This window comes from Brassica napus, chromosome A8, assembly GCF_020379485.1.
Source record: "Brassica napus cultivar Da-Ae chromosome A8, Da-Ae, whole genome shotgun sequence".
Classification (NCBI taxonomy): Eukaryota; Viridiplantae; Streptophyta; class Magnoliopsida; order Brassicales; family Brassicaceae; genus Brassica; species Brassica napus.
The window spans coordinates 18,846,581-18,963,980 of record NC_063441.1 but is presented as its reverse complement, the minus strand read 5'-3'; the positions used below and the strand labels follow the sequence as shown (position 1 = coordinate 18,963,980).

General features: G+C 30.3%; 16 protein-coding genes and 2 non-coding genes across 23 annotated transcripts in view; 6 read left to right on the top strand and 12 right to left on the bottom strand.

The window, feature by feature from the left end:
• Positions 1–7,589: 7,589 nt before the first annotated feature.
• On the bottom strand, positions 7,590–11,634 carry LOC106359274 (phosphate transporter PHO1 homolog 8). Its single transcript, XM_013798999.3, has 11 exons — positions 10,747–11,634; positions 10,199–10,475; positions 10,053–10,101; positions 9,742–9,813; positions 9,519–9,648; positions 9,317–9,437; positions 8,969–9,227; positions 8,738–8,842; positions 8,187–8,657; positions 7,971–8,107; positions 7,590–7,873 (listed from the first exon to the last, which is right to left on the bottom strand). The coding sequence occupies exons 1-11, from the start codon at positions 11,273–11,275 to the stop codon at positions 7,777–7,779; spliced, it is 2,247 nt and encodes a 748-aa protein (XP_013654453.2). The 5' UTR covers positions 11,276–11,634; the 3' UTR covers positions 7,590–7,776.
• Positions 11,635–13,315: 1,681 nt separating this feature from the next.
• On the bottom strand, positions 13,316–17,158 carry LOC125577134. The gene is made up of 10 exons (XM_048738001.1): positions 16,416–17,158; positions 15,671–15,915; positions 15,297–15,570; positions 15,005–15,119; positions 14,809–14,933; positions 14,455–14,536; positions 14,271–14,382; positions 14,045–14,202; positions 13,857–13,977; positions 13,316–13,765 (listed from the first exon to the last, which is right to left on the bottom strand). The coding sequence occupies exons 2-10, from the start codon at positions 15,689–15,691 to the stop codon at positions 13,505–13,507; spliced, it is 1,269 nt and encodes a 422-aa protein (XP_048593958.1). The 5' UTR covers positions 15,692–15,915; positions 16,416–17,158; the 3' UTR covers positions 13,316–13,504.
• Positions 17,159–19,492: 2,334 nt separating this feature from the next.
• Positions 19,493–20,975, top strand: LOC125577133 (transmembrane emp24 domain-containing protein p24delta9-like). The gene is made up of 4 exons (XM_048738000.1): positions 19,493–19,863; positions 19,933–20,142; positions 20,238–20,314; positions 20,683–20,975. The coding sequence occupies exons 1-4, from the start codon at positions 19,651–19,653 to the stop codon at positions 20,825–20,827; spliced, it is 645 nt and encodes a 214-aa protein (XP_048593957.1). The 5' UTR covers positions 19,493–19,650; the 3' UTR covers positions 20,828–20,975.
• A 591-nt stretch (positions 20,976–21,566) lies between these two features.
• LOC106389545 (eukaryotic translation initiation factor 5A-2) lies at positions 21,567–22,924 on the bottom strand. Its single transcript, XM_013829831.3, has 5 exons — positions 22,667–22,924; positions 22,246–22,368; positions 22,117–22,173; positions 21,952–22,026; positions 21,567–21,867 (listed from the first exon to the last, which is right to left on the bottom strand). The coding sequence occupies exons 1-5, from the start codon at positions 22,784–22,786 to the stop codon at positions 21,763–21,765; spliced, it is 480 nt and encodes a 159-aa protein (XP_013685285.1). The 5' UTR covers positions 22,787–22,924; the 3' UTR covers positions 21,567–21,762.
• Positions 22,925–25,381: 2,457 nt separating this feature from the next.
• LOC111199816 lies at positions 25,382–28,497 on the top strand. Its single transcript, XM_022690257.2, has 4 exons — positions 25,382–25,748; positions 26,403–26,465; positions 26,558–27,012; positions 27,195–28,497. The coding sequence occupies exons 2-4, from the start codon at positions 26,446–26,448 to the stop codon at positions 28,304–28,306; spliced, it is 1,587 nt and encodes a 528-aa protein (XP_022545978.1). The 5' UTR covers positions 25,382–25,748; positions 26,403–26,445; the 3' UTR covers positions 28,307–28,497.
• A 40-nt stretch (positions 28,498–28,537) lies between these two features.
• On the bottom strand, positions 28,538–30,384 carry LOC111199815 (zinc finger protein ZAT9-like). Of its 2 annotated transcripts, none has more exons than XM_048737995.1 (2): positions 30,070–30,384; positions 28,538–30,002 (listed from the first exon to the last, which is right to left on the bottom strand). In XM_048737995.1, the coding sequence occupies exon 2, from the start codon at positions 29,975–29,977 to the stop codon at positions 28,706–28,708; it is 1,272 nt and encodes a 423-aa protein (XP_048593952.1). In that variant the 5' UTR covers positions 29,978–30,002; positions 30,070–30,384; the 3' UTR covers positions 28,538–28,705. The 2 variants fall into 2 exon arrangements, with proteins under 2 accessions (XP_048593952.1, XP_048593951.1); XM_048737994.1 differs by having other exon boundaries at positions 28,538–29,986; positions 30,070–30,380.
• Positions 30,385–31,500: 1,116 nt separating this feature from the next.
• LOC106389540 (CLAVATA3/ESR (CLE)-related protein 9-like) lies at positions 31,501–32,743 on the bottom strand. Its single transcript, XM_013829824.3, has one exon. It carries the CDS (start codon positions 32,345–32,347, stop codon positions 31,880–31,882), a length of 468 nt encoding a protein of 155 aa, XP_013685278.3. The 5' UTR covers positions 32,348–32,743; the 3' UTR covers positions 31,501–31,879.
• Positions 32,744–33,775: 1,032 nt separating this feature from the next.
• Positions 33,776–35,170, bottom strand: LOC106398245 (zinc finger protein ZAT9-like). The gene is made up of 2 exons (XM_048737999.1): positions 35,059–35,170; positions 33,776–34,959 (listed from the first exon to the last, which is right to left on the bottom strand). Exon 2 carries the CDS (start codon positions 34,923–34,925, stop codon positions 33,978–33,980), a length of 948 nt encoding a protein of 315 aa, XP_048593956.1. The 5' UTR covers positions 34,926–34,959; positions 35,059–35,170; the 3' UTR covers positions 33,776–33,977.
• A 788-nt stretch (positions 35,171–35,958) lies between these two features.
• On the bottom strand, positions 35,959–38,487 carry LOC111199814. 3 transcript variants are annotated; one of them, XM_048737997.1, is made up of 3 exons: positions 37,990–38,487; positions 37,585–37,718; positions 35,959–37,487 (listed from the first exon to the last, which is right to left on the bottom strand). In XM_048737997.1, the coding sequence occupies exons 2-3, from the start codon at positions 37,709–37,711 to the stop codon at positions 36,391–36,393; spliced, it is 1,224 nt and encodes a 407-aa protein (XP_048593954.1). In that variant the 5' UTR covers positions 37,712–37,718; positions 37,990–38,487; the 3' UTR covers positions 35,959–36,390. The 3 variants fall into 3 exon arrangements, with proteins under 3 accessions (XP_048593954.1, XP_048593955.1, XP_048593953.1); XM_048737998.1 differs by having other exon boundaries at positions 35,959–37,484; XM_048737996.1 differs by having other exon boundaries at positions 37,585–38,487.
• Positions 38,488–39,204: 717 nt separating this feature from the next.
• Positions 39,205–43,056, bottom strand: LOC111199811 (beta-glucosidase 40-like). The gene is made up of 11 exons (XM_022690250.2): positions 42,532–43,056; positions 41,632–41,757; positions 41,451–41,526; positions 41,250–41,321; positions 40,959–41,046; positions 40,600–40,855; positions 40,408–40,523; positions 40,100–40,323; positions 39,872–39,903; positions 39,681–39,783; positions 39,205–39,597 (listed from the first exon to the last, which is right to left on the bottom strand). Exons 1-11 carry the CDS (start codon positions 42,688–42,690, stop codon positions 39,311–39,313), a joined length of 1,539 nt encoding a protein of 512 aa, XP_022545971.1. The 5' UTR covers positions 42,691–43,056; the 3' UTR covers positions 39,205–39,310.
• A 5,198-nt stretch (positions 43,057–48,254) lies between these two features.
• LOC106361941 (peptidyl-prolyl cis-trans isomerase NIMA-interacting 4-like) lies at positions 48,255–49,783 on the bottom strand. 2 transcript variants are annotated; one of them, XM_013801750.3, is made up of 5 exons: positions 49,659–49,783; positions 49,153–49,295; positions 48,942–49,051; positions 48,595–48,737; positions 48,255–48,475 (listed from the first exon to the last, which is right to left on the bottom strand). In XM_013801750.3, the coding sequence occupies exons 2-5, from the start codon at positions 49,283–49,285 to the stop codon at positions 48,433–48,435; spliced, it is 429 nt and encodes a 142-aa protein (XP_013657204.1). In that variant the 5' UTR covers positions 49,286–49,295; positions 49,659–49,783; the 3' UTR covers positions 48,255–48,432. The 2 variants fall into 2 exon arrangements, with proteins under 2 accessions (XP_013657204.1, XP_013657205.1); XM_013801751.3 differs by lacking the exon at positions 49,659–49,783 and adding an exon at positions 49,380–49,488.
• Positions 49,784–51,502: 1,719 nt separating this feature from the next.
• Positions 51,503–51,575, bottom strand: TRNAA-UGC. The gene has a single exon. It is a non-coding gene; the product is annotated as a tRNA-Ala (tRNA).
• A 186-nt stretch (positions 51,576–51,761) lies between these two features.
• LOC106360155 (14-3-3-like protein GF14 iota) lies at positions 51,762–53,575 on the top strand. Of its 2 annotated transcripts, XM_013799745.3 has the most exons (7): positions 51,762–51,922; positions 52,007–52,313; positions 52,505–52,592; positions 52,676–52,785; positions 52,857–53,005; positions 53,096–53,160; positions 53,249–53,575. In XM_013799745.3, the coding sequence occupies exons 1-7, from the start codon at positions 51,844–51,846 to the stop codon at positions 53,252–53,254; spliced, it is 804 nt and encodes a 267-aa protein (XP_013655199.1). In that variant the 5' UTR covers positions 51,762–51,843; the 3' UTR covers positions 53,255–53,575. The 2 variants fall into 2 exon arrangements, with proteins under 2 accessions (XP_013655199.1, XP_048593950.1); XM_048737993.1 differs by lacking the exon at positions 53,249–53,575 and having other exon boundaries at positions 53,096–53,175.
• A 428-nt stretch (positions 53,576–54,003) lies between these two features.
• On the bottom strand, positions 54,004–54,077 carry TRNAN-GUU. The gene has a single exon. It is a non-coding gene; the product is annotated as a tRNA-Asn (tRNA).
• A 2,310-nt stretch (positions 54,078–56,387) lies between these two features.
• LOC111200111 (berberine bridge enzyme-like 4) lies at positions 56,388–58,943 on the top strand. Its single transcript, XM_048737992.1, has 2 exons — positions 56,388–58,845; positions 58,911–58,943. The coding sequence occupies exon 1, from the start codon at positions 56,748–56,750 to the stop codon at positions 58,326–58,328; it is 1,581 nt and encodes a 526-aa protein (XP_048593949.1). The 5' UTR covers positions 56,388–56,747; the 3' UTR covers positions 58,329–58,845; positions 58,911–58,943.
• A 350-nt stretch (positions 58,944–59,293) lies between these two features.
• On the bottom strand, positions 59,294–64,420 carry LOC106359273 (valine--tRNA ligase, mitochondrial 1-like). The gene is made up of 20 exons (XM_048737991.1): positions 64,318–64,420; positions 64,193–64,234; positions 63,961–64,026; positions 63,674–63,849; positions 63,521–63,593; positions 63,376–63,441; positions 63,220–63,303; positions 63,045–63,119; positions 62,885–62,968; positions 62,729–62,808; positions 62,606–62,663; positions 62,216–62,521; positions 61,970–62,140; positions 61,703–61,893; positions 60,964–61,624; positions 60,368–60,865; positions 60,180–60,286; positions 59,982–60,081; positions 59,746–59,894; positions 59,294–59,637 (listed from the first exon to the last, which is right to left on the bottom strand). Exons 1-20 carry the CDS (start codon positions 64,318–64,320, stop codon positions 59,418–59,420), a joined length of 3,210 nt encoding a protein of 1,069 aa, XP_048593948.1. The 5' UTR covers positions 64,321–64,420; the 3' UTR covers positions 59,294–59,417.
• A 6,113-nt stretch (positions 64,421–70,533) lies between these two features.
• On the top strand, positions 70,534–75,674 carry LOC106360159 (berberine bridge enzyme-like 4). Its single transcript, XM_048737990.1, has one exon. The coding sequence runs from the start codon at positions 73,082–73,084 to the stop codon at positions 74,675–74,677; it is 1,596 nt and encodes a 531-aa protein (XP_048593947.1). The 5' UTR covers positions 70,534–73,081; the 3' UTR covers positions 74,678–75,674.
• A 28,166-nt stretch (positions 75,675–103,840) lies between these two features.
• Positions 103,841–117,400, top strand: part of LOC106360102 (pre-mRNA-splicing factor ATP-dependent RNA helicase DEAH10-like) — a 33,364-nt gene continuing 19,804 nt past the window's right edge. Inside the window, exons 1-2 of the mRNA XM_048737521.1 lie at positions 103,841–103,927; positions 104,564–104,698. Of these exons, the coding sequence (XP_048593478.1) occupies positions 103,841–103,927; positions 104,564–104,698 (222 nt within the window). The remainder of the gene's footprint in view (positions 103,928–104,563; positions 104,699–117,400) is intronic.

Sequence of the window (117,400 nt, the reverse complement as noted above, 5' to 3'; positions counted from 1 at the left end):
TGGATGTTTTTAAATATACATTAAATCTAAAAATAATTACTATATTTAGATATATAAATCTATTTTAGATACATTGGGGTACCCGAAATACTTCGGTTCAGGTCGGGTTCGGTTTCGTTTTTTTTTATACCAAAATTTTGAACCTGTTCGGATATTTAATCAATTTCGGTTCGGGTTCGATACTATGTTTCGGATCGGATTCGGTTTGGTTCTTCGAATTCAGGTTTTTTGCGGAGTCCTAGTTTCTTCCATAAATCACCAAAATGCATTAAATTCTAAGATAAACGAATATAAATAGTGGAACTTAAACAATATAACAACTTTGTTCTAGTATATTTTAGGCTACCGTATATAAAATGAGAACCCTAAGATTAAAAAAGAATACACACTCCCAACCCTAACAAAGAATACTAGCGGATCAGTGGATGTGTATAAGTATAAGTAACGAGCATGAATAATAACAAAATAAAATAAATAACAGAGCATGAATAATAACAAAATAAAATAAATAATCTGTTATTAAGACCTTTTCGTATTTGACCAGAAACCCCAATTGGCAGACGTAGCCATTAAATACTAATATCAGATTCAAAGGGTCGCAGACTAGCAGTGCACGCAGTACGATCTTCCCGCACAGAGATTAACCGAACGCACTGCATATATATTTTCCTCTTCTCCATTCTTTTAAGGTCTTTTAATCGGTTAATCACTTTGGAATACATATTTATAATGCATACATGAATACGTAATTTGTGGAACAGAAGTTATGCAGCGTTATTTGATTTTTTGTTTGGCAAAACCAGCATTTAATAATTACAGTACAATTATTTTCTTGCCATTTAATGTAAAATCAGAAAATTGGGAAACCATACTAATATGTTTTTTTCTGTAACAAAACTTAACAATCCAAAAAAAAAACTTAACAATTCAACTGACAAGAGCCAGCCAGTGTGGGGGCGCCCCCAAAGTCCCTTCTTCTTTTGTTTTGTGCGAATCCATCTTTGTTACTTTGTTAGTAATCTAGTACTACCGCTGGATTTCTATTCATAGTCGATTATTATTATTATTATTATTATTATTATTATTATTATTATTATTATTATTATTATTATTATTATTATTATTATTATTATTATTATTATTATTATTATTATTATTATTATTATTATTATTATTATTATTATTATTATTATTATTATTATTATTATTTATTGTTAAATCATAAGTTTTCTTTAATGCCTATGGATTTCTTAATGAAACCATGCCAGATGTTTACATAGCCCTTCTTCATAAAGGGAGAGTTTAGATAACTTGGAGGATAAAAGGAAATCATGTACTTACAAGTTTATCAAAACAAAAACTGAAGAAGCATGCAGTAACATATGAGACGATGCGTTTATGGGACAATGCGTTATGCAAAAAAAAAACATATGGGACAATGCATGGAGCTAATAACTCTGAATGAATTTTCTTTCTTAAAATTTTTAGATGCTTTCAATACATATAAAATCTTGTAACTACACATCATATCAAATGTTAACAACACAACTGAATTCAAAATATTTGTATCGAATGCAATTTCACAGGACTCTGCAAGTTATTAAAAACTAAAAATCCGTCTCGGTTCAATTGGCAGTAAAGTAGCTTTGGCCTAAAACAATATAGTAACGGCTAACGAATGGCTGAGATGATGAACACGTGCACAATAAGGGTAAACATAGGATCCATTTCAATTCAAAAGAAGTCCTTTCTCTTCAACTGTGATGCGTCCCCATGGCCCGATTTTGGCGTGTGATGTCGCACAAACATCACGTGTATTCTTCTTATTGTACAACACACACGCACGATCACAATAAATTTATCGAACAATCACAAACGTTTTAGGGAATATGGTGTAACGCCCCGACCGCCCACAGCTAATGGATCACCCACGTCCGCTCTCTCGGTCCGTTGACCCATTCCATTCCAGCGATCGGTCCGTTAATTTTTCTAAAGGCTCGAAATCATTGTTTACTGACCATGCAATCACCACCCGACTTTTTCCATGCTTTGGCCTCACTCGCACGCTATCGCGAATCACTTCCCGATAGGTCACTAATCCTTCCACTACTCCAGTTCAAGCACGCTTAACTCTTGAGTTTTTTTAGGATGTGTTCCGGAAAAGGTAAGTCAACTTTGGTGACATAGATAGTCAAATCAATCCTCTTAAGCCTTTCCATATATCACAACTCGGGATGTTACATATGGTTGCTTTGGTTCGGTTTAGAGTAAAATGAGAAAAGAGAATACTAACCAAACAAAGTTGAACTAATTTGGGTTTTTATTTGATACTTCAGTAGGTAAGTTGGAGAAGTCAGCCCCATAAGCATGGACTCATAAACAGAGATTCAATGCAAGTATTGATTAGTGTACTACAAATATCAGTAAATTTTGATTTGATTCAGTATATGTTTTAATTAAGCAAAAAATTAATATCCATAACTATAAAAAACAAAGCAAATATTTATATGTAATATCCATAACTATAAAAAACAAAGCAAATATTTGTAGATCTTAAAATCTACACTAAATATTTGATAGTGATCGAGAGTTTAATTTAGGGAAGATAAGATGATGTAGGCAACGATATCTGTATAACACAACGATGTAATCATATTCCGGTAGGCAAAGATGGATTTTATTGATGAATAAGGGTGAATACAATGAATGAAATAAGATCAAACGTTACAAGCAAGATCGATACGACAAAAGACTTAAAGCTAAGTGAAAACAAGATCGATGTATGGATATAGTTCTCTCTAGGGTTTTCAACGTGTCCTTCTTCGTATCTCTTGATCTCTTCTGGGTTGGTCTCGCGATCTCCGGACCTGCTCCGCGATCTCCGGCTTTTTGAACGGTCTCTTCTTGCTCGTTGGAGTCGGACTTCTTCACCGATCGTGCGGCTCAAGCTATTCGGGTCCAATTACCTAATTGACCGAAATTGGATCTAACACTAGTAACCACCGTTTCTCTGGTGTACCAGAACGGTTTGGTTGGTCTCCGATGTACCAATTTGGGTTATTTATTAATATCTATATTATTTTGAAGAAAAGTATATGCTCATCAGTTTAATTAGGTCCGGGTTAGTTGGCCGCAGAGATATTTTGGTAGTAATTAATGTAACATGGCGTGGATTTGGTAATTAAAAGACGAGAAGCAAGTGAGGTTATAGAAATGAACAAGAAAGTGAGAGTAATGAAAAGAAGTGGAGAGACAGAGAGGATAAATGGTGGGAACAGATCACGAAGACACACACAAACTCATACTGTTTTTGGAGTTTCCAAAAAGAGATGACGTGAAAGGTAACCAAACAGTAAAGTCTATCTCTCTCAATTTTCAAAGATGAATGTAGTTACAATGACCCATCTAATCTCATACCCTTTACCCCTATGATCTCTCTATACCAACCTATTTTCACATCCACCAATAAAGTTTGTCTTAAATTCGTCCATCTTTCTTAACCTCATTAGTATTTTTGGTTACAATCACACGACTTCTTTGTTTCTATAACCGGACTTAGTTCTCCAAAATTCTTAACCTAGCTGGTCTCTTCAACTAATCATTTTGAGGTTTTCATGTAGTCTATTCAGTTACTCTTATGATAAAAATAATATTCAATTTTAACGTTTGTTTTACATGATGTAAACTTTGAAAAATATAATCTGTGATCGGTATTTAATATTTTGGTCAATAGTCGGTTTGGCTACAGTTTTATATAGAGGTGGGGGCACGACCGACCTGAGATAATGCCTATAAAATAACGCTCTGTTTAACTTGGTACGAAAATTTTCTGTGTGTATATATATACAAAACTATATGGAAGGACAATAATGAAGAAAGAATTGAGGTTAAATGAAATAAAATGAAATAAATAGTATATGTACAATAAAACGAAATAATGTGTGTGACATGTAGTGGGGCGTAAGGGAGCAGCAGAAGACAAATGCTAATCCATGAGATTCTGTTAGGTGTGTTCCCTTGACAGGGCCATATTTTGAAGTTTTCCTTGCTCCAAAACTCACAACCCTACCAGTTTAATACGACATCCAACTCATGGGTTCATCTTAATATGTCTTTGAATTTGATTTACGATTAGAGTTTTTGTTGCATGACAAAGGTTGTTTTCTAACCCAGCTCCATTTTACTCCAAACACCATTTAGAAAAAAAGTCTACTATAATAACTCTCTGAACCACTACAAGTTGACAAAAAAGAGACAACCACAAGAAATATATACATACATATATGTGAGTTATTTGCTCATGTATTCATGAATAATGGTGACGCCTAATGTGAGATTCATGCTGCGTATCAACCGAAGTCCGTTAAGAGTGTCGCAATTAAAGGGATTACAAAAGGACAAAAAGTACTCTTTACATGATAATATTTGTTATCCTCGAAGATTAATTGGGTGTAAGTATGGGTAAGATGTCAGAAACCTAATGCAAAGAGACCCACTTCTTATTGTTTAAAGGACACTTACCTGCCCCACCCTCACATGTTTTAATGCTCCCCTCTTCCATATGTTCAACGGAAGGAAACATAATCTAACACGACTTGGCTAACGCTCACATTATCATATGTCTGTATTAAATAACTCAACGTCCATACCAAACTAGTCTAACCAACAAATCATAGTATAATAGTCCATTCCGCAAAGCAGGCTTTGATTGGAAGCAAAGAAAACGTGAATTATGTTAGGTCTCTATAATTGTTTCGTTTGGTTAGTGCATTTTTTCACAAGTGGTGTGTTCGAGTCATTTTGTGATCAAAACTTGATTACTATAGACACGCACAGGACGAGTCTGTGTTTTTTTTTGTAAGCATGTGTGTATTCTTTATGGTCTTTAGCAAAGATTTATCTTGTATAAAAGTAAGCGATAACATAAACTTTATTTCATTCCGAACAAAATTATATCGGCAAGACGGCAACCACATATTATAAATTTTCACATTCAAATAAGGTCGTTGTTTGCGTTTGAAGTCCATAACAAACGATGTATGGGACATTTACTCTAAAACCAAAATAAGAAACAAAGCAAATGGATATGCTCACTTTAAGTAAGAATCTTAAAAAAGTGGAAGAAATGGAGACAAAAGAATAGTTGTGGAGAGAGAGAAGTGGTGAATTAGTGATGTATGTCACAGCTCAGCAAGTAAACGCTCGCAATAAGCAAGCTGAAACTCAGCAGTGAAATTTGCAGATCCAAATCTAGAGGCAATATAGGCAAGAAGAAGTCTAGATGTAGCTAGCCTCACCTTCTGATGGATCCAGAGGGTATGGATGATTCAGTATATTTGAAGGACAGGTGATGCTACAGCATATATGATGACATTAGAGCTTCAAACAGTAAACACCATCAGATCTTAGTCATGGAACCAAGACTAATTCAATGCTCCTTTTCGCAAAAACCAAGTATTTAATGCACCAAGGCTCATGATGGACCTAAATAACCTATTTAAATAGATATAAATAAGCAAGACAAAAGTAATGTTCAAACTTCAAAGTCAAAGTCAGATTCAGATTTGTCCAACTGGTTAAAGCGACTGGATGTGATGGGTTTGGTAAACTGTTATTATTGATAGGATTTAATTAAACATCTCCATCGAATAACAATATACAAGAAAAAAATATTGTAAGAAAGAGCAATAATGCGAATCTTGAATATTAATAATCTAGACGTGGACTTAACAATGTGAATATTCGATTCACATATTTGAAAACAAAACCCTCACTGTTGTTTGTATTATACGTAAAAATGCAAGAACAATGATTTTGACGTACATGTCTGAGACATTCATCCCTTCAGGAAACTTTTCATTGTTTTCATAACACTATTAGATTGTTTATACACAGAAAAAAACAATCACAAAACTATTAGCTTATGGTGCAATGTGTACTACACTATTCGTGACTTCTATACTATATCAACTCAACTATTAATTTTTTTGAAAAATTATTAGCTGTATTGGGAAGCTGCACATTCAAACGAACTATTCGCAACTGTTCATGACATGCACTTCATAATAACTCCTCCCGTGAGAAGATCTAGATATCCCAATCCAAGCATTTAACCTCTTGATCTCGTCATCCATATCGATTCATCATTTCATTTCACATTTGTAATTAAATTACATTCAAATGAAGTTACACCGTCTCCTTTGTTCAACCTGTCAAATCATTACAGAAGTTAAAATTAATGTTTATGAGAAATTATAATGAGTTATCTAAATTTGAATTCTTAATGTTTATGAGAAATTAGAGTGAGTTATCTAAATTTGAATTCAAATACTGCTTTTCATTAGAGTTTGTTTACACATTATCATTAGTACATAAGCCCGGTCGAGTATAAACTATGACCTAATACTCTTTCCGTTCCATTAAGATATACTTGTTAGAAAAAAAAATGGTTTCACAAAAATGTATTTTTGTATTTTCTATGAAAAATTGTAAATTTCAAGAAAGTTAATTGACTTTATTAAATTATTATTGGTTAAAAGTTATTGAAAAATAAAAATTACTGAAAACGAAGTTTAATGTGTTTTTTTAATGTGTAAAAATATTAAAAAAATCTATCTTTTTAGAACGGAGAGAGATTCATCAGAGGTGAGACACAATCACTAACCACTCATTAGAGGTGAGACACAACCACTAACCACGGAGATACATGCATATTTTACATATTGTGATCGGGCCTGATTGTGATGCCCTTTAATATTTAGGTCAGGACAGACACTGAGTACATGTGTGTTTTTTCAAATTGACAGAGTTTTTGAATTAAAAGCCATTCTTTCTATTAACGAAAACAACCATATGTTCTATTATAGGTTTATAAATTAAACGAACAACCTTACTTTCTTGAAGAAACTGAACATAAGATTGGTACAAAACTATGAAAGTAGAAAGAAATTGATGTAAGATGAAAAGGTAGTGCACGTGCGAGAGAGCCCACAAGGTGGGAAGATATCATTATTATTGACTATTTTGGATCTTGAGGACCATGTCTTGTTATATATTCTTCTAAATGGGCCTTTGTACGACTATTCTTGGGCGTTTGGGCCGTTGATCGATTACAGTGAGGAATGAAATGCATTTCCAAAGCTTGTGAATCGTAATGGTGTGAATCTTTCAAACCGAACAAAACTGATGGTGGTTTGGATTTGGTGCACTCTTATAACTATTGTGGTAATGTTAACTCACATGAAAATAACCTACTGTACTCGTCAACGTGCTGATTTATGGAACACAGAGAGAGAGATCTTGTGTATGGGGTCAAGGTCTCTTTGAGATCTTGAGATTGTAACTCTTTCATATCAAAGGTGTTTCGATAGCTTGTGCCTTATCATTAAGCTGCCACATTTCTTCTGTGGCGCCATCAATGCAAGTTTTAGAAGCTCTTCTATCATAGTTTTGCCGTCTGGCTAACACTGGATGCTATAAGAGCTTGCAGGTCTGGTCACAGTTTCTGGAACTAACATCCATAATTCTTTTTTATTTATCCAGTAGGTCTATGGACTAATCTTAGTTTGGAATCTGATTTGTGCACATTGTGACTGGAACCATGCCATTATCATTTGCTTATATATTTCTTAAATGTCACACAGCAGGGAGCACAAACCGTAGGCAAGACTTTTATCCCATGTCTCTTATGCTAATTTCCTTACAAGCAGGCCCCTAACAAAGTAGAAACACCATTCTTTGGAACAACCTTGAGTAGGTCCAATCTTATATGCCTAACTATCTGGACTCTTCCTCTTCGCCGTAGTTGAACGGTAACGGAACTGATGTGAATGCTCTGAACTTCCCCACGTTGTTCAAATGCTCGTTCTCTAACCTGTGTTCGTAAGTCACAACCCAAACAAAAGCCAAAATCGTAAGTAGAAGAAATGATTTCTGAGGAACATTCATCGATTGTTTGGTGAAGACGTTACCTGAAGAAGTTCCAGATACCACGGCGTATGATCTCAAGAAAAGCAAGGAGAGCAATCATTGTTTCTCTATGCAAGAAAGAGGAGTTGAAATCAAGAACAGTCTGCAACCATGCCAACCTCAACACCACGTTTACCACCTAAAGAAGAGAGAGAGAAACAAAGTTAAAAAAAACCCTAAAACATGATTTATTTTGTTCTTCCTTTTTTAGTTCTCACCATTGCAACGTAGTAGACGGCTTTATTAGGAACAAGAAGCTTCTCTCTAAGCCAAGTCTTAGATGGATTATGAAGAAAGCCCCAGTCATGCACAATGTCCCAATATGTACCGTAGAAAGTTGCCAAGGCCGAGAAAACCCATGCAGCGAGTCTCCAGTTGTTTCCTCTGTTAAGGCTGTAAGCTGTTCTCAAGCACACAGCAACGATGGTCAACAAATACTTGAGAGCGTTGAAGCCTTGGCTTATATCTTTCTCTTCTATCAACCTTCGAACACACTGAAGGAAACGTGACCAGTAAGGAATCACAGCGACAATGAAGTTGAATGTGTTATATACATCGCTTGATCTGCATGTGTTTCTTCTTAGCCTGAAGTCTCCCCAACCGTAGTAACATACGTAGAACTGTAGACTCCTCAGAGCTTGAACCTGGCTTGTTAACTGGTCCGCCAAGAAAAAATCCGGAAGACTCACCTGCAAGTTTATATATATATGAGGACAGGTTGAGTTGAGATGTTTATCGATCTTTTTAACCATGTGACTGACTAAAGTACCTTGTAGAGCGGCGCAGCTATGCAGCGGAATATAACTGCTAGGAAGAAGAATCGGCTCGACCGATAGAAAATGTTGAAGGGACACACAGAAATGGCCATGACAATCTGTATAAAAACATTGTCAATATGAAATGATGTTATTATTGTAATAACATAACGATGTAACATAAAAAAAAAAAAAAAAAAAAAGATGTAACATTCTTGTGGTTGTAGTGATAATGAACAACTTACAGCTACAACGAAAAGGGGAAGAAGTTCAGTGATTGTCTTGTAGTCATTAGTATTAGGATCCATCTCCATGTCAAGGTTTATAAGCACAGCAGCTAGAGCAAGAGTGCCGAGACCAAAGCTTAGAAGCAGAACTGGTCTGTAACCAAGTTCTGTTCCTTCTTTGAACCCGAATATGAATGCGTAATTCACTCGATATTTCTTCCAAAAGTATATGTTTGAAGCATACATGATCATGTGCAGGACAATGAATCCGAACAAACTGAATAACATGGTTTAAGAAACATTCTTGTCAGCAAAAATCAACTGGTTCAGTTAGCGAGATGAGTCTATAGATATTTTGGTTTGAACCTGTAGAGAGGGAACATTGTCTCCATGTAGAGTTTTTGTCCAGCTGTGCCCATTATGTTGCGTGCATGGATGAACAAGACAAGAGCAATCACTAGAGAGACTGAGCAGCCCACAAAAAAGCCTGAGAAAGAAGATTTTGATTAGTTTGTCATGAACTAACTGTTATAAAATGTGATTTATATTTGGGATGTTTTCTAGTTACCAGTTGAAAACGTTATACGATGTCTTTCTTTCTTCACTATTGGTCTTAAGAGATTCATTCCTTTGCTTCGGTTCGAACTGGCGAAATGCTCGACGAAAATAGACTCAACCCTCACCATAAGTTTGTTGATCTGTTAAATGTAAATTAAGCTCTGGTTAAAGGTTGTAGTATTACTGGAACTGGAAGAAATAATAAGTTTTTGATGTAGAAATGTTGTAGTAACCTCATCAGAGCTAGTGAGGTAGGACTTATCTACCATCTCCATGTAAGGTTTTGCTGCATTTCTTGAAGAAATCTGGTAGAGAAGAAATACCAAAAACATATTAATAAATACATGGCCGTGGTGGTCCTGAGCATAGTCAAACCAAGTATTAGTTTTGAATCCCCCAAAATTTTAAGAAAAAATAAAAATAAAAAAGGGTCCCCATTTTTTTAATATATTAAAATTCTTACAAATTTGTTTCTAACTCACAAAATCTCAGAGCATAAATAAATATCAAGAAACTTATATTATCTAACTAAATCAGGTGTTACCTTATCATATTTCTTCATGATCTTTGAAATCGCCAGGGTGTTCAGGAAGCTGAGATAATTATGATTTATGAACATAACATGGATCAAATAAAACACCTTTATGAGTTGCCTTTTTGTTAAGAATGCCTAAGAAACAATATGCATACCTGTAGTTCTTGAGATGTCTAAGCTTGCGATAAAACTCGATAAAAGCTTTCTTGAGCCGTTCTTCTATTTTCTTGAGATTTTCTCTTGTGAATTTGAGCTCTTCTTGGTGTGATAGCTTGAGGATGTTTCTGATTGTGGACAGTGGAGTTTCCTGAGTTTTGTTTAATTTGATACGGTCAAGAACACTTAAAGCCTCTGGTGTGCTCTCTTTTATTGAATCTCCACCGTTGGATTCTTTTATTTCGATTCCCATCTCATCAGCTAATGACTTCCTCCCTTCAAAATCAAACACACAAAAAAAAAACACACAACAAGATTCAAACTTCTTGCCCTTTCGTACTAAACCCAGTAACAAAGAAACAATCTATTGACTATTACCAATGAGAAGTTTATCTAATAACTAAAACTCTTGGATAAATGCTAACGGTTCATAGGCGTTGAAATAAATCTATTATCCTAAAGAGTATTAATTAAAAAATGGTTTGGGCTTCGGACACAGAACCTCATAGTCATTTTAAGATATAGAAAACAATCTATGAGAACTTACTCTGTTCCTTGGAATCCAAGGCATTCACGTCAACTGATACTGTTTCAGAGGAGGTCCAAGGAGAAGTAGGTCGATCAACTTTGATTCTGAAAGCAAACAAAGCATCCATTTGTTTGTTTAAACCCACGGCATCCTTCACCATTTCATCCACTTTAGATCGGTAAAAATGGTTCACTTTATCGAACTCCAGATCTAGGGTTTTAAAGAAGACGAGCTCTGACTCTCTTCCTGCTTCTGCAACTCTCATGATACTCGTCTCGTATCTCTCAAATCCATCTTCGCCAATCCTTGTACTCACCATAATGTCCTGGTTTTCGAGATCCAAATACGAGGCGGCGCGGCTGTACCGCTTTGTCAGACCGCTGAAGTTGCGGTAAACAGATTTCTTGGGTCTCAAGGCACCTGCTGTTCTTGATCTTTCCCTTGAGTTTTGGATTTCCTGAAGAATGGATTTGAGACAAGGATAATTCATGTAAGCTTGTTGCCATTCTGGAACCATCTGCCCATCAAACTCTTCCCCAAACTTCATCTTTTGTTGTCTACACAGTTTCTCTGGATTAAACTCAAGAATCCAGATATTGAAAACCCTCTTTTAGTTGGGATTAATCTCTCTCCCTCTCTACTTCACTGAAAAGTTGGCTGCTGAGTAAAGGGTGATGAACACTTATAGAGAAGACAAACAATAAAAAAATGAATGAAAGAACAGATCTTGAAGAATGTCAAGGAAGACAACTATAAAGAAAAGGAAGGTTGGGGAAAAAGTTATAGGAGGAATCTTCGTAAAAATGGAAATAATCAATTAGCCAACCATGCAAATCTTGGAATATTTTCAACAAGTCTCTTATATATACGTCCACAGTCAATATTCGTTACAACAATATATTTGTTTCAATGTATATTTATAGAAACAAAGGGGATATTTAGTCACGTCTATACAGCTTGGCAAGTGGATTTAATTCCCAAGTGAGAAAATTCAAAAACATCGAACTGAAATTCAGAGAACACGTTTTGTCTGGGGGGGGGGGGGGGGGGGGGGGGGGGTGGCTCTTGGACACTGGACAGGTCGTTCCAGGTAAAGAAGATCTTTTGTTTTGTTCTTACGACAAAAAATCATTAATTGCGTCTTTAACAACGTGTTGGTCAAGTAATTACCATCAAATTACACAATCAGGTATAGAAGAGAAACTTGGGACAAAAATCGTAAAAAGTTTAAAACTTGTTGTTTTCTTGCTAGACAGTAAACTAGCTAGGGACAGTCAGTGACTACTCCTATCTCAAATATCAGAAAACACACCAACTTTATGACTCGTGACTCCTTTGTTTATCATACCAAATAATGGAGTCTGTTTTTTTTTTTTAACATAACACTAGAGCCTTTCTCCGCGCTACGCGCGGAAAAGTGGGTTGATGGTGTACTCCTCGATGATAAGTTTCAATATTTCTGTTTGTAATAGGAGTGTGTTGATGGTATACTCCCGATGATAAGTTTCAATGTTTTTGTTTGTAATAGGGGTACTGATTTATCCAAAATGAAGAGAAGCTTGAGTGCCAAGCTTTATTCGGAGAAACCATTGTTGAGAAATGGTTGGAAGGAATGTAATCAGAGAACTGGTTGCCTGATGAATAAATAGATTTCAGACCGGTTGACCGGTTAATCTCAGGTATGTCACTGGATAAGGAGTTTGTTCATTATGCTAATGGTGCGTAAAGCCAAAAAGTCCATTAGGGGTTCCTGAGTATGAGTTATATGAGGCACTAACGCAGTATCGTTTGTTATGTTTGACTGGATCGTGTATCTTTATTATTCCTGAACTATTATTACTTAACCAAAAACATATAAGATTTGAATGCTCGTAACCCGTTTGCGTAAAGCCAAAAACAGTAATGTTTTAGATCACAATATTTAAAAAAAAAAAAATTAATATATGTGAATGCATAGGTAATATATATAACCCAATCCTTCAAACATCCAAACATCAATGATGTGGAAACATTCAAACATCACATATTCATTATAGTTCATTTGACTATGTATTTGTATTAATAATTAATTTTTTATTAAGTATTATTCTCAGCTTTTTTTTTTGAATATATATTTTCTAGATCAGTTGACAAAAAAATCAATTAAACATTTTTTAACTTTATATAAAACATAGTTAAAAAAACTTTATATAAAACATAGTTTAAAGTTCAAAAATATAACAAAGCTTTTATATTCAAATATAACATAGCTTACATATAAGTCGTAAAAAAAAAAGCTTTCATATTAAAAAAAAAAAGCTTTTATATAAAAACGGCTGCTCTCATAGCTACTACAAAATACTTAAAAATAATGTGCATGTATCTACTGCAAAATAAACACATTGACTGCATCACTTTCTTTTTTTTCTTAATCATTTTAAAGTTTGATTGGTAAAACACAGCCATTTTCTGTGCCTACTAACAATCTTAGTTTCTTCATCTTCAGAGAAATGATTAAGTGCAGGCTCAGTTATAACATGTTCTGTTTAAGGGAGTATCGAAAGAAAAAAATCAAGCAAGCAAACTAAAAGTTAAAGGCTCAATCAAAGATGGAAAAAGCATCAGATATAACAAAAGTAAAATAACCAAACATCAAACTTGAAGAAAAAACATTAAAATGAGTGTAACCATCGTTATTTTAAGAAAGATAAGTTCAATGTTGCAAAACCAAGGTCTGAAAATGAAAAGAAATGAAGCATAGAATTTTAGTAACCATAAAACCACCACTAATCACACCTTAGCCACATTTGGCTCTCTTAGGCTCTTCTCCCTCAATCTTTTCAGCAGCCCTTTTCACCCTCTCACCATCGGATTCTTCTAAATTGACTCCAATATCTGGGTCTTCTGGAGTGAGCACCTTTGTCACAGTCAAAGTTTGGGTCTTGCCAGTCAAATTGTGGGTTGATACCTTCATAATGAACTTGCGAGTCTGGCCTATGGTATCAATCAGAGCTTGAGGGACCGGAACCAAGTGATCAGATCCTTCATCCTCGTTGGCCTAATATACATTTAAACAATTGTCACTATACATTTTTAAATATATTGGGAGTATACAGTTAAATAACAAAGCCAGACAGGTTTGTAACTACCTCAAAATAACTCTCAACCAACTCAGAAGCCTTCTTCCCAGACAGCTCATGACCAGAGTCACCAAGGAGCACAAAAACCGCCTGGTCATTATTGTCGTACACAGATATCTTGGCTAGGTACCTGTATTATGAGAAGATTAATAGTGAATGCATCGAACGCATGAGTATAGGTAAAATGAATCACTTACTGTGCAACACCAACAATATCACTCTTCCCACACTTTTTACACATAAGGGTGGTAGGCCCTTTGGTTGCCTTTGTGTGGCACCCACCACAGCCTATGTAATACCATCCCGAACCATGTACAACATCACCAATGGTGGCTATGCACTCAAACCAAGCAACCTGCACAATACTTTTAATCAGAAACTAAGACTATCCTACTGAATATTTATACATTGATAATGCACGACCTTAGCATCTGCCTGCTTCATATAAGAAAAGAGCTCGCCTATGGTCACTGTATCAGTCTTAGTGACAACGTCTACATCAACTCTCTTAGCAACATCCAAGTTCGAGTTCAACCTGAGGACAACCTCCAAACATCAATTGCGATACTGAAATAACAAAAACGATATTTAAAACAGGAATGCTTACCAATTGAGATAATCTTGGGTTGCTTGAACATCACTTTCCATAAATATCCTTGACGACGCCATAGAAGAGAGACATAGGGCACCTACAACGGTTGCAATGTTATAATACATAGGAAACTATAGTGTAAAACGAATCGTGGAGTTATGCATATATATATCTAACATTTGTTATTGCAGAACCTATTGGGGTTAATCAACTATCAATTATTCACATACTTTTCAAATGTCTCATAGCTAATAAGCTCTAAATTCAATTAACGCAGGTCTACTGCTCAAAACTAACCTAACCAGATAAGATTCCTTGACCATCCTATGCAACTTCTTAAAATGATAAGAAAAAGCTGATGATACAAACCTCCATATCGTTTCGGGTTTAAGGTGGTGACTAAGATAACACTCGCAGTTCCTCCAGACGCCTTGAATCTTTCACCAAAGTCTGAAGCAGCCTTGTCCCAGAGGTACATCTTCATCACCGGACCACTATAACATCCAATATACATGTGGTAAGAGAGTCGATATATGAACATGAAATGAGATATAGAGTAGCTTACTCATGTGTTTGAACATGAAGCAGAACTCGTCGGGTTGAAGCTATCTCGGCTTCATCTACCACGAGACTGTCATTGAGGACCTGCCCATTCACAAGTTTGATGTGGCCAACATAATCTGCAAAAGAAAAAAATCAAACTTTTATATTTTATAAACCCAGCCATGAAACCTAAATACCTAAGACTGGATCAAAACATTATCATAGCCTAACAATGCTGGATATATTTCATCAAGTAAGAACACATCATATATGATTAGATTAAACATGATACTATACAAACGGTGAGAACTTACCATAAAGATCCCCTTTCAAGTCGCAGGCAGCATTGAACTCCTCATATCCATAGAATCGGAAACGGTCCTCAGGGAAACAAACCGAACTGTCCTCTAGATCAGAGAGGACAGAGGTCGATGAGAAGGTGATGGTGACACTTGGCTCGGATACCCGATACAATGTCTTGTTATTAGACCCGAAAAAATTATGGAGCCTGTAAATGCCACCAGCTCTCATGTGTGGCAAATAAGTGTCCATCCTCCCAGCTGGGATGAAGCCCTGAATAATAGTTTCCTGTTAACAACATTAAAGAGATTGAGTTGAATTAGAAAAGTTAGTCAGTAAATCTTTTTTTAAAAAATATTATCATAAGCTTTGAATAAACGGCTTATACCTCTTGGTCGATGAGAAGCATTTCGAGACCGATAAGCAACTTCGTCCGAACATTGCGAGCTTCCCAAAAGTGGATCAACCGAAACCTCAACTCGCCTTAATGAGGTCCAAATTTCACATCTTTGAAAGACATCACTCTCCCAACGTTGGCGGAGACAATAGCTTTTCCCCTGACGCCAGAGGAGACAGCAGCTTTGCTTCTTACGCCTGAAGAGACACTGGTCTTCGTGGTCTGAATGATCGGACCTACAGAGAAATATGAGCGTTGCCATCATCATATAATTAGTTTCATCTCTGTAACACAATTGTATATGTTTTTGTATGTACCGTAGAAAAACTATTAGAAAAAAATTTACTTGTTTGATCTCACTGTCCTAAAACACAAACTCAAACTGAATAATTTTTTTTTGGGTTATCAAAAGGATTTGGTCGGCTATATGGTATCAGAAAAAAATCATTTTCTAATATAATAGCTAGAAGCACTTTTAGCAAAAATCAAACGAAACGATTCGGTTCTTACCATTAACACAATTGTATATGTTTTTGTATGTACCGTATAAAAACTATTAGAAAAAAATTTACTTGTTTGATCTCACTGTCCTAAAACACAAACTCAAACTGAATAATTTTTTTTTTGGGTTATCAAAAGGATTTGGTCGGCTATATGGCATCAGAAAAAATAATTTTCTAATATAATAGCTAGAAGCACTTTTAGCAAAAATCAAACGAAACGATTCGGTTCTTACCACTGGGATTCTTCGAATTAGGTGAGCCGATCGAGACGCCGGAAGAGACACCTCTATTGCCGCTGGGTTTGGTCAGACTTGGAGAGGATACCAAAGCATCGCCTTTGGCTTTCTTCGAGTGGGGATTGCCGATCGAGAGGCCGGAAGAGACATCGTGTGTGCCGATAGGCTTGATCGGACCGGAAAAGTCGCCAGCCTCACCGTCTTTTGGTTTCTCCGAGCGGGAATCACCAGAGAACGCAGATTTTCCGTTGGAACTCATTGCGATAGCGATGTACTAATGAGAATATAGAACGAAGTTTGATCGAAATAAAACTTCGATCGAGAGCTTTATAAATAAAATCTTGATGAGAAGAGCAAAGCGAATCCATAAATGAGAGTAAAGAGAGACGAAGTGGAGGATGTATTGTTGGTTCGAGGATCGAATCGTGAAACGGAACAGAGAAGAGGAAGATCAAAAGGTACCGAATTGATAAAGGGAAGTAGGGTTGAAGGACTGACGAAGGATCTCGAGTCGGCACTTCTCGTTCTCCGTCTTTAGAAATAGTGGGCTTTATGGCCCAGCTAATATCACGTCAAATTTTTATGAAACCGCGAGCTTCATAGCCCAAACCATATCACGTTGGTTTTTTTAAAAAAAAATGCAAAGCTCAGATGACGTGTCAAAACATTATAATGTGATTGGTTGATTAAACTGTCCGACGTGGACAGCGTTTCTGATCAGTATATCGCCCTTTTAATACTTGTTTGATTAACATTTGAAAGGATTAAATCGAATATATAGTTTATAAGCAGTTCATTCAGTGATCTCCAAAAATCAATAACAGAGCTTTACTACAAGTTAATTTATTTAAATATAAATGGCATATCAACCTTTAAATGATTGGGTATCTACTCTACATACATTTTAATACCGACACGTGAATAGTCTAATATATTAATTATAAAAGCTACTTAAAGGATGGGTTTCAAAGTGGTTATCTTTTGATGAATCAGACACGTTTTTAGCTTACTTTGTCCTTTTGTTTTTGGATGGAGTTGAAATACGACTTCCAGATGGGTTCCTATAGATGAAATAATAGCGCATAGCCGTCCCTCCCTAAAAGCATTTGAAGCATAGGATTTAGAAACGGTCACACTTTTAATGTTTTTATAGTGATATTGGTTTTGCTATGTTTGATCTCTTAACTATCTGAAGATTGATTCTATTAATTTCATCTTTTTGAAAAATACCCTGCTTTGGCATTCCCACAAAGACTTTGTATTTTGTTGCGAGTGAGTGAGTCCAATACATTTTTTCTATTCATATATATATATATATATATATGTCTTTTTGTTTAAACTATATTAGTTGAGATATTATATTTTACATGAAGAAAACAATTCCTTTTTGGCACTAAACGGTGAAAACTAATTGTTACACAACTAAGCGGACACATTCTCTTCAAAGCCATAAGCCGGCAATAATTAGTTTTAGATAATGTTTTTGTTTGGTGGATTCAAATAAGTAAATAAAGATAATAATTTTAATTTTAATTCTGTTAACAATTGCTTATTGTTATAACGTTTTTACTAATTTAAACATATAATGTACCTAGAAATCAACCATATTTGTCGTTGAAAGCGAAACCCCAAGATATGGCTGCTACATGTTTTAGAATAAACCATAGAATTGAATAGTTCAATGTTGTTCTCATGTATTTATTGAATTACAGCTAAAGAACAGCATCTGCGTGACTAAGATTTATTTTGATTTTTGATCCTAATATTTGACTCTCCTTTTATTTATTTTTTGGATGGGGTTTGTAAATGCAACGTACATGGGTGACTTCTCCACGTACCGTCAATATTATTTCGTTATTTCTCACGAAAAACGAAGCTTCTAGTTCTAAGCATCATCGTCAGCGTTAGTTTTTTTAAGGGCACGCGAACGTTAGTTACGTTAGCACGACTGAATAGGTTTGATCATCAAACTTTGATGTGTAGATTGTTTTGTGATAGATTTGCCCATGTGTGTGTATTTAAGTTTCTAATGGTTGAATTTACAAATAGATATATAAAGCTAAAAATATAAAGAGTTGTCTTTTTTTTTTGTCAATAAATAGCTGTCTTAATATGTATATATCTAAGCATATCAAAAATAAAATATATACCACTAAACCATGAAAATTTAAACCTTGCCCATATCAGTAAGGGGGTACCACCATTCCCATCACATTCACATTTCATATCAGCATAATTCCTTATCCAAAGAAAGGCCACCACAAACGAAGCCAATGAAGATAAGATCATAGGTATTGTAATTACTCCAACGACAACTCATGTGTTTGGTGTTCCCCACGAAAAGATGGTGTTAAGCTCGAATACATCAAGAAGAACTGAGTATTGATGGCATTGCAGTGGCGGATGTAAAATTATATTTTTGTGGATGCAAATCATACATAAACTTAAAAATATAGCTAGAAAATGATATTTATTAGGGCTTATTTGCCAAATAACAAAAAAAAAATGAAAAATTTAGATTTTGGCAGAAAGAGTAGAGAGAGATAGGAAAAGAAAGTAAGAGAGAGGGGGAATTTTGGTTAGTTAGTGTATTTATGTTTTTTTCATGTATATAAGGTGCAATTTCTCTATTTATTAATGTAAAATAACTAAAATTCAGATGTATTAAACAAAATTTAAAAACTTCATGGTAGCACTTGCCACCTCGTTGGGTAACGTAGATCTTTGCATCTTTTCTGAAGGTTACGCTGGAAATTGAGCTACTTGTGAAAACATATTGTGAAAAGTTAGTTATGGCTCTTTTTTTTTGCCGGCTAAAAATTTATTCAATTATATCAAAATTACAATTTTAAATTCATATAAAAGTATTAAACGCAAATTTTTACACAGCAACTCTGTGCATCGTATCATATGCTGAAATTATTATATAACAAATAAAATTAGTGAACGCCTTATTCCCTAAAAAATTGTTGTCTTAATGGGCCTATTATTATCCAGTTCAACAAAAAAATAGAAAGTTTCATTTGCCTAAAAATAATACAAAGTCAAAAGTCAACCTTTATAAAGACGACGAAAGAGAAGGTTTAAATCACCGTGGACGTATTCTCATCAATTAGAAACACGCACGTGTCAAACGCTCACCTTCCTCCTCCGTCGTCATCGTTCATCTCTGCAACAACGTACGACCGAGGAGCAAAAAAAAAAGAAAGACCTCTCCTTTAAGCATTTCATCATGGTTCTCCGACCAGAATATCTATGCACATTCCTCTTAACCATAGCCATCCTATCGCACGTTTCCCAACCCCTCCACTTCGAGTTAAAATCAGGCAAATCAAAATGCATCTCGGAGGACATCAAAAGCAATGCAATGACCGTCGGAAAGTACACCGTCGTCAACCCTAACGAACCTCACCCTGCTCCACAATCTCACAAGATCAACATAAGGGTACTCGTAAAATTCGTTTCCTCTTTTTTTCAGAAAATTTGTAAACTTTTGATGTAACACACATTACAGGTGACGTCGAGTCAGGGGAACACGTACCATCACGCGGAGGAGGTGGACTCGGGGCAGTTCTCGTTCACGGCGGTGGAAGGTGGAGAATACTCGGCGTGTTTCGCTGCTCACGATCATAAGCCTGACGTGACGTTGAGTATCGATTTGGAATGGGGAAGTGGTGTTCATTACAAGAGTTTGGGTAGTTTGGCGAAGAAGAGCAAAGTCGAAGTGAGTTTTTTTTTTAAATATTGTTTTGGTAATAATAATAACTCATCAGATTCTTGATGTCTTGTTTGTTGTGTTGTTGTGTTTGTAACCAAAAGGTCATGGAGTTTGAAGTAAAGGCTTTGATTGAAACCGTTAACTCGATTCATGATGAGATGTTTTATCTTAGAGACAGGTAAATAAAGTTTCAATTTATTTATGCTTTGTGGTTGTGCTTTTGTTAACTCTGGAAGGGTCTTAAATTGTAGTTGTAATATTCTGGTACATTGTGTTTTAGGATTATGAAAATTATCTTTTCTAAGATAACTATGTATCTCAAAAGGAAAAATAATGTCGGGTTTTGAAGCTATGGGTCTCTACCGATTGTAAATTTATTCATGCACATAATAATATACAAACTTTAAACGAATATTTGACTAAATAAATCTTTTGCTTTTAAGATTTTTTTTGCTTTTTTCAAGTTTGATTCCAGTTCATTCACAACAATTTTTGAATGTGGATTTTCGAATGTGGACTTGTGTGATGAGTATTGTTTCGCCTCAGGGAGGAAGAGATGCAGGATCTGAACAGGGCTACAAACTCGAAGATGGCGTGGTTGGGTTTGCTCTCTCTTTTTGTATGCTTAGGAGTTGCTGGGATGCAGTTTATGCACTTGAAGACGTTTTTTGAGAAGAAGAAAGTCATCTAAGATGATTTTAGATGGAATAATTCCACTCTTTCTTTAATCAGCTCAAGGGAATCTTTAACTCTCTAGTGGGTTTTGTATATTCAGATTTTTGTGGCTTGAGCATATGGCCTGCCTCTTGAACTAAAATGAATGTGAAAGTGTTATGCCATTTTTGCACTCTCTGTCAACAGAAAGAATAACTTGGAAAACGTTATATACTTAGGCACGGTACTTCTTTTTTTTGGAGAAGAGCAACTTATAAATCTTTTCTTTTTGAAGAAGAAGTTTACCAACAAGAGATTCAGTTGGAACCAGTGCGTGTAACCACATAGCTAACCAATTCTCTCTGAGTTTAACCACAATTATTAGATTGTGAAGGTAGAATAGAGACATTTTTTGTGCCTTTTAACTAAATTCTCTTAGAGAAAGACGGAGCTTTAAACCTCCATTATGTTTTGTCTCTCTCCTAAACATGCTGCAACTACTCTCATTCACATAGAGCGCTTAATGAACAATTGAGAGGAAGTGTACCTGAAGATTAACTCGGTACTATCATCACACTCATCAGATTCTCCAAGTACAATCACATATCTCACTCTGATTCAAGCTTTTCATGAGAGAAAATATTATTTACCTGAATGTGTTGCTTGGTCAAGAGACTGAAATGATTTACAAACATCGTTTGAATAGTAACTAAGTTGCTTAAACGTAATCTTCTTGAATAACATATAACCACCAGGTATTAATGATAAGCAAAGGGTAGTAGAACTTTCACTGTTTAAAACACCAAACGTTTCAACAATCCAAAACCAATAGATATGGTTGTCTTGCAACACGAAACACACATAAATGGTCTAAATTAGAAAAAAAGGAAAAGAACATTTTTTTTTTAGTTCTTATAACAACTGGATAGAGAGTAATATTATCCTCTGTGTAAAGAGAATGATACTATTGGTTTACTTGCCACCACCAACTTCCTTGACGGCACAGATCTGCTCCTCTCCCATGGAAGACATGACAGACACCACCACATCCTTTCCCTCCTCGAATCCACTCTTCATCTGCATTTTTTTTAACAAATTGTTTTCATTATCACAATCTCAATTCATGTACATGAAAAAAAAAAAAAAAGACAAAAAACTAACCAGAGCGCTGAGATTATCATCGGTGGGAAGCTTGAGGTCGTCCTTGGTGCCACCACTGTCGGTCAAAAGGCTAACCTGTAACATGACCAAACAAACAAAAATTATAACTTCAAACATGTCCAAAGAGGAAACCAAAACATTAAGTCAAGAGAAAAGTTAACGTACAAAGCCATCCTCAGAGATATCAATCAACTGGTAATCAATACGGTTCACATGTGGAACCTGACAAAAAAAAAATCTGAATCAGATCATGTCTTATAAATCAAATCTAGTAAAGTTATGTTTTAGACTTACATCACAATTGTGGGAAGAGGGAACAATATCCTCGAGCTTCTTAGCAGTGAAGATATCAATAGCAACAAAGTGACACTTCGCGTGACCGTGCTTACCAGTCTTCGAAGTCGAAACCTCAACAACCTATCAATCAATCATCCCAAAAGAGCCAAAAGCAAAAATAAATAAATATCAAATCAAAAGACTTTGTTATCCCTAACAATATTTAGATCAAAAACACAAAACTAGATTCCTTATATTCATTCATTCAAACAAAACACATCTCTTGTTGTCTGATCTCTACCTACCTATGTTTATTTTCATTACAGAACAGGATACAATAATTAAATAAAAACTAAACATATCTGAAAAACTCAATCCAAATCAAAGGAGCTATACAGAGAGATCTAGAATCATGATAACGACGAGATCGAGACAATACCTTGCAGGGACGGCCCTTGATGACGATGTGACCACCTTTACGGATGTTACCAGCCTGCTGAGGGTAGGTCTTGGAAGCTCCGGCGTCGCTGGACTCGAAGTGGTGCTCTTCGTCCGACATGTTTCGAGAGAGAGAGATGGATATTAGATTGGAGAATGAATCAGATTGAGAATGACCAAAACAAAAAGAGAGTGATATCAATTTTTATACGGAGGAAGAAGGCTAGGGTTACTGTATTAATATCTTTCTCAACCGTAGGATGGGAATATCTCAACGGTTGAGATTTAATTAGATTTATCTTCTCTGGTGCGTCACGGCGTGCAAACCACGCGGCCCTACACTTGTTTGCGGTGTCTGATCGCTAGCACAAATTCTCCTTTTTTATTTTCTTATTAAAAAATAATAAAATGAGACTATTCTAGATTTGAAAAGGCCAGATTTAAGTTGGACTTTTTTCATTTATACAAAAAAATCATTTAGCCTGTGAGTTAACCAAAAGTCAGGAGTTCCGTTATTACTCGGTTCATTGTTTAATCTTTCTTGAGTTGTAGTTCTTGCTTGAGATGAGTGTTAGTTTCATCAGAGTATTACAATGATCAATGAATGTTGCAAAATCATCCTTTCTTGCACTCGTATCAAACATTCAAATGGCAAGTAACGTAACAGAGAACTCCACTTATTCTTTAAGATGCATGTTTTGATTAAAACACTAGAGCTCCGTACTCCACAGTCAATGATGAGGATATCATTCTCACGAAATTCGAAGACATGAACCAACATGAAGGAGATTTTTATGATTACCATTAGAAAATGGGCTTAAATAGACCTGACAATCTACGGCCCATTGTCCTTTTATCAATGCTTTTTTTTTTAATTTCTACATGAACTCTTAATACTGTACTAGTATATAAATGGGCCATGTTGGTGCATTTTGTTTCCTTATTATGGTGGATCAAGTAAAGTTATATATGTAAGGTACAATTATGCACACTACAAATATAAGCTTAAATCAATGTTAACAGTCCGGAGAAAAGATAGTAGTAGTAGGCTGTCAAAGTAAAATTAGTGTCCGTGTTTAAAAGACAGAGAATATAGAGAAAATCGTATATTGAATTTCGAAATCTAACTGTTTTTAATATGCGTTTTTTTTGTAGGAGTCTAATTATAAGGATGTTAATAACAAATCTATTTTAACTATAAATTTAAATTTTAGTTTTAGGAATAACAAAATCTGTTGAGAAAAAATCTAACAAAATATTTTTTAAAATTTAAATATTCTTTTAATTAATGCACTGATTAATTTCACAACGAGTAGTATAATATTATTATAAATTAATTTAAATTAATTTAAATTATTTTTTATTATAAACAAATTAATGAAATTATATGCTAATTTTATAAATTTTATAAGTATGTTCTACATTATATTAAAATAGAAGTAATTAATGAATTACATATTAAAATTATGTTTTTTGTGCAAACATATTAAAATTATGTTGAATTGGTAAACTAATATATTTAAAAAAATGCTTTCATTAAGATAAATAAATAAAATATCATTTACCGTTTAAAGTGACTAGAATATCATTCACTTTTTAAAATGATTATTATCATAAATTTAGTAATAATTTTTACAAAAATAAAATTGCTAACATATGTTAAATTTTAATATTTAGAAGTATATATCATTTATTAAGTTATTTTTAAAATGACAGCAATATATTATTATAAATTATTTTATACAAAATAATATAAAATTTTATATCTATAAATGAAATGTTATTCGCACGGGTGTACGGGTTATAATCTAGTATAAGCTTAAATCAATGTTAACAGTCCGGAGAAAAGATAGTAGTAGTAGGCTGTCAAAGTAAAATTAGTGTCCGTGTTTAAAAGACAGAGAATATAGAGAAAATCGTATATTGGATTTCGAAATCTAACTGTTTTTAATATGCGTTTATTTTTGTTATGTATTACCTCGTAAGAAGACATCATGTTTTTGCTGAAAGAAGAAGACATATATTTCTTTTTTTCTTTTGCTGAAAGAATTTGATTTGCAAGACACAGTACAATAAGGATGATAATAATTGATTTTGAGTAAAATATATTATTTTTTCCTTTTCAAATTAGTTGTCGTTCTAGATTTTTCAAAATAATTAAAAATAGTTAAATATTCAATTTTGGTCTTATTTAACTATTAAAATTATATGTTTTATTTTTTTGGTTAATTACCGTAGGAATAAAAAGATAAATTAGCGATATAAATTGCACTGAAATTCAAAAAGAATACTTATTTTTGCAACAAAAATTGTATTTTTTAAAGGAATAGTATTTAGATGAAATGGTAAAGAACTAAAGTGTTCCATAAAAAAGAGTAAAGAAGAACTAAAATATATTATTCCCTTCTTTTTCTGTTAGACGATGTTTTAGAATTCTGTACATAATTGACTTATCCACGTTGAGTTTTATAATGTTATTTTTTTTAACATATTTTTTCTTTTCAAAAACTTCAAAACATAAAATTTTAATTATCAGCACCAAATTTACTAGAAAAATAAAAAAAAGCAAGGGAAGGACCGAGTATGACAAAATATGGCATGTCACGGTAAGTCTCTTCAGTCTTCATCTGCATTTAATATTTGTTTTTATGAAAACACAAAATCCAATCAAAAAAGGAATATAAAATCTCAGATTCTTCTTTTATTTGCTGCCTTCACCATAATAGAATCTGAGAGAGAGAGAAAAAAAGCCAGAGACAGAGAGAGAGAAAGAGAGTTGGCCCAGCGGATCGAAGAAGAAGACGGCTTGAGAGATTTCTTCTTTCTTGGAGTATTGATTATTTGGCAGTCTCTCTTCTCTTATTTTATAAATGAGTCTTTTGGATAAAAATAAAATTCGCTATTAATTTTTTTTTAGAGGTGATCTCGGGAGAACATTGTTTTTTATTTTTATTGTTCATTTCTCGATTATTATTAGTCTGACCGGCGATATAGGAATGAGTGTTTATTTTATCATCAACGATTAAAGATTTGTTTTTTTTTTCTCTGTTCAAAGTGCGATCGGATGATGTGGTGGGTCTGAGGTAACAATCTCTATCACCCTACTTTTTATATTTTATTTTAAATATTTTATTTTATAATTCTTCTAGTTGTTTTGCCATTTTTCTATCAAAGTAATTTGCATAATCAGTGTTATTTTGTTTGATGAATGTAGGTTAGTCATTTAAAGTCAAATCCATCCTAAAATCCACATTCTCTGTGATTATAATCTATTGCCCTTTTCACTTTATTTATTTTGTTTATCCTTGTTTGAAAAGATCTCCACTTGTAGAATATGGCTTTTTAGATGCGACAAATTGTTTTTTTTTTTTGATAATGATTATCTATTAAACTAAACTGTTTCATATTTTTTTTTTTTTTTTTGTAAACTAAACTGTTTCATAATTTGCTTCTTCTTCTTCTGTCGCGAGAATCATGTGATTGCGTTTTCGAGTTTTACATATATCAATTAAAGCTGCACGAGTTGTGTTTATAAGAGGAATATGAGCAAGACTCCTGTGTGTTTTTTTTTGGAACTCAACTTCATTAAAACTTAAAAAGCTGCACGAGTTGTGATTGCGTTTTCGAGTTTTACATATATCAATTAAAGCTGCACGAGTTGTGTTTATAAGAGGAATATGAGCAAGACTCCTGTGTGTAAAAGTTTTTTTTTGTCCTGAAGACTTTAATACCTGCAGATTCATCATATATGAGAGAGATTTCATAAAAACAAACAATGCGATGCCGTTTTTAAGAACCAGGTCTCCTCTTTAATTTCATTTTTACTCATATGGTTTCATTTACGCATGTATTGATATTTTTTTGGTTTTTTCATTGATCCGATTGTGTATAGAGTTGAGAGGAATTTGGTGGATGAAGAAGTAAAGGGAAATAACTCAACTGACGATATGAATTTGAGTGATCATAATACATCATCTGAGAATGCAACTAAAAGACAGCTTCCTGTGTTTCTCTTACCAAACTCAACTTCACAAGCTTGCAACGCTAGTCCTGTTAAGGCCAGGAGAAAAATGATTGACCTTCAACTCCCTGCACACGAGTATCTTGATACGGATGAGAACGATGAGATTACAATCTGCGCTCCGTATAAACGCTCCAAATCTGGAAGAGGGGATGATGCTTCTCACCACATCAACTCTTCAGGATCTTGCTTGGATGTGAAGAGCTCTAATGGCTTATTAGCTGACTTGAATGAGCCACTCACATTGCAAGGTTCAGAACCTGTGCCTCACAATGCAGATGTTGAAGGGCAGTCTAGTCAAAATGGATTGATGGTCCTTGACGCAGGTTACATGCTCTCCTTCAATTTCATTCCATTTCTAATTATTTGTTTTTAAATATGTCGTAATAGTGTCATTTATGATACATGTTGACGGCTCTTAAAATGTTTTTTTTTTAATTGCATGTTGCCGTTTTTGCTTAAGTTCTATATTTCTCAAATTTTTCATGTGTGGTTGTGTGTTAAATAGGGCGTGGCGGGAGCACTCAGAGTCAGAGAGACCTGCATATACCTTCCCGTTCTGACAATGCAGTTCAACCTCAGAGGCAGAGCTATCCTCCGACTGATTATAGCAATGCAACATTCTCCCGGGAAAGAGCACATCGTGAGATGGAAGCTCGTTCAGTGAACCCTCAAGCTTCTTATGATAGCTACGTGGAATCAACTGTGGCATCATCTAACGCTCCAAGATTACACAATGACTACCGCCCTGACTTTATCAGACCATGGAGCCATCTGTCTTCACCATGGAAGAATCCTAGGTGCATCACTGATCAACATAAGGAAGTGAACCACTTGTTAAAGCGAGACTTCGATATCAACTTGCCATGTGATGATGCCTCGGTTGCTAAAGCCTTTTGTCTTAAAAAGGAAGGAGAGAACAAAGCTGCCAACGTAAGACACTGCTTTGATCTAAATGCATGTGCTAGTGAGGATGATGACGTTTCAGGCTTACATTCTAGTCTAAGAGTGAAAACAAAAGGAACTTTTTCGGTAGATTTGGAAGCTCCCCCAACTCTCCAGAGTGCAGAAGAAGAAGATGGAGATAGCTCGCAGGATGAACTCATCAAGGGAGCAGCAGAAGCAATAGTCGCCATTTCATTGCCTGATCATCCTGATGACGCAGCTTCTTATTCTTCAACTGATGTCGCTTCCAAAAGTCAGCTCTCTTGGTTCGCAGACATTATCACTTCTTGTGGTGATGAGTTAGAAAGAAAGATTGATGGTTCTCCACAAGAGTATTCTTCTGGGGAGATTGACTACTTTGAAGCCATGACACTGAGTTTACAACCAACCAAGGAAGAAGACTACATGCCAGAGCCATTAGTCCCTGAGAATATGAGCTTCGAAGGTACGGGCTTGAACAAGCCAAGAAGAGGAAAAGCAAGAAGAGGAAGACCGAAGAGGGGGGATTTCCAGAGAGATACTCTCCCTGGACTCTCCTCTCTATCAAGGCACGAAGTCGCTGAAGATATACAGTTGTTTGGTGGGCTTATGAGACTAAGGGCTACAGGATGGGGAAAAGCAACAAGAAGACCGAGGAGACAAAGGTGCCCTCCTGCAACTGTCATCTTAACATGATAGTTTCATGAAACAATCAGAACTTCACAAACCTTGAAACATTACAAAGACTACAATTAGTATTACAATACATTGATGTTATTGAATGTCAACGACTTTTGCTGGTTATACAAAAGATACATCTGTTTATTATTGCAACTGCTTGACGCCAAGGTACAGTATACCTTTTTCTACCAATCATTGTTCTAATATGATCTTTAAAGTATAAAATCCTATTATACTCTTAACTAATAACCAAATTTAATCTGATTAATATTTAAAAAAATTCTAACAAGGGACAATAGCTTGATATAATTATGAACAAATAAAAGTAAAAAAGTATGCTTGAATCTGAAGCAAAGAACAAATAAAAACAAGAATGAGAACAAAATCTTGATTTTTCAGTTACTGCTGATGGCATTAATCTATAGGAGCAGGAAGATTGAGATCGATGAGTGTATGCATCTCATGAGCCACTTGGTGTTGTTGTTGAATCACCAAAGTCCTGTGCTCATGATTCCCAAGGAAATGTGATCTCTTGTGACCACCTAAAGCTTGTCCTGATTTAAACACCCTGAAGCAAATAGGACACTCATGACCTTTGCTCTTCTTCTTTGCACCACCACCACCACTTGCTTTCTTGACCATTATGGATTTATTACTATGAATCTTGATTGTGTCTGCACAAGATTCAGTCTCCAAGCTTAGCTGATCACCACTGTCATACACTGATTCAGCTAACTCATACTTGGTTCTCTTCCGACCGTAACAAGGAAACCCTCTTTTGCTTTTCCTCAGATCATACTTTGTAGCAGAACGACCTGATCCGGTTCCTGACCATTCTTTCTTGAATCTGTTCAAGCTCTTATCCTGTGAGCTGTTGAATCCCATTGCAGCCTTGTTACTGAATCCATCATCAACAAAAACGTCCGAGTCCAACTTCTTTGGTCCATTCCTGAAGTAGCCAGAATCAGAGTTATCTGATTCATACATAACATCACCATTTTCCACTCTTCCAAGGTTGTCTTTCTTACAGCACTCATCCACTTTCTTCAGCTGTTCTCCTGAAGATGACTTGGTCTCAAGAATCACAGAGTAGTTGTCTGAAGACTCAGCAAGAGAGTTCACAACCATGTTATGTCCTTTCTTGAAACTTGAATCTCTAGACATCATCATCAGAGACAATGCCATTTCCTCTTGTTCAGGCTCAATCCCAGTGTCATCAGAAGATGCTGAACCGTACTGATTCATGATGTTACCACCAACAACTCTCTTGGATCTTCTTCTGATAGGTGATGAGGAAGCTTCAGTCTCAGATTGACTATCCATCACTATCTTCTCTCTCTCGGAGTGACAAGCCATGTGACCACAAAGAGCTTTAGAAGAAGGGAAGCCTTTACCACATTCTCTGCAATAAAGAAGTTGCTGTTGATGTTGATGTTGCTGGTGTTTCAGAGCCATCATGCTTCTTTGAACCACAAACCTCTTGTTCTTTTTAGGATTCTCTCTCAGACCGTAGCTAGAGTTGCCTCCATTTTCGTCGACTCTGAGGTTATTGAGTTCATCTTCATCTGAATCAGCTGAGTTCTCGTGGTTCATGTGAGTTCTGATGTGACCTCCAAGTGATTTCCCACAAGGGAACCTCTTGCTGCAGAACCTACACACAAACTTCCTCTCTTGGCACTGCTCCATCTTCTAAGACTAATAATATCAAACACTGTATAATAAGCAAACATCATAAGAAGAAGAAGGAAAAGTAGTGAGAACCCATTTGTTTGATTTACCTCAAGTCTTGGAAGTAACACTTATATCCCCAGATGGTAAGAGAGAGAGAAGCATCAAGCACAAAGCTTGATACTTTTTTTCACAGAGATCAGATGTTGTGGAATGTAACAGTCCTCCCTTGTTAAATTACAGATCCTACCATCAAGCAAAAGAGAACACAAAAACAGGAAACAAATAAAACAGACTTTGAAAATATCTAAAGTTAGGAGATTTGCTTTTTTTTAGAGTTGGGAATGAAAAGATGAAAAATTATAATCAGATTGAGATTAAGGATAGGTTTAAATGAGTGGATACCAATCTATAAAACTTTATTTTTTAAAAATGGTACTAATGATTAATGATTTTTTTCTTAAACATAAAATCTGTGGTATTTTTAAAACTATATATGCATTCTGTATTTTAAGCTATTTTCTTATTTTTCTACAAACTATCCACCATTTTCAAAATGGGTAAGAGTGTCTGTCACAATTCCTTTCTTTTTTTTGGTTAGAGTCTTTCAAATCCAAAGTTTTTCTTATTTTTATTCTTGTCTTTAACAATATAAGTTTGTTTGTTTTCCATTTTGTTGCCAATAAAATTCATGTTATCACCAAAGTCCTCCTTACACTCCCCATCTCTCAGTTGTATCAATGTCATTCATTGTTGCCTCTTCGGTTTCTCCTTATTTTCAGTCTTTTAACTTTTTTAGCTGCAACAAGCGTATTAGTGTTGAGATATAGTGTTTTTCTTAATGGACTTGTTATTATACCACTAGACTAATTACTCTTTTAACTGTGTTCAATATATACTTTTATATTCCCACTTTTTCTTTGTTTGGTTGTAACTTTTAAACTTGATTCACAGGTTTTTGCACTATTTTCCTCATCTAAGAAAATAGTAAAAAGTTTTTTCCTATAAATGAAAGAGCATCTACATTTTTTTTGTTTGTTTTATATCTATGTACAACTCACACACATACACACATTCATTAAAACCAAGTCAATACACAGACTGCACGTTATGTAATGAAACAAAACAAATTGTTAGAATTGTATTGTCTACAACTTAAATATAATCAGGAATCGGATGATAATGGCATCATGACCTACTAGTAAACGGACTAGACGTTGAAAATTCCTTTTAGCAAAAACCAAAATTGATTTGGAAATAGAAAAACAGACGTTACAACAACAAAAAAACTCATCATATTTGCAGGGTTCTATAAATCAGTGTCTTGTTGGGTATTCACAGAGACAAGCGAATTTAATTACTTTACAGCGATATATCATGAGATGAGAGAAGAGGATACATATGGATATATATATGGGCCATCATTTTTTGAAGTATAAATTTATTCATAGACAAATAGAGACTTTCATGTTACATAATATACAGCTCCCAAATTAATGGAACTCATGCGTTTCTCCTCGTACTCTCCTCGCTCAACCATATCTAAATATTTTCTGCTATTTTCTTATGAAGTTTTTAACTATAAGCACAAAATAAGCAAAAATAACACTATTTTCATGATTGTTTACACAATCTACAAGTCAAAAAACAAGCGTTGAGAATAAAATATCAATAATATCTCCCCAAGTAACGTAGGACTCTATTACAAGATCAAAAGAGTAGAATCAAGATTCAATAAAGATCCACAAAGAAATGATGAATCTGCGTCTTCGGGCAAAAGAACTCTCTATATATGAATAACACAGATCTCTCGAACAAGATGTACTCCAAGAAACCCCAAGAAATGTGTCAACTATAAAATATCTAACTAGCAAAGGTCTCTGTCTATATGTATTATGTATACGTACTGGGGCAAGAGCTTTAGTTGTGAAGAGGATTTGGACCGGAGGGGACGAGTCTTTTATCGACGCCGTACCTTGGATCAATCTCCGGCGGAGGAGGGGAAACAAGTGGCTGCTTCTGGCTACTACGGTGGATTCTTTGAAGCTCAAAGCACATAGAACGCGCGTAAGGACGAGAGAATGAGTCACAAGGAGTCACGTAATAAGGGAGGTGAACCCTCGGGAGGAATCGGTGAGTTCGGTAACGGAAGTTTCTTGATGTCATCGTCCGGTTTACTTCTGCTGCTGGATAAGTGATGGAAGTTGTGAGAAGGAAGAGGAGGAGGAGGAGAGAGATCAAGATCGAACGGTTCAGGTGTGTCGTGGACATTGCTCGATTTGGTGAGAGAGATAGCAAGTTTTTGTTGAAGAAGGAAAAGTTCAAACTTTGTGAGAAAGAGGGAAGTAAAGCAAATTGGGATTTTAATGCAACGCAGAAGATGCACATGAATCAACGTTAATTAGTTCGTTTTGTGGGTCCTTGGTTCATTTTCATAGACATAAATATAGTACGTGATACATTCCGATCGATTTATTTCACTTTCTATTGCTGTCTACCTGATTATTTATAGTACGTAAGAAAATGATCGAAAGTATTTTACATGAAAATGTAGTACGTGTATACAACTACACAAACCAATACAAGAAAACAAGAACGTTTTTTACACAAATGTAGTACGTATATATAGCTGTTACGTGGATCTTAAGCTATATATCTGGTCTTTATTGGTTTCCATGGGCTAAAAATGATTCCACCAAAACTATTATAAGCCCAATAAGGGCGGTCCATCAAATAAAGAGGGCATCTGTATCTTCAAAATGTGAGTTTTCAAAAAGTAAAAATACCAGAATATTCGAGTTTCTTTTGAATATTTTTGGTTATTTTTTTTTGCATTTACCTCGAATTAACACAAATCTCTTCTTGATAAAAATGAAACATCAACATGTTTTATAGAAAGCAAAGAGTAATGGCTATAGTCTTGACTTTTTTTGTAATCCTATAGTCTTGACTTTGTTTGGGGTAAAATAAATATATATCCTGCTATACATTATATAAGTATATAAAATTACCATAGTTTAAAAAAATATTAAATCAAATTTATCTCATATACGTATAATCTATCCAACTATATTTGAACTATAATAAAAAGGTAATTTTTGATAAAAGAAAAAAAATGTAATATTAACTATTTCGCATTAACTTATTTATTTAAAATAAAAATTAAAACTATTTATTTTCTATAAAAACTTGATGAATAAAAATATATTAGTATTTATTATAATTGGTTATATATATAAACAAACACAAACAAATAGGGTGATTGGTTGGGTTGTAACTCTAGAAAATTTACTTTAGAATTTAGTCTGTAGAATTTTTTGATTTAGTTTTAAGGGATGTAGCTTTAAAATTTTCTACAGCTAAAAAGATGAAGCTTTAGAAAATAAGATTTTTACAACCATTTTTTGTATGTTTTTGCTGTAGCTTTAGTTTTTTGGTTGTAACTTTAAAAACTAAGATAAAACATGATTAGTAGTAATTAAGATTGTAGATGAAAATTAAAGTTAAAATCACTTCCTACAGTTCAACCAATCACCCCAAAGTCTATGATGAACAGACATCCGTCTCAACGATGTGGATATAATAAAAAAAAAGAACTAATGCAATCTGTCATTTTTAGTTTTTTTAATCAGCATAGAATACACTATTAACAAGATTACACTTATACAAACTAAAATAAATAGCTAAACAATAATAAATATAAAACACTGCAAATTGAAAATAAACATTTGCATGGGTTTGTGGGTCAAGGTGTAGTAAGTATATTATTACTAAGGTACGAGTTGCAGAGGAAGGTTTATAAAGTGAAAGCTAGAGAAAGAAAAAAATCTTTAAATGTTGAAGACAAGAAGAATCTTAGTAAGAGACATGAAGCTTTAGATCAACACTCGAAGTCCTAAAGCAAAGAAATGGCTAATTGATAAGGCTTTACATGAACAAACATTTGAATTACCTTTAAGAAAAACAAACACCAGAAGAAAACAAAACCAAGGGATGACCTGTGGTTTCAGGCTCTGGTTCATTCTTCAACATCATGAGCAGGAAGATTGAGATCGATTCGCATATCAGCAGCAGCTTTGTGTTTGACCCTGTGTTCTTGGTTCACAAAAGAATGTGATCTCTTGTGACCTCCTAAAGCTTGTCCTGACTTGAACACTCTGAAGCAGAATGGGCACTCGTGACATTTGCCATTCTTGTTTGCACTAATTGCTTTCTTGCTGTTTGTGTCTACTGCACAAGAATCACTCTCATAACAAGGCAAGACAACCCTTTTGCTTTTGCGCAGCTCATACTTTGATCTTCCCTCCTTGACCCCAAACTCACCACCATTGTTCCTAAGACACCCATCAACCGAGATATCTGAGTCTGACCTCTTTGGACCATTCATGAAGTAATCAGAGTCTGAGCTATATGAATCAGAGAGAATAGCACCATTATCATCATCATCATCATCAGAGTTATTCTCTGAAGACTCAGCTACTAGAGAGTTAACCACCAAGGTAAGTCCTCTAGAATCCATAGACATCATCATGAGAGACAAAGCAGTGTTCTTATCTTCTTGGTCAATCTCACAAGCAGAAGAAGACGAGCTCCCATTACTAAAAGACTCTGAACTGAACTGCTTCTTGGATCTTTTCCTGGTAGGACCTGAAGAAGTAGTCTCAGTATCCATCACCAACTTCTCTCCCTCACAGTGACAACAATCCATGTGATTCCAAAGAGCTTTCAAAGAATCAAAACCTTTACCACATTCTCTGCAACAAAGTTGCTGCTGCTGCTGTGTTAGAGCCGTGATCTCTCTCTGATCCGCCAACCTCTTATTGTTGTTGTTCTTGCCATTGTAGCTACTTGAAAGAAGTGAGTACTGGTTGGTGTGAATCCTGATGTGACGTCCAAGTGATTTACCAGAAGGTAACTTCTTGTTACAGAACTTGCACATGTACTCCCTCTCTATCATCTTCTCCATTGATCTTAAGACAAATGATCCAACACCAAACAAGCTGAATATATCAAGAAAAAGAGTTTTCTTTGGTAGGTAAACGAAAGCTTAAAGATTAGCGAGAAGAACCCATTCTTGTGAGCATGACTGATGAGTTTACCTCAGAAAAATGTTGCACAAAACGACAAAGCTTGATGCTTTCTTAGCGAAGAGAGAGAGAGAGAGAGAGAGAGAGAGAGAGAGAGAGAGAGAGAGAGAGAGAGAGAGAGAGAGAGAGAGAGAGAGAGAGAGAGAGAGAGAGAGAGAGAGAGAGAGAGAGGGAGAGAGAGAGAAGCAACAAAGGTTGATATGCTTTCTTAGGGATCAGAGTTTGGGATGTGACAGTTGTTCTCTAGCTAAGTACAAGATCTGACCTTCGAGCTAATAAGAGGAAGCAAAGAGATAAGTTTTTAAAAATACAATCTATCCTTTGAAGTTTAGAGATTTGTTTCCTTTTTTTTTTTTTTGAACACAAAGAGATTTGTTTCCTTTCTTTTGATTTTGGGGCAAATAAGAAAAAAAAAATACTTAAAAAAAAAGAGAGAGGAAGTGATGTTACTTAAAAAGGTCAGCTGCATTTTTGGATCTATTCCTCCTCTCTCTCTCTCAACCAACACAACACACACTCTCTGCTTTCTCTCTCTCTCTATCTCTTAATTAGGTGTGTGTGTTTTTCAATTCATGCATGGAAGCAAAAGGGTATGAGAAAAGATACAACAGATTGTTAAAATATATTTGGCCATTCTTCAAAATTTTCAAAAAAACAAACCAAATCTTGAAATTGCACAATCCGCTGAAAGTTTTCTATAGTACACTACTAAACTGGAATGAGTAGAAATTCAATTCTGGTAGCGGGTATAACAAACCATGGGGCCAAACAGAGACTTCTCCACGTCCAAACAAGACAACAACAATTGGCTCCTTGTCTCTACCACATATTCTCCGATTCTAAAGCAACAAACTTTGGCATTTGTCATGTATGTTTGTAAATAAAGACTTCTTAATCTTTGCAGTTTCCATCAAGACCCAAAATCATTTTATTTGTTTCTCTCTTGATATGTTTTACTTAAAATCATAGTACAAAAGAAAATAAAATCAGAGAGATTCTGACATTTTCTAGGTACAGAATTTTGAGGGAAGAGGGCCCCAAGAAAACTGAAACAACAGCACATTCACAAGGGTTCCACATGCCATATTCATTTTTCTTTTAAAAAAGTCACTCTCTCTCTCTCTCTGTCTCTCTCTCTCTCTCTAGTCTCTACTTTTTAATAGGAAATTAGAAACATTTGGAGGACCCCATAACCCCAAAAATCTCTTCCTAGCATTCTGCAAGTTGTTGCAAAATGATGTTGCCGCCACACTTGTTTCTTTCCTTGTTTTCCCATGATACATGAGTCATGACCAAATATCTTTCTCCATGACGCTGCTCAGTTTGGTTGAAACTTTCAGATCTTTACACTCCTTCAACTTTCTTCTGTTCATCTCCAAGACCAGTCTCTTCTTTCTTTGCACAGTTCTTCCAGATAGAGTTCACCGCATCATGTGCAAGCTCAAAGGTCAAGCATGAGTCATCTCCCACGTTCAATCTCTCCTCATTGCACCCAGAAAACATATCCATATACCCAGCATTCATCTTGTGCTCATCACACAGTCTACTACCACCTTCTCTGGTATCATCTTCATCATTGTCACTAATACTGGCATCTTCTTCCTGATGAAGTGGATGCACTTTCTCATTGAACTTTTCAGTCTCTTGATGAAGAGGAGATTCGACAGCAAAGTCTTCTTCGACATATTGAGCACCCAAAGGTCCTCCTCCAGAACCTCCATGCCATTCATCATCATCACTATCAATGTCCAATACCATAGACCTATTCTGTGTGGCCCTTCTTCTAAGAACAAAAACGTTAAAGTAGTAGCTAACAATCTCGTGCTTGGTTCGGGTCAAAAACGCAGCTTCTAAGTGCTTCCAAAAGTTCCGACCTATCGTCACGGGACTGGAATAAACAACCTCATGAAAAAGTAGTGCATCTTCATCGCTCCACCTCTGTGCAACTTCTTCTCCCATATCACACAATCCCATGTCTCTGAATTTCTCAGATCCAAGCACCTTAACCATGTCTTCTCTAGCTTCTTTAACATGGTGGCGCACACACCTTATAGAACCCATGTCCTCGCAGACACAGAACTCTCTACCTTTCCCTACTATGTTGTCATCCATATGTGCCGGCATGGGAAGAACACATGTACCAGTGCCTAGAGGTTCTAGGTTCCTATTTAGACTACCTTCCCATTCAGGAATCATGGCTTGATGATCTGGTCCAGTGGGCACTTGCTTTCTAGCAGGCTGATCCAAGAGGAAAGAATAGAAAGACTCAACAGGAGCAAACGTTCTTGGAGAGTGAGGAGGGTGAGTTGCATCTTCTCCGTGGCAATCTTCCATGACCCGGTCAAAACAACCATCCATGTCTAGACCCGGGTAAGCGAAACATGACTCTTCATCAAAGGTTTCACCTCCTTGGGGTTTCAAAAGATCTCCCTCATCCACTACTGTCGACAAAACCCATTCAAAAGAAAAGATTCAATCACAAAGAAGACTTTGGTCCGGTAACAAACAACATAAAGAAATTCACAAGGAATAGTTTACCTGTGGCAAGAGGACTCTGCGAAGACTCTTCAAACTGCATAGACTTGTCGTTAAAGCCAAGCTGTCTAGAATGTTTAAATGGGAGCTCATGAAACTTGTTGTCATCTAAAGGGCGTTTGAATCCCATTTCCAACCTACATAGTACACGAGAGAACAACTCGAATCTTTAGAAATAAACGGTAAGAATCTCCTCACAGTTGTGAAGCAAATGCATGCATGCAAGAGACCTTATAACAAACCGTATGTAAGATACCTAACTGTATAAGTTCCTCTAAGGACAGGCATGCTACTTAAATTGACATGTAACACAACAATGAACCAGTACAATAACAAAAACTTACAGAATTAGTAATGCTAAAAGCAAAACAGTTCAAATAAGAATAAATGGTGTGTATTATTATTTACCTATGTACAGAGAGATAAGCTCAGATAATGTTTTCAAGCCAACTTCACCAAACTATAACGTTCACCAGAAGGCTCAGATAATATAAAGTAAGACTCAGAGGCTTAAGCTAGAAAAAGAAAATCAAAATCCCCATTTCAGAAGAAAACCCTAACCCTAGATTCCGGCATCAAATTAACATCAAATTTAGAAAATTGATTAAACAGCAAAAGAAATTGATGGATAGAGAAATTATACGACGTGTGAGGAGATCGACAACCCTAACCCTAGATCTTTCTTAACAGACGAAATATGTAATAATTGGTATCAATCGAAAGAGGGAAATGTCAATTAGATGAATCTACAGATCAATTGGGAAAAAATAAATTGCAGTAAAACGAAATCAAAATATTGATTACGAAGAAAAAAATTGGGGGAAGAACACGAAAGAAGATAAAAAGTGGATACGGTTCGTGCTATTATTCGGGTTGACCCGTAAAAAAATCCCTGAATGTTAGCTGGACCTCGTAATTTAAGACCAGCACACTTTTCTAGCTAGTCCTTACTACTTTCTAAATATTACACTTCATTCCTTGTTTCCTCGTTTCTTACAATTAAACCCAAACTGCAGAACATAAAAGCACAAAATTTTGTTATCTTTTGGAGAGAATTCTACCATATTTATTATCATGCTAACCATATCAATTTAGAGAAATGTTACTATCCTTGCTCAGCTTCAAACGTTACAACAAGATATTACAACTCAGGACTATATACTCCCTCCGTTCCCGAAAGTAAGATGTTTTAGATTTTTTACTTGTTCCACAAAGATAGATTTCTATAGGTTTAATGTACCTTTTTATACTTTTAAGGAACATTAAATGAAAATATTTGAATTGATTAAATTTTATTGGTGAAAAGTTATTGGAAAGTGTATAATAAAGTAAAAGAAAAAAATAAATTATAAACATTTATTGAATTCTTAATAAGCGTGAACACTTTAGAAAATCTTACTTTCAGGAATAGATGTAATATTATATAAGAAATGCATAGTTTCTCAAAATTAATACTGCAAGTGGTGCATTCAATTTTCAATCTTTTTTTTAATACATGTGAGTTGAGCTGAGACCGTTTATTTTTGCGGTGAAACATTTTATATATACAAACAATACTCTTATTTTCAAGGGTTTTTGTCATAAGATTTATATATGCTCACACTTCAAATTGAAACTCTGTCATGACAACTAACTTTCATTGATTTTGTTATGCTTAGTATATCTTTTTTTCTAAATCCAAATACATAACACAAGTTTTGTATAGATTAAGCGAAACCAATTAGGAAAATCAAGAAGTGGAGTTCAAGAAAGAAGTGAACCAATGAACAGAATCCTTAGGATATCTCTTAAGCTTGTCTCTATAATCAACGAAGTAGAGACCAAATCTTGAGCTATAACCTGCAGCCCATTCCCAATTATCCAACAGCGACCACACGAAGTATCCTTTCACATTGCATCCATCCTCTTTAATCGCGGCTTGTAAGCTCGAAAGATAGTCATGGTGGTATCTGATTCTCTTTGCATCTTTGAGAGTTTCTTTCCTTGGAATCAGAATGCTGTTTGAATCGTCCATTCCTACACACACAGGCACACAATCATCATCGTGAAGTCTCTATTTCTTGTGGATTTAGAGGGTTATAACGGATGTGTCTGTTTACCATTTTCAGTGATATAGACTGGAGGGTTTCCATATCTATGCTTGACGTAATTCATCAAGCTTCTCATCCCTCTAGGCACTATATACAGCCATATCGAACTGGCCTGTCGACAACAACATAAATTAACACCAGTGGTTAAAAATTAATTTGTTAGATGTATAACTTATTAGAGATTATAGTAATTTTCTTACCCTGTCTCCAATCGCACTTAAACCCTTAAAAGCTGAAATTCAAAACAAAATTATCAACAAAGTGAACGGGCAATTTAGTTAGAGTTCAATAATATTTTAAAAATAAATTTACGGGTCTATGTTTATGTGAATTATTTTTTAAAAAATATATGAGTCATGCGAATGTTTCACTGATTATATTATGCAATAACTACATTTTAAATAAGATTAAAGTGTGGTTTTTCTTACGTAGAGTGACGGTTCCAGAATCAGAAATGGCATCGTGTAGGAGAGTGCCAATGAGATTAGTGGCATTGTTTCTTGCATAGTACGTTGTGTAATGATTAATCCCTACAAAATCTAGGGAACCCTTTATCAAATTTGATTGAGATCCTGTAAACACCGGCAATCTGCTTCCGACTCTGCTTCTCATCGAACTCGGGTAATCCCCAAACATCAACGGATCCAAAAACCTAATACCGTATCAAGATATATCACTTTCTCATAAAAAAAGGTGGTTGTGTAATAGAATGATATTATAACTCGTTGAAAATTACCACCCAAGTTGAAAGTCTTGAGCTCTTTGTGCAGCTTCCATGTCCTCTCTATTGTTTGATTCCGGTTCATACCACATTACATCAAACGCTATACCTAGTGAACCTCCTTGCGTTGCCTGTTATAAGTATACATCAGATCTGTATATCTTAAGTTTTATATAACATAATGTTTTCATTGTAGTATTAACTTACCTTGTACTTTTTCCTGTAGATATCTGATACGGTGGCGTGAGTTAGAATAACATTGTGACCAACGATGTAAGGCTCGGTAGATGAGTTGCCGGAGCGACAAGTGAGCTTAAAAAGAATAGAGCAACGGCCTGGAGCTTGTAGACCAACGTCGTAGCCTTGTATAGAGAATGTGTGTGGCTCGTTGAACGTGATCCAATGCTTCACTCTATCTCCAAATCTCTGGAAACAAACCTCTGCATAAGCTGCAAAATCATTTCTGCCCAAAAAAACATGATATAGCCTTTAATCTTTTGAAAATTCATTTATGTCTAGTTAATAGTTCTATTAAATGTTTATATCGCCTTTTGTGTGGATTGTACATGATTTGTGGGTTTAGCCAACCGAGGTATCGATCATGGAGTGCCTGAGGAAGGTCCCAATGGTACAACGTCACATACGGCTCGATCCCTACAATTGTTTCGTTATAGTATACATGTCAAACTCAACAAACAATAAAAAAAAATTCGAATGAATGTAAAATTTATTCAATCAAAAACCTTTTTACATCAAGTGTGCATCTATTGTTGATTTGTGTAATAAATAAAAAATGAATAAAAATCAACCAACAATAGTTTCAATAAAAAACATATTCAGTGATTGATGTTCACTACCTTTAGCAAGTAAAGCATTTATGAGTTTGTTGTAGTGATCGATTCCGGCCTCGTTTATTTGTCCTACACCATCTGTAAACAACACATAATATCATTCTCATAATCTTATCAATCCATCAAAAAGGCCATATCAAATTTAAAAATATTGTAGTTTATCCAATCTAAACTATATAAAATATTAATGAAATGTATGAAACATACTTGGAAAAATGCGAGCCCACGAAATGGAAAACCTGTAAGCGTCCATTCCCATATTCTTCATGAGTTGTACATCTTCCTGCCCTCACCATTTTGTAATTTCAGTTAAATCATTACTTCGTGTAATTTTTTAAGGAATTGTATAAACATTGAAATTTATTTGGTTTATATAAATGAGGTTTACCTCGTACCGGTGGTACTGATCAACAGCAACATCGGCGTTGCTAAAATCTGTGATTTTACCAAAAGTGTGGGAGAAGGTGTCCCATATGGTAGGACCTCTTCCATCTTCCTTTACTGCCCCCTCGTGCTGCGCCAATTATTGATTTCTTTAATTATTTTTATATAAGGCTCGGTCCACTACTATTTTCATTTTTATTATGTACTAACGTTTTTAAAAAGTAATTGAAACATTAGTTGTGTGTGTGCTTGGTTAGGTAAGAGACATTCCGAGAAAAAGAATCGAGAAGAAGAAAAAAGAGAAAAGTTAATGGGTAAATTGTGAAAATGTGTAAAAGAAAGGGTCGTTGTTTGAAAAGACCCACAAGAAAGGGACGAGGATGTATTGGATGCCCGTGATTCATGAATGGTATGTGGCCTTGGTTACGCGTCACGCATTTGTTTGTATATCGATTTATATGAACCATATTTCAAGAACAAATACATATATTGTTTAAATATAAAAAGAATGAATGTATAATCATATACAAAAATCACATAGTAGTAGTATGATGATGATGACAAAGAAAATATTACCATGAATTTACAGAGGTAGCTTAAGTGTTTCAAGATACATTAAAGTACTTTGTCTTCATTAGTGTTAGATAAAAAAATGGTTTAGTATTGTGTTACCAACTACAAAGTTCATATGTCGACGTATTTTTTTTATGTTTTTGTTGCTACTGAAAGAACAAAAACATATCACATGGGGAACGTATATGTTCTGATGTGACCTAATTTTTGGTCGTGAATAATATTGCTTTCAGATTCCATTAAAAGGAAAAGATTATAAAACAAATGAAAAAATGAATAATAAAAAATAGGAAAAAGAGAAGGAGAGTGGAGAGGAGAGAGGAGAGGGGACCTGAAAAGCAGAAGAAGCAGTTCCGAAGACAAAGCCTTTTGGGAAACTGCCTCTGGAAATTTCCTCAGCACATATGCATGTCTTATCCATCGTCACCATCATCATAATTATGGTCATCGTCAACATGGTTAATCTTCTTGGAGCTATCTCTTTGTTCATCTTTTCGTCTCCAGTTACGTGTACATATATCTTTTGTGGTGATCGCAGAAAGATAGAAGTGAGAGATACGAAACAAGGAGAATAAAGAAGAGTGCTAGTGGAAAACCAAAGCTATGAAAGGGGTGCTATAAATAGGAAAGTGGGAAATGTGAGATATATGAAATCTTCGGCTTTATAAAAAAAGAAATGAAATCTTCGGATAAGATGCTAATTATTAATTAAAAAAATATAAATATATTATAATAACTGTTGCTGAGAAAAGAAAATGAAAGACATATCAAAAATAGACGTACAAAAATTAATAGTGAATTATTTTTTATGTTATAGAACTAGTTATATGGATAAAGTTGATTTTAAAGTTGGATGAAATCATATTCTGTTATTTTACCAATCACTTATATAGAAGAAAAATATCTAGCCACATAAGTATACTTCACTAAATTTATATGTTTTATCCCTTATATATTAATTGAGGAACATTTGAAAAATTGTAACCTCAATTTTGTATTAATTAAAAGAGGCCCCAATGCATAGGTGGCACTCAATTAGGTAGTCAATTACATTCAATTGAAAAATAAGTAGGTCCACATTCGATTTTTATATGTTGTTAGATACATAAGTTGGTCAAACTATATGATATAATGATATGATATGATATTTTCTTTCCTTAAATAAAACCTACGGAATTACCATAAATGACTAATATATATATGACAATTAATGAGTTTAATAATAAAGATTTGATAACAATGTATATCTCCTCCATCATTTTTTGTTTAATTTTATATTATTAAAATAAATTAAACAATCAAATTAGCTATAAAAATAAAATTTAGATTTTTTCGTATATGTTATATTTTGAATTTTTAAAAACGACAATAAATGACTAAAACTATTAAAATTATTAAATTAATCATCAATGGTTTAACATTTTTATTATAAGAAGATACACATGATTTTAAAACCATATGAGTAAAAAATATCATTTAATAATAAAATAAAAAAATATATATATATATATATATATATATATATATTAAACACTATATACTATAAGATTACATAAATATTTTAATATTAAAACTTTCAATGAATTTTCAAGAACATTTATAAATTATAAACTTATTAATGATTTCAGATTGAAAATTTTGTTATCGATGATTTAAATATTTTGTTATAAAACGATATGAACGATCATAGAACCGTATGATTATAAATTCTTATTTAATAAATAACTATACAAAATATACTATTCCTAGAAAAATAGGTTGGTCCATCTTAACTTATATTACACTTTTTATTAAACTAACTATCGAATTGATAAATAACGTACCAAAAAATGTTTTGCACTTTCCTTAAATAAAAGCTACGAAATTACCTAATATGATTAACGTATATGTGAAAATTAATTATAATGAATAATAAATATTTGATAACAATTTTTGTATTTTAGTTCTTTTTTTAATTTTATATTATTAAAATATATTTAAAAATCACATTAAATATATAATAAAAATATTTATAATTTTTCTTATATGTTATATTTTGAATTTTTCAAAACGTCTATAAATTATTAGAAATTTGAAGATCCCCACTCTGAAAATTTTGTGATCAATAGATTATTTTTTTGTCATAATAAGTTACAAATGATCATAAAATTGTATTAATATGAACTTTTATTTAATATTATAAGAAGATACACATTATTTTAAAACCATATGAGTAAAAAATATCATTTAATAATAAAACATATATATTTATATATATATATATAGATTATACTATATACCATAAGATTACATAAATATTTTATTATTAAAACTTTCAATGAATTTTCAAAAATATTTATAAATTATAAACTTATTAAAGATTTCACATTGAAAATTTTGTTATCGATGATTTAAATATTCAGTTATAAAATGATATGAATGATCATAGAACTGTATGATTATAAATTGTCATTTAATAAATGACTATATAAAATATACTATTCTTAGAAAAATAGGTTGGTCCATCTTGACTTACATTATATTTTTTATTAAACTAACTATCGAATTGATAAATAATCTACCAAATTTTTTTTTGCACTTTCCTTAATTAGAAGCTACGAAATTACTTAATATGATTAACGTATATATAAAAATTAATTATTATGAATAATAAATATTTGATAACAATTTTGGTATCTTAGTTCTTTTTTTTAATTTTATATTATTGAAAGATATTAAAAATCACATTAAATATATAATAAAAACATTTATATTTTTTCTTATATGGTATATTTGAATTTTTCAAAACGTCTATATATTATTAGAAATTTGAATATTCCCACTCTAAAAATTTTGTGATCAATAGATTATTTTTTTGTTATAATAAGTTACAAATGATCATAAAATATAACGCATATGAATTTTTATTTAATAAATATTCAAACTAAATAATATATATAAACACTAATGATTTAAAGCAACAAGATTGGCTGATCAATTTAGTCGTCCAGTTGAAATCTTTTAAAAGTATGTGAAAGATTAAAGTCAAAGTAAATATGGATTTAGAATAGTAGTTATATTTTTCTAATCAAATATCGAAAAAAGCCGAACCGAACCGAAACCAACCCGATATTTGGGTTGAACATCCGTAATCCAAATGAAGCCAAACTATTGTTTCATTCTCTAAAATATAATAAAAATAATAACTTAATTCCGCGCAAGGCGCGGGTCTTATCCTAGTTTATTATTATTTATGTAACCTTTTATACATTTTGCATCTCTTTTTGCTATTTTACTTTGATAAGAACTTACATGGTATATTCGTTAAAGAAAAGGAACTTACATGGTATTGACAAAAAAAAAAGATCTTACATGGTAAGATATCTAATATAATTTTAAATTAGGATAAGACTTGCGCCTTGCGCAAGGTAAATTTATATGAAAATTATTAAGAAATATCGTATAGAAAATAAAATTTATATTATTGATCGAATTAATATTTTTGGCCCTTAAACAATTTTTAAAAACTGTTTGTTAATTACATAATTTGTTTGTTAATAAACTGATCTCATTTTTAAAAATATTTTAGGTCAAAAAATTATTTATCGTATAAAAACCTAACGTTTAGGCCGAAGAATCTCATGCCTATTATTTTGTTACAATGAAACTATGTCAGCTCGGTTTTATATCATGATTTAGCAATTTAAAAGTTAATCATGGTTATCAGAAGTTTACGTTCACGTGCCAATCCTATATATCTTCGATATTTTTTTTTGTGCCATTTTGGTTCTTGCTCGATATAAATATTGATTTTTGAGTTTATTCTCATTTTTTTCTTTTATTTTGGCATGAGATTTATAAAATGTTTAAGATTCAAAATTATTAAAGAGATACATACTTATGTTAAGATTTTATATTTTTTTGCATATTATGAAATAATAAAATAATCATTATATATTAATAAACTAAGAAATCAATTACTATTATGTAATAAATTGGCTTGCACATATAAATTAAATGACCACTCTTGTTTATTTGTAATCATTTTAGGATAAATAAATCAAAACAATTAATCTTATATATCATATATGATATATAATTAAATTTGCAAAATATGAAATATATATATATATATATATATTAACATAAAAACCTATTAAAATAAAATTATTTATTTATATGATTTTATTATCATGGTATCGTATTATAGAAAAAATTTAAACATTGATCACAAAAGTTTATGTGAGACTTTTAACAGTTTTAGTAATTTATACTCGTTTTGAAAAATTTAAAATACAACATGTACAAAAAATCTAAAATATTAATATATGATAAAGTAATTGTGTAATTTATTTTAATATTAAATAATTAAACAAAATGATAGAAAGTATAAAGATTATTAGAAAATCTTCATTATTTAAAATCATTAATTACTATATATATCATGATCACATAAAGTAATTCTGTAGGTTTTATTTAAGAAAATACTATATAATAAATTTTAATTTGATAAATGAATATTCTATAATGGACATATTCTATAATATAACATTCCCTAGCAATTTAATTTTGGATAACAAAATTTTCAATTCAAGCCGCCATGTAAACAAATTAACATTCCAATTACGTGACAACTCAGCATGACACTTTTTTAATTAGTACAAACTACATGTTCTAAACTTTTTAAATGTTTCTCTATTAATATATAGGGGATGTTGAACCATTGATCGTTAATTTTAACATAATAATTTTAACAGTTTTAGTACTTTTATCGTTTTTTTAAATTCAAAATATAACATGTACAAATCTATATTTTAATTTTATAGCTAATTTGATTGTTTGATTTATTTTAATAAAATAAAATTTAACAAAAACGATCGATCAGATATAAATTGTTATCAAATATTTATTATTAGAATCATTAATTGTCATATATATATTAGTCATATTTGGTAATTCCGTAGCTTTTACTTAAGAAAAAAAATATTAATTGTACACTTTAATTAATTTTATGATTAGTTTAATGAAAAGTATAATATATACTTAACTGGACCAACATATTTTCTAAGGATTCTGAATTTCATTATGGTGATGACACGTGACTACACTTAAAGATTGTAATATTTTTCAATTAATATATAAGAGATAGCAAATTAGCGAGTAGCAATTACTTGGATGAAAATTAATTTGCAATTGCGTTTGCGTTTGTGGCCCATTTCTATAGTCTAAGGGCCTGACTGGCTTAAATGTATCGGTTGCAGTCACATGAGTTTGCCGATGCGGATAGTTACAGTTTCAAGCGTTATTGAAATATCATTCTTTTTATGTTTTTTTTTTGGGTTTTTTTCTTTGTATGTAAAAACACTTTTTAAAACACTTGTGGATATCTAATAAATGTATATATATCGTAAATGTTGAAACTTTATAAAAAATATCAAAATATTTCATATTTGAGTGAAAATATTTATTATTATTATATGTACTCATTTTATATTATTTTTGATAAAAATAGAAAACTGAAAAAAATCAAATAATGTATTCACAAATACGAATACTAGTGGCTTCTGGAATTGAAAATGCTTAATTGCTTATTAGAAGTTCTCTTCATACAACACCCGTTATCGAATTATTGATTCTACACAAATCAACTTTCTTGTATAGAAAAGTGGACGGAGGATTGGGGACAATCATATGAATTTTAATTATCATTACATATATGCGTTTGTTAGCTTCACACTCATTACATATATGCGTTTGTTAGCTTCACACTAATAAGTCAACGACCTCCAAGACCCTCTTATCTTTTTTTTAATCCTCTCCAGATGCAATTAGTCTTTACCCATATACACATGTGTTCACATTCCTATCCGTTTGTGTAGCTAACACGTGTTCACATTCCTATGCTACAACGTTTATGGTCAATGGACGAGCGAGATATACAAGCTCTACTGTGGACTCGTTCTATTGAGATAGGTATGAATATGATCACTCAGTACAACAATAGACGAGCTAGATATAATAGCTTCTCAGAATCAGTTCAGAGATGAGCTCTTATGCAGGAATCAAACACCGAAATGAATTACACAGTCGTCAGAAATTCATTATTCAAAACAACAGAGAAGATTTGTTAACAACTTGTAGCAAACATTTTGGCCAGAACAACAAAGGCTGTGTTTTTTATATATAAGTTACAGTAACAACTAGCAAGTGACATCCACAAGACTAGAGTAGAGCAGAACAGAGATGTAATCTGTCAGTTTTTCCTTCCTTCCGACAAGATGATGTGGTATCCATGCCTGCAATCACATCATAATCACATTCATCAACTACTAATCAAAGCCAACAAAAAAGAAAAGAAAAGAAAATCAGAAGAATAGGATTGAAGAAAGAAGAGAGAGGATGTTAGTAGTCATACGTAGATTTGAAAGGTGCACTAGTGACACCAACAGGTGTGTTGAAGGCGACATCTTGGAATGGACCTGCCATCTTTCCTCTAGGGAACCATCCAAGATCTCCTCCTTTTTTCCCTGATGGGCACTCCGAGTACTCTGCTGCAATCTGAGACAGTCCACGCACAAAGGTATGATAAGATTCCCCACCATTCATTACACACACATGTAGCTAACTCGCAGGTCTCTAAATATCAATTAATTATGAAATGAGTTTTCAGATGTTATGTAAATATCAAAGCTAGAGATGGTACTCACATTAGATGTTTCAATTCATCAACAACAAAAAGAAAAAAAGAGAGTAAACTTTCACCTTAGCAAACTCAGCAGGAGGAACTTTGTCTCCATTGCTCAACCAACCATCCTGCAACTTCTTGTATGCCTCATTGATCTTTCCTTGCTTTTCACACAAAACATGCCTCGCTGAAAACAAAACCATTGCAGTGTTGACAAATAATGCTACTCTACCACAGATGTCTCAAGTTGTGCAAGAACACAAAGACAGATGAATTGAAAGAACACACCTTTAACATAAGTGCATGTTCCAAGACCATCAGCAGCTTTTCCAGCTTTGCCTTTACCCTTGGAGGAGGCTTCATCACTGCCACCAGCTTGCTTTCCCTTACCCTTCCCACCAGCTTTAGCGTCTTTCCCCATCTCCTAAACGCTGCAATAAACAATCAAGTTTCAGGGTGGTTTTAACATAACACGTCTTGTAAAACCTTAAAAAGCCCTAAGCCCTGAAACAAACAAGAGATTCAGCGTTGATCGTATCCAAATGCAAAGTGGCTTGGAATGTTTACAGGACACAGATGTCTAAATTAGGGATAACTTGCTTAAAGGACGAAACTTTGACGCATTAAAACGAACACTTGGTAAGCCCAGATCCATCAAATTCAGAATGATCACATCACAACAAGATTTCAGATTAAATACGAGGAGCCCAAGTAGAATAGTGGGTTAACTATATCTCAAAAGGAAAAACAAAACCCATCAAAGGGGCTGTAAGAGCAGCAGATGAGGACTTTACCTTTGAGGTTCTTCTTCTTCTTTCCGATTGAACGACCGAGCAAGGAGAGATTTGTTAGGTGAAGATATATTCTCAGGGAATATAACGGACCCACTTTATTGATGTGGCCTCGGCCCATTTTCGAGGCTCTGGATTCGAGTTTTATGAAACAAAATTAATTAAAAACAAAGTTTTACAAAAGAAATAAATTGGCTATGAGATTTTAAAGAGGAATATTAGAGCTCTAAAGATATAAAACTCTTATGAACTAAATTTTGAGATAACTTTGATTAGAGTATTTTTTTTTTTTAAATAAGGGTCGAGAATCTGTTTTTTTCAATGGTGATGTCTTCAAATTTATTTTTAAAAGTATTTTACTTTTATTATTGTTATTCATTACTGATTTATTAGGAATAAATAAAAATACTATTTAATATTTAAAATATTAAAATAAAAGAAGTAATGAGAACATATTAAAATTTAATATAAATAGAATAAAAATTGTTAGTACACCATTTTAAGCTTCGCTTGTGCTAGAATTCTCATAATTTGAGAAACCGAAGATTAATATATAATTTGTGTTTAACTAAATGTTTAGGACCCTATTCGAGAAGAGAACTTTGCAGCAACCACGCTCGAATATATGTAATGCATTACATATACACATTTTTTTCTCAAAAATATATATGTAGTGCATTGTAATCTGGTGGAAATGCTTTAGGAGTAGGACCACGTGAGACCAGATTGGTGGAAAAAAAACTGAGTTTAAACGCTTGTTCTCTACTGTAGGTACCTTGGGAGCTTCTGTGTTTATCATTATTGCGGTCTTTTTTTATGGTGAGAGCAAAACATGCGAGGAAGAGTAGTAGGAATGGAAAAAACTTTGAAGCAGTTGTAATGTTGAGACAATACAGTTTCGCGACAATCAAGAAGATGACAAACTCATTCGCTCATGTTCTCGGGAAAGGAGGATTTGGAATTGTATACAAAGGAAAATTACCTGATGGAGGCCGAGACATCGCAGTAAAGATCTTGAAAGATGTAAAGGGAAATGGAGAAGAGTTCATCAATGAAATAGCTAGCATGAGTAGAACGTCTCATGTTAATATTGTTTCTCTGCTTGGATTTTGCTATGAAGAGAACAACAAAGCTATAATATACGACCTCATGCCGAATGGATCCCTTGATAAGTTCATTGCCGAGAATATGTCAGCGAAGATGGAATGGGAAACGTTATACAAGATTGTGGTAGGTTTGTCACGCGGCCTAGAATATTTGCATAATCGTTGTGTATCGAGGATTGTGCATTTTGATATAAAACCACAAAACATACTCATGGACAAAGATTTTTGCCCCCAAGATTTCAGATTTCGGGCTTGCTAGGCTTTGCAAGAATAACGAGAGCATCATGTTCTCTTGTGTTTACCCACGGTAGCTGTTCCAGAAATTCTTGAAGATGGTAATGAGACTTCAAGCGTCTCTAACCCAAGTCAGTTTGAAAGATGTACTCGCTCAGCTGGCGAAGACACTTTACTCATCTCTATTTCCGAAGAAGACATAGTTCAGTGTCCAGACTCTTAAATTAAAGTCAAGTGTATGGATATCCGATGTTCTTTTCTTTTGACGCTGACAGCCAAATCGTTAATGATAGCCATGATTTTTAGTTTTTATTGTTGCTAAAAATGATTGTTTAGCTCTGGTAAAAGAAAGTCATGAGATGAATACCATATGATTGATTGGCCTGAACTGGATAAGCCATATTTTAAAATGCTAATGTTGATTATAGGAATCATTTAGTCCACAAAAGTGGAATTATCAAATAAACACATGGCGCGAGTTGAGTGTGCATGAATCAAAAAAGAAATTGGAGATGCGGGGGATCGAACCCCGTGCCTCTCGCATGCAAAGCGAGCGCTCTACCATTTGAGCTACATCCCCATGTTGATGTACTTAACATAATATAAAATAAGTATCTAAAGAACAACGTCCAAAGACAGCACAAAAAGTTCGTTAAGTTGGTTACAAATAGTTGCGAGGGAAAACCCAGGAATTGCGCTAACATTTAGGATCTCAAGGTTGAGATTCAGTCTTCTTCCGCCATTCACGAACCATCTTCAAACCTCTTATTATATATCTTACTAGAGAAAAAATCACCAAAAAAGAAAAAAAAAACCCAACAGAACTCAAGATCTCAGTTTCCGACAACATGTCGTCAGGATCCGACAAAGACAGAGAGACATTCGTCTACTTGGCTAAGCTCTCCGAACAGGCCGAGCGATACGACGGTATGTAATCTCATATGTCCCAATACATCTTAATTTGTCAAGGTTTAGTAGAAATTACAAAGGGTTTGGTAATAATCTTTGCAGAGATGGTGGAGACAATGAAGAAAGTGGCGAAGGTGGACAGCGAGCTGACGGTTGAGGAGAGGAATCTGTTGTCGGTTGGTTACAAGAACGTGATCGGAGCAAGACGTGCCTCGTGGAGGATAATGTCGTCTATCGAGCAGAAGGAAGAGTCCAAAGGCAACGAATCAAACGTGAAACACATCAAGGGTTATCGCCAAAAGGTAGAAGACGAGCTTGCTGACATCTGTAAAGATATTCTCACTATCATTGATCAGCATCTCATCCCTCACGCTACATCGGGAGAAGCTACCGTTTTCTATTACAAGATGTAAGAAACAAATTAAACACTCTTCATCGCCTCCAAATTTATTGTGGTTAATATGCATGCATTAGATCATTTGGTGTCCTAATTAATTAAGAAAATATATGTATTGAACATTTATCCCTAATCAATGTTAGGACTGGCCCTCAGCATCATCATATGTAAATGAAATTAAAATTTGATTTGAAATTTTGTAGGAAAGGTGATTATTACCGTTACTTGGCTGAGTTTAAGACTGAACAAGAGAGGAAGGAAGCTTCTGAACAGTCGCTCAAAGGCTATGAGGTATTATCTAACTATGTTATATTCTTAAAAGCTTAGAAAACTGTTAGGAGATTATTAGCCTGATAGATTATAGTTTTGATTAGGCTGCAACACAAGCTGCAAGCACTGACCTTCCTTCGACCCATCCGATTCGTCTTGGACTTGCTCTTAACTTCTCTGTTTTCTACTATGAGATCATGAACTCTCCTGAAAGGTAACAAACATTAATTCCTAAATGAAATGTCAACTTTGTTGGTGATTTGGTTTCCTGGAAAACTATTGCAGAGCTTGCCATTTGGCGAAGCAAGCCTTTGACGAGGCCATTGCGGAGTTGGATACTCTAAGTGAGGAGTCATACAAGGACAGCACTTTGATCATGCAGCTCCTGAGAGACAACCTTACCCTCTGGACTTCTGATCTTCCTGAAGATGGAGGTTTGTTTGAAAGTCACAAAGCATGAGTTAAAACGAGCTAGTTGATTTGAGATTAAGAATTTGTTTATGTTTTTTTTTGTTTGTTTTTAGGAGAAGACAACATTAAGACCGATGAAGCCAAGCAAGAACCGGCTAAGCCTGCAGAAGCCACTGAGGTGACTAACCTGTAAATATATGTCAATGTATTCTTGTTATGTTAATAAGCTAATGTGGTTTATTATTTTTCTTGTGTGTTTGTTTCAGAACTGATCAAAGGCTCTGGAAGTTGAATGAGTTTAGATTTGATGCCCAGAAGGGGGAGGACAATTCCTTTGAATTCCATAGCTTGGTTTTATCAAGAAGATGTGATCAGAAACAATTGAATTCAATCCTATATTCATTTTCTTTTGTTACCTTTTTGTTATTTACTTTCTTGTCAGTCTCATGATATCAAATATTTTATGATATGCATTTATCTTATGATTTGTTCAGATATGTTTTGACTATTTTTATGCAGAACAATCAATTGTATTATCTGCATAACAAATAACAGTTATATACTGAAATGCATAATATACCATAGGATAAAAACTGGGGACAGATCTAAAGTTACCATATACAAAAAGTGTTTTGAAAATGAAACGAATACCACTTAAAGGTAAACTCTTCCTCGTGATTCAGATTCTCAATGTCCTCACCATCTGATTTCTGAAAAATTGAAAGGTAACATATTAAAACCAATAGCCCAGCTCTAAAGCAGGCCATGAAGTGACTATAGAAGCAAACTTGGAGCCCCAAAGCGATGTAACATAGTAGTCAATATTTGTTGTGGTCTTTTGTGATGTCGTGAATGTATATTGTGATTACTTCAATTGGGTGATGTTTGTTAAGTACTAGTTTATATAATAAATGAAATGGATTTCTGTATGTAAAAATCCCAAAGCTTGTAGCGAAGTTATTAGAGTTTTGTCTATTTCTGAGCGAAATGAAACTGAAATAGGAGCAATGTAAAAAACTATCGCTAGAAGGAGGGGTCGAACCTCCGACCTTGTGGTTAACAGCCACACGCTCTAACCAACTGAGCTATTCCAGCTTTTGTTCTTATTTCTACTGCATAATATGTAGACCAGAACACGTATTACTTTGACAAACCAACGATCATTAACCCAACCTAAATAAAAACCACCGGTCAAAGAACATTTATAACGACTGGACCTGTGTTATTAACACTAATATAAGGTTAAACTACTAAACACAATCTCTAACGTATAGGAACGTAATTATCTTAAGTAACAATCCACAATTGTTAACTAATTAGTGTGACACTGTTTTTGTAGGAACGTAAGTTTCTTCTGTATTGTGGCACTCCTAATTATCTTGTATGTATCCCATGTCTGGATTTTTATTACTAACTAGACACTTTTCAATAGTTAAAAATGACATTTATTAACCGGAGTTTGTGGTCCAGTAGAGATTAATTTGAGGATGAAATCTAATACGATGAAGCCATCTAGATTCAAATCCTGGCCACTAGGGAATTAAAATTTCGGTATCGTCAGGGATATGAGACCGACACGTGGGCCGATAACGTAGACTGATAACACGTGGCTAATTTGGATCTACTTCGATGTAGGCCAGGATATCCATGTATAATTCAAAAGAAAGATGACATTTATCTAGGATCACAATTTGAACATAACATTTAGCCACGTGTTATATTACATAAATGATAATAATCTTTTATATATTAGAAAGAAACATTGCTTGCTATTATGCTGACGTGTCGTTACCTTAGTTTTTCTTCAGTTTTTTCTCACAGCTCAAATTAAAAAAAAAACTCTTACTTTACTAGTAAATGTGGAATTACACCATCTAATTTTAATTGTTTTAACATTTACTAAAAATATTGAAGTACACAATTAAATTAGATGGTGTACTTCAACATTCCTAGTAATTAAATGAAAACATTAAAACTTCATTGAGGTAATTATGAAAACAACATTATACTATATATTATCTATGTTTACAAACAACATAATAATTAGTCTTGTGTCCAAACAATATTAAAAATATTTTAAATGTAGTCTATTTTTCTAAACCAACATATAATTAATAAATAAACATTTTTACAATTTTGTTACAAGAAAAAACATTTTTACGATTACAATTTTCCTACGGTTTTATTCCCATGAATATTTATCAAAAATAAAACAAGTTGAACAAATAAAATTATCATTTCGATTATAAACTAGCAAATGATTAAACTAAAATAATTTCGCGTTTTGAAATCGCATATCAAATCTAGTTTTGGTTATATCAAATATCGTACATGTTCATGGACTAACTACTGAACATTAGTCTCATCTCATGTTACGTTTCCATTAAAAACTCGAGTATGTACAAAAAAAATCCAGTTTATCATAATGGATGTAATATTTGTTACTGACCAAACCCTAAAGAAGTATCGAAATAAATATGTGGAAGTAGAATAGAAAAGTGCAAATAAATGTAATTCAAGCCGTTTTCTTGAATCTTGACCACGAGAAAGAGTCCTCCAATAACTTGATTACCATGTTTTATGTTACTAGGATAAGAAATGCACATGGTGAGTTTATTTGTATATATTATCGATAATTTTATATATATTTGATTATTTTATTTATACATACACAATTTTTTGTTGTTGTTATTATATAATTTTTTTCCGATGGACTGCATCAATTTTTATTAAAAATTATGGAATAAAACTATAATTAATATATCATGGGTTGATCGGATTAGACATTAAATAAATTATGACACAAAAACCTTTTTTTTCACCGAACACACTCTTGAAAAAATGAAACATTATTGTTTCTATAGTTGAATTATTTTGACTTTTATCTTTCATATGGTTTTGAAAGGTTTTAGATCAACCATCGAATTGATACATGTCATTTTAATGTTTTTAATCGTATGCTTAAGGAAAAATTACATTTTTGTAACTTAAAGTTATTTAAAAAAATTCAAAATATAACATATAAGAAAAATATAACATATAAGGTTTCCTCATTTTTGTAATTTAGATTCGTTTAAAAAAATTAAAATATAACATATAAGATTTCCTCATTTTTATAAGTTAAAGTCATTTTAAAAAATTCAAAATATAACATATAAGAAAAATATTTATTTTTTTATTACATGGTTAATGTGATTGTTTATTTTTTAATAATATAAAATTAAATAAAAATGAAAAAAGATGCAAAAATTGTTATCAAATCTTTATTATTCATAGTCATTAATTATCATATATATGTTAATCATATTATGTAATTTTGTAACTTTTATTTAAGGAAAAATATATGTGTTTCTTATATTTTGGGTTAATATAATGTTTTCTGGTAATTGGATTTAGACCAACATTTTTTCAATTGATTTTTAAGTTGACACGTAAGCTAAATTGATATCCTAATTAAATGGCACCTAAATATAGTCTCTTTTTAATTAGTAGAAACTTAAGGTTACAATATTTTAAATGATCTCCAATTAATATATAGAGGATTTGTGTTGAAGAAAGAAAAAAATATCTTAAGTTATTCAAATCAAAACCTTCCTTTTTGAGAAAGAATTCAAAGTAACCTTTATGACAAAAAGTGAATTTTAAATGAAATGTATGAACAGTTTTTTTTTTTGTAAACGTCCTCTGTCAAGAAAAAAATCTATAAATTAAGATCCAGCCGTAAGAAAGTTTCATAAAGTACAAAAAAAAAAAAAAAAGAACCAAATGAAAGAAACACTTTCTGTTTTGTGTCTTGTTCTTCTTGTTTCAGTTTCCGAAGCAGCAGTCACGAAACCAGGTATTGGAGAATTCCTCGGATGCCTTCGTTCTTGGCCTAGTCCCGAATCTCCAATCACCGATGATATCTTCACTGCCGATAACACCACCACCTTCTTGTCTTCTTACTTGGCTTACACGAAAAACACGAGGTTCGAGAGCCCTAACTACCAAACACTGTTGGCCATCGTCACGGCAAAAAACCTATCTCACATTCAAGCCACGGTGGTATGCGCAAAGTCCAACGGTGTCCAGATACGTATCCGAAGCGGAGGCCATGACTACGAGGGGCTATCATACATCTCCTCAGTCCCATTCGTCATTCTCGATCTGTTCAATCTCAGGTCTATTACCGTTGACGTGCCAAGCAAGCAAGCTTGGGTTGAAGCGGGTGCCACGTTGGGAGAGCTCTACACAAAGATCAGCGACGCGAGCGAAACGTTAGCGTTTCCTGCTGGCGTTTGCTCTACCGTAGGAGCTGGAGGACACATAAGCGGTGGAGGATACGGGAACCTCATGAGAAAATACGGATTAACAGTGGACAATGTCGTTGATGCACTTATAGTTGATGTTAATGGCAAGCTCTTGAATAGATCTACAATGGGAGAAGATCTCTTCTGGGCGATTCGAGGTGGTGGTGGTGGGAGTTTCGGAGTCATCCTCTCTTGGAAAATAAACCTAGTCGATGTTCCAGAGATCTTGACGGTGTTTAGGGTTAACAAAACATTGGAACAAGGCGGAATCGATGTTCTCTACAAGTGGCAGCTTGTCTCATCCAAACTCCTTGATGGACTTTTCCTCAGAGCACTGTCTCAGGTCGTAAACAGAACCATCACGGTTGAGTTCTATGCTCAGTTCTTGGGTCGAGCCGATGAGCTTGTGGCGATAGTGAACCAAAGCTTACCTGAACTAGGGCTAAAACGCCAAGATTGTTTAGAGATGAGTTGGCTTAACACAACGTTGTTTTGGGAAGACTTACCTGTCGGTACACCGACAAGCGTTCTTTTAGATAGACCGTCTAAACCGGAAAAGTTCTTCAAGAGCAAATCGGATTATGTCAAGAAACCAATCCCTAAAGAAGGAATCAAGAAGCTTTGGGAAGCATTGTTGGAGTTCAACAATAATAATATTGTGTATATGCAATGGAACCCTTACGGTGGCGTGATGGACACGGTTCCGGCGGCCGCCACCCCGTTTCCTCATCGGAAAGGAAACTTGTTCGAGGTTCAGTATTATACGTCGTGGTTGGACGCAAACGCCACAATGGGTAGCTTGGATATGATGAAGAAGTTGTACGAGGTTGCGGAACCGTACGTGTCAAGTAACCCGAGAGAGGCGTTTTTGAATTACAGAGACATTGATATTGGAAGCAATCCGAGTAATGAAACAAACGTTGAGGAAGCTGAGATCTATGGTTCGAAGTATTTCGTGGGGAATTTAAAGAGGTTGATGGAAGTTAAAGCCAAGTATGATCCTGAGAACTTTTTCAAGAACGAGCAGAGTATTCCTCCTGCGCGTGTGAAGCAGTAGTGTTGCTAGTTTTCAAAATTTAATTGTAATAAGTTATGTGGACATGTGTTATAGACTTTATAGTAGCTGTATTGTTTTCGTTGCTGTCCCATAATTTGCATTATGATCATTTTGTTATATTTAGTCATTACTGAATAAAGAATTTCATCGAACCGAGGTTTTGTACTTTTATTTAGAATAGCGGAAGCACTTAATAAATTGAGAATTATAATTTACCGTTTTGTGATGAAGGTTAATGATTAGAACAATACTTTTGTATTAAGTTAAACCAATGCAAGAAACTTTTAAACTCAAATCATTATGTATGTTAAACGTTCTTTTTTTGTGTACTTTGATTTCTAATAACAAAAGCAAGTAGGCAACCCGTATAGTTAAACCAATTCTAGTGAAAACTTCCATATATGTTACAAAAAGAATTATTCGATGTTTGGTTGTAGTGTTTTACAATGGACGAGCAAACATCAAAAGCTGTCACCGAGACCTTTGTACGTTTATTCGAGGAAGGGCTTATCTATAGGTAAGTCTGAGACAAAAATAAAACACAGGAGTAATAGTACATTTAACTGACCATGACTTGTGCAGGGATATTCGGCTTGTTCATTGGGATTGTCATTTGAAAACAGCTGTTTCTGACGATGAGGTAAGTCATTGCCATTGCGATTCATCCCGATGATGCAAGATACAAGCATCTTCATGGGAAATTTGCTGTGCACCCATTTAATGGACGCAGGTTACCAATTATCTGTGATGGAAGGCTTGTTGACCCAGATTTTGGTACCGGTTGTGTTAAGGTATGTATTTGGATGCTATGTTTCTGGTTGGATTATATATTTAATCAAGTATTATTCAATTATACGGATTTACTGATAAATTTGATTTTATAATGGATTTAAATGATTTTTTTGTTGAAAATACAAAGACTCAAATCCGAAGGTAAACTTCCGGATTTGTAAATAAAATCTGAATTTTTTTAAAAATCTGTATATTTTACTTAGCTTTATAAATACTACATGAATTTCTAAATCAAGATAAATATATAAACCAGTAACACCTCTGTAACAACAAACACTAAATATTTCTTTTACAAGTCTATTTCGGACAATAAAGAGAGGTGGTGTTTTCTCGCTTGTTATGCTCCTCCATTCGTTGGTTTCCAGTCTCGGCAAGGAGACGAGCACTTTCCTTGTCAAAGAAATCGAATTCTTGGAGAATCTTAGCGAGCTTTGTGGCGTTGTCTTCTTTTATGTGCGCAGGGACCTTGTCTTGGTACCCAGACGCACTCATCATCTTCTGCAACTTGTTCTTTTGTCTAAAATGAAACACGAAAGTCAAGCTTGTTAATTACGTTTCAAACATTTTTTTTTGTTTTAAAGATTGGGGAGAGGGGGGGGGGGGGGGGGGGGGGGGGGGGGTTTACTTTTCTAGTTCTGCAATCTTGTTTCTGATCTTTTCTTGCTCAGCTTCTGCGTTCATGGCTCTGTCCACTTTGAGATAGACCTTGAGGTTCTCGTTCACCGTCTCAACTGCAGATCCAGCTGGGGCTGCGTGTTCTCCCTTTAGTAGAACCTATAGCGAAGAAGCCAAACCCATAAATAGAACTCAGAAAAAGGAACACGAGAGAAACCACAAGGTGGGAACCTGTTTTATTATTACCTCTAAGGACGATAGATTTGCAAGGGTTCTGATCTCCAACTCGTGAGATTTTACAATTTCGGATGTTACGTTGTTTTCACACAGAGCAAACGCAGGTAACCTGAGAGAAAAGAGAGAGACAAAATACCATTTGTTTTGTTAGAAAAAAAAATTGTCTCAAAGTGTTCCTTTCAAAAGAAAAAGGGATTTTTATCAGACCTTTCATTTTTCTGTTTCTCCAGCAACGCAGCCCTGAGTGCTCTCAAGCACTTGACGGTAGCTAGAACGGTTTCCATTTCCTTCTCCACTTTTTCATTTGTCCAATTCTGCGAGTTAACAAAGAAGAAGAAGAAGAGTTAAAAGAACCAAACTAATGAAGCAAAAAAAGTTATCTCTCACTCTCTCACCTCTATAGGAGATGGGTAGTCACATATCATGATAGATGCCTTTCTTTCACAGTCCTTGGGTGAAGGCAGCCGTTGCCATAGCTCTTCAGTAACAAAAGGCATGAACGGGTGAAGCAGTCTCAAACCCGTCTCCAGAGATACCCAGAGAGCATCTTGTGCATGAGCCCTCTCTGAAGCAGCCAACGGCGCATTAGCAAAATATGGTTTGATAGCTTCAATGAAAACATCACAGAATTGATATTGCCACCATGCATATACTGTGTTGGCTGCTTCCGACAAGTCAAATGCATCCAGTGACTCCACCGTCTTCGATATTGTCTTATTTAGTTCAGAGAGAATCCATTGGCAGCTGAAGGGCATCGTTTCAGGGCTTAGAACCATGGTCGGGGCGTAACCATCGCCAAGTCTTATCAAGGCAAACCTGACAGCATTCCAGAGCTTGTTACACCATTGCCGGTATCCAACCACACGTAGAATGTCCAAGTTTATTTTTTCAGACTACAAAAACAAACAAAACATTCTTTGTTTTAAACTTCATATAAAAAAATAGTAGGGAAAAAGAAAAAGAAACAGCACAAATAATAATTTTAAGAGACCTGAGCAGTGTAAGAGACAAGTGCAAACCGAAGAGCGTCCACACCACACTCAGAGATTCCGTCTGGAAAGTCATTTTCTTGTCCTTTTTTGGCCATTTCCAGCTCTTTTTTATCCAAGTTACCCTTTTCTAATCTTTTATGAAGTGCATCAAGAGTTGCCCCCTCGATTACTTCAATCGGATCAATCACATTTCCACGAGATTTTGACATCTTGCGCCCATGTGCGTCACGTATCATAGGATGCAAATAAACCTTGTTGAAGGGAACCTCGCCGCCGCTTAGTTTTATTCCCATCATAACCATACGAGCAACCCAAAAAAAGAGGATATCATGTCCAGTTTCTATGAGAGAGGTTGGATAGAAGGCTTTGAAGTCGTCTGTTTCATCAGGCCATCCCAGAACAGATAACGGAAATATCCCAGAAGAAAACCACGTGTCAAGCACATCTTCATCTTGTCTTAGCTCAAACTTGTTCTTCCCACCAAATTTTTCAGCTGCCTCTTTTCGAGCTTCTTCCTCGTTTCTAGCAACGATCCAGTGGTCATTGTACGCACCAACCTCCCTGCGCTCGTCTTCCTCGAGAGAAGCATACCATGCTGGTATTCTGTGTCCCCACACAAGCTGTCTTGATATACACCAGTCACGAATGTTTTCTAGCCATCTGTCCATCGTTGTAATTTTGTTAGTTTAGAAAAAAAAAAAATAAATGGAGGCAATGATAAGTAAAAATGAAACAAACCTTGTCCACTCTGCAGTGTACTGCTTTGGTATAAACTCGAGCTTTTTGCTTTCAGCAACATTGAGAGCCTCCTTTGCCATCATGCTGCAGTTGAGGTACCACTGAGGCTTAATCACAGGCTCAATAACATCACTTGTTCTCTGGCAAAGACCAAGCCTCATTTCCTTGTTTTCGGCACCTCTGTACAGCCCCTGGAATGGAACACACAAAGTTGTTTTAAAAGGTTTATGATCACAGTTATCTTAATTTTATCAAATCAACAGTTACCTGCTTCTTCAAAGCTTCAACAAGTGCCTCACGTGCTGCAAACCGTGGCATCCCTGTGAAGTCAGGCCCTCCATTTGTGTTGATCTTTCCATCATCAGTGAATATGTTAATAAATTCAAGGTTGTGACGCTTTCCCAACTCACAATCATTGGGGTCATGGGCAGGAGTAATCTTACAAAAAAAAACACTTTATTTAGATGCCAACTAATAGGGAGCCAACCAGAAACATAGCATCCAAATACATACCTTAACACAACCGGTACCAAAATCTGGATCAACAAGCGTTCCATCACAGATAATTGGTAACCTGCGTCCATTAAATGGGTGCACAGCAAATTTCCCATGAAGATGCTTGTATCTTGCATCATCGGGATGAATCGCAATGGCAGTATCCCCCAGCATTGTTTCCACCCTTGTGGTGGCAACCACAACCTCCTCGCCCAAACCTCCCTCCAGAGGGTAAGCAAATGAAGTAAGAAGACCAAATTCTACTGGCTTCTCATACCCAGGTACATTTAGTAGCGTCTTTTCTTTGATATCCATATACTCAACCTATCAGATATAATAGACACACTCCGCATTATAAAAAGAAAGAAAGAAAGATAGGACACATATATATATATTCTACTGACTTACCTCATCGTCAGAAACAGCTGTTTTCAAATGACAATCCCAATGAACAAGCCGAATATCCCTGCACAAGTCATGGTCAGTTAAATGTACTATTCCTCCTGTGTTTTATTTTTGTCTCAGACTTACCTATAGATAAGCCCTTCCTCGAATAAACGTACAAAGGTCTCGGTGACAGCTTTTGATGTTTGCTCGTCCATTGTAAAACACTACAACAACACATCGGTTAGATGAATAGACCAGAGGGGACAGATGAAGTAAAATCAGACATCAGTCAGAGCTTACCTCACGAGACCAATCAAGAGAAGCTCCTAGACGTCGTAGTTGTGTAAGAATCGTGCAGGCATTTTCGTCCTTCCACTTCCACACCTTTTTTTTCCAACAACGAATTTTTCAAACAATGAAAAATGATTCAAGAGGCGTATTTTTAAATTTTCTAACTTACTTCATTCAAGAATTCTTCGCGGGTAAGGTCCTGCCTGGTCAATTTTTTAAGGGCAAGTTTTTTCTCAACCACAGTCTAGAAGAATCCATGTGCAAAAAGGAAGAAAAACATATTTTTAAAACAAATTCTACAACTACGGCAAAAGAAGCTTTGAACAAGGATGTTGTTTTTAAACCTGCGTAGCTATACCAGCATGGTCCAACCCGGGCACCCACAGAGCATTATACCCAGACATTCTCTTCCAACGAATAAGGGTATCCTGCATCAGAAAATTTCAAGACGTGTGAGCATCACAAGAGGGAGAGAGAGGCACAAAGTGTTAAAATGAAACCTCAATAGCAACTGTTAGGGCATGGCCAATATGCAAGACTCCAGTCACATTTGGAGGAGGAAGAACCTGCAGAAGAATCAATATGATAAACCCCACATAAAAGAGAGAAAGTAAATAATATTCAGGGTTGAACAATGCGCTATACAATGGCAAAGGGTGGCTTGGAACTCTTAGCATCAGCCTTAAAGAGGTCACTTTTCTCCCACCATGCATACCATCTGAGAAAGATCAGAGATGATGTAAGAAAAAATTGGTGGGATGAGTTGATGTAAATAAAAAAAAATCTCTACAAACATACGATTTCTCTACGGCAGCAGGGCTGTACTGTTTAGCCATCTGCGAGGAGAGCCTTTTCCTCTCACCAATAGGAGTTTCAGGGTCTACAAAATCCTCAGGATTCTCTTCTGATGCATTATCCCGTTTGTGACTCTTCTTCTTTTGACTGGCATTGGTTCCACCTTTCTCCTGTTTTGCCTACGCCACACCATGTGACGAAGAACAAAAAAACAAAAATCTTGAGTTTTTTTTATTCAAGCATAATACTCAAGAGAGAGAACTCAAGAGAGAGAGAGAGAGAGAGGTTACCTTGAGTTCTTCAAGCTTCTTCGCTTTCTCCAAAGCTTTAAGCTTTTTCAACTCCTTTTCTCTAGCCTGTAATTAGAAAAGTTTATTCCTTAGGGTTTAGTGTAGTTCTAAGAAAACAAAACATTTAAATCCTGAGCGCCAAGGGCATCACTTTCAAGCTCTACAAGAGCAACATAACCATAGCTAAATTCTAACCATGTTTGATAAAGAAGAAGCTCACAAAAGGGCATACCTTTTCATCCTTCTTCTTCTTCTTCTCATCAAGAATTTCGCACTGCGATATTCACAAGACAAAAACATTAGATTCTCGGTCCTGACCTGATACCGACCAATATTTGTGTGTTCTATGTACCGTACCATTGTTCCTGATGCCGTCGGAGATAACACAAGAAGCTCTTCTGACCTAAACTCAACGAAAACTTTGCCGCAATGTGTTTTTTTCTTTTTTATCTCTCTGAATATATTTTATTATATATATTATATATTATATTGTGACGGGCCTTACCAAACCCAACCTAGTACTAACACATCCCCTATATATTATTTGAGAAGCATTACAACATTTTTTGTAGCCACATGTCATCACTAGAATGATTCTTAGAAACCTTAGAGAAATAAATTGGTCCATCTAAATATATAATAAGATTTTTATTAAACTAACCATAAATACATTATTAATGTGATGCATTACTTCCTTAAATAAAACTAGGTCCTTTTCTGCGCTACGCGCAGATAATGTGGTTATATAATTTTCTTTTTAAATTTAGTATAATATATGATATTATTTGATAATTTTATCCTAAGGAATCTACAAAGTTTGAGCTGTGAAAGTAGGTAAATATCTCATTGTCTTCTAATTAATGTTTTGTTAAGGTTTTCGTTTTCATCTAAATTTACAACACTTTTTTAAATAGATTGAATATTTGCACAAAAATTAGGAAGAAAATTAGAGTTAGAATTTTGGAATATATCAAGAGAGAGTAAGAAATAAATCATACATATTGATCTGAGAGGTTTGTGATTTTATTTAGAGAGACATAAAAAATTCATAAGAAAAATGCCGGAAAATTGTAACTTTTAAAATCATATTTAGTATGACACTAACCTGAAAAATCTAAAAAGTGTTCATCTTAATATTAAGATTTTGATTTGCAGAACATTAGCATAATATTATGCCATTTATTATCCAGTCAACAATAATTAGGAAAACATTTATAATAGTTTTAGAAAATGAAAATGTTTTCCAAATGCTATATGTCCAATGCTTTCATATGAAGTTTTTGCTAACACATTTAAAGTTAAATATAAAAAATTTAAAAATAATTTATCCTTTTTATTTAATAATATCACAAAATTATTTTTGTATTCAAAAATTAAATATATATATATAAATAAAATTTGAAAATAAGATAATTTTTTAAACAATATTATTTCACATCAAAATATAATTAAATATAAATTATTATTGTCAATAAAAATATAAAAAATTTATATGGAGCATCAACTTCTTTTGGTTGACTGTTGTGGGATGAAATGATCTTTCAGGTAGTTTTGTTTTCAGGTAGTTTGGCTTGACAAAATTTCGCTGAATTGAACCGTAAGAAAAAATTGGTTTGGTTCTTGGGTAGTTAGGTTTCAAAAACTTTTACCGGAGTTTTCGGTTTTGCGGTTAGTTTGGTTAAATTTTCAGTTTATATTGAATAAACTTAAAAAAATCAGTTAATTTATGTTAGTTCGGTTATTTTGGTTTGGGTTTCGGCTAGTTTGGTTTGATTTGGTTATTCCGGTCACTTGGTTGTTTTGATTAGGATTTTGGTTAGTTTGGTTAGTTATGTTTGGAATTTCAGTTAAGATTGATATTTTTTTAACCAAACAAATTTGTTAGCGAACCGAACCAAATCGAAACTGAAAATTTTATTGTTACCAACCGAACTTCCGAACCAAAAACCAAACTTTTTTGTTCGGCAAGTTTGGTCCGGTTAAAAATCCTAGCCTGTGAGGATGTTTTAATGTCTATCATGATGTTTTTAGTAAGGCGTTATGGGTATTTATGTTACTAATATTTTGTAAGGACATATTAAAATAAGGATAAGGATAAATTAAAAAAAGGATAAATTAAACATGGTCACACGAATAAAATAAAAATCTACAAATTAATAATATTAAAATTTGATATTTTATCAATCTATAAGATTATTTTGACAAAATAGTTTAGCAACAGCTTTATATTACAAAGATGATTATTTTCAGTATGCATGTTTGTGTTACCACATCAAGGTAGAGAGTTCTTTCTTAAGAATGAACATTTAAACTTGAAATGAGATTAGAAAAAAAAAATTCTCTAGGTTGTTACCTGAAAGTATGAGATATCACCAGTTAAATTTAGTAGTTTTTTGTCCACACTATGCATAAACTGTTTTACTATTTCTATTTTATTTAAGATTGTATTTTTTTTCTTCTTATAATTTTTAACTAAAGAATTTTTTTCATTTTTCATTTCATTTGGAAATAATATGTACATTAAACTGTTTTAACGAAAAAGGAATAAAATTTATAATTTGATTTTAAATTCTCAAAACTGATTTGAACATCGTTTTATTGCAATGTTTTGCTTAATATGCTTTTGTGTTCGGTTCTATAACTCCCAGGTTTGTTACGTGAGTGAGGAGTAAAAACTTGTGTTGTTATGGTTTGTAAACGAATAAACCAGAACATTAGAGACCCATTTTAATATATTAAGAAATTATTCAAAATATTTTTTTTATTGATAGGTCAGTCATATTAGCAACCAATTTTTTATGCTCATATATAATTTCAAATTGTTTCTCTATATGACTTCAAAGGCATTTGTTGGTCTCACATAAATAATCAACTTTTTATTTTGTGGTTATCTGAGTTGATTAATTACTGAAGAGTTGAGGTTCTACAGAGAATACAGATAACTGATTGGACTGTAACTATATAAGTTTAGCTATAAAATTTATGATGTAGATGATTTGGATGTAGTTGAAATTTATATATATATATGTTGCCGTAGTATAAACATGAAAGGAGAGGTCTCTGATATATATGTCTATTATTTTGTTTTCCTCTACTCCGCTCACCGCTCTTACATCTTATGCAGGGCGATGTAATACAGTTTTTACTTATTGTAATCTCTAGAATATAATATTTCTATACATAAATTGTATATTTCTTATGCGTTTTTGTCAATGAACTTAAAGTTTTAAACCATCTCGCTGCCCACGAGTTAAGAAACAGTCCTTTAGGATCTGGAAGCAATTCATGATTACTTAGTTGCGCTGAAAGGAAGAAACAAAGGCATGCATGACAAAGTAATGAATGAAACCTACCCGCAGCTGACAAAGAAGTGATTGTTCTCCTTCTATAGAATCATGTACTGGCTCTCGCTACCAAAGCAAATGACGTACTCATTTAAGAAAACCACATGCAAGGTTTCACAAAGAACTCCAACCTGGTATTCGTTTATGCAAATTCAAATTTCAAAACTTGATAGGAAGTGACAAAAAGAGAAAGTTACTTGCTGATATGGCAGCAAGATCTCTTCGGAATTCTTGGCTGCATATCTTCCCTTAACAACCAACAGTTGCCGCCCATCATGCAAGAAATTCATTACATGGCCTGGTTTATGAGTCATCCTGAATTTTTTTTGTTTAGCAGAGATAGACAGAAATGCCATACAATCTTAAAGCCCCCTAGGCAATAGGCATGAATACTTACGGTCGATCAAGCTTGAAGAGGAAGATAAAAGAGATTTGTTCATACTTTTTGAAGAGGTCCATAAAGTTGGCAAACATACTCTTCTTTTTGTCCCCTGCAAAGAACTTAAGGAGGCCTGATAACTGTACAGCACCTATCTCCAGCAAGCTCTGGATTTTTTTTCATGGAGAATGTTAAAGACTCTACTAAGAAGCTGCAAATAGACATCACATCAAAAATCAATCTGCTAACAGGTTTTTGATAATGAGAGAACATCATCAAATAACCGATGGTTTAATGCAAAAAAAACCATCTACTCCACCGTCATATATTTAACTTCCCTCACAGGGGTGACATTGCTGCTGCCAAATAATTTAATCTTCATTAGCATGCTCTGCAATGTATTCTCTATGTAAGATGTTTACCGTAAGGAACAATTAATTAGCAAAGACAATAATTTAAGAATACCATCCAAATCTTCTGCAGCAGCGAGACTTATTCAATGAGCTTGGTTCAACCTATCCAAAAAAAACAAAAACAATGTGAGGCACATAATCATGAAAACACCAGAGTCAAATAGGCACAATGATAAAATACTCACTGGCTTATTCTTTTGCTTCAGTTCACTAAGTGAACAGTCAAAGCCATCATTAGCTGCAGGGGACGAACGTAAAGAATAACATACAAACACCATTGAAAGAATCAATAAAAGAATTCACGGAAGATAAACTCGTCAACATACCAAAGTGTGAGCTATAAGGATAAGAAAAAAAAATTAACTACAAAATCACACAAATCAGTTTAAATTAAACAAAGTAACTTTTCTAGATAACGGGACGATACCAAGGATGACTCATGTAATGCTACATGTGATGGCGTCGACTCTCAGATTGAAGCAAAGGTTATACCTTGGAAATGATCATAGCATTGGAAGACAAAGTGATGACCAGATGAAGCCGGGCTTGCTCGTTCTTGCGCTATGCAGATATATATATTGAGCATCAATTTCCCATTTTCAGTTGGTCCCTGAAACACGTAAAAATAGATAACGTAAGGGTAGAAGGAAGGGAAAAGAAACAAATGGTATGGTTCTGATGCGTTTAGAGGTCAATAGTTGTATAAATGCAAATTTTGAAATTAGAGACCAAAAACTTTAAAGCTATAAGTATAACAAACTCTACAAAAGACCACAGCTTTTATAAGAGAAACAAAGCAAACAAACTGAAATTGAACTGCTCAAACTCGGTTTGGATTGTTTTATTTATCAAAACTAAGATTGAGAATTACAAAACCTGACAAACCAGATGGCGAATCCTCTCCTGTAAAGCTCATTCTCCTCCTTTTACACCTCCAACAATCTAAACACCAGATCAAGAGCTTTCAAAAACAAAACCAACGATCTGAAACAGAGGAAGTGAAATCATGAATCAAAAGTGGGAAACATTAACCGTAATCATAGAATTCTCAACCGTAAGCTCCACCAGTTATGGAACTCGAACTCCTCCATCTCCCTCAATTCTTTCAACGGCTTCTTCTTCTTCGTTCCTAACAATCTCACAATATGATAAAAGACAAACAAAAAGAGATCACATACAACTCCCACGAACGCTTTTCAAAGAAAACTGTACAGATGTTAAGTGATGCTTTGTACGTACAGGAGCAAGGCGTTGTGTGACTTACCAAATATGAAGGAGTAAATATTTTTACAGAAAACTGTATACAGAGGTAAAGTGATGGAACCAAAACCAAACGCCAGTACTAACTACTCGTTTTCTCCAGAGGCGATGAAGAGATCTGCTGGTTCTAGTGAGAAGAATCTTTCGTGAATCTACCTACGTCTCATATAGTGAGTAAGGAGAGGAGGAAAGCTGAAAAGATTAAGGAATAAATAATTTGTAACTGGTGAAAGAGTTGTTTTGGCAAAGGCAGACAAACCGGAAGAAGACCAAAGAAATATTGGAATCGGCGTGGCGTTGAAAAGGTTCGAGCGAAGAGTGATTTGGTGATGTGTTTTTTTTTAATTGACTTGTCAGTTTAGAAGTCTCTCATTGGTTGATTTTATTTGCTGATGTGGACAGCATGAGAGGAGCTCTTATTCCCCTTTTAGTATTGTATTGATTACGAAATTGCCTAATGTGGCTAAAGTATATATATGACAATTAATTATTTTGAATAATAAAAATTTGATAAAAATAAGTGTGTCTTATATTATATTTGTTTAATTTTAAACTATTAAAATAAATTAAACAACTATAATAACCATATAATAAAAATTAAATTTTTTCTTTATATGTTATATTTTGAATTTTTAAAAACGAGTATAAATTACTAAAACTGTTAAAAGTTTCACATTCAAATTTTGTTATCCATGGTTTAAATTTTTTGTTATAACATGATACAAATAATTAAAAAATTATATAAGTTGAAAGTCTCATTTAATAAGTATTAAAATAAAAGATATAGGAATATATATATATATATATATATTAATCCCACAGTGATAATTTTGTTATCAGTAATTTAAATTATTTTGCTATAACAGATATAAATGATAAAAAATATGAGCAAAATGCATCATTTAATAAATATTAATATTAAAATATACTATATATATATGTTACTATAATTTAAATTTAATTATATACCATATCAAATAGAAAAAATATTTTTTGGATTAATAAAATTTATTTATATGTTCTCACCAATTTAATTATATAAGTAATAGTTACTGATTTTTTAATTATTCAATATATATTTATTATTTCATAATATGTTAGAAACATATAATATATAAAATAGTTTATATATATAATGTTCATCCCACGCAAGGCGCGGATCTTAATCTAGTGACCCAAGATAAGGCAAACTAACATTTTATAAATATATAATTAAACAATATAAAAATTAATCTGATCCACATGTCAAAATTAATAAAATAATATAAATTTTTTATATAAAGTGTTTAAATTTAGAAATAAATTGTTATTTGCTATTAAAATTGTTGGCAATCTAACAATGGTTCTTTATGTTATTAAATATGTTAACAATCTAACAATGAATTTTAAATCTAATTCAAATTATATAAATAAATAGTATATGGCAAAAAAAATATTGTCTCGGATAAATATATACTTGTTTTTCAACTAATTTTTTTATGCCGCAAAAAAAATCTTAACAAGTTATCAAGAAATCATGTTCATCACGAGAAGATAAAGCATGTAGATGTTATGTACAACTTTGTGCGAGAGTTGGTGAGTGATAAGTTCATTGACGTGGTGAAGGTAGCTACTCAGCATAATCCTGCGGACATCTTCACAAAGATTCTACCGGTTTGGAAGATAAGGGAGGTATTAAGATTTCTCAGGATCACTGAGAACTGAGCGGTGAAGCTCGGAGATATGAAGCCAAATGGATTTACTCGGGAGATAAGAAGCCGAGTGGGTTTACTCGGGGATGAATCATGAGGCTGAAGAAGTTAGTTTCATGAAGAGTTGACAGGAAGAGTCAACAAGAGAAGAAGGTGATATTCACAAGCTATAATACTGGAGGAGATTTGAAGAATGTGTCCATGTATTATCATTTAAATTAAATTATATACTATATAAAATATATATAAATATATTAATTTCAAAATTTTCATTAAAAAATACTGAGATATTAATATTTTAACTAAAAAATTTGTATTGAAAAATCTTAAATTAAAAGTATTGTGATTAACGGTTTAAATTTTTGTTACATCACATATGCAAATGTTAATAAAATCATGAGTAGAATAAATATTTATATTAAAATATGATATATATATATACCAATATCACTAAAGTTTAATTATATACATATAAAGTAAATAAATGATTTTTTATTTATTTACCAAAAACATGATTGTAAATAAGGTAATAGTTTTGATTTATGTGCTTACTCTAATTTATATACTTTTATACAAGTTATTTTTTTAAATAGGTGGTTTCTAATATGTTATTTGATCATGACAATCCGAGAAATATAATTCTTCAAATCAAAGTGATTTTTAATATTGAAAGCACTATATATATATATATATATTATTTCATTCAGATTAAGTAATTTAGTCTTAATTTTTTTCTTCTAAAAAGCTTTCAATGAAATATCACGACAAGATTCTAATCACTTCTTTTTGAGTTTTAAGAAAAATTAAAGATTTGATCATTTGTCTAATATTTTTGGGAAATTGCCACAAATAGCACATTAATTTTGGTGATTTGTGTCAGCGGCAAAACTTAATTTTCTTTTGTGCATATGAAGTCTTAAAAATAATTAAAATGAGTTATAATACGTTAACTCTTCAACAACAATGATACATTTAAGAGACAAATATTTTTATAATTCGTCATTTTACAATCAATAAAGATTGTAGTGTTTCACAATGTTAAAATTATTTAATGAACAAAATTAGTATAAAAAACTTATCACGTGCATGTGTGCGGATTATCATCTAGTTTATTTAATTGAAACATGGTCACAATTTGAAAATGACCTTTAGTCATGTGTTATATTACATAAATGATAATAATAATTAATGAAAACAATTAAACTTCATTAAGGTAATTATGAAAGCAATATTGTACTATATATTATCTACATTATCTCATGTTTACAAACAACACAATAATTAATTTTGTGTCCAAAAAAAATGTAAAATATAGTCTACTTTTCTAAACCAACCTATAATTAATAAAAAAAATTATGATTACAATTTTCTTAGGGTTTATTTCATTTAAAACACAAAAAATATTTATCAAATACAAAACAAGTTGAACAAATAGAATTATCATTTCGATTATAAACTAAGAAACAATTAATAAATTTTTCGGCTAAAATAATTTCATGTTTTGAAAGTGCAAATCAAAATTTAGTATTGGTTATAACAAATACCATACATGTTCATGGACTAACTACTAAACATTAAAGCCTTTGTTCAAAAAAAAAAGGGACTACTAAACATTACTGAAATGAAGTCTCACGTGACGTTTCCAGTTTATCATCATAATTGGATGTAACATTTGTTATTGACCAAACCCTAAGAAGGTATCGAAATAAATATGTGGAAGTAGAATAGAAAAGTGCAAATAAATGTAATTCAAGCCGTCTTCTTGACCATGAGAAAGAGTCCTCCAATACTTGCTTACCATATTTTTTGTTATTTGTGTTGAAGAGAAAAATACCGTAAGTTATTCAAAACAAAACCTTCCTTTTTGAGAAAGAATTCAAAGTAACCTTTATGACAAAAAAGTGAATTTTAAATGAAATGTATGAACAGTTTTCTTTTTGTAAACGTGTTCTCTCAAGAAAAAATTCTATAAATTAAGATCCAGCGGTAAGAAAGTTTCATAAAGCACAAAAACAAAACAAAAAAAGGACCCAAATGAAAGAAGCTCTTTCTGTTTTGTGTCTTGCTCTTCTTGTTTCGGTTTCCGAAGCAGCAGTCACGAAACCAGGTATTGGAGAATTCCTCGGATGTCTTCGTTCTTGGCCTAGTCCCGAATCTCCAATCACCGATGATATCTTCACTGCCGATAACACCACCACCTTCTTGTCTTCTTACTTGGCTTACACGAAAAACACGAGGTTCGCGAGCCCTAACTACCAAACGCTGATGGCCATCGTCACGGCAAAAAACCTATCTCACATTCAAGCCACGGTGGTATGCGCAAAGTCCAACGGTGTCCAGATACGTATCCGAAGCGGAGGCCATGACTACGAGGGGCTATCATACATCTCCTCAGTCCCATTCGTCATTCTCGATCTGTTCAATCTCAGGTCTATAACCGTTGACGTGCCAAGCAAGCAAGCTTGGGTTCAAGCTGGTGCCACATTGGGAGAGCTCTACACAAAGATCAGCGAGGCAGGCGAAACGTTAGCGTTTCCTGCTGGCGTATGCTCTACCGTAGGAGCTGGAGGACACATAAGCGGTGGAGGATACGGGAACCTCATGAGAAAATACGGACTCACGGTGGACCATGTCGTTGATGCACTTATAGTTGATGTTAACGGCAAGCTCTTGAATAGATCTACCATGGGAGAAGATCTCTTCTGGGCGATTCGAGGTGGTGGTGGTGGGAGTTTCGGAGTCATCCTCTCTTGGAAAATAAACCTAGTCGATGTTCCAGAGATCTTGACGGTGTTTAGGGTTAACAAAACATTGGAACAAGGTGGAATCGATGTTCTCTACAAGTGGCAGCTTGTCTCATCTAAACTCCCTGAAAGTCTTTACGTCAAAGCAATGTCTCAGGTCGCCAATGGTACGAGATCCGGGGAGAGAACCATCGCGGTTTTATTCTATGCTCAGTTCTTGGGTGGAGCCAATGAGCTTGTGTCAATAATGAACCAAAGCTTACCTGAGCTAGGGTTAAAAAGCCAAGATTGTCTAGAAATGAGCTGGCTTAACTCAACGTTGTTTTGGGAAGACCTGCCTGTCGGTACACCGACAAGCATTCTTTTGGACAGACCGTCCAAGCCCGAAAAGTTCTTTAAGAGCAAATCGGATTATGTCAAGAAACCAATCCCAAAAGAAGGAATCGAGAAGCTTTGGAATGGAATGTTGAAAATCAACAATAATATTGTGTATATGCATTGGAACCCTTACGGTGGCGTGATGGACACGATTCCTGCGACCGCAACACCGTTTCCTCATCGGGAAGGGAACTTGTTCAAGATTCAATATTATACGGCATGGTTTGACGCAAACGCCACAAAGGGTAGTTTGGATATGATGAAGGAGTTATACGAAGTTGCGGAACCGTATGTGTCAAGTAACCCGAGAGAGGCGTTCTTGAATTACAGAGACATTGATATTGGGAGCAATCCGAGTGGTGAGACAACAGTTGATGAAGCTGAGATCTATGGTTCGAAGTATTTCGTGGGGAATTTAAAGAGGTTGATGGAAGTTAAAGCCAAGTATGATCCTGAGAACTTTTTCAAGAACGAGCAGAGTATTCCTCCTGCTCGTGTGAAGCAGTAGTGTTACTTTTTTCAAATTTGATTTATAATAAGTTATGTGGGCATGTGTTAGAGGCCAATATATAGCATATATCGTTTTCTTTATTGTGCCATTTGGCATTATGATCATTCTGTTATATTTCTAGTTAAAAAAAATAAATAAATCATTCTGTTATATTTATTCATTACTCAGTAAAGAATTTCACGAAATCGATTTTCCACAAATATTTGGAAACATCTGTTTTTAAACTTTTACTAGGTGTTTGCGTGCAATTTTGCGGGTAGTTATATTATATAAAGAAATATATAGTATCTTTACACTGTTATAATTTTTGAATAATAATTAGAAATTTAAAATTTTAATTTCAAATATTTTGATAATGAAAAAAATTAGAATATATATTTAGAAGATATGTGAAATTTAAAATAGTTCAAAAACATAAACCTTAGTCATTAAAAATCTTTCTCTTACAGAAAATAATACTATAATTAATTTAGATAATTGCTTGTAGAATTACTTTATATTTTAGTTTAACACATGAAACACCGAAAAATACTCTAGCTCTCAAGAGGAAAAAAAAGAGTGTGTATTTTTTTGTGTAAGTCCAATATGACAATACATTGATCGGATGCTTTTATATGAAATATATTTTGTAAACGGTTTTGTGTGGGCTTTAAAAACATAAAAGTTATTATAATTCCTTACCTACAAATATAATTTTTTATATAATAATATATAACCATTAAATTTATTTCTTTAAAAATGCTAAAGTATTTTATTTAATTATATATAACTATTTGATAAAAATAAAGAAATTGATAAAGCATATATATTCTTGAGTATTTAGGCTGTATATACACACAAAAACTCAATATTAGCTAACTACCCTAACACTATTCTGGACACTATTGACATTTTTATAATCCTATACTACCCCTGCCTAAATAATCACTTTTCTTCTCTCTTTCTCTTTTGTCTCCATAGCTTCTCATGCCCAAATCATCTTCTTCTTTCTCTCTCTCTCTCTCTCTCTCTCTCTCTCTCTCTCTCTCTCTCTCTCTCTCTCTCTCTCTCTCTCTCTCTCTCTCTCTCTCTCTCTCTCTCTCTCTCTCTCTCTCTCTCTCTCTCTCTCTCTCTCTCTCTCTCTCTCTTATCTCATCTCCTTAAGATCTTTAATATAGTTTATAACTTTTTGTCAGTTCTATAAATGATTCTTCTTGTTTTTCTTTATTTCCACAGCTGTAATTAGTTTTAAGTTATGTATCTTTCATTCAACATAAGACTTGGTGAACTAACGAGTACTATCATCATGAGTTTTGTCTACCGCAACGTCTTTGTTTTTTACTTGATCTCAACCACCGTATGGATGTGCCATATAGTCATGATAGTGGGGTCTCCCTTACATTGATGAAAACGACATGAATTGAAGATTTCAGTTGCGAGTATTTACAGTTGCTATTTAAAAACTTAACCGATAAATGATTGATTAGATGCTACAAATTAAATAATATGAACATATAAATGTTTGCTTAGTTGTTAAAAAAATGTTGAAATTTTTTAAAATGGTTTGAAAGATGTTAATAAATAGCTGACGTTGGATGATACATAATTTTTTAGATGGTACGAAATTGGTTACTGGTCTAACTAGTCATATAACATCGTACGTCAAAACTTAACGGTTACATTTTACATAATATGTTTGTCATTAGCTGATACATGTTTGGTTAGCAGTTATAAAACATGTTATCTCTTCTTTAAATTGGTTTGTAAAATGTTAAAAATAACTATCGTTAACTGATATATATTTTGTTTAATGGTACAAAATAAGTTATTAGATTACCTTAATCATTATATGTTCAACTAATGAATTCTTAACAGGTAACAATTATTGTATTATACTATAAATTTAAAAAATATTTGTTTGGTAAAATCTGGGCACTAGTTGCAATTTTTTAGGACGATTGCTTTTTGAATCCATGATTCACTGGCATAGGTAGCACATCAAACTTCGACGTAACCGATGTGATGCTAATGAATACATGTTGTGAAGGAGAAAGTCAATATAGAATTAGTGTTGGAAATGGAGTATGTGACCATTAAATTTGATGATAAAATTAACAGCAAATTAAAAGAAAAGTATATCTTTTTACTTTAATGAAGGTTGAAAGAAACTGATCGTGAAAGAAAAGATTTACGAGAGAAAATGAGATAAAATAGAAAGATGAAAACTCAGAAAAAAAAATAGAGAGAAGTGAAACTTTTGGGGCAGGGGTAAAACAGTCTGTACATGCTAAATTTGCTACAGGAATTTTTGTTTTACATACCCAAATGGTAGTTTGCTAATATTGATCACTTTTATGTATATACAGCAAATTAACTCTATATTCTTTCTCTAATTCTACAGTTAGCTATAATAAATCATTATTTGTATTATCATTTGTGTTATTTGGTAATTTGTATTAACTAGTTCTAGAGTTACCCTTTATTTTTAGATCTGATTAAAATAATAACTAATAAATGTTAACAACCAATCAAATTATAACTATTTTCTTAAAACTTAACCTATTAAACATAAAAACATGTATTAGGAAAATGGTAGTTTAAGCAATTTTCTCATAATTTGTTCCAAATCACATTTTCTCACTCATCAATTTAAATTAAAACTAATCATAATTTACATATCTTTTTTAATTATTGTTTTAATTTATTTTAAATTAAATTAAAACATACCTTTATTAATTAAAACTGATTAACTAATAAGAAAAAATAATATTTCATTTTTTTAAATAACCAAATTTCTCTATTTTAGGCATATATACTTAATATTAATGTGAGATCCAATATTATATGAAATAAAATGTTTTTATTTGTATAAATGTTTTTAAAACTTTATTATCATAAATTTTAAAAGTTTATTATAGCGTACAAAAATACATCTCATTAATTTTTTAATAATTTTTTCTTACTTTCAATTTACATTATATTTTCCATTTTTGACTTTAAAAATTGTAGAAATGGCCATTTTTATTAAAACTTCCTTATAAAATTTATCTTAACATTTTAAAAACACATAAAATTAATTAGTTCACATTTATAGTCACACAAAAAAGTACATGTACCTCGCCAAACAAATAAAAATTAAATACATAAGAATATAAAAATACAAAGAACACAACAAACATATTTTATTATTCTTCCCTCATATTATTTTATTATGTCTGCATTTTTTCCTATTAAAAATAAGCATGCTAATTTGATTATAATCCAAGCTATATGAATTATATTAATAGAGTATTAACTCTAGAAAAATCCTGTGAAAAATACTTTGATTAATATAATTAAATGACTTACCATACAATAAATTAAATAAATTACCAAATAATATAATTTTAAATGACTTACCATATAATAATGTTAATTCATCTTTTTATATTAATAGATGAATTAAATAAACTTTTTCTTGATTAATATACGTTTAAATAACTTACCATATAATTTTTATGTTTTAAAAATGAGTATTCTTTCAGAATTTTTAATCAATATCTTGTATTTTTAATCATTTTTTTATAAAAAATATTATTCTTGGAAAATTTTCATTTTTAGAGAAATATTGTAGATTTGGGTTTGTGGTTAAGATTTTATTTTAAATAATTTTCTAAAAAGCTGCTAATTTTGGAAAAGTTTCATTTATTAGAGAAATATTGTAGATTTGGGTTTTGTGATTTAGAAATTAGGATAAAAAATATATTTGTGGATAGATGAGTATTCTTTAAGCATTTTTCATCAATATGTTGTATTTTAAAATAATTTTCTTAAAAATTTCAATTTTAGGAAAGTTTTCTGTTTTTTTGAGAAATATTGTAGATTTAGGTTTTGTGATTTAGAAATTAGGATAACAAGAATATTTGTGGATAGACGAGTATTCTTTAAGAATTTTTTATCAATATGTTGTATTTTAAAATAATTTTCTTAAAACTTCTATTTTAGGAAAGTTTTCATCTTTTTGAGAAATATTGTAGATTTGGGTTTTGTGATTTAGAAATTAGGATAACAAGAATATTTGTGGATATATGAGTATTCTTTAAGAATTTTTCATCAATATGTTGTATTTTAAAATAATTTTCTTAAAAAATTCTATTTTAGGAAAGTTTTCTGTTTCTTGAGAAATATTGTAGATTTGGGTTTTGTGATTTAGAAATTAAGATAACAAATATATTTGTGGATAGTTGAGTATTCTTTAAGAATTTTTCATCAATATGTTGTATTTTAAAATAATTTTCTTAAAAATTTCTATTTTAGGAAAGTTTTCTGTTTTTTTTGAGAAATATTGTAGATTTGGGTTTTGTGATTTAGAAATTAGGATAACAAGAATATTTGTGGATAGATGAGTATTCTTTAAGAATTTTTCATCAATATGTTGTATTTTAAAATAATTTTCTTAAAAACTTCTATTTTAGGAAAGTTTTCATTTTTTTGAGAAATATTGTATATTTGGGTTTTGTGATTTAGAAATTAGGATAACAAGAATATTTGTGGATAGATGAGTATTTTTTAAGAATTTTTCATCAATATGTTGTATTTTAAAATAATTTTCTTAAAACTTCTATTTTAGGAAAGTTTTCATTTTTTGAGAAATATTGTATATTTGGGTTTTGTGATTTAGAAATTAGGATAACAAGAATATTTGTGGATAGATGAGTATTTTTTAAGAATTTTTCATCAATATGTTGTATTTTAAAATAATTTTCTTAAAAACTTCTATTTTAGGAAAGTTTTCTGTTTTTTTGAGAAATATTGTAGATTGGGTTTTGTGATTTAGAAATTAGGATCAAGAATATTTGTGGATAGATGAGTATTCTTTAAGAATTTTTCATCAATATGTTGTATTTTAAAATAATTTTCTTAAAAACTTCTATTTTAGGAAAGTTTTCATTTTTTGTGAGAAATATTGTAGATTTGGGTTTTGTGATTTAAAAATTAAGATAACAAGAATATTTGTGGATAGAGGAGTATTCTTTAAGAATTTTTCATCAATATATTGTATTTTAAAATAATTTTCTTAAAAACTTCTATTTTAGGAAAGTTTTCTGTTTTTTTTGAGAAATATTGTAAATTTGGGTTTTGTGATTTAGAAATTTGGATAACAAGAATATTTGTGGATATATGAGTATTCTTTAAGAATTTTTCATCAATATGTTGTATTTTAAAATAATTTTCTTAAAAATTTCTATTTTAGGAAAGTTTTCATTTTTTTGAGAAATATTGTATATTTGGGTTTTGTGATTTAGAAATTAGGATAACAAGAATATTTGTGGATAGATGAGTGTTCTTTAAGAATTTTTCATCAATATGTTGTATTTTAAAATAATTTTCTTAAAAACTTCTATTTTAGGAAAGTTTTCTGTATTTTTTGAGAAATATTGTAGATTTGGGTTTTGTGATTTAGAAATTAGGATAACAAGAATATTTGTGGATAGATGAGTATTCTTTAAAAAATTTTCATCAATATGTTGTATTTTAAAATAATTTTCTTAAAAAATTCTATTTTAGGAAAGTTATCATTTTTTTGAGAAATATTGTATATTTGGGTTTTGTGATTTAGAAATTAGGATAACAAGAATATTTGTGGATAGATGAGTGTTCTTTAAGAATTTTTCATCAATATGTTGTATTTTAAAATAATTTTCTTAAAAACTTCTATTTTAGGAAATGTTTTCTGTTTTTTTGAGAAATATTGTAGATTTGGGTTTTGTGATTTAGAAATTAGGATAACAAGAATATTTGTGGATAGATGAGTATTCTTTAAGAATTTTTCATCAATATGTTGTATTTTAAAATAATTTTCTTAAAAACTTCTATTTTAGGAAAGTTTTCATTTTTTTGAGAAATATTGTAGATTTGGGTTTTGTGATTTAGAAATTAGGATAACAAATATATTTGTGGATAGATGAGTATTCTTTAAGAATTTTTCATCAATATGTTGTATTTTAAAATAAATTTCTTAAAATTTCTATTTTAGGAAAGTTTTCTGTTTTTTTGAGAAATATTGTAGATTTGGGTTTTGTGATTTAGAAATTAGGATAACAAGAATATTTGTGGATAGATGAGTATTTTTTAAGAATTTTTCATCAATATGTTGTATTTTAAAATAATTTTCTTAAAACTTCTATTTTAGGAAAGTTTTCATTTTTTTGAGAAATATTGTATATTTGGGTTTTGTGATTTAGAAATTAGGATAAAAAGAATATTTGTGGATAGATGAGTATTCTTTAAGAATTTTTCATCAATATGTTGTATTTTAAAATAATTTTCTTAAAAACTTCTATTTTAGGAAAGTTTTCTGTTTTTTTGAGAAATATTGTAGATTTGGGTTTTGTGATTTAGAAATTAGGATAACAAGAATATTTGTGGATAGATGAGTATTCTTTAAGAATTTTTCATCAATATGTTGTATTTTAAAATAATTTTCTTAAAACTTCTATTTTAGGAAAGTTTTCATTTTTTGAGAAATATTGTATATTTGGGTTTTGTGATTTAGAAATTAGGATAACAAGAATATTTGTGGATAGATGAGTATTCTTTAAGAATTTTTCATCAATATGTTGTATTTTAAAATAATTTTCTTAAAAACTTCTATTTTAGGAAAGTTTTCTGTTTTTTGAGAAATATTGTAGATTTGGGTTTTGTGATTTAGAAATTAGGATAACAAGAATATTTGTGGATAGATGAGTATTCTTTAAGAATTTTTCATCAATATGTTGTATTTTAAAATAATTTTCTTAAAAATTCTATTTTAGGAAAGTTTTCATTTTTTGAGAAATATTGTAGATTTGGGTTTTGTGATTTAGAAATTAGGATAACAAGAATATTTGTGGATAGATGAGTATTCTTTAAGAATTTTTCATCAATATGTTGTATTTTAAAATTATTTTCTTAAAAACTTCTATTTTAGGAAGTTTTTTTTTTTTGTGAGAAATATTGTAGATTTGGGTTTTGTGATTTAAAATTAGGATAACAAGAATATTTGTGGATAGATGAGTATTCTTTAAGAATTTTTCATCAATATGTTGTATTTTAAAATAATTTTCTTAAAAACTTCTATTTTAGGAAAGTTTTCATTTTTTTGAGAAATATTGTAGATTTGGGTTTTGTGATTTAGAAATTAGGATAACAAATATATTTGTGGATAGATGAGTATTCTTTAAGAATTTTTCATCAATATGTTGTATTTTAAAATAATTTTCTTAAAAACTTCTATTTTAGGAAAGTTTTCTTTTTTTTGAGAAATATTGTAGATTTGGGTTTTGTGATTTAGAAATTAGGATAACAAGAATATTTGTGGATAGATGAGTATTCTTTAAGAATTTTTCATCAATATGTTGTATTTTAAAATAATTTTCTTAAAAACTTCTATTTTAGGAAAGTTTTCATTTTTTTTGAGAAATATTGTAGATTTGGGTTTTGTGATTTAGAAATTAGGATAACAAGAATATTTGTGGATAGATGAGTATTCTTTAAGAATTTTTCATCAATATGTTGTATTTTAAAATAATTTTCTTAAAAACTTCTATTTTAGGAAAGTTTTCATTTTTTTGAGAAATATTGTAGATTTGGGTTTTGTGATTTAGAAATTAGGATAACAAGAATATTTGTGGATAGATGAGTATTCTTTAAGAATTTTTCATCAATATGTTGTATTTTAAAATAATTTTCTTAAAAACTTCTATTTTAGGAAAGTTTTCATTTTTTTGAGAAATATTGTAGATTTGGGTTTTGTGATTTAGAAATTAGGATAACAAGAATATTTGTGGATAGATGAGTATTCTTTAAGAATTTTTCATCAATATGTTGTATTTTAAAATAATTTTCTTAAAAACTTCTATTTTAGGAAAGTTTTCATTTTTTTGAGAAATATTGTAGATTTGGGTTTTGTGATTTAGAAATTAGGATAACAAGAATATTTGTGGATAGATGAGTATTCTTTAAGAATTTTTCATCAATATGTTGTATTTTAAAATAATTTTCTTAAAAACTTCTATTTTAGGAAAGTTTTCATTTTTTTGAGAAATATTGTAGATTTGGGTTTTGTGATTTAGAAATTAGGATAACAAGAATATTTGTGGATAGATGAGTATTCTTTAAGAATTTTTCATCAATATGTTGTATTTTAAAATAATTTTCTTAAAAACTTCTATTTTAGGAAAGTTTTCTTTTTTTGAGAAATATTGTAGATTTGGGTTTTGTGATTTAGAAATTAGGATAACAAGAATATTTGTGGATAGATGAGTATTCTTTAAGAATTTTTCATCAATATGTTGTATTTTAAAATAATTTTCTTAAAAACTTCTATTTTAGGAAAGTTTTCATTTTTTTGAGAAATATTGTAGATTTGGGTTTTGTGATTTAGAAATTAGGATAACAAGAATATTTGTGGATAGATGAGTATTCTTTAAGAATTTTTCATCAATATGTTGTATTTTAAAATAATTTTCTTAAAAACTTCTATTTTAGGAAAGTTTTCATTTTTTTGAGAAATATTGTAGATTTGGGTTTTGTGATTTAGAAATTAGGATAACAAGAATATTTGTGGATAGATGAGTATTCTTTAAGAATTTTTCATCAATATGTTGTATTTTAAAATAATTTTCTTAAAAACTTCTATTTTAGGAAAGTTTTCATTTTTTTGAGAAATATTGTAGATTTGGGTTTTGTGATTTAGAAATTAGGATAACAAGAATATTTGTGGATAGATGAGTATTCTTTAAGAATTTTTCATCAATATGTTGTATTTTAAAATAATTTTCTTAAAAACTTCTATTTTAGGAAAGTTTTCATTTTTTTGAGAAATATTGTAGATTTGGGTTTTGTGATTTAGAAATTAGGATAACAAGAATATTTGTGGATAGATGAGTATTCTTTAAGAATTTTTCATCAATATGTTGTATTTTAAAATAATTTTCTTAAAAACTTCTATTTTAGGAAAGTTTTCTGTTTTTTTGAGAAATATTGTAGATTTGGGTTTTGTGATTTAGAAATTAGGATAACAAGAATATTTGTGGATAGATGAGTATTCTTTAAGAATTTTTCATCAATATGTTGTATTTTAAAATAATTTTCTTAAAAACTTCTATTTTAGGAAAGTTTTCATTTTTTTGAGAAATATTGTAGATTTGGGTTTTGTGATTTAGAAATTAGGATAACAAGAATATTTGTGGATAGATGAGTATTCTTTAAGAATTTTTCATCAATATGTTGTATTTTAAAATAATTTTCTTAAAAACTTCTATTTTAGGAAAGTTTTCATTTTTTTTGAGAAATATTGTAGATTTGGGTTTTGTGATTTAGAAATTAGGATAACAAGAATATTTGTGGATAGATGAGTATTCTTTAAGAATTTTTCATCAATATGTTGTATTTTAAAATAATTTTCTTAAAAACTTCTATTTTAGGAAAGTTTTCATTTTTTTGAGAAATATTGTAGATTTGGGTTTTGTGATTTAGAAATTAGGATAACAAGAATATTTGTGGATAGATGAGTATTCTTTAAGAATTTTTCATCAATATGTTGTATTTTAAAATAATTTTCTTAAAAACTTCTATTTTAGGAAAGTTTTCATTTTTTTGAGAAATATTGTAGATTTGGGTTTTGTGATTTAGAAATTAGGATAACAAGAATATTTGTGGATAGATGAGTATTCTTTAAGAATTTTTCATCAATATGTTGTATTTTAAAATAATTTTCTTAAAAACTTCTATTTTAGGAAAGTTTTCTTTTTTTGAGAAATATTGTAGATTTGGGTTTTGTGATTTAGAAATTAGGATAACAAGAATATTTGTGGATAGATGAGTATTCTTTAAGAATTTTTCATCAATATGTTGTATTTTAAAATAATTTTCTTAAAAACTTCTATTTTAGGAAAGTTTTCATTTTTTTGAGAAATATTGTAGATTTGGGTTTTGTGATTTAGAAATTAGGATAACAAGAATATTTGTGGATAGATGAGTATTCTTTAAGAATTTTTCATCAATATGTTGTATTTTAAAATAATTTTCTTAAAAACTTCTATTTTAGGAAAGTTTTCATTTTTTTGAGAAATATTGTAGATTTGGGTTTTGTGATTTAGAAATTAGGATAACAAGAATATTTGTGGATAGATGAGTATTCTTTAAGAATTTTTCATCAATATGTTGTATTTTAAAATAATTTTCTTAAAAACTTCTATTTTAGGAAAGTTTTCATTTTTTTGAGAAATATTGTAGATTTGGGTTTTGTGATTTAGAAATTAGGATAACAAGAATATTTGTGGATAGATGAGTATTCTTTAAGAATTTTTCATCAATATGTTGTATTTTAAAATAATTTTCTTAAAAACTTCTATTTTAGGAAAGTTTTCATTTTTTTGAGAAATATTGTAGATTTGGGTTTTGTGATTTAGAAATTAGGATAACAAGAATATTTGTGGATAGATGAGTATTCTTTAAGAATTTTTCATCAATATGTTGTATTTTAAAATAATTTTCTTAAAAACTTCTATTTTAGGAAAGTTTTCATTTTTTTGAGAAATATTGTAGATTTGGGTTTTGTGATTTAGAAATTAGGATAACAAGAATATTTGTGGATAGATGAGTATTCTTTAAGAATTTTTCATCAATATGTTGTATTTTAAAATAATTTTCTTAAAAACTTCTATTTTAGGAAAGTTTTCATTTTTTTGAGAAATATTGTAGATTTGGGTTTTGTGATTTAGAAATTAGGATAACAAGAATATTTGTGGATAGATGAGTATTCTTTAAGAATTTTTCATCAATATGTTGTATTTTAAAATAATTTTCTTAAAAACTTCTATTTTAGGAAAGTTTTCATTTTTTGAGAAATATTGTAGATTTGGGTTTTGTGATTTAGAAATTAGGATAACAAGAATATTTGTGGATAGATGAGTATTCTTTAAGAATTTTTCATCAATATGTTGTATTTTAAAATAATTTTCTTAAAAACTTCTATTTTAGGAAAGTTTTCATTTTTTTGAGAAATATTGTAGATTTGGGTTTTGTGATTTAGAAATTAGGATAACAAGAATATTTGTGGATAGATGAGTATTCTTTAAGAATTTTTCATCAATATGTTGTATTTTAAAATAATTTTCTTAAAAACTTCTATTTTAGGAAAGTTTTCATTTTTTTGAGAAATATTGTATATTTGGGTTTTGTGATTTAGAAATTAGGATAACAAGAATATTTGTGGATAGATGAGTATTCTTTAAGAATTTTTCATCAATATGTTGTATTTTAAAATAATTTTCTTAAAAACTTCTATTTTAGGAAAGTTTTCATTTTTTTGAGAAATATTGTAGATTTGGGTTTTGTGATTTAGAAATTAGGATAACAAGAATATTTGTGGATAGATGAGTATTCTTTAAGAATTTTTCATCAATATGTTGTATTTTAAAATAATTTTCTTAAAAACTTCTATTTTAGGAAAGTTTTCTGTTTTTTGAGAAATATTGTAGATTTGGGTTTTGTGATTTAGAAATTAGGATAACAAGAATATTTGTGGATAGATGAGTATTCTTTAAGAATTTTTCATCAATATGTTGTATTTTAAAATAATTTTCTTAAAAACTTCTATTTTAGGAAAGTTTTCATTTTTTTGAGAAATATTGTAGATTTGGGTTTTGTGATTTAGAAATTAGGATAACAAGAATATTTGTGGATAGATGAGTATTCTTTAAGAATTTTTCATCAATATGTTGTATTTTAAAATAATTTTCTTAAAAACTTCTATTTTAGGAAAGTTTTCATTTTTTTGAGAAATATTGTAGATTTGGGTTTTGTGATTTAGAAATTAGGATAACAAGAATATTTGTGGATAGATGAGTATTCTTTAAGAATTTTTCATCAATATGTTGTATTTTAAAATAATTTTCTTAAAAACTTCTATTTTAGGAAAGTTTTCATTTTTTTGAGAAATATTGTAGATTTGGGTTTTGTGATTTAGAAATTAGGATAACAAGAATATTTGTGGATAGATGAGTATTCTTTAAGAATTTTTCATCAATATGTTGTATTTTAAAATAATTTTCTTAAAAACTTCTATTTTAGGAAAGTTTTCATTTTTTTGAGAAATATTGTAGATTTGGGTTTTGTGATTTAGAAATTAGGATAACAAGAATATTTGTGGATAGATGAGTATTCTTTAAGAATTTTTCATCAATATGTTGTATTTTAAAATAATTTTCTTAAAAACTTCTATTTTAGGAAAGTTTTCTTTTTTTGAGAAATATTGTATATTTGGGTTTTGTGATTTAGAAATTAGGATAACAAGAATATTTGTGGATAGATGAGTATTCTTTAAGAATTTTTCATCAATATGTTGTATTTTAAAATAATTTTCTTAAAAACTTCTATTTTAGGAAAGTTTTCATTTTTTTGAGAAATATTGTAGATTTGGGTTTTGTGATTTAGAAATTAGGATAACAAGAATATTTGTGGATAGATGAGTATTCTTTAAGAATTTTTCATCAATATGTTGTATTTTAAAATAATTTTCTTAAAAACTTCTATTTTAGGAAAGTTTTCATTTTTTTGAGAAATATTGTAGATTTGGGTTTTGTGATTTAGAAATTAGGATAACAAGAATATTTGTGGATAGATGAGTATTCTTTAAGAATTTTTCATCAATATGTTGTATTTTAAAATAATTTTCTTAAAAACTTCTATTTTAGGAAAGTTTTCATTTTTTTGAGAAATATTGTAGATTTGGGTTTTGTGATTTAGAAATTAGGATAACAAGAATATTTGTGGATAGATGAGTATTCTTTAAGAATTTTTCATCAATATGTTGTATTTTAAAATAATTTTCTTAAAAACTTCTATTTTAGGAAAGTTTTCATTTTTTTGAGAAATATTGTAGATTTGGGTTTTGTGATTTAGAAATTAGGATAACAAGAATATTTGTGGATAGATGAGTATTCTTTAAGAATTTTTCATCAATATGTTGTATTTTAAAATAATTTTCTTAAAAACTTCTATTTTAGGAAAGTTTTCATTTTTTGAGAAATATTGTAGATTTGGGTTTTGTGATTTAGAAATTAGGATAACAAGAATATTTGTGGATAGATGAGTATTCTTTAAGAATTTTTCATCAATATGTTGTATTTTAAAATAATTTTCTTAAAAATTTCTATTTTAGGAAAGTTTTCTGTTTTTTGAGAAATATTGTAGATTTGGGTTTTGTGATTTAGAAATTAGGATAACAAGAATATTTGTGGATAGATGAGTATTCTTTAAGAATTTTTCATCAATATGTTGTATTTTAAAATAATTTTCTTAAAAACTTCTATTTTAGGAAAGTTTTCTTTTTTTGAGAAATATTGTAGATTTGGGTTTTGTGATTTAGAAATTAGGATAACAAGAATATTTGTGGATAGATGAGTATTCTTTAAGAATTTTTCATCAATATGTTGTATTTTAAAATAATTTTCTTAAAAACTTCTATTTTAGGAAAGTTTTCATTTTTTTGAGAAATATTGTATATTTGGGTTTTGTGATTTAGAAATTAGGATAACAAGAATATTTGTGGATAGATGAGTATTTTTAAGAATTTTTCATCAATATGTTGTATTTTAAAATAATTTTCTTAAAAACTTCTATTTTAGGAAAGTTTTCTTTTTTTGAGAAATATTGTAGATTTGGGTTTTGTGATTTAGAAATTAGGATAACAAGAATATTTGTGGATAGATGAGTATTCTTTAAGAATTTTTCATCAATATGTTGTATTTTAAAATAATTTTCTTAAAAACTTCTATTTTAGGAAAGTTTTCTGTTTTTTGAGAAATATTGTAGATTTGGGTTTTGTGATTTAGAAATTAGGATAACAAGAATATTTGTGGATAGATGAGTATTCTTTAAGAATTTTTCATCAATATGTTGTATTTTAAAATAATTTTCTTAAAAACTTCTATTTTAGGAAAGTTTTCATTTTTTTGAGAAATATTGTAGATTTGGGTTTTGTGATTTAGAAATTAGGATAACAAGAATATTTGTGGATAGATGAGTATTCTTTAAGAATTTTTCATCAATATGTTGTATTTTAAAATAATTTTCTTAAAAACTTCTATTTTAGGAAAGTTTTCATTTTTTTGAGAAATATTGTAGATTTGGGTTTTGTGATTTAGAAATTAGGATAACAAGAATATTTGTGGATAGATGAGTATTCTTTAAGAATTTTTCATCAATATGTTGTATTTTAAAATAATTTTCTTAAAAACTTCTATTTTAGGAAAGTTTTCATTTTTTTGAGAAATATTGTAGATTTGGGTTTTGTGATTTAGAAATTAGGATAACAAGAATATTTGTGGATAGATGAGTATTCTTTAAGAATTTTTCATCAATATGTTGTATTTTAAAATAATTTTCTTAAAAACTTCTATTTTAGGAAAGTTTTCATTTTTTTGAGAAATATTGTAGATTTGGGTTTTGTGATTTAGAAATTAGGATAACAAGAATATTTGTGGATAGATGAGTATTCTTTAAGAATTTTTCATCAATATGTTGTATTTTAAAATAATTTTCTTAAAAACTTCTATTTTAGGAAAGTTTTCATTTTTTTGAGAAATATTGTAGATTTGGGTTTTGTGATTTAGAAATTAGGATAACAAGAATATTTGTGGATAGATGAGTATTCTTTAAGAATTTTTCATCAATATGTTGTATTTTAAAATAATTTTCTTAAAAACTTCTATTTTAGGAAAGTTTTCATTTTTTTGAGAAATATTGTAGATTTGGGTTTTGTGATTTAGAAATTAGGATAACAAGAATATTTGTGGATAGATGAGTATTCTTTAAGAATTTTTCATCAATATGTTGTATTTTAAAATAATTTTCTTAAAAACTTCTATTTTAGGAAAGTTTTCATTTTTTTGAGAAATATTGTAGATTTGGGTTTTGTGATTTAGAAATTAGGATAACAAGAATATTTGTGGATAGATGAGTATTCTTTAAGAATTTTTCATCAATATGTTGTATTTTAAAATAATTTTCTTAAAAACTTCTATTTTAGGAAAGTTTTCATTTTTTTGAGAAATATTGTAGATTTGGGTTTTGTGATTTAGAAATTAGGATAACAAGAATATTTGTGGATAGATGAGTATTCTTTAAGAATTTTTCATCAATATGTTGTATTTTAAAATAATTTTCTTAAAAACTTCTATTTTAGGAAAGTTTTCTTTTTTTGAGAAATATTGTAGATTTGGGTTTTGTGATTTAGAAATTAGGATAACAAGAATATTTGTGGATAGATGAGTATTCTTTAAGAATTTTTCATCAATATGTTGTATTTTAAAATAATTTTCTTAAAAACTTCTATTTTAGGAAAGTTTTCATTTTTTTGAGAAATATTGTAGATTTGGGTTTTGTGATTTAGAAATTAGGATAACAAGAATATTTGTGGATAGATGAGTATTCTTTAAGAATTTTTCATCAATATGTTGTATTTTAAAATAATTTTCTTAAAAACTTCTATTTTAGGAAAGTTTTCATTTTTTTGAGAAATATTGTAGATTTGGGTTTTGTGATTTAGAAATTAGGATAACAAGAATATTTGTGGATAGATGAGTATTCTTTAAGAATTTTTCATCAATATGTTGTATTTTAAAATAATTTTCTTAAAAACTTCTATTTTAGGAAAGTTTTCATTTTTTTGAGAAATATTGTAGATTTGGGTTTTGTGATTTAGAAATTAGGATAACAAGAATATTTGTGGATAGATGAGTATTCTTTAAGAATTTTTCATCAATATGTTGTATTTTAAAATAATTTTCTTAAAAACTTCTATTTTAGGAAAGTTTTCATTTTTTTGAGAAATATTGTAGATTTGGGTTTTGTGATTTAGAAATTAGGATAACAAGAATATTTGTGGATAGATGAGTATTCTTTAAGAATTTTTCATCAATATGTTGTATTTTAAAATAATTTTCTTAAAAACTTCTATTTTAGGAAAGTTTTCATTTTTTTGAGAAATATTGTATATTTGGGTTTTGTGATTTAGAAATTAGGATAACAAGAATATTTGTGGATAGATGAGTATTCTTTAAGAATTTTTCATCAATATGTTGTATTTTAAAATAATTTTCTTAAAAACTTCTATTTTAGGAAAGTTTTCATTTTTTTGAGAAATATTGTAGATTTGGGTTTTGTGATTTAGAAATTAGGATAACAAGAATATTTGTGGATAGATGAGTATTCTTTAAGAATTTTTCATCAATATGTTGTATTTTAAAATAATTTTCTTAAAAACTTCTATTTTAGGAAAGTTTTCTTTTTTTGAGAAATATTGTAGATTTGGGTTTTGTGATTTAGAAATTAGGATAACAAGAATATTTGTGGATAGATGAGTATTCTTTAAGAATTTTTCATCAATATGTTGTATTTTAAAATAATTTTCTTAAAAACTTCTATTTTAGGAAAGTTTTCATTTTTTTGAGAAATATTGTAGATTTGGGTTTTGTGATTTAGAAATTAGGATAACAAGAATATTTGTGGATAGATGAGTATTCTTTAAGAATTTTTCATCAATATGTTGTATTTTAAAATAATTTTCTTAAAAACTTCTATTTTAGGAAAGTTTTCATTTTTTTGAGAAATATTGTAGATTTGGGTTTTGTGATTTAGAAATTAGGATAACAAGAATATTTGTGGATAGATGAGTATTCTTTAAGAATTTTTCATCAATATGTTGTATTTTAAAATAATTTTCTTAAAAACTTCTATTTTAGGAAAGTTTTCATTTTTTTGAGAAATATTGTAGATTTGGGTTTTGTGATTTAGAAATTAGGATAACAAGAATATTTGTGGATAGATGAGTATTCTTTAAGAATTTTTCATCAATATGTTGTATTTTAAAATAATTTTCTTAAAAACTTCTATTTTAGGAAAGTTTTCATTTTTTTGAGAAATATTGTATATTTGGGTTTTGTGATTTAGAAATTAGGATAACAAGAATATTTGTGGATAGATGAGTATTCTTTAAGAATTTTTCATCAATATGTTGTATTTTAAAATAATTTTCTTAAAAACTTCTATTTTAGGAAAGTTTTCTGTTTTTTTGAGAAATATTGTATATTTGGGTTTTGTGATTTAGAAATTAGGATAACAAGAATATTTGTGGATAGATGAGTATTCTTTAAGAATTTTTCATCAATATGTTGTATTTTAAAATAATTTTCTTAAAAACTTCTATTTTAGGAAAGTTTTCTTTTTTTTGAGAAATATTGTAGATTTGGGTTTTGTGATTTAGAAATTAGGATAACAAGAATATTTGTGGATAGATGAGTATTCTTTAAGAATTTTTCATCAATATGTTGTATTTTAAAATAATTTTCTTAAAACATCTATTTTAGGAAAGTTTTCATTTTTTGAGAAATATTGTAGATTTGGGTTTTGTGATTTAGAAATTAGGATAACAAGAATATTTGTGGATAGATGAGTATTCTTTAAGAATTTTTCATCAATATGTTGTATTTTAAAATAATTTTCTTAAAAACTTCTATTTTAGGAAAGTTTTCTGTTTTTTGAGAAATATTGTAGATTTGGGTTTTGTGATTTAGAAATTAGGATAACAAGAATATTTGTGGATAGATGAGTATTCTTTAAGAATTTTTCATCAATATGTTGTATTTTAAAATAATTTTCTTAAAAACTTCTATTTTAGGAAAGTTTTCATTTTTTTGAGAAATATTGTATATTTGGGTTTTGTGATTTAGAAATTAGGATAACAAGAATATTTGTGGATAGATGAGTATTTTTTAAGAATTTTTCATCAATATGTTGTATTTTAAAATAATTTTCTTAAAAACTTCTATTTTAGGAAAGTTTTCATTTTTTTGAGAAATATTGTATATTTGGGTTTTGTGATTTAGAAATTAGGATAACAAATATATTTGTGGATAGATGAGTATTCTTTAAGAATTTTTCATCAATATGTTGTATTTTAAAATAATTTTCTTAAAAACTTCTATTTTAGGAAAGTTTTCTTTTTTTGAGAAATATTGTAGATTTGGGTTTTGTGATTTAGAAATTAGGATAACAAGAATATTTGTGGATAGATGAGTATTCTTTAAGAATTTTTCATCAATATGTTGTATTTTAAAATAATTTTCTTAAAAACTTCTATTTTAGGAAAGTTTTCATTTTTTTGAGAAATATTGTAGATTTGGGTTTTGTGATTTAGAAATTAGGATAACAAGAATATTTGTGGATAGATGAGTATTCTTTAAGAATTTTTCATCAATATGTTGTATTTTAAAATAATTTTCTTAAAAACTTCTATTTTAGGAAAGTTTTCATTTTTTTGAGAAATATTGTAGATTTGGGTTTTGTGATTTAGAAATTAGGATAACAAGAATATTTGTGGATAGATGAGTATTCTTTAAGAATTTTTCATCAATATGTTGTATTTTAAAATAATTTTCTTAAAAACTTCTATTTTAGGAAAGTTTTCATTTTTTTGAGAAATATTGTATATTTGGGTTTTGTGATTTAGAAATTAGGATAACAAGAATATTTGTGGATAGATGAGTATTCTTTAAGAATTTTTCATCAATATGTTGTATTTTAAAATAATTTTCTTAAAAACTTCTATTTTAGGAAAGTTTTCTGTTTTTTTGAGAAATATTGTAGATTTGGGTTTTGTGATTTAGAAATTAGGATAACAAGAATATTTGTGGATAGATGAGTATTCTTTAAGAATTTTTCATCAATATGTTGTATTTTAAAATAATTTTCTTAAAAACTTCTATTTTAGGAAAGTTTTCATTTTTTTGAGAAATATTGTAGATTTGGGTTTTGTGATTTAGAAATTAGGATAACAAGAATATTTGTGGATAGATGAGTATTCTTTAAGAATTTTTCATCAATATGTTGTATTTTAAAATAATTTTCTTAAAAACTTCTATTTTAGGAAAGTTTTCATTTTTTTGAGAAATATTGTAGATTTGGGTTTTGTGATTTAGAAATTAGGATAACAAGAATATTTGTGGATAGATGAGTATTCTTTAAGAATTTTTCATCAATATGTTGTATTTTAAAATAATTTTCTTAAAAACTTCTATTTTAGGAAAGTTTTCTGTTTTTTTGAGAAATATTGTAGATTTGGGTTTTGTGATTTAGAAATTAGGATAACAAGAATATTTGTGGATAGATGAGTATTCTTTAAGAATTTTTCATCAATATGTTGTATTTTAAAATAATTTTCTTAAAAACTTCTATTTTAGGAAAGTTTTCATTTTTTTGAGAAATATTGTAGATTTGGGTTTTGTGATTTAGAAATTAGGATAACAAGAATATTTGTGGATAGATGAGTATTCTTTAAGAATTTTTCATCAATATGTTGTATTTTAAAATAATTTTCTTAAAAACTTCTATTTTAGGAAAGTTTTCATTTTTTTGAGAAATATTGTAGATTTGGGTTTTGTGATTTAGAAATTAGGATAACAAGAATATTTGTGGATAGATGAGTATTCTTTAAGAATTTTTCATCAATATGTTGTATTTTAAAATAATTTTCTTAAAAACTTCTATTTTAGGAAAGTTTTCATTTTTTTGAGAAATATTGTAGATTTGGGTTTTGTGATTTAGAAATTAGGATAACAAGAATATTTGTGGATAGATGAGTATTCTTTAAGAATTTTTCATCAATATGTTGTATTTTAAAATAATTTTCTTAAAAACTTCTATTTTAGGAAAGTTTTCATTTTTTTGAGAAATATTGTAGATTTGGGTTTTGTGATTTAGAAATTAGGATAACAAGAATATTTGTGGATAGATGAGTATTCTTTAAGAATTTTTCATCAATATGTTGTATTTTAAAATAATTTTCTTAAAAACTTCTATTTTAGGAAAGTTTTCATTTTTTTGAGAAATATTGTAGATTTGGGTTTTGTGATTTAGAAATTAGGATAACAAGAATATTTGTGGATAGATGAGTATTCTTTAAGAATTTTTCATCAATATGTTGTATTTTAAAATAATTTTCTTAAAAACTTCTATTTTAGGAAAGTTTTCATTTTTTTGAGAAATATTGTAGATTTGGGTTTTGTGATTTAGAAATTAGGATAACAAGAATATTTGTGGATAGATGAGTATTCTTTAAGAATTTTTCATCAATATGTTGTATTTTAAAATAATTTTCTTAAAAACTTCTATTTTAGGAAAGTTTTCATTTTTTTGAGAAATATTGTAGATTTGGGTTTTGTGATTTAGAAATTAGGATAACAAGAATATTTGTGGATAGATGAGTATTCTTTAAGAATTTTTCATCAATATGTTGTATTTTAAAATAATTTTCTTAAAAACTTCTATTTTAGGAAAGTTTTCATTTTTTTGAGAAATATTGTAGATTTGGGTTTTGTGATTTAGAAATTAGGATAACAAGAATATTTGTGGATAGATGAGTATTCTTTAAGAATTTTTCATCAATATGTTGTATTTTAAAATAATTTTCTTAAAAACTTCTATTTTAGGAAAGTTTTCATTTTTTTGAGAAATATTGTATATTTGGGTTTTGTGATTTAGAAATTAGGATAACAAGAATATTTGTGGATAGATGAGTATTTTTAAGAATTTTTCATCAATATGTTGTATTTTAAAATAATTTTCTTAAAAACTTCTATTTTAGGAAAGTTTTCATTTTTTTGAGAAATATTGTAGATTTGGGTTTTGTGATTTAGAAATTAGGATAACAAATATATTTGTGGATAGATGAGTATTCTTTAAGAATTTTTCATCAATATGTTGTATTTTAAAATAATTTTCTTAAAAACTTCTATTTTAGGAAAGTTTTCATTTTTTTGAGAAATATTGTAGATTTGGGTTTTGTGATTTAGAAATTAGGATAACAAGAATATTTGTGGATAGATGAGTATTCTTTAAGAATTTTTCATCAATATGTTGTATTTTAAAATAATTTTCTTAAAAACTTCTATTTTAGGAAAGTTTTCATTTTTTTGAGAAATATTGTAGATTTGGGTTTTGTGATTTAGAAATTAGGATAACAAGAATATTTGTGGATAGATGAGTATTCTTTAAGAATTTTTCATCAATATGTTGTATTTTAAAATAATTTTCTTAAAAACTTCTATTTTAGGAAAGTTTTCATTTTTTTGAGAAATATTGTAGATTTGGGTTTTGTGATTTAGAAATTAGGATAACAAGAATATTTGTGGATAGATGAGTATTCTTTAAGAATTTTTCATCAATATGTTGTATTTTAAAATAATTTTCTTAAAAACTTCTATTTTAGGAAAGTTTTCTGTTTTTTTGAGAAATATTGTAGATTTGGGTTTTGTGATTTAGAAATTAGGATAACAAGAATATTTGTGGATAGATGAGTATTCTTTAAGAATTTTTCATCAATATGTTGTATTTTAAAATAATTTTCTTAAAAACTTCTATTTTAGGAAAGTTTTCATTTTTTTGAGAAATATTGTAGATTTGGGTTTTGTGATTTAGAAATTAGGATAACAAGAATATTTGTGGATAGATGAGTATTTTTTAAGAATTTTTCATCAATATGTTGTATTTTAAAATAATTTTCTTAAAAACTTCTATTTTAGGAAAGTTTTCATTTTTTTGAGAAATATTGTATATTTGGGTTTTGTGATTTAGAAATTAGGATAACAAGAATATTTGTGGATAGATGAGTATTCTTTAAGAATTTTTCATCAATATGTTGTATTTTAAAATAATTTTCTTAAAAACTTCTATTTTAGGAAAGTTTTCTGTTTTTTTGAGAAATATTGTAGATTTGGGTTTTGTGATTTAGAAATTAGGATAACAAGAATATTTGTGGATAGATGAGTATTCTTTAAGAATTTTTCATCAATATGTTGTATTTTAAAATAATTTTCTTAAAAACTTCTATTTTAGGAAAGTTTTCATTTTTTGAGAAATATTGTAGATTTGGGTTTTGTGATTTAGAAATTAGGATAACAAGAATATTTGTGGATAGATGAGTATTTTTTAAGAATTTTTCATCAATATGTTGTATTTTAAAATAATTTTCTTAAAAACTTCTATTTTAGGAAAGTTTTCATTTTTTTGAGAAATATTGTAGATTTGGGTTTTGTGATTTAGAAATTAGGATAACAAGAATATTTGTGGATAGATGAGTATTTTTTAAGAATTTTTCATCAATATGTTGTATTTTAAAATAATTTTCTTAAAAACTTCTATTTTAGGAAAGTTTTCTTTTTTTTGAGAAATATTGTAGATTTGGGTTTTGTGATTTAGAAATTAGGATAACAAGAATATTTGTGGATAGATGAGTATTCTTTAAGAATTTTTCATCAATATGTTGTATTTTAAAATAATTTTCTTAAAAACTTCTATTTTAGGAAAGTTTTCATTTTTTTGAGAAATATTGTATATTTGGGTTTTGTGATTTAGAAATTAGGATAACAAGAATATTTGTGGATAGATGAGTATTCTTTAAGAATTTTTCATCAATATGTTGTATTTTAAAATAATTTTCTTAAAAACTTCTATTTTAGGAAAGTTTTCATTTTTTTGAGAAATATTGTAGATTTGGGTTTTGTGATTTAGAAATTAGGATAACAAGAATATTTGTGGATAGATGAGTATTCTTTAAGAATTTTTCATCAATATGTTGTATTTTAAAATAATTTTCTTAAAAACTTCTATTTTAGGAAAGTTTTCATTTTTTTGAGAAATATTGTAGATTTGGGTTTTGTGATTTAGAAATTAGGATAACAAGAATATTTGTGGATAGATGAGTATTCTTTAAGAATTTTTCATCAATATGTTGTATTTTAAAATAATTTTCTTAAAAACTTCTATTTTAGGAAAGTTTTCTGTTTTTTTTGAGAAATATTGTAGATTTGGGTTTTGTGATTTAGAAATTAGGATAACAAGAATATTTGTGGATAGATGAGTATTCTTTAAGAATTTTTCATCAATATGTTGTATTTTAAAATAATTTTCTTAAAAACTTCTATTTTAGGAAAGTTTTCATTTTTTTGAGAAATATTGTATATTTGGGTTTTGTGATTTAGAAATTAGGATAACAAGAATATTTGTGGATAGATGAGTATTTTTTAAGAATTTTTCATCAATATGTTGTATTTTAAAATAATTTTCTTAAAAACTTCTATTTTAGGAAAGTTTTCATTTTTTTGAGAAATATTGTAGATTTGGGTTTTGTGATTTAGAAATTAGGATAACAAATATATTTGTGGATAGATGAGTATTCTTTAAGAATTTTTCATCAATATGTTGTATTTTAAAATAATTTTCTTAAAAACTTCTATTTTAGGAAAGTTTTCTGTTTTTTTGAGAAATATTGTAGATTTGGGTTTTGTGATTTAGAAATTAGGATAACAAGAATATTTGTGGATAGATGAGTATTCTTTAAGAATTTTTCATCAATATGTTGTATTTTAAAATAATTTTCTTAAAAACTTCTATTTTAGGAAAGTTTTCATTTTTTTGAGAAATATTGTATATTTGGGTTTTGTGATTTAGAAATTAGGATAACAAGAATATTTGTGGATAGATGAGTATTTTTAAGAATTTTTCATCAATATGTTGTATTTTAAAATAATTTTCTTAAAAACTTCTATTTTAGGAAAGTTTTCTTTTTTTGAGAAATATTGTAGATTTGGGTTTTGTGATTTAGAAATTAGGATAACAAGAATATTTGTGGATAGATGAGTATTCTTTAAGAATTTTTCATCAATATGTTGTATTTTAAAATAATTTTCTTAAAAACTTCTATTTTAGGAAAGTTTTCATTTTTTTGAGAAATATTGTAGATTTGGGTTTTGTGATTTAGAAATTAGGATAACAAGAATATTTGTGGATAGATGAGTTTTTTAAGAATTTTTCATCAATATGTTGTATTTTAAAATTATTTTCTTAAAAACTTCTATTTTAGGAAAGTTTTCATTTTTTTGAGAAATATTGTAGATTTGGGTTTTGTGATTTAGAAATTAGGATAACAAGAATATTTGTGGATAGATGAGTATTCTTTAAGAATTTTTCATCAATATGTTGTATTTTAAAATAATTTTCTTAAAAACTTCTATTTTAGGAAAGTTTTCATTTTTTTGAGAAATATTGTAGATTTGGGTTTTGTGATTTAGAAATTAGGATAACAAGAATATTTGTGGATAGATGAGTATTCTTTAAGAATTTTTCATCAATATGTTGTATTTTAAAATAATTTTCTTAAAAACTTCTATTTTAGGAAAGTTTTCTTTTTTTTGAGAAATATTGTAGATTTGGGTTTTGTGATTTAGAAATTAGGATAACAAGAATATTTGTGGATAGATGAGTATTCTTTAAGAATTTTTCATCAATATGTTGTATTTTAAAATAATTTTCTTAAAAACTTCTATTTTAGGAAAGTTTTCATTTTTTTGAGAAATATTGTAGATTTGGGTTTTGTGATTTAGAAATTAGGATAACAAGAATATTTGTGGATAGATGAGTATTTTTTAAGAATTTTTCATCAATATGTTGTATTTTAAAATAATTTTCTTAAAAACTTCTATTTTAGGAAAGTTTTCATTTTTTGAGAAATATTGTATATTTGGGTTTTGTGATTTAGAAATTAGGATAACAAGAATATTTGTGGATAGATGAGTATTCTTTAAGAATTTTTCATCAATATGTTGTATTTTAAAATAATTTTCTTAAAAACTTCTATTTTAGGAAAGTTTTCTGTTTTTTTGAGAAATATTGTAGATTTGGGTTTTGTGATTTAGAAATTAGGATAACAAGAATATTTGTGGATAGATGAGTATTCTTTAAGAATTTTTCATCAATATGTTGTATTTTAAAATAATTTTCTTAAAAACTTCTATTTTAGGAAAGTTTTCATTTTTTTGAGAAATATTGTATATTTGGGTTTTGTGATTTAGAAATTAGGATAACAAGAATATTTGTGGATAGATGAGTATTTTTAAGAATTTTTCATCAATATGTTGTATTTTAAAATAATTTTCTTAAAAACTTCTATTTTAGGAAAGTTTTCATTTTTTTTGAGAAATATTGTATATTTGGGTTTTGTGATTTAGAAATTAGGATAACAAGAATATTTGTGGATAGATGAGTATTTTTTAAGAATTTTTCATCAATATGTTGTATTTTAAAATAATTTTCTTAAAAACTTCTATTTTAGGAAAGTTTTCTGTTTTTTTGAGAAATATTGTAGATTTGGGTTTTGTGATTTAGAAATTAGGATAACAAGAATATTTGTGGATAGATGAGTATTCTTTAAGAATTTTTCATCAATATGTTGTATTTTAAATAATTTTCTTAAAACTTCTATTTTAGGAAAGTTTTCATTTTTTTGAGATATTGTATATTTGGGTTTGTGATTTAGAAATTAGGATAACAAGAATATTTGTGGATAGATGAGTATTTTTTAAGAATTTTTCATCAATATGTTGTATTTTAAAATAATTTTCTTAAAAACTTCTATTTTAGGAAAGTTTTCATTTTTTTGAGAAATATTGTAGATTTGGGTTTTGTGATTTAAAAATTAAGATAACAAGAATATTTGTGGATAGAGGAGTATTCTTTAGAGTTCAAATTAGGGTTTGGATGTTCGATCGAGATTGGGATCCGGGTGCTCATAGGAATTTCACGATTCGAGGAGAATCATATGGAGATGGGAAATTAGGGGAACTCAGCGGAGATCTGCGAATCAATTACCTAATAACGAGTTCGATAGAGTTTCAATCGAAAGGGGTTGGGAATGGAGATACGATTGGGCTTTTTAGGATATGGTTATCATTCAGATCCTCGGAGTGGATGCGGAATCCAGAAGATCAAGCACAATCATTAAGGGGTCGAACTGGAAATATCTTACAGATGGAGAAGGAACAGATATGGATCAGGTGGGGACAACAGAAGTTGTCGAAGAAGATAGAACTGGAGGCATTTGTTGAGGGTAAGGGGGAAACGGCGGCGGAGAAGAAAACGGGGCTGCGCAAGCCTTTGTTTTCAGTTACTGGTGGACACAACTCCAAGTTTGCTCAAGTGCTTATGTAGCCTCGCAAACGGGTACAAGCTAAACAGAGCCTCCACAGGGGTGGTGGTGCTAAGCAAGTGGAAGAAAAGGGTACCTCACACCCGAAACAGCTACCCAAGCCTTAACTGTTTATGGATTGTGGGTGTTTTGAAGACAGCTATATTACGGGTTTGTTTGTTTTTTTTTACTTTCAGTTTTTTTGTTGGTTCAATAAGCTCTACGAGCAGTTCAAGTTTTATTTGGTATGTCTGGTTTTAAATGGGCATTTATTAAAATGTGGTTTGTTTGGTCTTTGGAACGTATGGAATAATATTTTTGGTATTGGTTTTTGGATTTGGTTTATTTTGTTGAGCGTATGTGATCATAACAGGAGGGTTGGTATTCTCGAAGCGGTATTATTTATGCTGGTTATTGTTCTTAAAAGACAAATAAATGATTTGGCACTTGTGTGTTTTGTTGGTTTTGGGAAGTGGCTCACGACAGAACATAACGTTCTTGTTGTATCGACTCGAGACCTGTGGCTGGTCTCTTTAAACCAGTCGCAGATGGTTTATTTGGTGAAGATTAGAGTGGTTACTTTGGAAATAAAGGAATTGATATTTGGTATAGATATTGAAGATGATTTAGAAATGTATACAGATTATTCTTCTCTGCTTTACGTGAAGAACAAGTCTCATATGTTTGTTTTTTCTATCATGGTGTTTATTGGTTTCAAACTAGATGATGAGGTGGATTTGGAAATAATGTATATCATTGGAATAGGGACAGGGCGTACCATTATTATATTGAAGCCGTTTTATTGTGACGGGTGGAGTGAAAGTTTGGTGTTTTATGGGGTTATGGTGTTTTGGTGGTTGGGATTTCAGGGTATCATTAAACCCAATTTTGCTAACTCTTGGGAGTATTTTTTATATTTTTTAATGAGAGCACTAAGTTGGAACTGTAGAGGAATGGGAAGTAAATGGACAATGAGTTATCTGCGAGAGATATGGCACAAACATAAACCAGATTTTCTTTTTTTATCAGAGACCAAACAGGAGTATGACTTTGTACACAGATTTCAATTACATTCGGGTTTTGATAATCTGGTTACAGTGGAACCAAATGGAAGGAGTGGTGGTCTAGCACTTTTCTATAATAATGAGTATCAAGTTAATATACTCTATTCAAGTAATCGAATGATAGATGTGGAGGCGGTGGCTTTGGGGAAAAAGGTGTTTCTCACATTTGTTTATGGAGATCCGGTTCAACAAATGAGGGAACAAGTGTGGGAAAGATTAACTAGGTATGGCATTGCAAGATCTGAGCCCTGGTTTATTATTGGTGATTTAAACGAGATTACGGGAAATCATGAAAAAGATGGAGGAGCTTTGAGAAGTGCGGATTCTTTTATCCCTTTTAATAACATGATAAGAAATACTGGACTTCTGGAATTTCCGGCTAGAGGGAACAAAATGTCGTGGCAGGGGAGAAGAGGAAAAGGAAAAGGGGCTGTGACTGTAAGGTGTCGGTTAGATCGCGCTCTAGCAAATGAGGAGTGGCATACTCTATTTCCCTGTTCTTACACAGAATATCTAGGTTTGGTGGCATCCGATCATCGACCAGTGGTGGCGTATCTAGACGATAAAGTTCACAGAAGGAAAGGGCAATTTCGGTTTGATAAGAGGTGGGTAGGGCAAGAGGGGCTTCTGGAATCCATTACGACGGGTTGGTCAGATGATAGGATTCGTAGCGAGGATGATATAGTAGCAAAAATTAGCAATTGTCGACATGAAATTGCAAAATGGCGGAAAAATAATCCACCTTATGGCAAGGAGAAAATAAGCGATTTACAAAAGGCCCTCGAGGAGGTTCAGACAGATAATGCTAGGTCACAGGAGGATATTGTGGAGGTCTCCAGAAAGTTACAAGAAGCTTATAAGGATGAAGAAGATTATTGGCACCAGAAAAGTAGGAATATGTGGTACTCTTCGGGGGATCTAAATACCAAGTTCTATCATGCCTTAACTAAGCAACGACGAGTTCGGAATAGGATTGTTGGCTTACATGATGCTGCGGGGAACTGGATTACAGAAGATATTGGAGTGGAAAAGGTGGCTGTTGACTATTTTGAAGAGCTGTTTAGTACCACTTCGCCGACAGGATTTGATAGTTTTCTCTCAGAGGTAACAACGGGTATCACTCCTCAGATGAATCAACGATTGTTGAGAGTGGCGACTGAGAGTGAGGTAAAAGAGGCTTTGTTTATGATGCATCCAGAGAAGGCGCCAGGACCGGATGGTATGACGGCTCTTTTTTTCCAGCATTCCTGGCATATCATTAAGAATGATTTGGTAACAATGGTAAATAATTTTTTGGTGTCTGGGGACTTGGATCCACGGTTAAATATTACTAATATATGTATGATCCCAAAGACGGAGAGGCCTACTAGGATGACGGAATTGAGACCCATTAGTCTATGTAATGTCGGGTATAAAATTATCTCGAAGGTTCTGTGCCAGCGGCTGAAACTTTGTCTGCCGTCTCTTATTTCGGAAACGCAATCGGCATTCGTGGCAGGGAGGTTGATAACTGATAATATTCTTATAGCTCAGGAGATGTTTCATGGATTACGGACTAACAAATCATGTCAAGGAAAATATATGGCAATTAAAACGGATATGAGCAAAGCGTATGATAGAGTGGAATGGGACTTTATTAAAGCTTTACTAGAGAAGATGGGTTTTGATCTTCATTGGATTAAATTAATGATGGAATGCATATCATCGGTTCAATATCGGGTTTTACTAAATGGACAACCAAGAGGCCTTATTATTCCGAATAGAGGGTTACGGCAAGGAGATCCGTTATCTCCTTATTTATTTATTTTGTGCACTGAGGCTTTGATTGCAAATATTAAAAAGGCGGAGGATGGGAAACAATTGACAGGAATGAAGGTAGCTCGAGCATGTCCTTCCATTTCACATCTACTGTTTGCGGATGATAGTCTTTTCTTTTGCAAAGCCCAGAGAGAGGAATGTCAAACTATTCTCAGAATCTTAAAGGAATATGAGATGGTGTCAGGTCAACTCATTAATTTTGAGAAGTCTTCGATCCAATTTGGACATAAAATTGAAGAGTCCAACAGACAGGAAATGAGAGACATCCTGGGCATTCAGAATCATGGAGGAATGGGAACTTATCTAGGATTACCAGAAAATCTTGGGGGTTCAAAGGTTCAGGTTTTTAGTTTTGTGCAGGATAGACTAAACAAACGGGTTAATGGTTGGACTTTTAAGTTCTTTACAAAAGGAGGAAAAGAGGTGATTATTAAATCGGTGATTACGGCATTACCAAATCATGTGATGTCTTGCTATCGATTGCCTAAGGCAACCGTAAAGAAACTGACAGGTGCGGTAGCCCAATTTTGGTGGAGCCCCGGGGGAAGTACGAGAGGTATGCATTGGAAATCTTGGGATAAAGTATGTGTTAGCAAGGAGGAAGGAGGACTGGGTTTTAAAGACATCACTGATTTCAATACAGCGATGCTTGGTAAACAGTTTTGGCGATTGATCGAGAAGCCAAATACTTTATTTTCTCGAGTTTTTAAAGGTCGATATTTCAGGAATGCCTCACCCCTGGAACCGATTCGCTCATACTCTCCGTCATATGGATGGCGGAGTATTACATCAGCTAGATCTCTGGTTAGCAAAGGACTAATCAAACGGGTGGGATCAGGATCTTCTATCTCTGTATGGAATGATCCTTGGCTCCCAACCACTCGCCCGAGACCAGCAAATAAAAACCAACACAATCTTTACCCTGACCTCACAGTGGCTTCTCTTATAGACCCCACTTTGGGAATTTGGAACTCGCAGGCACTTCAGGCTCTAGTGGATCCACAGGATGTGAAAATTATCGAGAGTATACGACTGAGTAGATATCAGTTGGAGGACAAAGATGGATGGCATTTCACAACAAATGGGAAATACACGGTTAAATCGGGATATCAGGTAGAACGAGTTTACCCGGATAGAGCAAAACCACCAGCATTTTTTGGACCTACGGTCGATGGTTTGAAATCATTCTGCTGGAAAGTCAGGTGTCCACCAAAGCTTAAACATTTTCTCTGGCAGTTGGTGACAGGGTGTATAGCGGTTAAGAAAAATTTACAAGCGAGAGGGATAACTGGCGATATATGTTGTACAAGATGCGGAGCTGAGGAGGAATCGATAAATCATGTGTTTTTCGAATGTCCTCCAGCACTTCAGGTTTGGGCTCTCTCAAAGATACCATCAAATCCAACTACATTTCCCACACAATCCCTTTTTGCAAATATGGATCATCTTTTCTGGAGAGTCTTTCCGCAGTTAGATGATCATCAGTTCGCATGGATACTATGGTATATCTGGAAAGGAAGGAATAGTAAGGTTTTTAGTAATCTGGATATTGATCCTAGGGATACGCTCAAATTGGCGGAAACAGAATCAACCCTTTGGGCTGAAGCCCAACTAGTGAATGAACAGAGAATGGTCCCACAGGAAGAGATTAGGTCTTCACTGTTAAATCCAGGACGATGGTGTTTCACAGATGGTTCCTGGAAAGAGAAAGATACTTTCTCCGGCCAGGGTTGGCACAGCACTTTAGAAGGCTTCGCTGGGTTGCTGGGGGCGAGGAATGTTCGGGCTAGCCTTTCTCCTCTACATGCGGAGATGGAAGCACTACTATGGGCTATGGAATGTATGAGGAATTTACGTCAATCTCAGGTTACGTTTGCAACGGATTGTTCTCAATTGGTGAAGATGGTTTCGGAACCAGAAGAGTGGCCAGCGTTTGCAAGTTATTTGGAAGACATCAAAAGTCTGAGAGCAAGTTTCCTACAATCAGAGATCGTCCATGTACCAAGAGCGCAGAATACAAAGGCGGATAGCCTAGCACGCAGTGTTAGGATTCAGCCGTCTTTCGTCGTTCACATGGATCAATATCTTCCGGCTTGGTTTACAGAGTCTATATGAGTCTGTAAAGTTGACGACAAAAAAAAAAAAAAAAGAGGAGTATTCTTTAAGAATTTTTCATCAATATATTGTATTTTAAAATAATTTTCTTAAAACATCTATTTTAGGAAAGTTTTCATTTTTTTGAGAAATATTGTAGATTTGGGTTTTGTGATTTAGAAATTAGGATAACAAATATATTTGTGGATAGATGAGTATTTTTTAAGAATTTTTCATCAATATGTTGTATTTTAAAATAATTTTCTTAAAAACTTCTATTTTAGGAAAGTTTTCTGTTTTTTTTTGAGAAATATTGTAGATTTGGGTTTTGTGATTTAGAAATTAGGATAACAAGAATATTTGTGGATAGATGAGTATTCTTTAAGAATTTTTCATCAATATGTTGTATTTTAAAATAATTTTCTTAAAAACTTCTATTTTAGGAAAGTTTTCATTTTTTTGAGAAATATTGTATATTTGGGTTTTGTGATTTAGAAATTAGGATAACAAGAATATTTGTGGATAGATGAGTATTTTTTAAGAATTTTTCATCAATATGTTGTATTTTAAAATAATTTTCTTAAAAACTTCTATTTTAGGAAAGTTTTCATTTTTTTGAGAAATATTGTATATTTGGGTTTTGTGATTTAGAAATTAGGATAACAAATATTTGTGGATAGATGAGTATTCTTTAAGAATTTTTCATCAATATGTTGTATTTTAAAATATTTTCTTAAAAACTTCTATTTTAGGAAAGTTTTCTTTTTTTGAGAAATATTGTAGATTTGGGTTTTGTGATTTAGAAATTAGGATAACAAGAATATTTGTGGATAGATGAGTATTCTTTAAGAATTTTTCATCAATATGTTGTATTTTAAAATAATTTTCTTAAAAACTTCTATTTTAGGAAAGTTTTCATTTTTTTGAGAAATATTGTATATTTGGGTTTTGTGATTTAGAAATTAGGATAACAAGAATATTTGTGGATAGATGAGTATTCTTTAAGAATTTTTCATCAATATGTTGTATTTTAAAATAATTTTCTTAAAAACTTCTATTTTAGGAAAGTTTTCATTTTTTTGAGAAATATTGTATATTTGGGTTTTGTGATTTAGAAATTAGGATAACAAGAATATTTGTGGATAGATGAGTATTTTTTAAGAATTTTTCATCAATATGTTGTATTTTAAAATAATTTTCTTAAAAACTTCTATTTTAGGAAAGTTTTCATTTTTTTGAGAAATATTGTAGATTTGGGTTTTGTGATTTAGAAATTAGGATAACAAATATATTTGTGGATAGATGAGTATTCTTTAAGAATTTTTCATCAATATGTTGTATTTTAAAATAATTTTCTTAAAAACTTCTATTTTAGGAAAGTTTTCTGTTTTTTGAGAAATATTGTATATTTGGGTTTTGTGATTTAGAAATTAGGATAACAAGAATATTTGTGGATAGATGAGTATTTTTAAGAATTTTTCATCAATATGTTGTATTTTAAAATAATTTCTTAAAAACTTCTATTTTAGGAAAGTTTTTCATTTTTTTGAGAAATATTGTAGATTTGGGTTTTGTGATTTAGAAATTAGGATAACAAGAATATTTGTGGATAGATGAGTATTCTTTAAGAATTTTTCATCAATATGTTGTATTTTAAAATAATTTTCTTAAAAACTTCTATTTTAGGAAAGTTTTCATTTTTTTGAGAAATATTGTAGATTTGGGTTTGTGATTTAGAAATTAGGATAACAAGAATATTTGTGGATAGATGAGTATTTTTTAAGAATTTTTCATCAATATGTTGTATTTTAAAATAATTTTCTTAAAAACTTCTATTTTAGGAAAGTTTTCATTTTTTTGAGAAATATTGTAGATTTGGGTTTTGTGATTTAGAAATTAGGATAACAAATATATTTGTGGATAGATGAGTATTCTTTAAGAATTTTTCATCAATATGTTGTATTTTAAAATAATTTTCTTAAAAACTTCTATTTTAGGAAAGTTTTCATTTTTTTGAGAAATATTGTATATTTGGGTTTTGTGATTTAGAAATTAGGATAACAAGAATATTTGTGGATAGATGAGTATTTTTAAGAATTTTTCATCAATATGTTGTATTTTAAAATAATTTTCTTAAAAACTTCTATTTTAGGAAAGTTTTCATTTTTTTGAGAAATATTGTATATTTGGGTTTTGCGATTTAGAAATTAGGATAACAAATATATTTGTGGATAGATGAGTATTCTTTAAGAATTTTTCATCAATATGTTGTATTTTAAAATAATTTTCTTAAAAACTTCTATTTTAGGAAAGTTTTCATTTTTTTGAGAAATATTGTAGATTTGGGTTTTGTGATTTAGAAATTAGGATAACAAGAATATTTGTGGATAGATGAGTATTCTTTAAGAATTTTTCATCAATATGTTGTATTTTAAATAATTTTCTTTAAAACTTCTATTTTAGGAAAGTTTTCTTTTTTTGAGAAATATTGTAGATTTGGGTTTTGTGATTTAGAAATTAGGATAACAAGAATATTTGTGGATAGATGAGTATTCTTTAAGAATTTTTCATCAATATGTTGTATTTTAAAATAATTTTCTTAAAAACTTCTATTTTAGGAAAGTTTTCATTTTTGAGAAATATTGTAGATTTGGGTTTTGTGATTTAGAAATTAGGATAACAAGAATATTTGTGGATAGATGAGTATTCTTTAAGAATTTTTCATCAATATGTTGTATTTTAAAATAATTTTCTTAAAAACTTCTATTTTAGGAAAGTTTTCTTTTTTTGAGAAATATTGTAGATTTGGGTTTTGTGATTTAGAAATTAGGATAACAAAATATTTGTGGATAGATGAGTATTCTTTAAGAATTTTTCATCAATATGTTGTATTTTAAAATAATTTTCTTAAAAACTTCTATTTTAGGAAAGTTTTTCATTTTTTGAGAAATATTGTATATTTGGGTTTTGTGATTTAGAAATTAGGATAACAAGAATATTTGTGGATAGATGAGTATTCTTTAAGAATTTTTCATCAATATGTTGTATTTTAAAATAATTTTCTTAAAAACTTCTATTTTAGGAAAGTTTTCATTTTTTTGAGAAATATTGTATTTGGGTTTTGTGATTTAGAAATTAGGATAACAAGAATATTTGTGGATAGATGAGTATTTTTTAAGAATTTTCATCAATATGTTGTATTTTAAAATAATTTTCTTAAAAACTTCTATTTTAGGAAAGTTTTCTGTTTTTTGAGAAATATTGTAGTTGGGTTTTGTGATTTAGAAATTAGGATAACAAGAATATTTGTGGATAGATGAGTATTCTTTAAGAATTTTTCATCAATATGTTGTATTTTAAAATAATTTTCTTAAAAACTTCTATTTTAGGAAAGTTTTCATTTTTTTGAGAAATATTGTAGATTTGGGTTTTGTGATTTAGAAATTAGGATAACAAGAATATTTGTGGATAGATGAGTATTTTTAAGAATTTTTCATCAATATGTTGTATTTTAAAATAATTTTCTTAAAAACTTCTATTTTAGGAAAGTTTTCATTTTTTTGAGAAATATTGTAGATTTGGGTTTTGTGATTTAGAAATTAGGATAACAAGAATATTTGTGGATAGATGAGTATTTTTAAGAATTTTTCATCAATATGTTGTATTTTAAAATAATTTCTTAAAAACTTCTATTTTAGGAAAGTTTTCATTTTTTTGAGAATATTGTAGATTTGGGTTTTGTGATTTAGAAATTAGGATAACAAGAATATTTGTGGATAGATGAGTATTCTTTAAGAATTTTTCATCAATATGTTGTATTTTAAAATAATTTTCTTAAAAACTTCTATTTTAGGAAAGTTTTCATTTTTTTGAGAAATATTGTATATTTGGGTTTTGTGATTTAGAAATTAGGATAACAAGAATATTTGTGGATAGATGAGTATTTTTTAAGAATTTTCATCAATATGTTGTATTTTAAAATAATTTTCTTAAAAACTTCTATTTTAGGAAAGTTTTCATTTTTGAGAAATATTGTAGATTTGGGTTTTGTGATTTAGAAATTAGGATAACAAAATATTTGTGGATAGATGAGTATTCTTTAAGAATTTTTCATCAATATGTTGTATTTTAAAATAATTTTCTTAAAAACTTCTATTTTAGGAAAGTTTTCTTTTTTTGAGAAATATTGTAGATTTGGTTTTGTGATTTAGAAATTAGGATAACAAGAATATTTGTGGATAGATGAGTATTCTTTAAGAATTTTTCATCAATATGTTGTATTTTAAAATAATTTTCTTAAAAACTTCTATTTTAGGAAAGTTTTCATTTTTTTGAGAAATATTGTAGATTTGGGTTTTGTGATTTAGAAATTAGGATAACAAGAATATTGTGGATAGATGAGTATTCTTTAAGAATTTTCATCAATATGTTGTATTTTAAAAAATTTTCTTAAAACTTCTATTTTAGGAAAGTTTTCTTTTTTTGAGAAATATTGTAGATTTGGGTTTGTGATTTAGAAATTAGGATAACAAGAATATTGTGGATAGATGAGTATTCTTTAAGAATTTTCATCAATATGTTGTATTTTAAAATAATTTTCTTAAAAACTTCTATTTTAGGAAAGTTTTCATTTTTTTGAGAAATATTGTAGATTTGGGTTTTTGTGATTTAGAAATTAGGATAACAAGAATATTTGTGGATAGATGAGTATTTTAAGAATTTTTCATCAATATGTTGTATTTTAAAATAATTTTCTTAAAAACTTCTATTTTAGGAAAGTTTTCATTTTTTTGAGAAATATTGTAGATTTGGGTTTTGTGATTTAGAAATTAGGATAACAATATATTTGTGGATAGATGAGTATTCTTTAAGAATTTTTCATCAATATGTTGTATTTTAAAATAATTTTCTTAAAAACTTCTATTTTAGGAAAGTTTCTGTTTTTTTGAGAAATATTGTAGATTTGGGTTTTGTGATTTAGAAATTAGGATAACAAGAATATTTGTGGATAGATGAGTATTCTTTAAGAATTTTTCATCAATATGTTGTATTTTAAAATAATTTTCTTAAAACATCTATTTTAGGAAAGTTTTCATTTTTTGAGAAATATTGTATTTTGGTTTTGTGATTTAGAAATTAGGATAACAAGAATATTTGTGGATAGATGAGTATTTTTAAGAATTTTTCATCAATATGTTGTATTTTAAAATAATTTTCTTAAAACTTCTATTTTAGGAAAGTTTTCATTTTTTGAGAAATATTGTAGATTTGGGTTTTGTGATTTAGAAATTAGGATAACAAATATATTTGTGGATAGATGAGTATTCTTTAAGAATTTTTCATCAATATGTTGTATTTTAAAATAATTTTCTTAAAAACTTCTATTTTAGGAAAGTTTTCTTTTTTGAGAAATATTGTATATTGGGTTTTGTGATTTAGAAATTAGGATAACAAGAATATTTGTGGATAGATGAGTATTTTTTAAGAATTTTCATCAATATGTTGTATTTTAAAATAATTTCTTAAAAACTTCTATTTTAGGAAAGTTTTTGTTTTTTTGAGAAATATTGTAGATTTGGGTTTTGTGATTTAGAAATTAGGATAACAAATATTTGTGGATAGATGAGTATTTTAAGAATTTTCATCAATATGTTGTATTTTAAAATAATTTTCTTAAAAACTTCTATTTTAGGAAAGTTTTCATTTTTTGAGAAATATTGTAGATTTGGGTTTTGTGATTTAGAAATTAGGATAACAAGAATATTTGTGGATAGATGAGTATTTTTTAAGAATTTTTCATCAATATGTTGTATTTTAAAATAATTTTCTTAAAAACTTCTATTTTAGGAAAGTTTTCATTTTTTTGAGAAATATTGTAGATTTGGGTTGTGATTTAGAAATTAGGATAACAAAATATTTGTGGATAGATGAGTATTCTTTAAGAATTTTCATCAATATGTTGTATTTTAAAATAATTTTCTTAAAAACTTTATTTTAGGAAAGTTTTCATTTTTGAGAAATATTGTAGATTTGGTTTTGTGATTTAGAAATTAGGATAACAAGAATATTTGTGGATAGATGAGTATTCTTTAAGAATTTTCATCAATATGTTGTATTTTAAATAATTTCTTAAAAACTTCTATTTTAGGAAAGTTTTCTGTTTTTTTTGAGAAATATTGTAGATTTGGGTTTGTGATTTAGAAATTAGGATAACAAATATTTGTGGATAGATGAGTATTCTTTAAGAATTTTTCATCAATATGTTGTATTTTAAAATAATTTTCTTAAAAACTTCTATTTTAGGAAAGTTTTCATTTTTTTGAGAAATATTGTATATTTGGGTTTTGTGATTTAGAAATTAGGATAACAAGAATATTTGTGGATAGATGAGTATTCTTTAAGAATTTTTCATCAATATGTTGTATTTTAAAATAATTTTCTTAAAAACTTCTATTTTAGGAAAGTTTTCTGTTTTTTGAGAAATATTGTAGATTTGGGTTTGTGATTTAGAAATTAGGATAACAAGAATATTTGTGGATAGATGAGTATTCTTTAAGAATTTTTCATCAATATGTTGTATTTTAAAATAATTTTCTTAAAAACTTCTATTTTAGGAAAGTTTTCATTTTTTGAGAAATATTGTAGATTTGGTTTTGTGATTTAGAAATTAGGATAACAAGAATATTTGTGGATAGATGAGTATTCTTTAAGAATTTTCATCAATATGTTGTATTTTAAATAATTTTCTTAAAAACTTCTATTTTAGGAAAGTTTTCATTTTTTGAGAAATATTGTAGATTTGGGTTTTGTGATTTAGAAATTAGGATAACAAGAATATTTGTGGATAGATGAGTATTCTTTAAGAATTTTTCATCAATATGTTGTATTTTAAATAATTTTCTTAAAACATCTATTTTAGGAAAGTTTTCATTTTTTTGAGAAATATTGTAGATTTGGGTTTTGTGATTTAGAAATTAGGATAACAAAGAATATTTGTGGATAGATGAGTATTCTTTAAGAATTTTTCATCAATATGTTGTATTTTAAATAATTTTCTTAAAAACTTCTATTTTAGGAAAGTTTTCTGTTTTTTTTGAGAAATATTGTAGATTTGGGTTTTGTGATTTAGAAATTAGGATAACAAGAATATTTGTGGATAGATGAGTATTCTTTAAGAATTTTTCATCAATATGTTGTATTTTAAATAATTTTCTTAAAAACTTCTATTTTAGGAAAGTTTTCATTTTTTGAGAAATATTGTAGATTTGGGTTTGTGATTTAGAAATTAGGATAACAAGAATATTTGTGGATAGATGAGTATTCTTAAGAATTTTTCATCAATATGTTGTATTTTAAAATAATTTTCTTAAAAACTTCTATTTTAGGAAAGTTTTCATTTTTTTGAGAATATTGTAGATTTGGGTTTTGTGATTTAGAAATTAGGATAACAAGAATATTGTGGATAGATGAGTATTCTTTAAGAATTTTTCATCAATATGTTGTATTTTAAAATAATTTCTTAAAAACTTCTATTTTAGGAAAGTTTTCTTTTTGAGAAATATTGTAGATTTGGGTTTTGTGATTTAAATTAGGATAACAAGAATATTTGTGGATAGATGAGTATTCTTTAAGAATTTTTCATCAATATGTTGTATTTTAAAATAATTTTCTTAAAAACTTCTATTTTAGGAAAGTTTTCATTTTTTTGAGAAATATTGTAGATTTGGGTTTTGTGATTTAGAAATTAGGATAACAAGAATATTTGTGGATAGATGAGTATTTTTAAGAATTTTCATCAATATGTTGTATTTTAAAATAATTTCTTAAAAACTTCTATTTAGGAAAGTTTTCATTTTTTTGAGAAATATTGTAGATTTGGGTTTTGTGATTTAGAAATTAGGATAACAAGAATATTTGTGGATAGATGAGTATTCTTTAAGAATTTTTCATCAATATGTTGTATTTTAAAATAATTTTCTTAAAAACTTCTATTTTAGGAAAGTTTCTGTTTTTTGAGAAATATTGTAGATTGGGTTTTGTGATTTAGAAATTAGGATAACAAGAATATTTGTGGATAGATGAGTATTCTTTAAGAATTTTCATCAATATGTTGTATTTTAAAATAATTTCTTAAAAACTTCTATTTTAGGAAAGTTTTCATTTTTTTGAGAAATATTGTAGATTTGGTTTTGTGATTTAGAAATTAGGATAACAAGAATATTTGTGGATAGATGAGTATTCTTTAAGATTTTTCATCAATATGTTGTATTTTAAAATAATTTTCTTAAAAACCTATTTTAGGAAAGTTTTCATTTTTGAGAAATATTGTAGATTTGGGTTTTGTGATTTAGAAATTAGGATAACAAAATATTTGTGGATAGATGAGTATTCTTTAAGAATTTTCATCAATATGTTGTATTTTAAATAATTTCTTAAAAACTTCTATTTTAGGAAAGTTTTCATTTTTTGAGAAATATTGTAGATTTGGGTTTGTGATTTAGAAATTAGGATAACAAGAATATTTGTGGATAGATGAGTATTTTTAAGAATTTTTCATCAATATGTTGTATTTTAAAATAATTTTCTTAAAAACTTCTATTTTAGGAAAGTTTTCATTTTTTGAGAAATATTGTATATTGGGTTTTGTGATTTAGAAATTAGGATAACAAGAATATTTGTGGATAGATGAGTATTCTTTAAGAATTTTTCATCAATATGTTGTATTTTAAAATAATTTTCTTAAAAACTTCTATTTTAGGAAAGTTTTCTGTTTTTTGAGAAATATTGTAGATTTGGGTTTGTGATTTAGAAATTAGGATAACAAGAATATTTGTGGATAGATGAGTATCTTTAAGAATTTTTCATCAATATGTTGTATTTTAAAATATTTTCTTAAAACTTCTATTTTAGGAAAGTTTTCATTTTTGAGAATATTGTAGATTTGGGTTTTGTGATTTAGAAATTAGGATAACAAGAATATTTGTGGATAGATGAGTATTTTTTAAGAATTTTCATCAATATGTTGTATTTTAAAATAATTTTCTTAAAAACTTCTATTTTAGGAAAGTTTTCATTTTTTGAGAAATATTGTATATTTGGGTTTTGTGATTTAGAAATTAGGATAACAAATATATTTGTGGATAGATGAGTATTCTTTAAGAATTTTTCATCAATATGTTGTATTTTAAAATAATTTTCTTAAAAACTTCTATTTTAGGAAAGTTTTCTGTTTTTTGAGAAATATTGTAGATTGGGTTTTGTGATTTAGAAATTAGGATAACAAGAATATTTGTGGATAGATGAGTATTTTTAAGAATTTTTCATCAATATGTTGTATTTTAAAATAATTTCTTAAAAACTTCTATTTTAGGAAAGTTTTCTGTTTTTTGAGAAATATTGTAGATTTGGGTTTTGTGATTTAGAAATTAGGATAACAAAATATTTGTGGATAGATGAGTATTTTTAAGAATTTTTCATCAATATGTTGTATTTTAAATAATTTTCTTAAAAACTTCTATTTTAGGAAAGTTTTCATTTTTTGAGAAATATTGTAGATTTGGGTTTGTGATTTAGAAATTAGGATAACAAGAATATTTGTGGATAGATGAGTATTTTTTAAGAATTTTTCATCAATATGTTGTATTTTAAAATAATTTTCTTAAAAACTTCTATTTTAGGAAAGTTTCATTTTTTTGAGAAATATTGTAGATTTGGGTTTGTGATTTAGAAATTAGGATAACAAATATTTGTGGATAGATGAGTATTCTTTAAGAATTTTTCATCAATATGTTGTATTTTAAAATAATTTTCTTAAAAACTTCTATTTTAGGAAAGTTTTCATTTTTTGAGAAATATTGTAGATTTGGGTTTTGTGATTTAGAAATTAGGATAACAAGAATATTGTGGATAGATGAGTATTTCTTAAGAATTTTCATCAATATGTTGTATTTTAAAATAATTTCTTAAAAACTTCTATTTTAGGAAAGTTTTTGTTTTTTTGAGAAATATTGTAGATTTGGGTTTGTGATTTAGAAATTAGGATAACAAAATATTTGTGGATAGATGAGTATTCTTTAAGAATTTTTCATCAATATGTTGTATTTTAAAATAATTTTCTTAAAAACTTCTTTTAGGAAAGTTTTCTTTTTTTGAGAAATATTGTAGATTTGGGTTTTGTGATTTAGAAATTAGGATAACAAGAATATTTGGATAGATGAGTATTCTTAAGAATTTTCATCAATATGTTGTATTTTAAAATAATTTCTTAAAAACTTCTATTTTAGGAAAGTTTCTTTTTTGAGAAATATTGTAGATTTGGGTTTTGTGATTTAGAAATTAGGATAACAAGAATATTTGTGGATAGATGAGTATTCTTTAAGAATTTTTCATCAATATGTTGTATTTTAAAATAATTTCTTAAAACTTCTATTTTAGGAAAGTTTTCATTTTTTTGAGAAATATTGTAGATTTGGGTTTTGTGATTTAGAAATTAGGATAACAAGAATATTTGTGGATAGATGAGTATTCTTTAAGAATTTTTCATCAATATATGTATTTTAAAATAATTTCTTAAAACTTCTATTTTAGGAAAGTTTTCATTTTTTGAGAAATATTGTAGATTTGGGTTTTGTGATTTAGAAATTAGGATAACAAAATATTTGTGGATAGATGAGTATTCTTTAGAATTTTTCATCAATATGTTGTATTTAAAATAATTTTCTTAAAACTTATTTTAGGAAGTTTTCTGTTTTTTTTGAGAAATATTGTAGATTTGGGTTTTGTGATTTAGAAATTAGGATAACAAGATATTTGTGGATAGATGAGTTTCTTTAAGAATTTTCATCAATATGTTGTATTTAAAATAATTTCTTAAAAACTTCTATTTTAGGAAAGTTTTATTTTTGAGAAATATTGTATATTTGGGTTTGTGATTTAGAAATTAGGATAACAAGAATATTTGTGGATAGATGAGTATTCTTTAAGAATTTTTCATCAATATGTTGTATTTTAAAATAATTTTCTTAAAAACTTCTATTTTAGGAAAGTTTTCATTTTTTGAGAAATATTGTAGATTTGGGTTTTGTGATTTAGAAATTAGGATAACAAGAATATTTGTGGATAGATGAGTATTCTTAAGAATTTTTCATCAATATGTTGTATTTTAAAATATTTTCTTAAAAACTTCTATTTTAGGAAAGTTTTCATTTTTTTGAGAAATATTGTATATTTGGGTTTTGTGATTTAGAAATTAGGATAACAAGAATATTTGTGGATAGATGAGTATTCTTTAAGAATTTTTCATCAATATGTTGTATTTTAAAATAATTTTCTTAAAAACTTCTATTTTAGGAAAGTTTTCATTTTTTGAGAAATATTGTAGATTTGGGTTTGTGATTTAGAAATTAGGATAACAAGAATATTTGTGGATAGATGAGTATTTTAAGAATTTTTCATCAATATGTTGTATTTTAAAAAATTTCTTAAAAACTTCTATTTTAGGAAAGTTTCATTTTTTTGAGAAATATTGTATATTGGGTTTTGTGATTTAGAAATTAGGATAACAAGAATATTTGTGATAGATGAGTATTCTTTAAGAATTTTCATCAATATGTTGTATTTTAAAAATATTTTCTTAAAAAAACTTCTATTTTAGGAAAGTTTTTTTTTTTGAGAAATATGTATATTTGGTTTTGTGATTTAGAAATAGGATACAAGAATATT

What these genes read in the sequence shown, in the direction of transcription:
- LOC111199811 (XM_022690250.2), bottom strand. Translation starts at nt 42,690, where the DNA reads ATGAACAAAGAGATAGCTCCAAGAAGATTAACCATGTTGACGATGACC. An exon ending in ATCAGTACCACCGGTACGAG is followed by an intron (nt 41,527 to 41,631) that starts GTAAACCTCATT and finishes TGGTGAGGGCAG; the next exon opens with GAAGATGTACAACTCATGAA. An exon ending in CAAGACTTTCAACTTGGGTG is followed by an intron (nt 40,324 to 40,407) that starts GTAATTTTCAAC and finishes ATACGGTATTAG; the next exon opens with GTTTTTGGATCCGTTGATGT.
- LOC111199814 (XM_048737996.1), bottom strand. Translation starts at nt 37,711, where the DNA reads ATGGGATTCAAACGCCCTTTAGATGACAACAAGTTTCATGAGCTCCCA. An exon ending in GCAGAGTCCTCTTGCCACAG is followed by an intron (nt 37,488 to 37,584) that starts GTAAACTATTCC and finishes TTTTGTCGACAG; the next exon opens with TAGTGGATGAGGGAGATCTT.
- LOC106359273 (XM_048737991.1), bottom strand. An exon ending in CCTGCTGCCGTAGAGAAATC is followed by an intron (nt 63,594 to 63,673) that starts GTATGTTTGTAG and finishes GATCTTTCTCAG; the next exon opens with ATGGTATGCATGGTGGGAGA. An exon ending in ACTACCCATCTCCTATAGAG is followed by an intron (nt 60,287 to 60,367) that starts GTGAGAGAGTGA and finishes GTTAACTCGCAG; the next exon opens with AATTGGACAAATGAAAAAGT.
- LOC125577134 (XM_048738001.1), bottom strand. Translation starts at nt 15,691, where the DNA reads ATGCTTCTCATCGACCAAGAG. An exon ending in CTTGAAAGGGGATCTTTATG is followed by an intron (nt 15,120 to 15,296) that starts GTAAGTTCTCAC and finishes TTTCTTTTGCAG; the next exon opens with ATTATGTTGGCCACATCAAA. An exon ending in CTTCATGTTCAAACACATGA is followed by an intron (nt 14,934 to 15,004) that starts GTAAGCTACTCT and finishes TGGATGTTATAG; the next exon opens with TGGTCCGGTGATGAAGATGT.
- LOC111200111 (XM_048737992.1), top strand. Translation starts at nt 56,748, where the DNA reads ATGAAAGAAACACTTTCTGTTTTGTGTCTTGTTCTTCTTGTTTCAGTT.
- LOC106360155 (XM_048737993.1), top strand. Translation starts at nt 51,844, where the DNA reads ATGTCGTCAGGATCCGACAAAGACAGAGAGACATTCGTCTACTTGGCT. An exon ending in ACCGTTTTCTATTACAAGAT is followed by an intron (nt 52,314 to 52,504) that starts GTAAGAAACAAA and finishes GAAATTTTGTAG; the next exon opens with GAAAGGTGATTATTACCGTT. An exon ending in ATCATGAACTCTCCTGAAAG is followed by an intron (nt 52,786 to 52,856) that starts GTAACAAACATT and finishes AAACTATTGCAG; the next exon opens with AGCTTGCCATTTGGCGAAGC.
- LOC106389545 (XM_013829831.3), bottom strand. Translation starts at nt 22,786, where the DNA reads ATGTCGGACGAAGAGCACCACTTCGAGTCCAGCGACGCCGGAGCTTCC. An exon ending in CCTCTTCCCACAATTGTGAT is followed by an intron (nt 22,174 to 22,245) that starts GTAAGTCTAAAA and finishes TTTTTTTGTCAG; the next exon opens with GTTCCACATGTGAACCGTAT. An exon ending in ATATCTCTGAGGATGGCTTT is followed by an intron (nt 22,027 to 22,116) that starts GTACGTTAACTT and finishes GTCATGTTACAG; the next exon opens with GTTAGCCTTTTGACCGACAG.
- LOC106359274 (XM_013798999.3), bottom strand. Translation starts at nt 11,275, where the DNA reads ATGAAGTTTGGGGAAGAGTTTGATGGGCAGATGGTTCCAGAATGGCAA. An exon ending in ACCTCACTAGCTCTGATGAG is followed by an intron (nt 9,649 to 9,741) that starts GTTACTACAACA and finishes TACATTTAACAG; the next exon opens with ATCAACAAACTTATGGTGAG. An exon ending in GGTATCTGGAACTTCTTCAG is followed by an intron (nt 7,874 to 7,970) that starts GTAACGTCTTCA and finishes TTACGAACACAG; the next exon opens with GTTAGAGAACGAGCATTTGA.
- LOC106360159 (XM_048737990.1), top strand. Translation starts at nt 73,082, where the DNA reads ATGAAAGAAGCTCTTTCTGTTTTGTGTCTTGCTCTTCTTGTTTCGGTT.
- LOC106398245 (XM_048737999.1), bottom strand. Translation starts at nt 34,925, where the DNA reads ATGGAGAAGATGATAGAGAGGGAGTACATGTGCAAGTTCTGTAACAAG.
- LOC125577133 (XM_048738000.1), top strand. Translation starts at nt 19,651, where the DNA reads ATGGTTCTCCGACCAGAATATCTATGCACATTCCTCTTAACCATAGCC. An exon ending in CTCACAAGATCAACATAAGG is followed by an intron (nt 19,864 to 19,932) that starts GTACTCGTAAAA and finishes CACACATTACAG; the next exon opens with GTGACGTCGAGTCAGGGGAA. An exon ending in ATGTTTTATCTTAGAGACAG is followed by an intron (nt 20,315 to 20,682) that starts GTAAATAAAGTT and finishes GTTTCGCCTCAG; the next exon opens with GGAGGAAGAGATGCAGGATC.
- LOC106361941 (XM_013801750.3), bottom strand. Translation starts at nt 49,285, where the DNA reads ATGGGGAAAGACGCTAAAGCTGGTGGGAAGGGTAAGGGAAAGCAAGCT. An exon ending in AACATGCACTTATGTTAAAG is followed by an intron (nt 49,052 to 49,152) that starts GTGTGTTCTTTC and finishes TTTTGTTTTCAG; the next exon opens with CGAGGCATGTTTTGTGTGAA. An exon ending in AGTGCACCTTTCAAATCTAC is followed by an intron (nt 48,476 to 48,594) that starts GTATGACTACTA and finishes ATGTGATTGCAG; the next exon opens with GCATGGATACCACATCATCT.
- LOC106389540 (XM_013829824.3), bottom strand. Translation starts at nt 32,347, where the DNA reads ATGTGCATCTTCTGCGTTGCATTAAAATCCCAATTTGCTTTACTTCCC.
- LOC111199815 (XM_048737995.1), bottom strand. Translation starts at nt 29,977, where the DNA reads ATGGAGCAGTGCCAAGAGAGGAAGTTTGTGTGTAGGTTCTGCAGCAAG.
- LOC111199816 (XM_022690257.2), top strand. Translation starts at nt 26,446, where the DNA reads ATGCCGTTTTTAAGAACCAG. An exon ending in ATGCCGTTTTTAAGAACCAG is followed by an intron (nt 26,466 to 26,557) that starts GTCTCCTCTTTA and finishes GATTGTGTATAG; the next exon opens with AGTTGAGAGGAATTTGGTGG. An exon ending in ATTGATGGTCCTTGACGCAG is followed by an intron (nt 27,013 to 27,194) that starts GTTACATGCTCT and finishes TGTGTTAAATAG; the next exon opens with GGCGTGGCGGGAGCACTCAG.